Here is a 144,179-nt window from a genome sequence, read left to right as displayed (position 1 = left end):
ATCTTTAAAGGAGGTAATAAGGGTTAAAAGAAGGAATAAGAGCAGGTCTTTAATCTGATATGCTTAGTGTCCTTTTAAGAAGAGAAAGAGGCACCAAAGAGTTCCCTCTCTCTCTCTCTTCCCTTCTCTCTCTCATTCTGCACACAGAGGAAAGCTCATGTGAGACAGAACCAGAAGGTGCCCTCTGCAAGCCTAGGACAGAGTTCTCAGCAGAAATTAATCCTGCCTGCGTCTTGTTCTTGGACTTCTAGCCTTCAGAAATGTGAGAAAATAGATTTCTGATATTTAAGCCACTCAGCCTTTGGTGTTTTATTATGGCACCAGAGCAAAAGAATATATACACTAATAAATGTGTCCCCATAAGAGCATTTTTGTCATGACATCTTATCTTCTCTATATCACAATTTATTTTTACTTTGTTATATTTATTTTTGTATCCTTTAGTTACAAAGGATAACTAAATATATCCTTTGTAATATAATATAATATAATATTATAATATTATACAACAATAATTATATATAATATTTATATGTATTATATTATAATATTATTATAATTATATTATAATATGTAATATAACTAATATATTTAAATTAACTAAATATTTATTGAATTGAATATTAACTGAATATATTTAAATCTTCAATGTTGATTGAATTTACCCCTAGCCTGGGAACCTCCATATGCCGCAGGTATGGCCCTAAAAGAGCAATAATATGAACATTTCAATTAACTAAATATATTTAAATCTTAATGTTGATTGGTTTTCATAGGAAAAATTCTTAGAAATATTTCTAAATGAAAAAATGCACATTTCTAAATACTTTTGCTTACTGTCGGTAACTGTTAGCCCAATTTATACTTCTGTAAATTGTTTGGCCACTTCACAATGTCTCCACAAGTGACGGAATTGTTATTTATTAAAAATCTCTATGTATCTAGTAACTAAAATTTACATCTGATTTATTTTTAATTGACTTGAATTTTTTGATTTATAGTTAATTGAATTTTTTAGGTTTCTGCTTTGTGACTAGCATGTGCATGTTCTTGCAGGTATTTTTATTTTTTATTTTTTTGTCTTTTTAGGGCCACACACACAGCATATGGAGGTTCCCAGGCCAGGGATCATATCCGAGCTGCAGCTGCCAGCCTATGCTACAGCCACAGCAGTGCAGGATCCAAGCCGTGTCTGCGACCTACACTGCAGCTCAAGGCAATGCCAGATCCTTAACCGATTAAGCAAGGTCAGGGATCAAACCTGTGTCTTCATGGATACTAGTTGTGTTTGTTTACTGCTGAGCCATGACAGGAACTCCTTTTTTTTTTGGCAGGTACTTTTTTAATATGTGAAAAATGTACTGTAGTTATCTATTTTTCTATTAAAATTACATGCAGAACCAAGAAATTGTTATGAATGATATTCATTTCAGTGACATGAGAAATACGTGTTTCTATAATGAGTGTGGCATTGAGTAGGGGATGAGCATAACAAGCTTGAGAAATATTTGGTTTCCACATTACTGTTTCCATACTTTTTTATTCCAGATGCGGTTTGTCACAAAATTCTCATCTTCTCTGTTAATCTCTTAAGTGGTGGCATTTCCAAGATCAAGCTCTTCATCTTACACATTCTATAGTTAATCAATATTCTGAATCCATTTGCTGATTAATGACCAAATCTGTAACTTCTTATGTCCATCTGAACCCATTTTGTCTCTTCTGATATCTTGCAAAGAATAACCTCATCATTCACTCAGGTTCTTATATCTACAACATGTATATCTTTATTTTCTTAAATATACAATATCCAGTGACTCAATATTTTATTACTTCAACAAGCATTTATTGATGTGATGTACTATATCAAACACTGTCCTAGGCTCTTGAGATATATCAGGAAATAAAAATTTAGTCTTTGTTTTGAAGTTTATATTTAATGGTTATATATATCAAAGTTCAGTCAAAACACTGAAATGAATGTATAATTTTGAATTTAAAGAATTATTAACTTATTTCTGGCAACCAACTATGAAGGGGCAAAGATAACACTAAAGGAAACAAAAATAAATAGCAGATATAGAGGACATATACTACTTCCAGGGCTGAGAGTATAACAAAGGAAAAAACAAAATTGGAAAAGACTTCCCTCCCTGAAAAGTTACAAGTCAGACCTTAATGGAAAGGATATGGATATAGTCTTATCGGATGGTGGAGAATTTGCTCGAGGTGCTACTGGCCAGCAAGAAACTGCTTCCTTGGGAAGGAGTGCTTGGAAGCCAACCATTGAGTCAGCAGCAGAACATCCTGGAATGCTTCCCACTGAATTGCCACTAAGACTTGCTGAGAAGCTTGTCACTGAGTGTCTGGCCAATCTTGTTGGCAAGCCAGCTACTGGAGTGCTATTGAAATTTACTGGGAGTCCTCCACTCTGCCCAGACTGTCTCTGAAACTAACTAGAGAGTGAGTGCTACTGTATATGTCCTGCATACCAATGGTGCTGTACACTGTGGGAGCAGTGACAACAAGAACCAGAGCTAGAACCATTACTCTTGTGGTCTTCTTCTAGTGCTGTTTACTTTAGAAGTCTAACATTGTGCCAGCTGGAAAAATAGAAATATTTACATGATTCAGATTCAGTATCACAAACAAGACAGAGAAGGAAGGTTTTGCCAAGAGGTAAAAATGTTGTTAAGTGGCACAGTCCACTCCTTTGATTTTAATAACAAAACAACTCTATGTTTTTACTTAATCAGAGAGAGCTATAATTAGTTAAAGGAGAATTATCGACTATTCCCCAAAATATGAAGAAATTGAATCCATTGCTGGCTATATTAAATTACTCTTCAGATTCTGTCACAGTCGTATTGAATATTATGTTACCTAAAAAGTAAATTGCAAGGTTATTAATATAAATTAATAATAAGTAGAAGGGGATAAAAGAAGAAAATGACTAGCATATATAAACACATGCATAGACAAGCAAGGAGAAAATAAACAAGGTTACTATATATTGCTATCTAATAATTGGTCATGTCTGTAATTAGCTGTAAATAATCTATAACTCTCTTCTTTCACTACCGTGAAGTCTTACCTTGTGCTAAATAAGAACTTCCATTATTTGGGATTTTTCTTGTTGAAGTCATCCAAATGCCAGTTCCCAAAGGATCTGATTGTTCATTTTTGATTTTGTGGGTTGTTGCAGTTTTTTTTTTTTTTTTTTTTTTTTTTTTTTTGTGTGTGTGTGTGTGGAAGTACAAAAACGCAGCTCAGAGAATAACCTGGGTTCTAGACATAATTTTTTTCCCCCTCCATTATATAGCATTTACTCAATTTCTCCTTGGTAATTAGGATCAGTCACTTCAGAAAATATGTTAACTCCTTTTTCTGCCTGTTGTTTCAGTGGCATCAAGAGACCCAAATGGTCAAGTGATAGATTCATTTTATAGTTTAATTAACCATTATTGTGCTCCAACATTGTTCCAACCATGGTGGAAGCATTTCTCCATTGGGGACTAAGTCCTTCAAATTATCAAAGCTCAAAGTTTTCAGATTAAGCACAAGTTATGGGAATGATTTATTTTAACACAGTGAGTGGAGCCATTTCAATGATAATCTTTTTATTCCAGGATCCATGTTTTCTGGATCTAAGGGAAACAGCACCATAATAAAATCTATAATCCCTAATAAACCATCTTCTAAGACAATTTTGATCTTCTACCATCTTACACCATAACTAAGTTTTTAGTAAACCATTACAGCTTCCAGTTAGACAAACAGAATCTGGGTGATGGAGTATATGGTAAAATTAGTTTTTTCTAAGAGCTTGAGCTTTTGATGCATGACATTTGCTATGAAATCAGTTCTGTTAAAGGAAATAAATGCCGTATAGAATGCCATAAAAAACTGTGTGATTGGGTTACTTTGCTGCACAACAGAAATTGAAGAAATATTGTAAATTAACTGTACTTTATTAATTTTTTTAAAAAAATTAAAAAACGCACAGGGAATAAATCTCCGAATTTGTGGATAGTTGTGCTGACAGAAGAATTACTGACATGGCAAGCAAGCTATATCCAGAATACATGTTTATTACAGGTAGGTGAGTTTTTGCCCCTTTTATTATGGTTAAATTTAATGTAGTCAATCTTTCACCAAGTTACTAGGGGAATGGTGCAATACCAGGAGCTTAGATTTGGTTTCTGCTCTTGGGAGATGAGGCTCTCAGCAGAAGCAGTTGCCAGGTGTGGGTAGGTTAGGGTGTGTATGTGCATGATGTTGAGCCCATCTATCACTATAATCCATGCCTTCACGAACATTTTGTTTTGGTGCTCACTCAAAAAGTGCTGAAGTTCATGGGAAAAGAAGATGACCAACACTATTAGAGCCTGTCATAATAACTACCCTGCTGTTACGAGCCTCTTCAACAGTGGCTGCACTTTGGGTGACATGCACATGGAGCATGACTAACCTCATAGACTATCTGCCCCATGGCAGGTCCATATACATACTTCTTCCATTGACTTTCTTGCATTTAGTTTTTCATTCCTTTTCCTTCCGATTCCATGTAAATATAGCCAAACAGTTGAAAGTTGCTTGAAGAATTAGTATATAATTACATCTCTGGCCATTATTCTCAGGTAAAATGGACAACCACTGGAGCTCAGATTCTCTCCTAAAAACAACAAAATTCACAACTAAAGACTGCGCAATCTTCAACCAAATGGACTGGAAACCTTCCAAAAGATATCCTACTCCAGAAGACAAAGAGGAGGCCACATCAAGAGGTAGGAGGGGCGATTACTTGATATAAGCAACCCCATACCTCCCACGTGGGAAGCCCCACAGACTGGAAAGTAAATGGTTCACAAAGACTCATCTACAGGAGTGAAAGTTCTGAGCCCCACATCAAACCCTCATGTGCGGGGATCCAGCAGTGAGAGAAAGAGCCCCTGGAGCATCTGGAGTTGAAGACCAGTGGGGCTTGTGCACAGGAGCGCCACCGGACTGGGGGAAATGGAGAACCCATTCTTAAAAGATGCACACGGACTTTCACATGCACTGGGTCCTAGGGCAAAGCAAAGTCTCCATAGAAGTCTGCGTCAAATCTGACTGCAATTCTTGGAGGACCTCCAGGGAAAACAAGGATGAATGTAGCTTGTTGTTAGGGAAGGACATTGGAAGCAAAGCTCTTTGGAATATTCAGCAGAGTGCTTTTCTCTAGAAGTGGCCATTTTGGGAAAATCTGGCTCCACTCATCAATGCTGAGAAGCCCCAGGGCAAACAACAATCCAGGTGTGATCACAGCCCTGCCCCTCAGTAAACAGGCTGCCTAAAGACCTCTCAGTCACACAGCCCTGCCTCTAATCACATTTAAAGACATGGCCCCACCCACCAGAGGAATAGGAATCAGCTCCACCTACCAGTGGGCAGGCATCAGCCCCTCCCATCAGGAAGCCTACAGCAAGCTCCCATACCAACTTCAGCCACAAGGGGGGCAGACACCAGAAGTAGAGAGGCTACAACTCTATTATCTGTAAAGAGGTCACCACACCAAAAAACTATAAAAATGAAAAGACAGAGAACTATAACTCAGATGAGGAAGAAAGGATAAACCCCAGAGAATCAGCTAAGCAATGAGGAGATTCTTAGCCTCCAGGAAAAAGACTTTAGACTATTGATGCTGAAGATGATGCAAGACATTGGAAATAAACTGGAGGCAAAGATGGATAACTTACAGGAAACACTGAGCAAAGAGATACAAGATATAAAACTTAAGAAGAGATGCAAAATACAATAACAAATAAAAAAAATCATAAGAAGCAGATAACAGCAGAATACAGGAGGCAAAAGAATGAATAACGAGGTGGAGGACAGACTAGTAGAAATTATGGATGCAGAACAGAAAAGAGAAAAAAAGATTGAAAACAAATGAAGAGTCTCAAAGAATTCTGGGACAATGTTAAACGCACCAACATCCATACTATATGGGTGCCAGAAGGAGAAGAGAGAGAGAAGGGGACAGAAAAAACATTCCAAGAGATAATAGCTGAAATCTTCCCTAACATGGGAAAAGAACCACTCACTCAAATCCAGGAAGCACGAGTACCATATAAAATAAACCGAAGGAGGAATACACCAAGACACATATTAATCAAACTAACCAAAATTAAGACAAAGAGAAAATATTGAAAGCAACTAAGGAAAAGAAACAAATAACATACAAGGGAACCCCAATAAAGTTATCAGCAGATTTTTCAGCAGAAACTGTGCAAGCCAATAGAGACTAGCATGATATGCTTAATGTGATGAAAGGGAAAATCTTCAACCAAGATTACTTTACCCAGCCAGGCTCTCATTCAGATTTGAAGGAGAAATCAAAAGCTTCACAGATAAGCAAAAGCTAAGAGAATTCAGCAACACCAAACCAGCCTTACAACAAATACTAAAGGAACTTCTCTGGGCAGAAAAGAAAAGGCTGCAACAGGAAACATAACTACCACAAATGACAAGGCTCATCAGTAAAGCTATATATACAGGAAAGATATGAAATCATCCACACACAATTATGCCACCAAAATCATAAATCCTAGGGGGGTACAAATGCAGGACACTGGAGATGCACTTGCAATTAAGAGACCAACAACTTAAAACATTCTCATATATGTATAGACTCATATCAAACCTTCAGAATAACTTCAAACCAAAAATATACAATTGATACACAAACAAATAAGAAAAATCAATGCAAATAAAACATGAAAGAGAGTCACCAAACCAGAAGAGGAGAGAACAAGAGAAGAAGGAAAGAAAAAACAGCAACAAAAACAAATCCAAAGCAATTAATAAAAAGGCAATAAGAACATACATATCCATAAATGTTAATGGACTAAATGCCCCAACCAAAAGACATAGATTGGCTGAATGGATACAAAAACAAGACCCATATATGTGCTCTCTTCAAGAGACCCACTTCACTTCTAGGGACACATACAAATTGAAAGTGAGAGGATGGAAGAAAATATTCCATGCAAACGGGAATTAAAAGAAAGATGGAGTAGCAATACTCATATCAGACAAAATATACTTTAAAATGAAGAATACATTAAGGGACAAAGAAGGTCACTACCCAGTGATCAAAGGATCAATCCAAGAGGAAGGTATAACAATTTTAAATATCTACGCACCCAACATAGGTTCACCACAATATATAAGGTAACTGCTAACACCCATAAAAGGACAAATCAACAATAACACAATAACAGTGGGGAACTTTAACACCCCACTTACAGCAATGGTCAGATCACCCAGACAGAAAATCAATAAGGAAACACAGGCCCTGAATGAAGCATTAGACCGAATGGACTTAATAGATATTTATAGGACATTCCATCGAAAAGCAACAGAATACACATTCTTCTCAAGTGCACATGGAACATTCTCTAAGATGGATCACATCCTGGGCTACAAATCCAACCTCAGTAACTTTATGAAAATTGAAATCATATCAAGCATCTTTTCCGAACACAACACTATATGACTAGAAATCAACAACAGGAAAAACACTTCAAAAAACACAAACACGTGGAGACTAAACAACATACTACTAAACAACCAATGGATCACTGAAGAAATCAAAGAGGAAATTTAAAAATACCTAGAAGCAAATGACAATGAAGATATGACACTCCAAAACCTATGGGATGCAGCAAAAGCCATTCTAAGAGGAAAGTTTATAGCATTACAAACCCACCTCAGGAAACAAGCTCAAATAAACAAGGTAACTTTACATCTAAACCAGCTAGAGAGACAACAGACGAGGCCTAAAGTTAGTAGAAGGAAAGAAATCATAAAGATCAGAGCAGAAATCAATGAAATAGAAATGAAGAAAACCATAGAAAAGATCAATGAAATGAAAAGATGGTTCTTTGAAAAGATCAACAAAATCGATAAACCCTTAGCCAGGTATCAAGAAAAAAAGAGAGAATACTCATCAATAAAATTAGAAATGGAAAAGGAGAAGTAACAACAGACATCACAGAAATAAAAAGGATAATAAGAGATTACTATATGCAACTATAGGCCAATAAAAAGGAAAACCTACAAGAAATGGACAAATTCTTAGAAAAGTACAATCTTCCAAGACTAAACCAAGATGAAATAAAAAAGATAAATGGACCAATCACAGGAACTGAAATTGAAACTGTGTTTAAAAAAGTTCCAACAAACAAAAGTCAAGGACCAGATGGCTTCACAGGCGAATTCTATCAAACATTTAGAGAAGAGCTAACACCTCTCCTTCTGAAACTATTCCAAAAAATTGCAGAGGAAGGGATACTCCCAAACTCATTCTATGAGGCCACCATCACCCTGGCCCCCAAACCAGACAAAGACTCCACAAAAAAAGAAAACTAAAGGCAAATTTCACTGATGAACATAGATGGACAAATCCTCAACAAAATACTAGCAAACTGCATCCAACAATACATTAGAAGGATTGTACATCAATCAAGTGGGATTTATCTCAGAATGCAAGAATACTTCAATATCCACAAATCCATCAGTGTGATACACCACATTAACAAACTGAAGAATAAAAACCATATATGATCCTCTCAATAGACGCAGAAAAAGCCTTTGACAAAATCCAACACCCATTTCTGATCAAAACCCTTCAAAAAGTGGGCATAGAAGGAACCTATCCCAACATAATAAAGGCGACATATGACAAACCCACAGCTAACATCATTCTCAATGATGAAAAGCTGAAAGAATTCCCACTGAGATCAGGATCAAGAAAGGATGTCTGCTCTCACCATTACTCTTCAACATAGTTCTGGAAGTCCTAGCCACAGCAATCAGAGAAGTAAAAGAAATAAATGGAATCCACATTAGAAAGGAAGAAGTAAAACACTCACTATTTGCAGATGACATGACCCTATACCTAGAGAATCCCAAAGACTCTACCAGAAAACTGTTAGAGCTCATCCATGAATTTGGCAAATTCTCAGAATACAAAGTTAATACACAGAAATTGATGGCATTTCTATACACTAACAATGAAAGAGCAGAAATAGAAATTAGGGAAGAAATCCTGTTGACCATCACATCCAAAAGAATAAAATACCTAGGAGTAAACCTACCTAAAGAGACAAAAGACCTGTACTCTGAAAAGTATAAGACACTGATGAAAGAAATCAAAGTTGACATAAATAGATGGAAAGACATACCATGCTCGTGGATTGGAAGAGTTAATACTATCAGAATGACTATACTACCTAAGGCAATCTACAGATTCGATGCAATCCCTATCAAATTACCATGGACATTTTCACAGAATTTGAACAAAATATTTTAAAATTTGTTTGGAAGCACAAAATACCCAGAATAGCCAAAGATATCCTGAAAAAGAAAAATGGAGATGGAGGAATCAGGCTCCTGGACTTTATACTACAAAGCAACAGTAATCACTACCATATGGTACTGGCACAAAGACAGAAATATAGATAAGTGGAACAGGATAGAAAGTCCAGAATTAAACCCACGCCCCTACAGCCAACTAATCTACGACAAAGGAGGCAAGACTATACAACAGAGAAAAGACAGCCTGTTTGATAAGTAGTACTGGGACAGCCACACGAAAAAGAATGAAATTAGAATACTCCCTAACACCATACACAAAAATAAATTTAAAATGGATTAAAGACCTAGATATATGACCAGATACTATAAAACTCTTAGAAGAAAACATAGGCCAAACACTCTCTGACATAAATGACAGCAACATCTTCTCAGATCCACCTCTTAAAGTAATGACAGTAAAAACAAAAATAAACAAGTGGGACCTAATTAAACTTAAAAGTTTCTGTGCAGCAAAGGAAATACTAAATGAAATGAAAAGACAACCGCACAGAATGGGAGAAAATATTTGCAAATGAATCAACTGACAAAGGATTAATCTCCAAAATTTATAAACACCTTCTGAAGCTTCATACCAAAAAAAACAATAAACCCCATTAAAAAATGGGCAGAAGACCTAAATAGACAATTCTCCAATGAAGACATATGGATAGCCAAAAAACACATGAAAAGACGCTCAACATCACTCATCATTAGAGAAATGCAAATCAAAAACATTATGAGGAAATTCCCGTCGTGGCTCAGTGGTTAACGAATCCGACTAGGAACCATGAGGTTTCGGGTTCGGTCCCTGGCCTTGCTCAGTGGGTTAACGATCCAGCGTTGCTGTGAGCTGTGGTGTAGGTTGCAGACATGGCTTGGATCCTGCGTTGCTGTGGCTCTGGCGTAGGCTGGCAGCTACAGTTCCGATTAGACTCCTAGCCTGGGAACCTCCATAAGCTGTGGGAGCGGCCCAAGAAATGGCAAAAAGACAAAAACAAACAAACAAACAAACAAACAAACAAAAACATTATGAGGTACCACCTTACACCAGCCAGAATGGCCATCATCCAAAAGTCTACATACAGCAAGTGCTGGAGAGGGTGTAGAGAAAAAGGAACCCTAGTACACTCTTGGTGGGATTGTAAATTGGTACAACCACTGTGGAAAGCAGTATGGAGATTCCTCACAAAACTAAAAAGAGAACTACTATTTGACCTAGCAATCCCACTCCTGGGCATCTATCCAGAGAAAACCATGACTCACAAAGACACATGTACTTGATGTTCGCTGCAGCACTATTTTCAATAGCCAAGACATGGCAATAACTTAAATGTCCATGGACAAAGGAGTGGCTAAAGAAGATGTGGTACATATACACAATGGAATATTACTCAGCCATTAAAAGGAACAAAATACTGGCAATTTTAGCAACATGGATGGACCTAGAAATTATCATACTAAGTGAAGTCAGCCATACAATGAGACATCAACATCAAATGCTTTCACTGACATGTGGAATCTGACAAAAGGACAGACTGAACTTCTTTCCATAACAGATACTGACTCACAGACTTTGAAAGACTTACGGTCTCCAAAGGAGACAGTTTGGGGGGTGGGGGGGATGCACTGGGGTGGTGGGATGGAAATCACATAAAATTGGATTTTGATGATTATTGTACAACTATAAATGTAATAAATTCATTGAGTAATAAAGAAGGAAAAAAAAAAGAACAAGACAAAAAAAAAAAAAAAAAAAAAAAGAACAACCAAGTACACTGCCTAAAGCTCTGTCCACTAGAAGAATTTCTTTTACTTCTCTATTCCAGGGTTATCCCTGAGTGGCATATTAGAGTATCTATTTACTCAGATGACAGCAGCATGTTTTTTTATTCATAGTCCTTTGTAAACTAGGCTTAATTTTTTTCCTCATCAGTTAAGAACATTTTGAAGGGCATAAATTCATATTGAGGTAAAAGAGACAATGTAAAAGTTGATTTCAAATTAATCTGTCACCATGGAACTTATTCACACCTTTCATTTTCATGATCTCATATAACATTGATGTCACGTTTCACTTGTAAGTACATATCTTATGGCTAGATATACCATATAAGACCTGGTATGTAGTAGTAAGCTCATCCTGAATGGTCAACTGATGTCTCATGGTTAGACTTTCAGTCTTACCAGGGTCCAGCAGAAAGGAAGAAGTTGTTTTGTAAAAAGAGAATTAATATCTGCAAAAGAAGAAATAGATTTATTTTAATGTTCTTGATTTCTGTACTGTGATCTCCTATTGGTGCTTTCCAGAAATTCCATTCATCATAGCTTTTTCCCACAGAAAAATCAAGTATCACTGAATCTGCTGCATTATAAAGCTTGGTGGCCAAGCCATGTGCTCTGTAACTTGGACTTCCTGCAGAGTCTTATCTTGCTCTGGTCCCACACAAAGCTGGCAATCTTATGGATGATTTGGTAGGTATGTCTAAGTACCACACTCAATATAGTTTCATTCTTATCTAAAATACAAGAATGCTGCCAAGTGTGGGGTCTCTTCCCCTGCTTCCGCCACCCCCACAATGGTAAATAGCACAAAGTGAAGAAATTTGTAATTAATCCTGTAGGGGAAATCTTGACTTGCCTTAGATCACTAAACCCCAGAAACATCACTGATGTGGTAGGTTTTAAACTTGTGAGGGTCCTCCTACATTCTTTTATTTTTCCCCCTTAATAGCTACACCTGTGGCATATGGAAGTTCCTGGGCTAGGAGATGAATCAGAGCTGCAGCTGAGACTTATGTCACAGACATGCAACACCAGACACCGATCCACATCTTCATGGACTCTGTGTTGGGTTATTGACCCACCGCATCACAATGGGATCTCCCAACTTTCTAGTATTACTAAGGCATATAAACTATTTTCTAATTTCCTATTTATTGGCTCCAGGCAGCATAATGTTATAAATATAGTGGACCAGTATGACATTTACAGAATGTCAAAGTGACAAAGATCTCTACGGATGATATTAATGGTAGAGGCCATGAGAATTTTCATTACTCAAGAGTGTACACTATGAAAGTATTCCATTGGTCTTACCAGGTAAAAGCAAGACATCTCTTGAGGTAATTATAGGTGTGTATAAGGGAAAATATAAGAGCAAAGTTAATAATTGAACAGCAACTGCCAGTCTATATGCTGATTTTCTCCTGTAAAGTTAACACATTTGGAATAGTGGCTTCTATTAGAGTCACTGTCTGATTGAGTTTGTTATAAATCCATAGACATTTTCCAATATCTATCTTTTTTCTCAGAAAGCCAGACAATCTATTTGGAGGAGAATGTGATTTGTCCCTGAGCCATAGTTCAGATACTACTTTATTTGCTCCTCATTTATTTCATTCTGATCACTGGTACATCACTGCTGTCCTTAATGAGTGATGTGCCCACCTTGTCTTTGATGGTTGAATGTTGCTACTTAACCTGTGTTATCCAGAGCCATAATTTTCATTGAATTCAGAGAGATTATCTCAATGATGGCATTTCAATAACCGTATCTGACTTATAAAAGAGAATAACTATCAAGAATAGAAATGCTTGATTTGCTAATGTATTTCTCCATGCCTTAATGAAAGGAGTATCTCTTGTGATGTATTTGGGGTGAATGTGTAGGTCACATATGATAAGTCCATGCCAACATTCCTTAAGCCATTAATAATATCCTTAGGACATTAATTGTTATAATATTTAATTCCTATGTCCTAAAGACTTTTAATTCCCTCCCCACATCATGCCTGAGAATTCAGAAATATTAACTACATTTATTATAGGTCACAAGTGAATTAAAATTTCAGTTAGCCATGTAGTAAGCTGGTAGGTAGTACCACCTCCAGTTCCACAAAGTAATATTTTAAATCTGGAATTTCTAGTAAGAGCACCAATATCAATGAGATATTAATATGATGTCTAGTAGAGAAATCAATGCAATATCTGAGAATCAGGGAAAACTCAATTTTCCATTTTTTAAATTGTGACTTTAGCTGATAATTAAAGGATGTAGGCTTGGTGTTTTCTTTCTGTCACCTTTCTGAAAATGTTCCACCGAAGATCCTATATTTTGGGGGTCACTTCTAACTGCCATAATAATCAAATGCAGCAGCCACTTGAGTCCCAAGACACTGTTTCAATTGGCCCATTATCACAGTCAGTGATAGGAAGACATTTTGTTATTTATAATTCCACTGTATGCTATGGATTACAAGAATTTGATACTCTATTGAAAAGGATTTGAGAATTGAGCTCAAACCAAGACCACAAACAAGGCAGTACCAAAATCCCATCTTTGAGAGTCTGTCTCCTGGAGCCACACCCATTTCCAGTTCTATCTAGTCAGGAGACAGAAATCAAACTACTATTTGAATGAATAGGAATTTAATTTTAGCATAAAGGATACAAAAACTTTAATTTAATATAAAGATTTATTAATTCCAAAAAAGAAATTACAACAAAACAGTAGAGAATACCATATTAGTATTTTATTGTTGCTGTAAAAAATTACCACAAACTTAGTGGCTTGCAACAAAAATTTTCCATGTTATAGTTCTCTTTGTCAGAAGTCTAACCTGTGTTTTACTGACCTAAAATCAAGACATGGAGAGAGGGCTATGTTTCCTTGCCTCCCCCAACTTCTAGAGGCCGCTTACACTCTGCTTCATGATCTCCTTCCTTCCCCTTCAAAGATAGCTGTGGTTTAATCATTCTCATGTGCATGTTTTTCTGCATCATATCTCTCCCTGACTACAGCTTCTCTATTTTTAAGGACTCAAGTTATTAGATTGAACAGACAGAGATAGTCCAGGATAATCTCCCCATTTCAAGATTGATAGCCTTAATCACATCTGTAAATTTCCTTTTATAATTTAAAATAACATATTTACTGTTATGTTCCAGGGATTAAGGGTGAAAAAAATTTTTTTTTCAGCCTCACCTGCAGCATATGTAGGTTCCCAGGCTGGGGGTCGAATTGGAGCTGCAGCTGCAAGCCTACACTACAGATGCAGCAGTGTCAGAGACAAGCCGTGTCTGTGACCTACATCACAGCTCATGACAATGCCAGATCTTTGAACCCACTGAGCAAAGTCAGGGATTGAATCCACATCCTCACAGATACTAGTCAGATTCTTAATCCCCTGAGCCACAGTGGGAGCATTTTTTGGTGAGGGGCATTTTTCTTCTTGCTACCAAAATCTCTAAACAACCCAGGGATAGCATATATAGGGAGGATCTTCTACCCCTTTGGCCAAGGTGGAGTACTCAAAGAAGGAAAAAACTTGGGAAAGGGCATACCCCAAGGTTGAGAACTTACTATCAAAGATAATTAGACCTCATTAGTGAAGGTAAGACTGTGTCAGTGAAAATGGGAGAAATAGTTCCAAACTTTGCAGTTTTATCTGTCTAGTGAGCAAGATGAAAAATAAACACATTAACAAATAACATCAAATATTATTGTATATGCTGAAGAAAATATAAAAATATCATATTACAAAAGGTTGGGAGAGGTGTCTAATCTAGATGTGCTGGCCAAGAAGTAATCTCTTAAGAAAGTTACCGTAGCAGATACTTCATTGGTATAAAGAAGCTAGCCTTGTAAGGATCTGTGGACAGAGAAATTCAGTGCTCCCTTCTTCCCTAAGTAGGAGTAAATAGTACACCTTTGTGAAGTACTAAGAAGTTTGATAGGTCTGGTGCTTGGTAAGTTAGGCCAAGAGTGAAGGTTATTATGTTGAAGAGTAGACAGCCATCAGGTACCACAAGGCTCTGTAACTCAGGGGATGATGATTAAAATTTTGAGTTTTCATCAAAGCAGAATACAATTAACAAATTTTGGCAAGGTAGTAACATGACATGATTAATATTTTTCAAACAAATTATTCTTGTTACTATATAGAACATAGATCACGCCATTTATTTTTCTATCTCCCCTTTGATATGTGAGTTTTTTTTCTGGCAAAAACTAGTCCACCATTATTGCCTTTTTCTTTGGCATCTGACACATTATTTAAAACTTAGTACATGCTTTATAAAATCTTTTGAATAAATGAATGAATGATTGAATACATACATTAAGTAAATAGAACAAAATTGTTTCTTAATAGAGAGTTGTCAATAGTTAGAAAGGAGTGATAAAGGGTGGCAAAAATACATAGATCCTTCTTGTAGACAGGGCCAGTCTTCCATGGTGATGACAGGAGCAGGGAAATGAATCTAAATAGAAGGTTGCCTGTACCCTGAACACCTGCTTGAAGTAACTAAAAGAGTGGTCACCTATTTGTTTTTTTTTTCAATTTTGAATTTTCCCCTTGTTATCAGTGTTGGTAGAGAGAAGTTAAATAAAATGGATATATCATTCCATAGTGTAAACTTTAAAAACACTGGCTTTAACCAAAGACAATCCAATATGCAATCAAATAGCTGGTCTGGGAGATTCTATTTCTAGAGAGCAAGTTGAAGTTAGCTCACTAATGCATAAATCATATTCTCACTCTTTATGACCACATTTTCTTTTCTTTTCTTTTCTTTTTTTTTCTTTTTTGGCTTTTTAGGGCTGCACCTGTGACATGTGGAAGTTCCCAGCTAGGGCTTGAATCAGAGCTGCACCTGCTGGCCTACACCACAGCCACAGCAACACCAGATCCAAGCCATGTCTGCAACCTACACCATAGGTCACGGCAATGCCAGATTCTTAACCTGCTGTGTGAGGCCAGGGATTGAACCTACATCCTCATGGGTAATAGTTGGGTTCCTAATCTGCTGAGCCACAATGGGAACTGCCTCATTTTTTTTTTTCTGTAGAATAAATTCTTCTTGAACTGCTTACAAAAACTTTTCCTGAGGTAGAGATATTATGATCACATACAGTTCTGCACCTAATTATACCTAATAATTATTACTGAATTTGCATTTTATTAAAATGTTAGGTATGTGCCATAAATACAAGAGAGCCAGGAGATGAATATGAGCAGACCATCTCTGATATAGGACCACATAGTATATCTAGTAGGTTTAATCTTGGCTTTTCTTATTCTAGGGGTTGAGAAATAAAGCATTCTTTAATTTTGCCTGTTTTTCTCTTTTAGTTTCGTTTGCTAGTTTAATTTCTCTCTTTCTCTCTCCATTCTTATATTTTCATATTCTGGCTTATCTATTCTGTTATTCCTAAATTTATTAATTAAACTCTTACTTCTACTAGGTAACCTAGAGATTGGCATCCTCCAATGAGACTGAGTCTCCCTCTCATCACAATTATTCCTCAAGGAAACCAATCATCATGATCTCTACACCTTTTTCTAATATTGTTCTGTACTCTAGAATAAGGACAAGAGACTACTGCAGAATGGGCAGTGTAAACACGATAGAAAGCTTAGTGGTACAGCCCTTTAATATGGTAAATTGCTGAAATGCTAGAGGAGCACCCAACCTTGTTAAAAGAACTATGTGTGTAGCAAGGAGAGTGATGGATGAGCAACTAAGAACGAATTACAAGACTGGAAGCCATGTTGATTGTGAAAATAGATTTTACAGACTTTGAACCAAAAGAGAAATGACAAAAAGGTAGCCAGAAAGGAGAATTTTAAATTTTAAACTTGATATGGAGATTTAGAATGATGATGTGGCTATACTGTTTAATAACCAGTGAATAATAGAAATGGAGTTGCAAGATAACCTAGTACAGCTAAATAAGGATGTGTGATCAGGTATTTATTCTTTTATTCTAACAATCTTTAATAGAATTTTGGAATAGCTGAAGTATGTAATAGGCATACACCATTTCTATTACTTACACAAAATACTAATTTTATTTTCATATTTTTAATTTTTAATGAAATGAAGTTGATTTACAATGATGTGCTAATTTCTGCTGTACAGCAAAGTGACCCATATTGGTTTTAGTAATTCCTAAAAGGGTCTAGCCAAAGAAATTGAAAACATATACAGTAAGCACTAAAAACATTATATTCCTCTCTATTTGCTTCCCTTTCTTTCAACTATAAAGTAAAAGCTTTTTCTACTAAGATAAAGATGCAAGTAGTAGTGCTCCATTCCAAATCATGAAACATCTACTTATGTGCTCACATTCTTTTCTATTTTCTTTATTAAAATTAAAAAACTTTGTCCATGGAGGTGTTGTATATTCTTTGTTAAACTAATTCTGAGGTATATAGAAAACCCTAAGGACTCAACCCCAAAACTAATGGAATTGATCAACAAATTCAGCAAAGTAGCAGGATGTAAGATTAACATTCAAAAATCAGTCTCATTTCTGTACACCAACAATGAAATATTAGAAAAGGAATACAAATATACAATAGCTTTTAAAATTGCACCACAAAAAATCAAGTACCTGGGAATACACCTGACCAAGGAGGAAAAGGACATATATGCCAAGAACTATAAAACATTAATCAAGGAAATTAAAGAAGATGTAAAGAGATGGAAAGATATCCCATGCCCCTTCGTTGGAAAAAACTAATCTTGTAAAAATGGCCATACTATCCAAAGCAATCTACAATTCAATGCAATCCCTATCAAATTACCCATGACATTTTTCACAGAACTAGAACAAACAACCCCCAAATTTATATGGAACCACAGAAAACCCAGACTTGCCAAAGAAATCCTGAGAAACAAAAACCAAGCAGGAGGCATAACTCTCCTAGACTTTAGGCGCTATTACAAAGCCACAGTCATCAAGACAGTGTGATACTAGTACCCAAACAGACATACAGACCAATAGAACAGAATAGAGAACACAGAGATAAACCCAGATGCCTATGGTAAATTAATCTTTGACAAGGGAGGCAAGAACATAAAATGGGAAAAAGACAGTCTTTTCAGCATGCATTGCTGGGAAACCTGGACAGGTACATGTAAATCAATGAAACTAGGACACATCCTCACACCATGCACAAAAATAAACTCAAAATGGTCGAAAGACTTAAATATAAGACAAGATACCATCAAACTCCTGGAAGAGAATATAGGCAAAACATTCTCTGACATCAACCTTACAAATGTTTTCTCAGGTCAGTCTCCCAAAGCAACAGAAATAAAAGCACAAATAAACCAATGGGACCTAATCAAACTGAAAAGCTTTTGCACAGCAAAGGAAACCAAAAAGAACACAAAAAGATAACTTATAGGATGGGAGAAAATAGTTTCAAATGATGCAACTGAAAAGGGCTTAATCTCTAAAATATATAAGCAACTTATACAACTCAACAGAAAAAACCAACAACAACGCAATGGAAAAATGGGCAAAGACCTGAATAGACTGTTCCCCAAGGAAGATATACAGATGGCCAACAAGCACATTAAACAATGCTCAACATCCCTTAATATTAGAGAAATGCAAATCAAAGCTACCATGAGATACCACCTCACACCAGTCAGAATGGCCATCATTAATAAGTCCACATGTAACAGATGCTGGAGAGGGTGTGGAGAAAAGGGAGCCCTCCTGCACTGTTGGTGGGAATGGAAGCTGGTACAGCCACTATGAAGAACACTATGGAGGTACCTTAGAAATCTCTACATAGAACTACCCTATGACCCACCAACCCCACCCTTGGGCATATATATGGACAAAACTTTCCCTGAAAAAGATACATGCACCCATGCATGTTCATTGCAGCACTATACACAATAGCCAAGACAAGGAAATAACCCAAATGTCCATTGACAGAAGATTGGATTAGGAAGATGTGGTATATATACACAATGGAATACAACTCAGCCATAAAAAAGAACAAACTAATACCATTTGCAGCAACATGGATGGAACCAGAGACTCTCATACTGACTGCAGTAAGTCAGAAAGAGAATGACAAATACAATATGATATAACATATATCTGGAATCTAATATATGGCACAAATGAACCTTTCCTCAGAAAAGAAATCATGGACTTGGAGAATAGACATGTGGTTGCTAAGGGGGAGGGGGAGAGAGTGAGATGGACTGGGAGTTTGGGGTTAATAGATGCAAAGTATTGCTTTGGGAATGGATTAGCAATGAGATCTTGCTGTGTAGCACTGCGAACTATGTCTAGTCACTTATGATGGAGCATAACAATATGAGGAAAAAGAATGTATACATGTATGTGTAACTGGGTCACCATGCTGTACTGTAGAAAAAAAATTGTATTAGGGAAATAACAATTTAATAAAATGAAAAAGAAGTTAAAAATAATTTTTAAATACAGTTAAGCCAATGTATACTACTTATTATTGACAAGAAAATGATTTTTTTCTTCTTTAAAATTTGTATCCTTTCACAGTAGATACCTGTAGATAGGCATTAACTTGACAGTCTTAAAAAAATATATTCCCCCATATTTTAAAATGCCTATTGAAAAATGTATTCAACTGTGAGGATTCTTAAAAATAGCTTTACACATTCGTTTTCTTAAATGTTTACATGTCAGTGACTAGCACTCAAAAGCTAGCAAAAATTAAGTATGATACAAAAGAGTGTCAAACAGCTGGGAGCAAAAGTCTTCATTATCTATATTTAAAGAATATAGATCTCTATGAGTATGGAAATGAACAAAACTAGGGGATTCTGGCAATGTTTTCTACCTGAAATATCACATAGAGCATCTGTTAAAGACATGATAGAACATGTATTAACCCCAGCATGATCACAATCTTTATGCAATTTTCTGAGCTTCTGTAATCCTCAAGAGTTGTTTAGAGATGCTGAGAATTAAGGCCGAAAAATTGGACAGAATAGTAGGCAATATTACAATAAGAACTTTTGTGTATTCAGCATTTACAACATACAGTCATTTTTGAATGCAAATATTTGACATAATACTTACAGTTATTCAAATAAAACCCAGAAAAAAAAATGTTAAATGACAGGAAGATAGCATGCTTAGGAAGGACATACCTTAAACTAGGGAAACATAATTAGTCTTTAATCAGTTTAATAATAGAATTTGACTTTTGTGTTATATTCTATTGTGTTATGATTGTTAAATATTGCAGATATGATGTGGCTACCAAAAAGAAATGTTATATATGTGCAGTTCGATCTAAAGAACTATTTATAGTGTGAATATTTTCTATTCCATTATTAAAATATATTACATGTACACTTGTGTTCTCTGATAGTGTTTTTCTTTTAGCTAATAAATATAAGTCTGGACTTTGTCATAGGGTTTATACAAAGCTTAATATATGGAAATACTTAACTATATAACCTAGCAATCACAGTAGCAGTTATCTAAGGAAATTAAATGCATATTCCTTAACTTGAATTGAGTTGTATCTAATAAGTACATTCACAGATTGTGTTTTCCCTGTGATTGCAATAAAAGTAAAAGAAATACAGATACATAAACATGATAAAATAATCTTCCACCTATTTCAAATACCTATATATTTATTAATTGAAAATACAGCCAGCCACATGTTTTTCCAGAGCAAGTTTAATAGTGCTCTCAGAAACTACAGGTTATCCACAACTGAGAATTTCCTAACCCTTTACTAAAATAGATATTAATGGAATACAATAGTCGCTAATGAGCTATTGAACAACAGGGTAGAAAGGAAACCAGACTGGGGTGATATGTGCCAATTAGCAAGTTCTTAAAGTAGCCACAGGGTGAAGTACTGGTTGTTCCAGGCATTAATCTAAGCAACAGTAAAAGAGGATTCAACTTTGAAATAGGCCACAATTGAATTTCTGCCTAGTAGATTTCTTGTTGCTTGATCAACTTATAATTAGTATGATATATGGCAGGAAACTTTTTCATTAAAAAAACACAAAACAAAACAAAAGAGATTATGAACATAATTATAAATTATGACAAAAAAACTAAACATATTTCCCAACTGAGAAATAAAACACAACCCTCTGGGAGGGTGAAAGGTGTTTCAGAGTCCCTCGAAGTCTAAATTTTCTGAAACAATTAAAAATTCTCAGAGAAGAGCCAGGTAACTTTGTATTTACAGATGAACTGTGACCAATGATTTACTAGGAAAATAGTGGAAGGGTAAATTTACAGTTTAGATCAGTGTCCGCATAGCATGATGTAGATGAATCAAACAATGTACAATACATTTCAGGGACAGTTAAGTTTTAGTTCTGTGGTGTAAATCACAGTGGGCTCCCATTACAGATAGGTATATTGTTGGGATGATAAAAGCAGTGAAGTAAAAAAAAATCTCATCCTGATTTAAGTATCTGAGCTTCAGAAGAAAGAGAAACTCAGTGGGGGAGATAACGAGTGGCTATAGGAACAGAAAAGAACTAATCCTATTGCCAAAAATAAAAGAAAGAATCAAAGTGAAGCCACCTGGGTGACCCATCTTAACAATCCCAGAGTGAAATGAATCAATCCCACTTCCAATTTGTGGCCAGGATGTAGAAATGGATCTAGAAAAATCAAAGAGGATTGGTCAGGGGAGGAGGGAGGGAGAGCCTGCTGGGGAGTTGTTTGATCAAGCTTAGCTTTGCTCCATCGGATGAGAAAAATCAAATAGTTTTACTGTGTGGTAGTGGAATATTTATGGATTTTAATTCTGCTGGAATGCACATGTTAATTTCAGCTAGGAGTGGAGTGGGACAGACCACTTCACTTATCTTATCTGTAATTATCAAACATTCAAATTCATCCCTTCTATTAACCTGAAGAGATAGAATTTCAGAATTCATAAATAAAGTTTAGTAAGTAAAATAAAAAAAATGGAATCATAGATAGCAGTATGTTTGAAGACTCAGGTACATTTTTAAAACCTAAAATGCCTGCATAAAGCCATTTAATAGAAAAGCAGAATAAAACTATTTTAATACTACATTTTATTACCATTTACAATCTCCCTTGTTCTTTCCTCAGGGAAAAGAATACTTCTATATAAAATTTGCATGTCTATAAATCTTCTGAATCCAGGAAAAAATAATTTTAAGTAAATCTGCAGGTAAACAATAAAACACATTTCCCAAGCTGATAGATAAATAGGTCAAGACAATTCCATGCATCATTCTCAGGGTTATTAAAAATTACAGTGATGTATTGTTAAGGACTTTCTTTTCATTATTTTCAGTAAGGTTTTTTATTCAAAGGTGCACATTCATGAAATAAACACTTCTCTTTCAATCTTTCCTCAAGATACATGGACTGCTAATGTGTAGAGGGCATATAGATTGAATGGTTAAATTTTTTTTTTATCAAATTTTATGGCCATTTAAAATAGAAAGGCAAAAGGAAATAAAGAGGAATTTGATTTATTTTTGAACAAAAGTATTCATCCTGATTACGTGTTCACAGAAGAAATTAAAGATTCAGGCTCTCCGAGAATAACTATTTAGTTTTATCAGAGGGTCTCTTCTTATGTGCCTAATGTGAAAATAGCTTATATTTCTTCAGTCACACCTAATTATTCCGGAAGGGACATGATCAGGGAAAATATCAAGACAATGAAAAAGTTGTACATGTGTATTATAATTGAACTTTGTTGTTTAATTAATTTGGTGGGAAAAATAATACTAACGGTGGTCATATTGCCACTAGATAGTATTTGGGTAAAAAGGAATAAAAGGAATAAATGGATCTGCAGTCAAATCCCAGATATGCCACAGTCTAGTTGCATGATCTTGAGAAAGTGACTTCATGGATGAGCTTCATTCAGCTGCCAAAAGAAGATGTAAAATGTAAATGCAAAAAAAACCACAATGCTTTAGACATCCCCACACATGCTAGTACCAATACTTAACAACATTATTTTATTGATTAACAGTGTATACAGTAATTAATTATATACCAATTAGCAATATATTCGTTAAAGGTATATATTAACTAATAGCAATGTATTAATTCATATTTTAATCAATTAATTGAAGTACAGCCCATTTTATTAGATATCCTGGAGAGGTACTCATCCTCTTTTCAACTTTTTACAGAACAAATGGTAATAGCTAATATTACAGGGAGGAAAATGTTTATTTTGTTTACTTGGACTTGTTTTTACATAATTTTGTGTCTAGATGAAGTGTTCAGAGTGCATATCAATCTATGGAAAGTTGTGGAGCTTTATTTAATTGATGAATGCCTTACTAATTTGAAGTGCTTCATTAGAAGAACTTTGTAAATTATTTGCAAGAACAGCAGGATTGCTAATGCATAAACTTAATGAAGTAACCAACAAACAAATTGATAAGATTTGTTTAATGAGATGCTTATCCAAGAATTCTTTACTGGCTTTTTTACAGGACTCTTAGAAGACTTTGGTGCATTTTCTCAGGTTTTTATTTGTCTTTACCTGTCAAGAGTAGCACATGCAAGATGTAAAGAAAATGTGATTAGCATGAGTAATGTTTATATTAGCGCTCATTAAAATTAATATATTCAAAAAGCATGCCAGAACCAGTACTAGTTAGGAAAACTATTTTTGTACTCAGACTAGAATTATGTCAACCATGTTTAACTTGGCTTAGCTAATGTGATTTTTTGAATTATTGCATATAATTTCAAAAAACTTAAAACTTAGTGAAGAATTTGCCAAGGTGAATGTCGTGACAAAAAAAATTGTACCCAGGAATGCATAGTAAGCCTGTACTCCATATTTGGCACTTTGTCAAAACTTTGTAACACGACGATGAGTAAGACACACTCCTTTCTTCCCTGTCAGGTAGAGAGGACAGACAAGGAATCTCGTATTGTAACGTATTGTAATACAGACCCTACTAACATCTTGGAAGAGTGGTTTTTTGACAGTGTATGCATTGTCTAATGATTTGTTCATCAAAAGTAATTTCCATGTAAGGAAAAAGAAGTAGTTAAAATATGGGATATTTTCCACCACAAGCACACTGAATCTTACCCTCCCTTATCACTACAAAAAACTCTTCAAGATCAAATTTCATCTTTATAATTTTTGTAAGCCTAACTGTGTAGAAGTCATACCCAATTCATGGGCATTTACATGACATATGAAACAGCTTTGTTGTTCTGGACTGAGTTTCCACTCACAAACTCAGATGCTGCAGTTCATATGTGTTTACTTTTTTAAAAATAAACTTAATTCGGGAGTTCCCGTCGTGACACAGTGGTTAACAAATCCGACTAAGAACCATGAGATTGCCGGTTCGATCCCTGGCCTTGCTCAGCGGGTTAAGGATCTGGCATTGCCGTGAGCTGTGGTGTAGGTTGCAGACGCAGCTCGGATCCCTAGTTGCTGTGGCTGTGGCGTAGGCCAGTGGCTACAGCTCCGATTAGACCCCTAGCCTGGGAACCTCCATATGCTGTAAGAGCGGCCCAAGAAATGGCAAAAAGACGCCAAAAAATAAAATAAAATAAACTTAATTCAAAGTATAACATACTTATAGAAGTGCACAGATCATATGATTTCACTTAGCTCATTTCAAAGTGAGCACCAAGTAACCATTTTCCCGGTTAAGATACAAAATCGTATCAAGTCAAAAGCCCCTATTATGCCGTTCCCAAGTCACCACTTCCACCAGTCTTCTTGGAGGTAACAATACTCTTCTAATACCAATTGCTTTTTTTCAGTATCATATTTCTGAGGTTTATCATTACTGTTGTGTACAGCAGTAAATTGTTCATATCCATTGCTATAGAATAATTTATTCTTTTAATATATCACAGCGTATTTATTCATTCCACTGTTGTTTAAAATTTGAATTATCCACTTCGGATTTATAATAATGCACCTTGGAATATTGCTGTATATAACTTTCAAAAGTTACATATAAGCATTATCTTGGATATACATTCAAAAGTATAATTGTTTTTCTATAGGATTTATATATGTCAAGTATATACAATAAAAATATTTTCTTGATTTGTCTTTCACTATCTAAATATTACCCTTTGATAAACATGATGTTTACCTTTTTAAATTATATTAAATCAATAGATTTTTTAAAGAGTATTTTTAGGTTTATAGAAAAGGTGAGAAGGAAGAACAGAGAATTCCCATTCATGATCTAGTTTATGTACTTTAAGAAATCCTGGAGTTCCCATGGTGACTCAGAGGGTTAAGAACCCAACATAGTGGCTGTAAGCATGCAGGCTGGCCTCTCTCAGTGGGTTAAGGATCCAGCATTGCTGCAAACACTGGTGTATGTTGCAGATGCAGCTCAGATCTGGTGCTGTCCTGGCTGCAGCCTCAGGTGCAGCTGTGATTCAACCCCTATCCTGGGAATTTCTATATGCCACAGCCAGGGCCTTAAAAAAAATAGGAAAAATCTCTTAGCAAAGGTTACTGCTTAAAATGTGTGTCTGTTGGGCTTTTCAGATATAATGGTATTTTTCATTTATTATTTGTTTATAGGATAAGCTGCAATGTAGGTCAAAGATGTGGCTTGGATAGGTGTGGCTGTGGCTGTGGTATAAGCTGGAGCTGAAACTCTGACTTAACCCCTACCCCAGGAACATTCATAGCCAGAAGAAAAAATAAAAAAAAATCTTTGTTTACTCCCAAATCAAGAAATATTTGCCCCCTCCAAATTTGGATTATGTTTAGCTATATCACAGTACATTTTATTTCGTCTTTTGCAGATAGATCTACAATCCATAAAATTTTTCAGCACTATACATTTTCCATTGATCTGAAAGGTCAAGAATCCATATATATATATATATATATATATATATATATATATATATATATATATTTCTGATTTCTATTCTCATTCATTTAACAATTCACAAACCTTTGCAATTTTTTTTTTTTTTTTTTTTTTTTTTTTTTTTTTTTTTTGCCATTTCTTGGGCCGTTCTTGCGGCATATGGAGGTTCCCGGGCTAGGGGTCTAATCGGAGCTGCAGCCACCGGCCTAGGTCAGAGCCACAGCAATGCCGGATCCGAGCCATGTCTGCAACCTACACCACAGCTCACGGCAATGCCGGATCATTAACCCACTGAGCAAGGCCAGGGATTGAACCCGCAACCTCCTGGTTCCCAGTAGGATTTGTTAACCACTGTGCCATGACAGGAACTCCCTGAAACATTTTTTTAATTACTTGCATTTTAGTAACCTTTGGTGCACAATTACTTATTGTATTTCAATCTTATTTTATTTGGTTGTTTCCTGATTATTAAAACTTCACTACCTTGTTTTCTTTTCAATGCCTTTCAGGATTTTTTGTCTTGTTTTTTCCAGTTATTCTACATTTTTTTTATCTTGTCTATAGTGGAAATAATACTAATATTTTATAAGTAATTTGCCATAATAATGTGAGGTGATATTCTCCTTGTTCTCTCTTGGCCTTTTCTGAAATTTATAAAAAGAGAGAAATATAGATAACAATTCGTTAAGCATAATAACATACATTTAGATCATCATTTTCCTTGCATTGTTTCTTTCCCTGCTGAGAGTTACACATTTGTTTCCTTATTAAATCTCTCATTTACTAAATGTTTTCTTCTTATTTATGAATTTTCTCTTCACTTTAGTTACTGCCATCATCATTGTAGAAAACCGTCTTTGCTATAGGTTGAGCTGTTCCTCCCAAATTCACATGTTAAAGTTCAATCCCCCAGCACTTCAGAATGTGATCCTGTTTGGAAATGATGTCATTGCAAGTGTAAATAGTTAAAATGAAATCCTACTGGGACAGATCCCTACATAAGTGAATGCCTGTGAACATGAAGGCAGAGATGAAAGTGATGCATATATAAACCAAGCATTTCCAAAAATTACTAGCGAACCACCAGAACGTGGATGACAGGCATGGAACAGATTCTTCCTCACAGCCTCTGAAGAAACCAATACTGCCGACACTTCGTCTCAGATTTATAGCCTCCAGAACTGTGAAAAAATAAAAGTTCTGTTTTTTAAATTACTTGGTCTGTAGTACTTTGTTATAATAGCTCTAACAAGCTGAAATAATCTGCAAGGCTGACGTCCAAAACTGGACTCTCAGTTCATCAGTCTTCTTATTAGCAATCAACATCTTTCTTTTTAATTATTAATTCAATGTGATAATGCCTATGAGAGCATTTCATCATCTTTACCTCCAGAATGATTAATTCAAAGATCTCACTTTGGCTAAAATCCCCTTTTGTGATTGGTGTTTGATTTCCAAACTAACTCCACTAACTATAATTTTTCTCCTCTTTTCACTTCTTTCCTTAGAAGAACAATTTGTAAATATGACCACAATTTATCATTCCAATAAAAATATTATCAATAATCTAAATGTTCTTGGCCACCTCACTGTGTTGTACCTGTCTGGCAAACATCCAATCCAGGAAAAAATCAGTAACATGCTTTATTTCTTATAGTATAAGAGCATCCATGTGCTGCAAACCTAAGTACAACACAGGGGATCAACATTATATTAAAATTTAAGTGCAACAAAACAGAAACACAAATAGAACATGAAACCCCAAAGTGTTTCCCCAAAAAGCTATCAATCCAAGAAAAGGAAAGACACAAACAAAAAGGTAGCAAAGAAAGAGCAGAGAAAACAAATGTTATTAAAAAATCCAAATGTACTAGTACTCTTACTAAATAAAACTGAATTTATTTGTTTAAACACAGAGAATCAACATTACAATTTTTTTTAACGTAGCAAACTCACTTCCACTGTCTTTATGAATAATAACCCTAAACCAAGATGAAACACCTTGAGTATAAGGAATGGAAAAAGAAAATACCATGCAAATAATAACTAAAATAAAACCAAGCACATAAACATTAATATCAACTAAAATTAATGACCCCTAGGTCTCAGTGTTGAGGGAGCAGACAAAAACACTTATCTCTCAGTCTCCCTGGAAGAAGTTTGAGAGCATGCTTTTTAAGCTGCTGCCTGAGGGTCTCCCTTTTAATTAGCAGACATTGTCCCTGGAGTTTGGGAGCCAGCAATAATCCCTGGGAGCTAAGTACTTCCTAGCTAAATTGAGTGCTAGCTGTGATCCTCCTGGAGCCTGAAGGAACTGTGGGTTCTTCCCCACTTACTCCCTCCAGCTCACTCCAACAATAAAATGAAGCTGCCAGTATCTCTCTGGAAGAAGCTTACATAAAATCTGAAGACTTTAAGGTCTATAAAAATGAATAAAATTAATTGGATTTATAAAAAATTTTAATAGATAAATAATATTAAAATATGTAAATTGTGCCATCTAAAACATAAAATGTGAGGGGAACTTATAATTATGCAGAAATTCATATATGTTTAAATTCTGTTGTTATCAGCTTAAAATAGACTGTTATAATTATAGGACACTTTATGTAAACCTCATGGTAACCACAAAGCAAAATCCTATAGTATGTACACAAAAGATAAAGAGAAAGAAATCAAAACATGCCACTACCGAAAATGATCAAAACATGCCACTACCAAGGAAGAAAGCAAGAAAGCTAGAAAGAGCAAAGAAATTATTTAAAAAAAACCCTAGGGGAGTTCCCGTCGTGGCGCAGAGGTTAACGAATCTGACTAGGAACCATGAGGTTACGGGTTCGGTCCCTGCCCTTGCTCAGTGGGTTAAGGATCCGGCGTTGCCGTGAGCTGTGGTGTAGGTTGCAGACGCGGCTCGGATCCAGCGTTGCTGTGGCTCTGGCATAGGCTGGCGGCTGCAGCTCCGATTAGACCCCTAGCCGGGGAACCTCCATATGCCGCGGGAGCGGCCCAAAGAAATAGCAAAAAGCCAAAAAGCCAAAAAAAAAAAAAAAAAAAAAAAACCCTAAAACATGGAGTTCCCATTGTGGCTCGGTGGTTAACAAATCCGACTAGGAACCATGGGCTTGTGGGTGTGATCCCTGGCCTTGCTCAGTGGGTTAAGGATCTGGCATTGCCATGAGCTATGGTGTAGGTGACAGACGCGGCTCGGATTCCGTGTTGCTGTGGCTTTGGCGTAGGCTGGCAGCTACAGCTCTGATTAAACCCCTAGCCTGGGAACCTCCATATGCCACGGGAGTGGCCCTAGAAAAGGCAAAAAGACAAAAAATAAAAATTAAAATTAAAAAAAATAAAACCTAAAACAAATAACAAAATGGCAATATTTGGTCCATATTATTGATAATTAATTTAAAAGTAAACAGACTATATTGTCCAGGCAAAAGACATAGGATAGCAGAATGGATTAAAAAAATAAAGATTCAACTAAATGTTGCCTACAGGAGACTCATTTTAGCTTTAAGGACACACATAGACTGAACGTGAAGGGATCGAAAAACATAATCCCTGCAAATGGCAATCCATGCAAAAAAAGCAGGGCTAACTGTACTTAGATAAAAAACTTTAAGCGAAAAACTAATGAGACCAAGAAAGTTATTCTATAATGATAAAGAGGTAAATTTATTTAGAGGACATAACAATTGTAAGTATGTAACTAATGTCAGAATATCTAACTATAGAGAGCAAATAATAAGAGATGAGAAGGTGAAACAGACAGCAATACAATAAGAGTAGAGGACTTCCATGTTCCACAAGGAAACAGTATAGGGGTTCCTCAAGAAATTAAAAACAGAACTACCATATGATCTAGCAATCTCATTTCTAGATATATATCCTTAGAAAAGAAATTACTGTCTCAAAGAAGTATCTGTACTCTCATGTCCATTGCAGTAATATTCACAATAGCCTATAGCTACATGGAAACAAGTTAAGTGTACATACATGGAAAATGGATGAAGAAAATGTAGTATATACACATACACACAATGTAGTATATTACTCAGCTTTAAGAAAGAAGGAAATGTTGACATCATGTATGAACCTGGAAGGCCTTATGTCAAGGGAAACAATCCCGGCAGAGAAAGGCAAATACTGCATGCTATCACTTATATATGGAATCTCAAAAGAAAACTGAGTGAATAAATACATAAATCAGTGAGGGTGTTGTCAGGGACTGAGGGGTAGAAGAAATAAGGATAGGTCGGCAAAAGGGTACAAACTTTTAATTATAAGAGGATAATAGTATGAGGATCTAATGTTTAACATGATGACTATAGTTGATAATACTGCTTTGTATAATTGAAATGTGGTAATAGAATAAAATTTAAGTGTTATCACAAAAAACAGAATAAAAAAGATTAATATATGAGATGATGGAAACATTAATCAAATCAATGGCGGGAATCCTTTCACAAGATATATGTATATCAAATCACCATGTTGCTTTATTAATCATATTAAGTAAAATTCATAGAAAAAAGTTTCATATAATGAAAAAATAATCTATCAAATAAATCACAGACTTGTTTTCCTATATGCATAAAACTATTTATTGTTTACATATTATATACACATGTGTTTACATGTATGCATATTTTTACATGTCTAATAACAATATATATTAAACTTTTAAGCAGCACCTATTATATTCCAGGCATTATTTATCACTGTAACATTTATGTAATCCACTTAAACTTTACTCTAGGTACACTTGTTACCCACATTTTATCCCCTAAGAAACTCAGGAACAGGAAATTTAAGCAACTTGCCCAAGATCACACAACTGGCAAGTGGTGGAGCCACGCTGTGAACCCAAGCAGTCTAATCTCAGTCTCCTTAGGTATTATTCTAAGTTAACTTAGCATGTAATCATAATATCAACACATATAAAGGAAAAAAATGAAATAATCACAGGAAGAAATTTAGGAGCATATTTTGAAAAAAAAAAAAGGTTTCTGAAATCAATAGCTCACACAGGCAAGAATATTAAAGAGAGAAGTTTAGGTACAACACACTTAATAAGACTGTCCTAATAGAATTATGCACAGACATGAATCCAATCAATAGTAAAGAACTATACTTTTCAAGTATATTTGAATCTTGCAAAGTTTGGTTATTCCATGAACACAGTACAAAACAAACCCTATTTTCTGAATACAATAACAAGAATTAGAAATAAGAGAATAAATTTAACCCAAGTATTTCAAAGATGGGGAAAAAAATCCCATTTTTTTATGTTTTAGGGCCTTTTTATTTTTTTTAATTAAAGTATAGTTGATTTACAATGTACCAATTTCTATTGTACAGCAAAGTGACCCAGTCATACACATACATTTCTTTTCTTATATAATCCTCTATCACAGTTTATCCTAAGAAAAAACAATCACACTTTAAATTTAAATAGAGTTTTAAAATTACAAAGAAATTATGAAATATCTACAAGAGAATTTTAAAATGTCACAGCATGTGAGATGCAGCTAGACTGGCAATTAGATGAATATTTATATCATAATTACATTTATTGGAACATAAATAAAATTTAAAAATGGGTTAGAAAGTCACTTAACCCAAGAATTTTGGAAAAGAACAAAGAAAAATGCTCAAAAGATGTGGAAGTTTGAAAACTCAATTAAAATTGTATATTAAAAAATAACATTAAGAGGAGTTCCCATTGTGGCTCAGCGAGTTAAGAACCTGAAATAGTATGGGTGAGGTTGCAGGTTCCATCTGTGGCCTTACTCAGTAGGTTAAGTATCCGGTGTTGCTGCAAGCTGCAGCTTAGTTCGCAGATGTGGCTTGGATCCATTGTTGCTATGGCTGTGGCTCTGATTTGACCACTTGCCTGGGAACTTCCATATGCCACAGGGGCGGCAGTAAAAAGAGAGAGAGGAAAAAAAAAAAAGCAGTGGGAATACTAATAAATAGACAACTTCATGTCTTAATGATCAAGATGAAAAATGAAGAATGAAAATAACAAGCAATAGAAATGATTTATTTTAAATCATTTACCTGGAGTTCCCATCGTGGCGCAGTGGTTAATGAATCCGACTAGGAACCATGAGGTTGCGGGTTCGATCCCTGCCCTTGCTCAGTGGGTTAATGATCCGGCGTTGCCGTGAGCTGTGGTGTAGGTTGCAGACGCGGCTCGGATCCTGCGTTGCTGTGGCTCTGGCGTAGACCGACAGCTACAGCTCCGATTCGACCCCTAGCCTGGGAACCTCCATATGCCGCAGGAGCGGCCCAAGAAATGGCAGAAAGACAAAAATAAAATAAAATATTTATCTGCAGTTGAATAGTTATAAACATCATAAGAAAATATCAGGAATAACTAATGTAATACATTTTAAAACAAATGAAATATGTATCCTAGGAAATTACTATTTAAAATTACTTCAAATATAACCAGAATCCTGAACATACCAACAGACATTATATTTATTGATAAGTCAATAAAAAAAAAATTAAACAATGATGGTTCAGCTTTTGAAAATCTTAATGACGAAATGTCAGTAAGGAACAACATTGTGATTTAAGTCAGAATGCAGGATTCTTCCCCTAAATTTAATCCTAAAAATACACAGAAGAGTAAAGTATAGATTTTAGGACTGTCATACCCAGTATTAGAAATCTTTAGAGGAACTAAGGCTCTTTTGAACTGAAATGAATGGATGTCAATGAAGCCTTTGTGAGAGGATTGTTTGGGGGAAACAATTCAGTTTTTCTCTTGATACTTTCCTCTCATTCTCTTACATTAAGCATTCCCATTTTCTAATTGTTTAGTTGCGGTAATACAGTTAGACAGAATGGATTGAATTGTATTTAATTGTAATTCCCGAAAACTAAATTAGACCTTTTTCAAGTAAAATGAATATATAAATATAAAATACTTTAAAAATTTAAATAGTTTTATACATACAGACATGTACAAATATTTGTGTGTGTATACATAGAATTCACATATTTTAGGTATACATAATATTACATTTTAATTATATTTTATATATAGCTGTTGGAAGCAAAAATGTTGCATGTGAATGCTAATCAATAAAAGTACTAACAGAGATTTTTAGGCAAAAAAAAGGGGGATACACTAGATTTGGCTGTAACGTATTTTACTTTATTGATGATGTTTTATGTCTTAAACTAGATGGTGCCTACACAGGTGATTTTTTTTTTTTTACTATTCTTTATGATTTTTTAAATATACTAAATATTTACTGAAAATGTAAAGGCATCAGAATAAATGTGTCATAAGAGTGTATTTGTTTTGAATTAATTTGATCCTTTTTTCTGGATTAAGATTTGGTATTCTAAGATGAAAAGCACATCTGGTCAATCAATCTTTTCAGTAGCTAAGAAAATTTTATTGTGCCCTAGAACTGGGAAAGAGAACAGCCTATTTGACTAATTTGGGGCCACTTATGCCATCTCTCTGGTTTAATTCATGTGATACATCATTTATTATCACATAAATAAACTACCTACCAATAATTCTGTGCATTTCAGTTCAGGACAGATGGATTTAGGGTCAGTAAATTTAACAGAAATAGGCAATGTAACACTTTTTCTCAGCAGTTCTTAATGTGCTTTTACATACATTGTGAAACAATGGTTGTGAGCCTCAGGCCAGCCCCTATGGATGAAAAATAGCATGGGCAGCCAAAAATATAACATCATGTTACCTGGAATTGTTGTTGTAAAATGATTAGGGCTTAAACATGTATAGTGGGAATTATATAATATATATTAGGGGTTTATATATAATATACATTAAAATATATAATCACATATAATATGTTATATTGCATATAGTACATAAAATATTTTACATTGCATTTAAAACCACATATTCTAAAATATTTTATAATTATAATGCATAACTACGATAAAATAAACATTTTCTCCCAGTTTGTGGCTTGCTTTTTCATTGCCTTAATGGTGTCCTCTGCTAAGCAAAAGTTTTTAATTCTAAAAGTGTTCAATTTACTGATTACTTATTTTATTAGTACAAATTATAACCTGTTTAAGAATTCTTTGCTTGTCCTCAGTTCATGAAAATATTTTTATGCATTTCTTCTGAAATCTTGAATGTTTCCTTTTCATGTATTGTGTATTGTATCATTTAGGGTTTCCTGATGAATTCAGGGCTGTGGGTTGGGATATTCTCAGCCAGGATAACTTGGCTTTGCTAAGCAAACTTGCTTCCTTCAAGAGTCTAGCTCCCTCCAGCAGATTGCCTGACTGTATATTCACAACAATGTTGGTTGAAACCCAGGGGGAAAAGTTGGAGAATGATGACAATATTAGAGGACAAAGGGAAGGATGTGCTCTGAAGACATTACTGTACTCATGCTACCATAGTCAACCCTTTGACCATAATTATTCATTTTTTCTTCAAAATTCAAGATAAAAGAAATTTAAAAATTCATTATCGTCCAAGGTACTCAAATGACTCATCCAATCATAGTATTAGGCTCAAAGACCCATCTTAACAGGTCCATACAGGTCTCCTTGGATGTTACTCTTCCTGATCTATGAAATTAAAAGATAACTTATCTGCTTTCCACACAACTAATGTACCATGGCTTTATGATTTACCTCCTATAGATGCTACTATTCACAAAGTCAAAGAAATAGAAACACATAGCACTAGTCCGAGTAACTCTGAGTCCCGCTGCATTAAGTTTGCCTGGTTCTACTACTATAGGTTTGAGGAATGTTTCTTTTTATCACTTTTAATTGTTTATTTATTTATATTTTTTAATCTATAAAGCCAACATTTTTTTATTAGTCTTCAGTTCTTTATTTTTTTTATTTTTTATTTTTTTTGTCTTTTTGCCATTTCTTGGGCCGCTCCCACATGGCATATGGAGGTTCCCAGGCTAGGGGTCGAATCAGAGCTGTAGCTGCCGGTCTACGCCAGAGCCACAGCAACGCAGGATCCGAGCCGCGTCTGCAACCTACACCACAGCTCACGGCAACGCCGGATCATTAACCCACTGAGCAAGGGCAGGGATCGAACCCGCAACCTCATGGTTCCTAGTCGGATTCATTAACCACTGTGCCACAATGGGAACTCCCAATTTTTAATTTTTTAAATTGAAGCATAGTTATTTACAATGTTGTGTTAGTTTTAGGTTTATAGCAATGTGATTCTTTTTCAGATTGTTTTCCCTTATAGATTATTACAAAATATGAGAATAGTTCCCCGTGCTCTACAATAGATCCTTGTTGATAATCTATTTTGTGTATAGTAATGTTTATATATTAATCTCAAACTCCTAATTTATCCCTCTCTACCTCTTTCCTTTTTGGTACCCATAAGTTTGTTTCTATGTCTGTAGGTCTATTTTGGTTTTTTATATAAATTAATTTGTATTTTTTTTTTATTCCACATATAAGCAACATCATATATTTGTCTTTCTCTTTCTGGCTTACTTCCTTAGTATGATAATCTCTAGGTCCATTCATGTTGCTATGAATAGCATTATTTCATTCTTTGTTATGGCTAAGTAATATTCATTACACATATACACAACACATACATATCACATCTTCTTTATCCATTCATCTGTCAATGGACATTTAGTTTGTTCCCTATCTTGGCCATTGTAAATAGTGCTGCAATGAACATTTTGGTACATGTATGTTTTCAAATTATGGTTTTCTCTGGATATATACTCAGGAGTGGGATTGCAGTATTGATTTAAGCTACAGTTCGGCTCCAAAGAGTCACTCCCCAGTCCATTGTTCTCCATGGTTCTTAGGTCAGCCTTCTGAGAGTCATTCCTGTTCTACCACAGTTAGGTGATTGTCTCGAGTGTGTAATCATATGTCAAAGCTTATTGAATTGTGTAATTTAAATGCATCCAGCATATGTCCAATATATATCAACAACGAAAATAATTATTTGTAAAACATAAGTGAACAAGCACAATAAACAATAACACTTATGAATCATGGAAATACAATGAAGCCTGTAAAGATATAAGCTCCAAAGCATGGAATACTCAATGCACAATCATTGTAAAACGTAAAAAAGAAGCGAAATGATTTTTATTGGTAATGTAATGTTTTGTTTGTGATTTAAGTAATTTGTTCACAGGTGTTCATATTTTTTTAATTTTAACAATCAATTACTTACATACTGCATACATTTTTGCATATTTCCAATATATTCTTCAAAAGATAATTTGGTGAATAAAATATGCAAATGAATCATTAATATAGAGAAAATTATAATAATTACCATTCAGCAATGGACTGTTCTTGGATGTTCTTGGAGATATGCCTCAAAGCATTAACGATGATGATAGTGATATGATATATAAACCTAATTCCTAAGAAGTTGTATACTGTTTTGAAAATTGTATCTCAACATATCATACTAACGTCTTCTTACTAGTTTGTTTGTATTACGATCTATTGATCTTAAATATGTGATACTGTAAACATTAAAAGTTATTTTTTTAATGTGAAGTGATTGAATTTGCTATCAGAAATGTCTATAATCTACCTATTTTTACTCTCAGGGATCCTTGTGTTATCTCACAGAAGCACATTGAATATAAGATATATTAAAGGTATAATAAGAATAGATAAGTAAGAATTAACTGTTAATAGTCTTTTCAGGATTTAATTGTGTAAAACAGTGAACTAATCTGTTCATATTAATTCAAAAATGCTGCCATTATGGCAGGAATTTTCTTTAATATAAAGATGCAATCACCTTGCTGAATTCTTGAGGTCTATTCCAATTTTGAGTATTTCAATAAAGAACATTATTTGTATGGTATACAGCAGTGTAGAAACATCTGGCGTTTATGCATTTTCCACTAAATCACAGACGACTAGTTATTTTCCATGTGTCAGGAAAAAAATTGATTAATCACCCATCCTTGTTAGCCTAATGTTCTGCAACTGGGATCTGTTCTTCGATGTTTTCAGTCTCTTTTGTACATTTTGAGGCCAGTCTTAACTGCAAGATTCTTCTTTCCATGTTTTGCAATTCTTTTCAAATATTCTTGCAGATAGATGCTTCTAGAATTTTAGCTTTGAGGTTAATTTTAAAATATAATTGAACAAGCTCATAGAAATTCTTTTGGGATTTTGATCATTTAAACATGGATTAATGTTGAGAGACTAGATATCTCCATTGCTGTTTCCCAACACTAGAAATGTGCCAAATTATTTATGGCTTCATATGTATTTCAGTAAGTTTTTGTAGCTTGCATTGTGTAGCTTTTATACATTTTTCTATTTGTATAGGATATTTATGTAATTTTTAGCTAAATTATTTTTTCTTATATATGTGTTATTAATTATTATATACTGATTATTATATAATCTCTAATTGGGGTTCATGATATCTGAATCAGGGTGAGAGAAAGAGCTGAAAATTGAAATACAGAAACAAATTTGGGGTAACTGTACTATAAGAAACTGACTTTTAAAGCCATTTTATTTCCATTCTGTTTTAGAGTTCTTTTCAAAGAATTTGGAAGAAGCAGTGTTTCCCTAATAACCTTTTTTTTCCCCCTTCCTCATTTAGAATGATTCACACTGCATTCCACGTTTCAATGATACTTCTATTATGGGAGGTTTTTCTTTTCTTTTACTTTTTTTTTTTTTGGTTTGTTTTGTTTTTCAATTTGTTTAATAAAATCAACAGAGAGCAAAGGCAAATGGATTGGAGTGAGTAAAGGCATTTCTTGAAAAAAGCAGGACCAAATTATGGCAGATTGTTTACTAAGGAACTTCTTCCACCCTCAAAGCCAGCAGTTTTCACAATCCCTGTCTGGAAAGATTTTATAATTGCTTGCCACTGTTGCCTCTTGTGTATACATTCTATATAATAATCATTGGCAATAATCATTGTGGTCATCTTTTTTTCTTGCTTGCTTGCTTTTTAAGGCTGCACCCACAGCATATGAAAGTTCTCAGGCTAGGGGTCAAATCGGATCTATAGCTGCCAGCCTATACCACAGTCACAGCAACGCCAGATCCTTAACCCACTGAGTGGGGCCAGGGATGAAACCCTCAACCTCACAGTTCCTAGTCGGATTCGTTAACCACTGAGCCACGACGGAAACTCCTTCTTTTTAATTTATAAGTAATCAGACCACAAAAAGCCACATCCAGAACAGAGAGAAGACCTAGAGATACAGGATGCTGAAGTGGACACTGTAACTGGGTAGGATGGGAAGGACTTTCCAGGGGAATCATATGTGCATATAAAGGTGGTGACGGAGTCTGTAGTGAATATATTTATTCCTTTTGCAATAATTCCATTTTCTTCCACTATTAAAAGGACTAATGGTGTCCTATTTTGGTGCAGGGGGTTAAAGATCCTGACATTGTCATTGCAGTGGTTTGGGCCACTGCTGTGGCACAAGTTCAATTCCTGACCCAGGAACTGCTACATGTTGTGGAGGTGGCTAAGAAAAAGATTAATATACTTTAGTTGGGCACTTCTCTCAGCCAAATACTGCATTTTTATTTTATACATATTTAGAGGTATATAAATTATTTGATATAGTCTTAACTAATCACCACAATCAAGCTAATTAGGATATCCGTTACCTCACATAGTTATCTTTGTGTGTGTCTATGTGTGTGTGTGTGTGGGAAGAACACACAGGTTCTACTTTCTATCAAATTTCAAGTGAGGGTACAGTCATGCACCTATAGCCGCAATACTATATACATTAGATCTCCTGAACATACTCATCTTACATAACTGTAATGGGTAGCCTTTGACTAATATTTCTCCATTTCTTTAGCACCTGGATCTTGGTAACCACTATTCTACCCCTTGCTTCTGTGACTATCACTATTTTAGATTCCATGTGTAAGTGAGATCATATAATATTTGTCTATTTCAGTTAGCATAATGTCCTTGAGGACCGTCCATGTTGTCAGATGGCAGAATTTCCTTCTTTTTTAGTAATAAATAATATTCCATTGCATGTGTAGACTACCTTTACTTTATTCACACCCTGATGGTCATTTAGGCTGTTTCCATGTCTTCACTATTGTGAATAATGCTTCAATGAACATAGGAGTGCAGGTAGATAGCTGTTCCGGATATTGATTTCAATTCCTCTGGATAAATATCCAGGAATGGAATTGCTAGATTGTACAGTAGTTCTGTATTTGAATAAACAAATACTCCCTACTGTTTTCCACAGTGGCTGAATAATATTCCATTATATATAAAAATACCACATATTTTTTAATCCATTCATCTATTGATGGACACTTAGGTTGCTTCCATATTTTGGCTTGCATAAAATGCTGCATTGAACATAGAGGTGCATATAATTTTTCGAGGTCTTATATTCTTCAGATAAATTCCCAGAAGTAGAATTGCTGGATCATATGGTAGATATATTATTAATTTTTTGAGGAACTCTCATATTGTTTTCCATGTTGGCTGCACCAATTTACATTTCTACTAACAGTGCATGAGGATTCCCTTTTTTCCATATCCTCACCAACACGTGTTACCTTTTGTTTTATTGTTTTTTAATTTTAAATTTTATTACATAAAACAAGAGACCTCTGATATATTCTGAATAAAACACTAGCAAAGCATAATGGCAGCAGTTAAATATGAATAATACTCAAACACATGACCCTTTCAAGATAATTCCTCTCTTCAATTTCCAAAAATAAGACTAATTTCTCATTACATACATATATATGTGACTGCTATTGCCATCTAAAAGAGAAAGTGACTAACTTTTCCCTTGCATTATTTCCACCAGATAATTAGTTCTTTGTAACCTATCACTCTCATCCCAAGGAAACCCATCCCCTTGACGTCCTGCCTTCGCTGTTCAAGGTCATTTGGTAGAGGATTCTGTCCTAAAACACAGAGAAGCCTATCTACAGACAAGTGTCCTAAACAGAATGATTATGACATTTTATGGGTGTCCTAACAGGTGTGAGGTGATATCTCACTAGTTTGACTTTTTATCTCCCTGATGGTTAATGAAAGTGAACAGTTTTTATATACCTGTTAGTCATTTGCTTGGCCATTCTTTGGAAAAAAAATATTTATTCAGGGAGTTCCCACTGTGGCTCAGCAGTAACGAATCTGACTAGTATCCATGAGGATCATGTTTGATCCCTGGCCTTGCGCAGTAGGTTAATGATCCGGTGTTGCCATGAGCTGTGGTGTAGGTTGCAGGCCAGCAGCTACAGCTCCATTTGACTCCTAGCTTGGGAACTTGTATATTCAACATGTATGGCCCTGAAAAGATAAAAAGAAAAAGAATGTTTATTCATTTTCATTGCTCATTTTTACTCTGGTTATTTTTTGTTATTGAATTTTATGAATTTCTTATATATTTTGGATAGCAACCGTTTATCAGATACATTTGCAAATATTTCTTCCATTTCATATGTACGCCGCTTTTTGATTATTTCCTTTGCCATGCAGAAGCTTTTTTATTTTCTTATTTTTAAAAAAATTAATTTTATTGAAGTATAGTTGATTTACAAACTTATGCTAATTTCTGCTGTACACCAAAGTGATTCAGCCATACCATATACACATACGCATTCTCAAATAGTTTATCACAGAACATTGAGTAGATTTCCCTATGTTATATAACAGGTTCCTGTTGACCACGCATTGCATAGACAAAAGTGTGCATTTGCCATTGGCAAACTCCCAATCCATCCTTCCCCCTCCAGAACTTTTTAATTTGATGTAGTCCAGCTTATTTATTTTTGCTTTCGCAGCCTGTATATTTGGTGTCATATCAAACATTTTTTTGCAGACTGATTAGCAAGGAATTCTTCTCTGCTTTTTTTCTAGAAATTGTGCAGTTTCAGTCCTTCTTTTTTTTTTTTTATGTCTTTTTAGGGCTGTACCCATGGCATATGGAAGGTCCCAGGCTAGGGGTTGAATTGGATCTGTAGCCACTGGCCTACACCACAGCCATAGCAACACAAGATTGGAGCCCTGTCTGTGACATACACCAGAGCTCATGGTAACGCCTGATATTTAACCCACTGAGCAAGGCCAGGGATGCCACCTGTGTCCTCAGGGATACTAATCAGATTCATTTCTGATGAGCCATGATGGGAACACCCCTCAGTTCTTAATTTTAAGTCTTTAACCATTTTGAGTTGATTGTTTAGTATGGTGTAAAAGATCCATATTTCTACCTTTTTCTTTCTTTCTTCCTTCCTCCCTTCCTTTCTTTCTTTCCTCCTTCCTTCCTTCATCCTTCTTTCTTTCTTTCTCTTTCTTTCTTTCTTTCTTTTTCTTTCTTTCTTTCTTTCTTTCTTTCTTTCTTTCTTTCTTTCTTTCTTTCTTTCTTTCTTTCTTTCTTTCTTTCTTTCTTTCTTTCTTCCTTCCTCCCTTCCTTTCTTTCTTTCCTCCTTCCTTCCTTCATCCTTCTTTCTTTCTTTCTCTTTCTTTCTTTCTTTCTTTTTCTTTCTTTCTTTCTTTCTTTCTTTCTTTCTTTCTTTCTTTCTTTCTTTCTTTCTTTCTTTCTTTCTTTCTTTCTTTCTTTCTTTCTTTCTTTCTTTCTCTTTCTTTCCTTCTCTCCTTCCTTTTCTCCCTCCCTCCTTTCTTCCTTTACTTTCTTCTCCTCCTTCCAGTTTTTCCTATACCATTTATTGAAAAGTTATCTTGTCCCTATTGTACATGCTTGCACTTTTTCAAAGAGTAGTTGACAAAATACTCTCGGGAATACTGCTTTTTCAAATCTCCCTTGTAGCTAGGTAAAGCATTATGGATAAATTCTGGCTATTGCAGGAGAAAAATGGGTGTATATGATTTCTGTCTCATGCTTATGAGACAGAATTAATTAATTCCCTCTTAATTCCGTTAATTAATTAATTAACGTTAATTAATTAATTCATTAATTCATTAATTAATTAATGAATTAATTAATTCCGTTAATTAATTAATTAATTCCCTCTTAATTCCGTTCTATCAGATGAAATGTAGAAGAGGTATTGCAAGCTCTAATACATATATTAGACCATGATATATGGAAAACAAACATTGAGGATGGCTTGGGCAAATCATAGAATGAGGTTTGATTTTCAGTATCACGTAGCTGCCATTCTAGTCATTGACAGCATACATGAGGTAGTTACTTGAGAGAGAAAGAAGGATCTGTATTGCTTAAACAAACATTTCTCCTAAAGCGACTAAATCTATATTCAAACAGATTTTAATTTCAATTTTTTGATAACACGAAGTGACCATAATTTTTTTACTTTTTAAGAATTATGGTTGATTTATAATTTTGTACCAAATTCTGGTGTACAGCATAGTGACCCAGTTATTCATATATATATATGTATGTGTGTATTTTATATATTATATATTATATATATATTATATATATATAATATATATATAGTTTTTCTCATATCATTTCCCATTGTGTTCTATCCCAAGAGACTGGACACAGTTCCCTGTTCTACACAGTAGGACCTCATTGACCATCCATTCCAAATGTAATAGTTTGCATCTACTAACCCCAAACTCACAGTCCCCCACACTCCCTCCACCCTCCCTTTTGGCAACCATATTTTAATTTTATCTTTCACTAGAATTTTAAAACCATCCATAAGTACATGTTGAACATGTATTATATACAAATTTGGTTCCTTAAGTCCCAGATTCAAAACAATTAAGGCAAGGTATTTTTTATTGTTTAATTATGATAAGTGGTCAATTCCGTTGCTCTTTTGAATACATTACTGATAATATTAATATATTAAAATTAATGTGTTTAGTAACATAAAAGGTATATTGTTAATACATGTTGGTTGAAAATTACATTTGTATTTATCTTCATTTTGCCTTTTTAAAGTATTTTTTAAACTTTTATGTATATGTTTTTACTTTCCATTCAAGATAGTAGTACATATTGTATTATCTATAAATAAATTACAGATGTTTCAAAAAAATACCTCAGGATGGGTGCATATTTTAGCCCATGCCAAAACTTAAGTGCTAACACTTCAGTGGGGAGCTAGGTACCAGAGAAGCAGATAAGAATATAGCTTAAGAATGAAGCAGGGAATTAATCCCTTGTCAGTTGATTCACCTGCAAAGATTTTCTCCCATTCTGTGGGTTGTCTTTTCATTTTGTTTAGGGTTTCCTGTTGGTGAGATTGTAAATTGGTGCAACCATTGTGGAAAACAGTTTGGAGAGTCCTCAAAAAACTAAAAATAGAACTACCATTTGATCCAACAATCCCACTCCTGGGCATCTATCCAGAGAAAACCATGACTCGCAAAGACACATGTACTCCGATGTTCATTACAGCACTATTTGCAATAGCCAAGACATGGCAACAACCTAAATGTCCATCGACAGAGGAGTGGATCAAGAAGACATGGTACATATACACAATGGAATATTACTCAGCCATTAAAAGGAACGAAATACCAGCATTTTTAGCAACATGGATGGACATAGAAACTATCATGCTAAGTGAAGTCAGCCATACAATGAGACGCCAATATCAAATGCTTTCACTGACATGTGGAATTTGAAAAAAGGACAGACTGAACTTCTTTGCAGAACAGATGCTGACTCACAGACATTGAAAAACTTATGGTCTCCAGAGGAGACTGTTTGGGGGTTGGGGGATGTGCTTGGGTTATGGGATGGAAATCCTGTGAAATTGGATTGTTATGATCAGTATACAATTACAAATGTGATAAATTCATTTGAGTAATTAAAAAAAAAAAGATGAGGTGCAGAGACAAGAAAGAAAAAGAGGTATGGATTAAATAAATCTGATTGTATTTTTAACCAGCCTGAAAACATAGGAACTTGATGAGGAAACCCAGAGATTTCTGATAGCTGAGGAGGAGAAAAATCCCAAATGGACCATCATAGGTGAATGAGGGAACAGATACAGGACCAGAAGGGCAGAAATCTGACTGCAAGCACACTGGACTCATTCTGACTCAAGAGCACCTACAGAACATCAGTGTCAGAGCCTTTATTTGTACCTACTCTGCACCCAGGAATTACAAGTTACTGACACTGACAGGAGCCCTGATTTTCTGGCACCCTATTCAGATGTATTTCAATATTGTGTTTTTATACAGTTTTTATTTGCTTTGTGGCCGTGGGCAAGCCACTGAAAGATCAGAATTTTTATCCTGTCTCCAAATGACGTTTCAAATACTAATAAAGTCTTTTATCATAAAAAAAAAGAATGAAGCAGGGGAGAAAGCAGTAAATATTTAAGGGAACACATTACTGAACTGGTCACAGCCTTAGAAGTAGGTTGACTGGTGCTTCATCTCAGAGGAAGTCTTCAGAGAGGCAAAGGAGACTACTGTATCTCTAAATAATTGGGCAAAGTAAAGGAACGGAGGTTATCAGTCTCATTGTCCTTTAAACAAAGTTGTTTTATCAAGTGTGCTCCTCTTCCAGGCGGTACTACATGGCTCCTGGATGCTTATTCCCAGAGTGAGGCAGAGCTCACAGCCAAAGGGAAGGAGTTGAGCTAGTCTGTGACAACTGTGGTCACTGAGAAGTCCCTGCTGAAGCTTGCACCTCAGCAACAGCAGAAAACTATGCATCCAGGTGAGAGGAGTTGAAATGAGGCACAAGGTGCTGTGTATTCATATCTGTGACTGTCTTAATGGACTTAACAGAGGAGATAATATAAATGATTAACTTTCTACCATGAAGTTGGCAACAAAGCTCTTAGATCTTATTGCTTATTGCTTGCAGAAAAGCCTTTAGTACCCAGTGTCTTCCCAGAGTGTCCACAGTAACATTAAGCAGAGCACATTTGCAGAGGCAAAGTACAAAAATGAAAAACAGTCTGGAGACCAGATTAATAGATATAGAAATTACAAAGAGGTAAAGTCCCAATGAAAAATAAAGGCTACTAGCTTCTTTCAAGTGCTATACATTTTTAAAATAAGTAGTAAGTGAATAGCTTTAAGGTATTTTTAAGCTAACATACCTGAAAAAGAATGGCTCCCACTAGAGAAGCCTGAAACTTGGAGCCTAATAAATGAAAGAGGCTGAGAAGCCCTGAGTGTTAAGGGAAGTCCTCTTCTGGCTGTGTATGGAGTGTGCCAGGCCCTGGTGATGCTTATGAAGGGTACAGGCATTTATAACATTCATTTAGAGACATAGTAAACTTAACTGCACCCACATCTCAAACTGTCAAATACCTTTATTTACCTGTGCTCTGCTCTATGGTAAGTTCAAATCTCCTAGGTCTCCTATTAGTCTCTTAACAAGGATCAGTCTTCCTATGTCCTAAAGCATTTGCATTCATTTACCTTTTTTCCCTGAAAAATCTATATATAATAGATAAATTTATTGGTTATAATTTGGGATTAATTTTATGGATATTTGATGAGTTCAACTAAAGCTATCTGTCATTTTAGTAAAAGAAAATCATGCAGAGTTATGGTTTAATTAAATTAAATTAACAATTTCAAAATATTGAAGAAAATTAAGACTGAAACTTTCAGTATTCAAATGAGTTTTAGGCTTTTTTTAATTGTTTGATTATTTTCAAGCATAAAATTTTTAACAACTTAAGATGACTTTAAAACAACCTCTTGATAGTATCCCAGAGGAATTCATGTAAATGTTAATATGTATTAGCAGTGAAGAAAAAACATCCAAAATCAACTTTATACATCTGTGGTTCTATAGAATACAGCATAGTGATTAAACAATATTTCATGGTCTAGTAATTTATGTCCATATTTACAAGAGAGCTTATATAAATTAGCCAAGACTCTAATTGAGATATGTAAGAATAAAGCATCATCTCACTAGCTCTCTGAATATATCATATAATACAGTTCTATATCAGTGATACCACTCTCTGTGAATGCAGAATAATGGTCTTTGATGTTTAACACTTTTGGTTAAAATCCAATTTTTATGGTTCAAGGAATGTCTTTTGACCCATGCACTCTATGTACCGATTTATCTACTTCATATCTAGTGAACCAAAATGGTTTTAAAAGAGTTTTGAAGATGCCAGTGAACATCTGAAAGTATTTTATGATACTTACATTAAAAAAAAAAACCATTACAGAGAAGTTTAAATTGCCCAAACCATAAAAGGATTATTTTTCTAACAAGAGAATTTAGTTCTGTTCTTTATGTCCTTCCTGTATTCTTTAGACTCTTGGAGTAATCCAAGATCAATTCTGCCAGTGCCCAAATGGCACTCTTTCATTGCAGTTCACCTGCTAACTCTTGTTAGGGCCTAGGACTTGATTTCACCAAGCCTACTAGGGCCTTTTTTAGGGTTGCACCCGGGCATATGGAATTTCCCAGGCTAACTAGGTGTCGAATCAGAGCTGTAGCTACTGGCATATGCCACAGCCACAGCAACACGGGATTTGAGATGTATCTGTGACCTACACCGCAGCTCAAAGCAATACATGATCCTTAACCCACCGAGTGAGGCCAGGGATCAAATTTGAGTCCTCATAGATACTAGTTGGGTTCATTGCTGCTGAGCCACAATGGGAACTCCTTAGCCTCCATAGGTCTTTGAACTCAGTGCACTACTGTTACATAAATAGATTTTATCTAATTTAAAATTACTCAGTGACACATACACATGGAGAAAGGCAAGGGGTTCTTCAATAGGAAGTACAATGTTCACTCTTGAAGTAAACAAGAGTGAGCCCATTCTTTGTGGAACAAGGAAGTGGGTTTTCATCAGATACTAAATCTGTCAGTGCCTTGAAAATAATTTATATTATAATTGGTATTGCTTAATCAAAGAAGATTTTCCTTCAAGATATGCTGTATGCTGGGATTTTTTATTAAAATGTTCATCTAGACTGAATATTTGTGTCCCCTCAAAATTAATGTTAAATCCTAACTCCCCGTGTGATTTGGAGCTGACAATTTTGGGAGCTGGCAATTTTGGGAGGAGATTATGTCCTTTATAAAAGAGACTTCAGCCACCTCTCTTGCACCTTCCACCAAGTGAAGATATAGAGAAAAGACAGCCATCTAAGAACAAGGAAGTAGGTTCTCACCAGATTCTAAATCTGCCTTGACCTTGAACTTCTCAGTCCCTAGAATGGTGACAAACAACTTTCTGTTGTTTATAAAGCCATCCAGTTTGTGGTATTTTTGTGATAGCAACCTAAATAAACTAAGACAAACATATTACTAATAAGCTTAGGGATTTAGGCTTATGGAAGACTGGATTTCCTCAAGAATATTGAGGAAGTAACTGTTTTATACCTTTTTCATAATATACTGATATTCCCCTTTTTCTAATATGATGAATAGAGTTATGGAGAAGGTAAAAAACAGAGTATATTTGGTGAACTGCAAATAAAACTGATCCTTGTTTCCTGAGAGACAATAATGCTCCTCAGAAAGAAAAAGCCTCCTTCTAGTGTTAAACCCACTTAGAATCCCCCCTGATGATATTAGATGATAAATTCTTGAAGTACAGTCCTTGTTCTCATCTGTTCAAGAAGGCAAACACTGAGAAGAATATTTAATAGATAATATGCAGAATATGTAACTCGTCTTTCCTTTTTATCAAAGACATTACTAAGTGGTAATATAGAAAGGAATGTGTATTTGGTTTTGAAGTAGTGGTGAATAAAATAAAAGCAGACTTGATTTGATTTGATTTTTTGCTTTTTAGGGCCACACTCATGGCATATAGAAGTTCTGAGCCTAGGGGTCCAATCAGAGCTGCCAGCCTATGCCACACCCACAGCAATGGTAGATCCAAGCCATATTTGTGACCTATACCACAGCTCATGGCAATGGCAATGCTGGATCCTTAACCCACTGAGTAAGGCCAGGGATTGAACCTGCATCAAACAAGTCGGTTTCATTATCAATGAGCTATAATGGGAACACCCTAAAACTAGATTTTAAATATATAGTATTTTAAGATTAAAAGCAAAAAAAATTTGGCATTTCATTATCATATAAAAAGCAATATCTTGGTGAAGAATATTCAAAATCAACTTCTCAGGGAGTTCCCGTGTGGCGCAATGGTTAACGAATCCAACTAGAAACCATAAGGATGCGGGTTCAATCCCTGGCCTTGCTCAGTGGGTTAAGGATCCAGCGTTGCCATGAGCTGTGGTGTAGGTTGCAGTTGCGGCTCGGATCCCGCATTGCTGTGGCTCTAGTGTAGGTGGTGGCTACAGCTCTGATTCGACCCCTAGCCTGGGAACCTCCATATGCCACAGGAGCAGCCCATGAAAATGGCAAGACAAAAAAAAAAAAAAAAAAAAATCAACTTTTCAGTGTTTTCAACATGTGTAAATTTTGTGGGTAAGGGCACAAATTTTGCTATCAAGAATCAGTATTAGGGAGTTCCCTGTTTGCCTATTGTTAAGGATTCAGAATTGTCACTGCTGTGATATGGGTTCAGTCCCTGGCTTTGGAACTTTCATATGTGGCAGATGTGGCAAAAAAAAAAAAAATCAGTATTGAAAGTTCTTCTAGATTATCTATTAAATTGAGTTACATTAAAACCAATTCAGCCATTTACAATTTACTTTTAATTCTGATGTATGTATACAATATTCGAATACGCATACTCCTTTCACACAGTTTGATCAAATTCATGTATTTACAATTTTCTTACCAACATTTTAACATTCTAATTTTGGATTCCTTAATTTTGTAAGTAAAAAAAATGATCTCAATAAATCAAATGCTGTGATTTACCTGCATTTTCAGAATTATATGCTGGTTGAGTTGGGGTTATCATCAGTGTTATCTTATTTAAAACCCACTATTCTCTCTCATGTACCAGTAGGTGAGTTCTTTTTCTAAGGGAATATTAATTGACTAGGGAAATATTCCAAACATCATAAATTTGATATCTTTGTGCCATAATGATTTTCGCTCTTTTAGCAACATGATGTTTCAATTTAAAACTTTCTGGAGTGCCCTCTTTTTGCAAAACTAGTGTTCAGTATTGGGTCAAAGATAATTGAGCTGGGGGCATCCCATAAGGAAACTTCCACCTTAAAAGAGAGTCAGACATGCTTTTTGAAGAGCTGTAATTCTAAGTTTAGCATAGACACTACTGAAAGGGAAGCCTGAATCCATTGTGATGGATGCCAGAGAAAAATGATCAATGATAATTCAAAATGTGAATTGAAACTTGAATATCTTGGTACATTTCAACTGATACTTATTTTTATCAGTAAAATTTCATCATGTGTTGCCACATCCAGAAATCTACAATCTGTGAAATAAAATACAAACAGCAAAAAGGAATATTGGAATATAGGAAGTGGTGATTAGTTTTCTGAATTCCACTGGACACCGTACTTTTCTTAAGTTTTATAATAGATAATTCTTCTATGTGCTTAAGAGGCTTATTAATTACATATTATGCTTATAATTTATGTTCAGATACTACTTTCCCCACAGGATGTAATTTTTGATTCTTTCCCTCCCTCTGTTGCTTTTATTTGACTTTAGAACTAAGTCGTTTTGTCCTTAGTTTTTTTTAAATAAAATAGCATTACTTACGTAACTGTCAATAATGTAATCTTATACCTTATTTTGTACAGTTTTAACATGATTATCTCAAGATATTTTTCAAATATTTTATTTTATCATTTCTTCAAATATGGTTTTAAACCTGCCAAATGTACCCTGAAATTGGATCTCAAATTCTAATTAAACTAACATAAACTTATGTGACCTTAAAAACCCCAATGCAGGAATAATTATGTTTCTTTTTATTTTAATTTAGAAGGTGTATTCGCATGTCTGAATTTATATTTGTCTAATAGACTTTCATTATTGCTCAAAATACCATACATTACTTGTTTCTTCAGGTATTTCTGTATGCTATTCAACTAGAAAAATGCAATTATTTCATTAATTTGATTTTGTTTTTAATATGCTGGAAGTGTATAGTATATCGTTAAATCAGCAAATATGGTTATGGGTAATATAATTACACTGTAGCTATAAATATAAATGTTTAATTAGACACATTTACATTTAGAGAGACAGAGGATATATAGTCATGGTGAGGTTTTGAATGTGTTTTATCATTTTATTACTAAACAATTTTATATGGCTGTCCTAAAAGGAAGACTGGATATTTATCTTTTTGATGTCTTTATTCCTAGAGCTATATTTATGGATAATTAAAATATTAAGTTTCAAAGACTCGTACTTAGTATGTTTATCAGTTAAAGTCCCAGCTGGAAATAGACAGCAAGTTAAAATTAGGATAATTGAAGGAGGGTTTTATAAAGGGACTAGATATAAAGTAGTCAAAATACAAGGAAACTACCTGAGACAGTTAGGACTCCAAGGCTAGTAAGAATGGTTGTTATCAGCCTTAACTCTTTTTAGTGATTGTGGGGAGAGAGCATTTCTGGAAACTCAAAAGGAAATTTTTTATGGAGAGGGCAACATGGAAACAGAAGTTTCACTTGGTTGAGGGACATCAGCAACCCCAAAATCAGGGAGCAAGGAAATAAATATTCTAACGTATTCTCCTGTGGGTCTATTGAAGAATTTTCCTATTAACTAAATCTATCCAGGAGCCCGAGCACATAGTTTTCATTTAGTGTGGTTTATATAAGTTAATCATCAGAGATTCAAGTGCAGAGTGGATCTAAGAGGCAAACAGAAGATACTGGACACAGTGGATGTCAGGAAACCATCAACTGGCTGGGTCAAATAATTCACAGATAGTCTTTGGCCCATTGACATAATCCTAATAAATTAAAGATTTTATGACTAAGGCATAATTTATACCAAGCTAATTTACTCAGAGAAGTGAACACTCAGAAAAATTATGAGTAAAATACAGTACACTCATATTTTGTTTTTTTTTTACTTTCTAAGACTCTAGGTGGGATTGAATTCATTGCTAATTTTTTGTAGCAAAATTTGACTACTCCTGGGACAGGGAAATACACAGAAGTCCAATTAGGTCTTAAGGACACATTTGAACAAGTCAGTTGTGCTCTACCGTCACCATGCCTTCTGGCTGGAACTGCCTTTTGATAGTGTACTCACCCATGTTCTCTTTCTGCCCAGCTTTTCTTCATAAAATAAAGTATGATGTCAGCATATTGAGAGTAGGTAGCTCTAAGCTGTCATTCCCTTCACAAAAACATCGAAAAGCAAATGTAGAGATAGTCAAGGAAACTAACAGTTGGTGTCACATTACTTCAGATTTATTGCATATGTTCTAAATAGTGATTTTAGTAATTAAATTTGGTCTATTAACATTAATATATGTTTCCTTTTTGAAAGAGGAAGTAACAAGAGGAACATTAAAGATGTAGCATAGTAAAATTCCTAAGTTGTCACCAGATTAATTTAAGATAATCACAGCTAAAACCTAGAAATTCATCTAAAGTACGAGTCTTCACCCATTTCAGAGGAAGAATGATCTTTAAATATTTCATTCTCCAATGATATGAAACATATTTTTGATAATTGGTATCTAATATAAATCACCATCCATTGAAAAAATAAAGAGTGAGTTTTAAAAAGTATAGCATAGGAGTTCCCGTCGTGGCGCAGTGGTTAACGAATCCGACTAGGAACCATGAGGTTGCGGGTTCGGTCCCTGCCCTTGCTCAGTGGGTTAACGATCCGGCGTTGCCGTGAGCTGTGGTGTAGGTTGCAGACGCGGCTTGGATCCCGCGTTGCTGTGGCTCTGGCGTAGGCCAGTGGCTACAGCTCCGATTCGACCCCTAGCCTGGGAACCTCCATATGCCGTGAGAGCGGCCCAAAGAAATAGCAAACAGACAAAAAAAAAAATAAATAAATAAAAATAAAAAGTATAGCATAAATCAGACTTTGGAATTCATATCTCCTTTTGTTTTAGACTCTAACAAAAATTGCATAGATGGCATATGTTTTTTTTTTGGACTGAATCCTATTTCCAACCTTAGAATTGAATATCTGCTTAGCATCATTAATTAATTTATTCATTTAAGTGCTAACAAAAAATGCTGAACTATCCTCTAGCGCACAAAGAGCCAAATCTAATTACAAATTAGAGGGTCTATATGAAGAAAATTAACATATAACTAAGAATCATTGGGGCAGGGAGCAGAAATAGATTATTTCCCCTACTTGCACCTTACTTATTCTGTATAAAAATTTTATGAACTAAATATTAGTATGATTCCTAATAGAATTAAAGCATCGTTTCAGTTTAGCTTATTTGTTTGTTTTCCTTCTGATATATCAGAATTCCAGAACAGTGACTGGCATCTTATAACTACTCAAATATTTTTAAATGAGAGAAAGAATGAGGAAAACTGAAAGAGGAAATGGAATGATTAAAAAGAAGAATAAGTAAATTTTCATTTAAGATCAGACAACTGAAGCTAAGAGAGGTAGCCACTTGCTGAAGTCAACACACAAGTTTATGTTTTGGGCTAAGAATATATATTATGAAAATTTATCTGAAATAAGATATAGTAACAAGGTCAAGATATCTTTATGAAGAATTAAAATAAAATAATTATCAATAATATATTCTTATCTCATGTATTTTTTTCCCTTACTATAGATCACAGTCTTTAATATCAAGGAAAATGAAACACTCATTTCAAGGGCAAGGTCATTTTTAAAACATATGTTTTAAATCTAGTAACAACTGGTACCACCTCATATTCCCAACAATTCTTCCACACAGTGATTCTGATGCTTAATAGAATAATTTCTAAACAAGGGGAATTTCAAAGAATGTGCAGCCCTTTGCTAAATAGTAGAATACTGAAATTCATCTAAATTTGGGTATCACCATATGTATCAAAGTTTGTATGAATTATACTACTGTTGAAAGAATGCTCAATAAATTAAGAAAATTTTTTTTAACTTTTTTTTTTTTTTTTTTTTTAGGGTCACACCCATGGCATAGAGAAGTTCCCAGGATAGGTGTTGAATTGGAGCTATAGCTGCAAGCCTATGCCACAGCAACGCAGGATCCAAGCCATGTCTGTGACCTACACCATAGCACATGGCAATGCCAGATCCCTGAACAACTGAGGGAGGCTGAGGATCAAACCTGCATCCTCATGGATACTAGTTGGATTCTTGTTAAACTGATTTTAAACCATATCCTTACAATGTATGATGATGTTTGAACAATATCTATGTCGTGGTGTTCCCATCGTGACTCAGCAGTTAGCGAACCTGACTAGTATCCATGGGTTATATCCCTGGCATTGCTCAGTGGGTTAATTATCTGGCTTTGCTGTGAGTTGTGGTATAGGTCACAGATGTGGCTCAGAACCCACATTGTTGAGGCTGTGACATAGACTGGCAGCTACAGCTCCGATTGGTCCCCTAGACTGAGAACCTCCATATGCCATGTGTGTAGCCCTAAAAAAACAAAGACAAAAATACCAAAAAAACAAAAACAAAAACAAAAAACCTATGTTGCTTTTACTTGATTCCATTTAATGGAAGTGAAGCTATTTTAACCTAGCCTTAAGAGATTAGCCTAATTCACCACCCAGTTTGCAGATAAGGAAACAGAACATTGAAATAACTTGACCAATTTACAAAGGTGTAAGTAGCAGATGTAGATTTTATACCATGTAGTCTGCTTGACTCTAGAGCCCATATCCTATAGCAGTGCCCACAAGGATTTCATTTTACACAGCTGCATCTTAAATAAAATTATATATCTTGTTCTAGCACTCTTAATCTGCTATGGGATCAAATATCAGGCAATTTAGTGCATATCATCTGATATTATCACATATGCAGCTAATATGTATATTATCTGCATGTTTTCTTTATGAAATTATTTGATACAGGTGAACGTTTCCATTGGTTGTTAGCAGATCTTAAAACTTGAGTCATTTACATTTACTAATATCTAAGCGATGCCTCTTTACTTTTCAATATAGGAAAAAATTCATTGTGATTTTAGGTAGTACGGACTTTGAATTCAGAAAATCATGAGTTTTAATTGAAGCTCCGTGTGTGTAAGACTTTAGGAAAGTTGATCGATCTGTCTCTAAATTGCCTCATCCATAAAATATAGAGGTAATACCTCCTACATATTTTTGCTGAAATAAATTAAGAAAATAGAATATAAAGCACTTATTTAAGGCCACAACTGCAAAATATAGAAATTCCCAGGCTAGGGGTCAAATTAGAGCTGCAGCTTACAGCCTACACTACAGCCACAGCAATACCAGATCAGACCCCAATCTGTGAGCTAGGCCACAGCTTGAGGCAACTCTAGATCCTTAACCCACTGAGCCACAATAGGAACTCCTAAAATATAAAGCTTTTATCCAAAATTCATACAGAGAACAAATTTATTTAAAAAGATGACTGGAGTTCCCTTTGGTGGCGCAGTGGTTAACGAATCCGACTAGGAACCATGAGGTTGCGGGTTCGGTCCCTGCCCTTGCTCAGTGGGTTAACGATCCGGCGTTGCCGTGAGCTGTGGTGTAGGTTGCAGACGCGGCTCGGATCCCACCTTGCTGTGGCTCTGGCCTAGGCCGGTGGCTGCAGCTCTGATTAGACCCCTAGCCTGGGAACCTCCATATGCCGTGGGAGCGGCCCAAGAAATAGCAAAAAAGAAAAAGAAAAAAAAAAAAAAAAAGATGACATTACCAGTAAGTTTATTCTATGATATTATTTACATTATAATTAATAATGACTTTCAAAAGCTTAGGTCAGTTTAGAAAATCAGTCTACTGTATTAAACCCATCCTGAATACAGATGATGAAACCTTCCTGCCAATGATTCACTTTTTCCACATTTCCCACTGAAACCCTCAAGAAAATATTTCAAATAAATCAAATGAAGTATAATATTTGAAAATAATGTTATTGATGAGCAACTTGCTGTAATTCACAAAGAATAAAAAAGAAAGAACCTCCATTAATTCAAGCACTGAGGCAGAATGGCAGTCCACCCAGGTTGAAAAGTCTAATTCTACCTACCTCCTCAATTCAGGAGTTTCAGTTTAAAAAATCTAGTTTCAACCCTGTTCCCCTGTCTTCCCCCAACCACCCACAAACTCTCCATTAGGCTTTTCAGTGTTTCCAATTTTTTTTTTTTTTTCTGGAGTATTTCTTGGAGATATTAAGATGAGTGCTTGGAGAAAAAAAATGACTCGGTGAAATAAGTTACCACAACTCAATGTGCTGGTCCCAAATACCTTAACTAAAACTTTGGGGAGTGATATGAGTAAGTTGGAATTAAGATTTTTTTTCCTTTGATTCTTGACTGGGAATGTAGTTCTTAGGCTACATCTGAGACAATTCCCTACACACTGTCTATGAGAATATATACTAAATGCAAAGCAAATAAAGACTACAGATTACCTCACAACAGTTTTGGCTAAATCTTAACTACCAAATCATTTATGGCAAAGCAATTTTGATTTTAAGATTTTGGTTTTGAAATTATATTTAAGGGAATGTGGACATGTACTTTATCTCTTGCCTTTGAAAGCTAAAATGTAAATATGTGTATTAAGTCTCTAACATTCTTATACTATAGGAAGCTCTGGATCTGATTTGATCTTCTGTTGCACAGTATTGAATTTTCTTTTATTTATTCCACTGAATATTGGCCACATATCAGGCTTCATGTTAGCAAGAGTGATTCAAGGATGAAAAAGATAGATGGTGTCCCCCACCTTTAGAAGAAATAAAAGTCTCTAAAGGAAAGTCACATGGCTTAGTAGACAATTCCAACTGGGATAAGGGAGGCAAAGGCTTAGAAGGGAGTGCTCTAAGAGAGTAGAGTGAAGTACATAGCCATGGCTGAGAGGGAAGGGAAGAGGTCTTTGAGAAAGTGGCATTTGATTTGGGACCTAAGAAGGGGATTAGACAAAGAGATCTGAGGACAGGAGAGCAGGTAGTAGACCAGCAAGAATTCCATGAGGAGAAGCTAGAGGTTCTATGGGTACTAGATTAAGTCAGGGCTTATAAACAGTAATAATTGTGGGTTTGGGACTGAAAACAATAAAAAGCCAGTGAGGGATTTAAAAATAAATCATCATGCTCAGACTTGCATTAAAAATATTACTGTGTTTTTCAGCAAGGGAAATATATCAGAGCATGGGAGATGAGTTAAGGGCCTATTTTGAGAAATACTGCTTTATCAGCAACTCTTTTGGGAAGCTGATTCTGGGACTGTAATTCACAGCGAGGGAGCACAATTAGTGGTTTTTAAGCCTAGGCATTAAAATTAGAAATGGATGAATGTTGTGTCTGGCAAAAGATACCATAAACATAGGCATATGTTAGAGATGGAACTGGAAATAGTCAAAAGGCAAAGGCAAAAGACTGACTATAGTTATATATGTGAAATCTTAATATAAAACTTTTTGATAAAAAAGATAAATAACATATTTAATATAAGGCAACTGTATCTATTTCTGTCAGGAAATATATGTTAAATGGTGCTCAAATTCAGTAGTAAAGAAAATGTGGTTTCTTGAGACTCAATTAAGTGCAAGAGTGTTATGTCATATCTATCAATATACATAGAGATATCCATATCTATATATTTTTCTTTAATAAGAGCAATGGTCAACTCTTACTTTACAATGGAAATTAACTTAGAAAAAAAAATATATTCATATGCAGAGTCATAATTGCTGCAATCCTGATTACTGATATCTTAAATTTGTGTTACATAAATATTGCAGACCTGAAGTTTAAGAGATAAGTTTTGAATTTATGGTTCATTTTCTCTGGGACAAGTATAAGACAAATAGTAATGGTGAATTTGAGAAAAAAGAAAAGTACTTTCTGAAATAAATATTCCAGAAAAGTTCTGTTTAATGTAAATAGTTCACTAGGAAACAAATACTCTCGCTAGGAACCAGGATGTTAAACTATTAATATATAGTTTTGATCACAACAATCAATGGGACTTGCTAATGGTAATTGATGAAGTAGATGCAAATTATTGCATTTGGAGTGGATAAGCAATGAGATCCTGCTATATAGCACAAGAAACTAGATCTAATCACGTGTGATGGTCATGATAGAGGATAGTGTGAGAAAAAGAATATGTATTTCTGTATAGCACAAATTGACATACCATTTTAGATCAACTATAATAAAAATTTTAAATACCTGTGCAGATGCAAACTATTATGTACAGAATGGATAAACAACAAGGTGCTACTGTGTAACACAAAGAATTCTACTGAATATCCTGTGCTAAACTATAATGAAAAAGAATATGAAAAAATGTATATATATGTATAATTGAATCGCTGTGCTGTACAGCAGAAATTAACACATCATTGTAAATCAACTATACTTCAGTAAGTTGAAAAATGTAATACAAAAATAAAACATGTAAGAAGAGATCTCTATGGCCCCCCATTTTAGTGAAATCACAATGCAGAGAAACAGGGCAATGGAAAAAAAAAGTCAATTAAAAATCTAAGTGGCCAGTGATCAGGTAAGAGTCAATGTTTATATCAATATTTAGATGAAATATTTAAAATAAATTTTGATTATTTTTTATTTGTTTTGTATTATGTTTTAAGAGCAGCAAATATGGTTTTTATTCCTTTGTTCAGGAACATCAATAAACAGCACATTAATCTGAACCTTCAGCAGCCTGATCAAGAAATATATAAAACCTGATGAATTTTGTTTACCTGTCATATAGGTATATCTATACAAGTTCTTTCATAGTATTTTATGTCAAGGACTTTGCAGTGTTGTGGAACCTTGGACTGATAAATGACTCAAAAAGTGTACTTACACTACACATGCCATTATTTCAATCTAAAAAATTGTAAGATTGAATGCTCTGTTAAGTACCCATTGCCCTTAGGCAATAGCCATGTTATTTGTACCTTTGTTTAAAGCCTTTAAAATCATGAAATATTCTACAACTGTGACCTAAGAAAGCCTGAAATCAAGGCCAATTTTAATTGATTTCATTTTTATTTCACATAATATACAAGTTAAAAATCCTCCTCCTTATTTATAGCTGCTGAATAAACCAAACAAGAGTTTCTATGGCCAATGCTGCTGATTTCAATTATTACTTAATTGTGTTGTTAGAATGATAACTTGTACATATTTTCAAAAATAAAATTAAACTTAAATCAACTATGACCAAAGTCTTGTTGTGTATATAATCCATCTTTTAAATCTGTATTTACCAAAGAGTAAAAACTTCATCCACAACATAAAAATAAAGTTTATTTTGTAGCTTTATTTATTTTTATTTTTTTGAGATCGCTTGGGGAGACAAAAAATAGTAAAAACAATTGTACAAAAAATTATGAATCAATAATCAAAATTGCATATTGGTGGGAAAGTGTTAGAATATGTGGATTCAAAAAACAAACAAATAAACAAACTGGAAGTCAATGTGATTTATCTTAATTCTTTCTGACTCAGATTTGCTCTCTGAAGAAGGACACATTTGGAGTTCCCTGACTGGATTTTTTTCACCTTAAAAGAAACATCACCATAGTATCTATCATCTTCCACACAATAATGTAATGTTTAATGAGAGTACTGTAAAAAGCATTTTGAGGAGTTCCCGTTGTGGCGCAGTGGTTAACGAATCTGACTAGGAACCATGAGGTTGCGGGTGCGATCCCTGCCCTTGCTCAGTGGGTTAACGATCCGGCGTTGCCGTGAGCTGTGGTGTAGGTTGCAGACGCGGCTCGGATCCCGCGTTGCTGTGGCTCTGGTGTAGGCGGGTGGCTACAGCTCCGATTCGACCCCTAGCCTGGGAACCTCCATATGCCACAGAAGCGGCCCAAAGAAATAGCAAAAAAAAAAAAAAAAACAAAAAAGACAAAAAACCAAAGCATTTTGAGTGCTTAGAGGGAACATATTTTATTAACTCAAAAACTTTTCCTTAAGGATTGAACACCCAAGTCATAATGTAAAAATAATCAGTTTGGTTTTCAAATTTATTATCTCTATTTTAAAATGTTATATTATTTTAAAAAAAAATTATATGGATAATAGTTGATTTACAATGTTGCATTAGTTTCAGGTGTACAGTAAAATGATTCATATATATCTATTCTATTTCAGATCCTTTTCCCATATAGGGTATTACAGAATACTGAGTAGAGTTCCCTGTTCTCATGCACTTGAGGAAAAAGTATTTTGGAAGGAATGTTTTATAAATATCAATTAAATCCATCTGATTCAATGCAGCATTTAAGGCCTGGGTTTCCTTATTGATTTTCTGTCTGGAAGATCTGTCCATTGATGGAAGTGAGGTGTTAAAATTGCCCACTATTTTGTTAATGTTGATTTCTCCTTTTATGGCTGTTAGAATTTGCCTTATATATTGTGGTGCTCCTATTTTTGGTGTAAATATATTTCTAATTGTTATATCTCATTTTTGGAATGATCCCTTAATCATTATATAGTATCCTTCTTTGTCTCTTGTAACAAACTTTGTTTTAAAGTCTCTTTTGTCTGATACAAGAAATGCTATTTCAGCTTTGTTTTTAATTATAGTTGATTTACAATGTTCTGTCAAATTCCTGCTGTACACAAAATGACCCAGTTGTGCATATATATTTTTTTTCTCACATCATCCTCCATCATTTTCCATCACAAGTGGGTAGAATCTCTTAAAATATTTTCAGATCATTTCTCTCTCTCTTCTCCTTCTGGGACATCTATAATGCCAATGTTGGTGCATTTATCACTTATTTGTTCTTCTGTCTCATATATTTTTTATTCATTTATTCTAGTGTATTTGTGTATTTTTCATTTCAGTTATAGTATTATTCATCCTTGTTTGTTTGTTCTATAAATATTCTAGCTTTTTTAAAAAATATTTCCTATATCTTCTCAGTGTGCCTCCATCTTTTTCCAAGATCTTGGATCACTTTTACTATCATTACTCTGAATTGTTTTGCAGGCAGATCACCTATCTCCACTTCACTTAATTGTTCTTCTGGGGTTCTAGCTTTTTACTTCATCTGAAACATAATTCTCTGCCATCTCATTTTGTCTAACATTCTGTGTTTGTGGTCTCCTTTCCACAAAGTCAGGATTGTAGCCCATCTTGCTTTTGGTATCTGCCCATTGGTGGGTGAATTTGGTCCAGGGACTTGTCAGCTTCCTAGTGGGAGGGACTGTTGACAGCCTACTGGTGAGTGGAGCTGGGTCTTGTCCCTCTCGTGGGCAAGGCCATTTCAAATATGTGGTTAGGGGTTGTTGTGAGCTCCGTATGATTTTAGGCAGCGTGGTCTGTTCATGAGTGGTGCTATTTTCCTTCCCTGCTTGTTTAGCCAGAGGCATTCCAGCACTAGAGCCTGCAGGCTGTTGGGAGAGGCCAGGTCTTAGTCTAATTTCTGAAACATCAAAAATTTTATGCTTTTTTCAGCTTAATAGTATTTTATTCATGCCAAATCTTATGAATAAGCAAATAGGTTAGTGAATAGGCCTCCGTGGCCAACAATATGAAGGCCACAACTATGGAAAAAAGCAATCTATCACACAGTTAAGTCATTTTATATGAGTCATTTATATGACTCATGATTTTTGTTTTACTTTGTTTTGTTTGTTTGTTTGTCACGCCTATAGCATGCAGGGGTTCCTGGGCCAGTGATCACACCCACACCAGAGCAGTGACCTGAGCCACTTCATGTCAGTGCCAGACCCATTAAGCCACACAGGAACTCCAAGAGAAAATTTATTTTTTATATGTTTTAAAAGAGAGTCAAAGCTATGTGCTTGCTAAGTTACCATCAAAAAATCTTTTTTTTTTTTTTTTTTTGTCTTTTTGCCTTTTTAGGGCTGCACCCGTGGCATGTGGAGGTTCCCAGGCTAGGGGTCCAATCAGAGCTGTAGCCACCAGCCTACGCCAGAGCCACAGCAATGCAGGATCCAAGTCATGTCTGTGACCTACACTACAGCTCATGGAAATGCCGGGTCCTTAACCCATTGAGCAAGGCCAGGGATCGAAACCGTGTCCTCATGGGTGCTAGTCAGGTTCATTAATTGCTGAGCCATGATGAGAACTCCAAAAAATCTTTACTCTTTGATATTGTGGATAACTCAAAAACATTTCAAGTAAATTATCATTCACATTTTAAAAAATATTTGGAAATTAAACAAAGAGACTAAAATACATGCAACCATTTCAAAATGATTCTCATTCTCATAGTTTTTCAACCAAATGTTTTTACATATATATATGAAACATATATATATATATCTTTTCCAAAAATTATATTTATTTGAATTGTAATGTATGGCAAATTTTGTCATGGATATTCATTAATTTATCCTTAAGAAAATGCATGTTTGCAACTAAAGTTGGAATAAAATATTCATTCAATTTGTGCATGGTCAGTATTATTTGTTATATTACATTGTTATATGTTCATGAACTAAAATATGTAAGTATCAGTATAAGAGTGCTAGGTGATAGGATACCGTTTAAGGCATTGTCATAGTATCATTGTATAATCAGATGAATCATTGTACAGAATCAGATGAACTAATTAAAATATTTTGAACCTTTTTTATTTAATATTAAAAATGTTTGCTTGCTGTGATAAGAGTGAAAATTTACTAGATATCAACAGACATAGTTTAGTGATCAGACTTTCTAATTCAAATCCTGGTAACAGATTATTGCTATAGCAGATGATAATACCCTTGATGCAGGTTACTGTAAAAATCAATCAGGATGCTATATGTAATTTTCTAGGACAGTATTGGACACAGTTATACATTACATTGTGCTGAATATTTTTTAAATCCTTGTTTCCTTTTTTTTCTGTACTTCCTGATGACTTAGAACTGCTGTAGTCAAGTTGACACATGGTGTTAAAACTATATTTTAGTGAATACAAATAATAAAGCCAAGGTTTTGTATAAAGAAGTATTAAGATAATATATCTAGGGAAAGTAGAGCCTCTAATACTAGTATTTGTATCATCAAGTTAAAGCTTTCTCTTCTAATGGCATTTTTGGTACTGTATGTGTAATAATGGCCAGCTTCTCATTAATCACTCTACAGTAAAATTTGCCTATTTTCAGTGAGTTTTACTTACACATAGCATATAGGTATATTTCCTTTTCTTCTATTCTCAAATATAAGTAGTCTCTTAGTCATATTGACCAGTTATAATAGAATATCATAGACTGGGTGGCTTAAACAGCAAACATTTATTTTTCACAGTTCTGGAGAAGCCCCAAACCAAGGCACTGCTAGATCCCGTGTCTTTTGAGAACAAACTTCTTGGTTTGTAGGTGGTTATCTTCTTGATGTATCCTCACATGATAGGGAGCAGAAAAAGAGATAAGGCTTTTCTATCTCTTCTTATTAGAGTATTAATTGCATTCATAAGGGGTCTACCTTCATGATCTAATTACCTCCCCAAAGTCCCACTTCCTAATACCATCACATTAAGGATTAGATTTCAGCATATGAATTATGAAATTTGGGGGGGACACAGTCCATAGCACATGAAAACTGAAGACTACAAATTTCTGAAGAAAATATTACTTAAGACTTAAAAAAAAGAGAAATTCTAATTCTGATGGAAGTAAGACCACCTAATTTTGCAAAATATAATCTTAAAAATTGATTACTATCCTGAGTGAAATTAGAAAAGATTCTGACTACCTATACAGAGAATGCCATAAAAAGTAAGAGGCAGAAAATCTTGAAAAGCTCTTCAGAAGTTAAAAAGAGTTAAAATTATTGGGGAAATCTTCCAGAATAAAAGCCAATAGTTGTGGAACATGTTAAAGGAAAGATAAAAAACTTAAAAATTTAATTTGAGGAATCAAAAATCCAAATAGCAAGCATTCCAAAGGAGAAAAGAATAAAAAAGGAATATAATGATTAAGTTAATATAAGAAAAAATTTTTCTAAAGATAGCAGCTTTTAATTGAAGTAGAAAATGGCAAACAAGATGAGCACATAGAGACTCACACCTGACAAATCATAGTAACAATTTAAAATACCAAGAATGGGGAGATGATTCTTAGTGATTTCTGGACAACATGCAGGGAGACCTCATTGACAAAAAGAATGACGTAGACATCAAGTCCCTTCTTAAAACTTCCGTGTCATCTGAAGTTTCACTTGAAAGCTAAATTTATATGCAATCTAGACTGTCCTTTATCACTGTTTTCTCCTTAAGAAAGACAAATTTTTCATGGATTTAAGTGAAATAGTAGGCATTTTTTCACAAGGCTGTGATTGTATCAACACAGATACTATACACACACACACACAAGAAAACCTATTTGGGAATGAGAATTTTTTCTTGCATCAATTTGGGTTTGATCAAGGAAGTAGAACCACAATAAATGATATTGAATATGGAATTTATCAGAGGGTATAGAATTTCAAAGTTAATTAAAAAACTTTATGTGAAATTTTTACTCCAGTGTCTGGTGCAGGGCATGGAATTACTGTAGAAAAGCAGGCTGGGTGCTAATAAAAAAATAATCAAGTGAAGCAGAGATGAATAAGGATAAAATGGAGTTCATGAAGACAAAATGAAAGCAGTATCTTTCACTCACCACTCCCACAGCCATGGTGTCCTGCAGATGAAGCAGCCACTCTGCCTCAGTTCTTGTTGTCAACCTGGGATATGTTGAAGGAAGAAATCCAAAAGAATCTGGAGGAATTTTACCTGGTTTCTTCCCAGTGCCCCAAAGTGAGACAGCAGCAAAGGGTCAACAGAATGAATTTTGGTAGTCCCTGATGCCCTTCACTAACCTTCAGAGCAAAATGATGCTGCCTCATTCTGTCTTCCAAATTTCATCAAACATGGGGCCATCCAGGAAATTAGATTTGGAGGGCTGTTCAATTTAGCTAAGTTGAACCAGTACCACAAACAAAAGATTTGGGCTCTATAAAGTCATGGTACTGAGCCTAACAAATTTAGCCTAACAGAGGGAATGAGGCACAGGTTGCAACAATTATAATATTGACTAGATTGTAGTATGCTACACACCATCAGAATCTCATATCCATAGTGTCATATGACATTAAAGATCATCAGCATCCTTCTGAGTTCTGAAGAGAGAAAATTTTCTTATAGATTGGATTTATTTATAGCCTATCTTTTGAGAGTTGACTTGTGGTCTTTTCATCAAACAGTCCCTCACTTTTTTAATTTTTAATTTTGTGTTTGTTGTCATTAATGGCTACAGCTAAAACTAGAGAAGGATAAATTAAAATCTCTGACTGAAACCTGATATGTGAAACATTTTTGAGGAATTTGCTTTAATATGTTCATGACTCTCTGATTTCTGGAAGTCACTGAAAGCTCATCCATAAAGGACAAGGTCAAGTACCCAGCCTTCACAGCAAGCCCTCATGGTAAAGTTCTGCTGATTATAAAGAATAAGAAAGTTCATTTCTCTTATGTTACTGCTAGTCAAGACAACTACTACTCAGCCTTGAAATTAAGAACAATGGGAATCAAATAAACACCTTGATATCAATAATCAAGATTCCTTTGGAAATTTGGAATGTTAATTACAGAGCTGAACTATTATTAATGATATTTAAGCACTTTTAAACTCTTGTCATGTCACTATAAGTTTTTTTATCTATAACCATAATTTTGAAATTGCTTTTTCACTTAGCAGATTCCAAATAAAATTTAGTAACTTGTGTATGGAACACTTGGAACTCAGTAGGGCACAAACATGAAAATCAATTAGCATATTCTAAGTGACTATATTGTGCCATATTTCATAGGAGGTGATGTTAGTCATGTGAAAATGAATTAAGCATGACCTCAGCCCCAGAGAATTTAGCTTAATAAAGAAAATTAAGTATGAGTTGCAACAAATGTATTAGTGATTATGATCACCGTTCAAAAATTTATTACTTAACCTAATAAATGGATAAATAACATTTCACAGAGAAAATATGTATATGTTTTTAAGGAACTTGCTTAATATTACATTTTTTCAAATAGATCATGTTCCTTAGTTATCTACAAATGATTAATTAATGGGAACACACAGTTTTAAAACTGAAAAGAAATTAAGCTTTAAAGAAGTTATCACTTCTATAAATTTATGCAGTTAGTCGGTGCAAGAATCAGGAATTAAATCCGGTGATCCTGACACCAAGATTGATACCATTTTCATTAAGACATTTTCAAAATCTGTCTTCAAACTATACCATTATACAGCTTCATTTACATGAAACATATATACATATCCAAATTCGCAAGCCCATAAATTCTTAAATCAAATTGATGGCACCAGTAAATGGACAGGAAGGAGAAAATGGAGAATTTAATGAAATTAGTACAAGCTTTAATTTGAAGGGATGATTAAAATGTTTTGGATCTATACAGTGGTGTTGATTAAAAATTGAATGTTCTAAATAACACTGAATTGTTCACATTAAAATAGTCATGCATATGTTACGTGAAATTTAACCCTTTAAAAAAACCCTAGAAAATGATAACATGTATCTAACATAAAGTGGAACTGTACATTGGTGTAGCCATTATAGAAAACAATATGGGGGTCCTCAAAGAATTAAAATTGAAAGACCATATGATCCAGTAATTCAATTTCTAGGCATATATAAAGAAAACAAATTAAGTTTCTTGAAGAGATGGATGCACTCCTATGTTTACTATGGCATTATTCAACAACCTAAGTGAATATACTTAGGTTTCATATTTAAACAACCTGTGTCCATAAACAGATGAATGGATAAAGAAAATGTGGCAAATATATAGCATGGGATATTACTGTTTATTATATACTATTCAGCCTTAAAAAAAAAGGGGAAATCCTTGTGTTTGCAACAAATGGATGAAACTGGGGGACATTATGCTAATTGAAATCATCCAGACAGAGGAAGACAAATACTGTATCATATTGCTTATATGCTGAATTAAAAGAAAAAGTTGTAAAATGTTGATTTTGTGGGAAAAAAAAATGGTGATTGCCAGGGCTGGAGGAAGGGGGAAATGTGGAGATAAGGGCCACAGGGTACAAACATTCATTTATAAGAAAAATAAGTTCTTAGGACCTATTATAACTATCATCAATAACATCATATTGTACACTTCAAAGTTGCTGAGTATGGAGTTCCTATTTTGACTCAATGGAAACAAACCCAGCTAGTATCCATGGGGATGCCAGTTTGACCCCCAACCTCACTCAGTGGGGTAAGGATCTGGCGGTGCCATGAGCCATTGTGTAGGTCGCAGATGCATCTTGGATCCTGTGTTGCTGTGGCTGTGGTATAGTCTCGCAGCTGCAGGTCTGATTCAACCCTAGGCTGAGGATTTCTATGTCATACCTGTGGCCACAAAACAAACAAACAAAAAAAAACTTTGCTTTTTCTTAGCAAAGTTGTTGAGAGTAGAGCTCAAGCATTCTCATCACAAGGAAAATTAATTATGTGAGATGATGGATGTTGTAATTATCTTGATCTTGGTAATTACCCCATAATATACATGTATATCAAATCATCACCCTGTGCACTTTAAATATATAATAAATTGACTACTATTTATGTCAATTATCCTTCAATAAAGTTTAAAAAATTCCTACAAATAAAAGAGTATATATGTATATATATATATCAGTGACACATTTTAATTTTAATATTAATTTTTGATATGTATCTGTGTCCTCTTAGTGGTATATTTTGGAGTATCAAAAATACTGTTATTTTAAAAGACGTAAAGTCAAATAACATCTAAAATATGATGCTATAAATTTTAACAAAAATAAAACCAACATTGTGTCAAAAGAGCTGAGTGGAAGACTTCCCCATGTTTTGATGGTGTTAACTCTGCAAGTCTTCTATTAGAGTAAATTATTTAAAAAGAAAAGAGAAACAAAGTATCATTTAGGAGACACCTAAGATGTTAAATGATAAATTAGAAAAATGTTTGTTTGTTCGTTCGTTTGTTTTTTGCCACACCTATGGCCTATGGAAGTTCCTGGGCCAGGGATTGAACCTGACTTGCTGCAGTGATAACTTCAAATCCTTAACTGGCTGTGCCGGAAGAAAATTCCAGGAAGCTTTGGCAAAAGGAGATTCACCTGGTGTTTCCCACAGGAGGAAATCAAAAGGAATTCCTAAAACTTCACATAACAGAAAATGCCTAATGATGCACACTTCTCTGAGGTGAGAGACTCATCATGAATAACAAGTCGAAAACCACTTGTTTACAGCAAAAGGAAGTAAGATCACCCATTGAATGGTAGGAGCTTGCTCAGACCAGGTGTAGTTGTGAGAAACAGTGTAGGGGCTGCAAACCAAAATATGTGTTCCTCTGGTACTGGGGAGAAGAGAAATCTTCTTATGAACAGTAGTGAAATGCCTATCTCCTTTATTCAGGGAGATTAAAAACTAAGGAACCCACGGGCAAAAAAATACTTTGTTTGTGAGGGGAATTCTTGTTATCTTGTGACATGTGACACCATTTTCCATATAAACCTTGAAATCATCTGCTCTTCACCTATGAGTAATCACAAAGGAATCATACATAACCTGAATGTTACCCCCCAAAAGACTAAAAAGTAAAAGATAAATGAGGGGCAGATGAAGAATATCAAGTAGAAGACATATGTGTTGCTAAGGAAAACATAAAAATTATGTCCAAAGATTTTTGGAACATTTTAAAAACATTTAATGAAGCAATTGAAGCAAGATGGAAAGCATAATTACACAAACTCAGGGGAAAGATAGGTACAAAAAGATAAAAGTTTAACCAGAAGAGTTCAGGCAGTAAGAGTAAGGTCCAATAGAGTTGACCCTTGAATAACTTGTCAGGGTGAGGGGTGGCTGGGTGGGGGTAGTTAGAAGAGAAGACCTTCTGAGCATTTGAAAATCTGAATATAATTTATAGTTGACTCTGTGTATCCTTAGATATCCTCCATATCTGCAGTTCTGACTCCATGAATTCAACCAACTTCAGATCATTTTGTACTGTGGTATTTACTATGGAAAACAAGTGCATATAAGTGAACCCACAAATTTCAAACCCATATTGTTCAAGGGTCAACTGTACATCACCACTCTGCCTATTAGTCTGTCTTGAGATGGGGCATTCCTCTAAATGATGTGGAGTGTTACCCTTTGGGGGATGACATTTACAGAGGAGAGGATGCTTATGAGTCCGGCCTTTCTGCTGCTTTTTTAGGGTGCTCCAAGAGGGCGTGGAACAAGTAAAAAATCATTCTAGATATCCATATTTGGGCCCTATATAAACCCTTTAGTGACCTCATCTTTATTTTAGGCATACATCAGTTAGAATGAGGACTTTAATCTCCCTGACAAGTCATCACATGGAGAGGAATATGTCACTGAGAGTCACGCAATTATAGAGGCATTTTGGAGAGAAAGGTATAATTTGTTGCCTGGCTTTTTGAAAAGCTTTGACTAAAATGTTTGTCTTTTAGAATCAACCATGTGGGCACAAGGCATTTAGAATGAGGTTTTGAGACCATTTTCAGTCTGCCTATAGGATATAAAATTGGAAGTCATAGCAATACTTTCTGTACTGGGTATTTGAAACATGGATGTTTGTTTTATTGTATTTTCTACTTATCCAAATCTATGTAGCAAAGAAATGGTCCCAGATATTTTGAACGCAGCAGCATTTTTTGTGTGTGAGTATTCTAAGTGTACAAAGAGCATTCATAGAAATTAGATCACTTTCATAAATTGATGTTATAACATAGTGAGTGGTATACCCAAGGATAAGATATTCCTACAAAGGTTAATGTTTCTGTGTTGCAGTGCATTCTTAATATTTTATTGCAGAATAAGAGAAAATATCTTTAACACTTCTCCCATTAATATAAAAGAGAAAAACTATCTTATCAAATAGAAATTATTTGAAACAAATAGAAACTAAGACAATAATAGCATTAATCAACAGAAATAAAGCATCAGAAATACACTATTGTTTTCCTTTATATTAGAAAATAAAATAATTAAAAAGGCTATTAAAGTCTAATCTTTTCTCTGTCTCTCGCTGCACTTTCTATGCTTTTCCCTGTGGAAAGACTGAAAAAAATGCAAAAGAGCAATTTTCTAGGTTGACAGAATTAAATTGATAGATTTTAAGAATGAAAGAGACAAATCAATGTAGTGCATCATTTCAAACTCTGTGACTACTTTGTTTTGAACTCAACTCTTCTTTGTTCCTCACCACAGTTTTCCTAGCATTTTCCACTGGGAGAATACTGTTTTATTAATAAAATTTAACTTGCATATAAACAAAGAGAATGAACATGAATTCAATAATTGTCCTCTACAAAGCTGTAGTTGGAAACCCTTCTGGGATAGCAGCCTCTTAATGTGATAGCACAAACTTATTTTATGACTGTGAAAACCACCTCTGGACATGTTAATTATTCACACCATTGTAGTTATCTTTTTCCACGATGGGTGCATTCATTAATTTATTTATTGAATAATAAAGAACCAAAAAGAAATTTCAGAATAAGGATAAAATTTCTGAGTTTATAGAAGAGTGGGAAAATGTTTAATTGAATCAGAATGTGATATGATATCCCCTAGTACAGGGATCAGTAAACTATCAGTCACAAGTCAAATCCTGTCCACTGCATTTCCTTATGACCCCAAAGATTAAAATGATTTTTATAGCTCTCAATAGTTGAAAAATGTTGAAAAAGAAAAGTCGTATTTCATGACATGTAAAAAGTACATGGAATTCAGGAGTTTTTGCTGTGGTACAGCATGTTAAGAATCTGGCATTGTCTCTGTGGTGGTGCAGGTTTGATCCCTGTTCTGGTGCAGTAGGTTAAGGATCCAATGTTGCCACAGCTGTGGCATAGGTTGCAGCTTCACGTTGTATTTGATTCCTGGTGCAGAAATTTCCTTATGCCATGGGTGTGCCCCCACAAAAAAAGTACATGAAGTTCTATTCTCACTCTTAATAAACACAGGTTTTATTTATTAAACATAGCCATGGTTTATTTATTATTGTATTGTATACGGCTGTTTTGGTGCTATCATATATTAATTGCTTTCAATAGAGACCATAGGACTGGTAAAGCCTATAATATTTACTATCTGGCCCTTTATAGAAAATTTTACTGATCCCTGGACTAGAGGAACTTACATTAGCATGGAGTTAATATAAGTAAGTCTGCTGGAGTAGTCAAACCAGCAGAGTCCTTAAGGACAACCTTTAACAAAATAATCATTCATGTTTTATCAAGGGAAACCAAAAAATTGTCCTGGGCATTCTTAGTTCTGAACATAGCCCACAATAATTTCTGATGGTTCTTCATTGATAATGAGAGCTTGCAATTTTATTATGTTGCACCTTTCCCTGAAATCCTTAGAAAGTGGAGATGTTTTTGCCCTTAACCTAAAAGCAAAACGATAAGAAAGTAACTGTGATGTAAAATGGAATCTCCCTTCACCCTCTTCCATAATTTGGAAGAGCAAAATGACTTCCCAAAGTTGGTGGCTAAAATCCTCTTTCTAGGATACTCTTCTACATATTTCCTAAGAAAACCTCTCCGTGTATCAAGATAAGCCCTAAAATAGGAATGTGATAAAGAGACTTTCACTAGAGATCCTTATAAGAAAAGTGAAAATTAAAATTAAAAAGAAAAAAAAATCCCCAAATATTATTTTTAACATCTTTTTCCTTCTTCCATTTTGTATATTTTTATTGTACAGTCATACCAATAAAATAAATAAAGCACAGTTATAAAAAATTTTCAGTTATGAGTATAAATTAAAAATACCTTTATAAGAACACAGCACTGTCTTCATTAATTTACCAAGTACACAAAGCATGCTTTTTTCATAAATAAAAGATTGTCTTAGGTTCAGTCACTATTGCTATAGCCTTCTCTTGTTCTTCTTATTTTTTGAGGTCTAATTATTTCATACACAGATAATTTACATGCTATGGATATGAGAGAATGTATTGTTTTAGAACATGAACTTCTAAATATAATTATTTTACAAGTTTTAGAAAAACTCTTTCCATTCTTTTATATTCTTGTGATCTATCTAAACATAGTGGCATCAATTCATGAAAGAGCTCTCCAAGGTCGGAAGAGATAACATTGACTCCAGGTGTCTAAAATATGAACTGGGTTCAGTTAGTTTGATCATTTCAACAAACAAAATAACAAGAGCAGTGAGATGTACAGAATACCCATCTGGCCAATCTAGCATTGCTTCTGTCAGTACAGAAATACATAATATATTGAGAGGAGAGACAAACAAAAACAAGGGCAAAGCATTTTCTGAGAAACAAGTATTCCCTGTGTTGCTTGTATTAGTTTTCCATTTGATAAGATAAAAACACTATCAGAGGTTATATAAAATAGATCAATATCATCTGAATAGTGGCCGTTATTGGAGCATAACTATGTATCACAAAATCATAAATCACAAAAATTAATTAAATATAAGAGAAAAAAAGTAAAAAATCTGCACCTTTAGAAAATTTAAAATAGGGTGGCTATCTCAGCTTACCAATGAAATCTGTTATCTCTGAGTAATCACAGCATCTCTTTCACTTTCAAAACTATCATTTTAACTTAAAGGTACTTCTCACTGCTTCCAAGACATTGGAATATAAGATGCACATTCAGTCTGCAAATCTAAAAACAATGCTATTCCCTTTTATGTGGGTGAGACAGATTTTTGAAGCATTCCTCTGGAACTGTATTTCTCATCACTTGTCATAATATCTATAACCTACTAGAAATTCCAGTGTTTGAACAACAGATAAGTTAAAAAAATATCAAATACCACAAGAACATACATATATCACTGCAACCCTAGAAGTAATAGAGACCCACAACTACAAGCAATTATGTTATGAATTAGCAAGATTTTGACTAAAAGGATTACTCGAAACCTGTATAAGAATGATTAGAAGTGGCATATAGAGGTTTCCAAACTAGGGGTCAAATTGGAGCTGTAGCAGCTGCCTACACCACAGTCACATCAACGTGGGATCCAAGCTGCATCTGTGACCTGCACCACAGCTCAAGGCAACACCAAATCCTTAACTCACTGAGTAAGGCCAGGGATTGAACCTGAGATTTCACAGATGCTAGTCAGATTCCTTTCTGCTGAGCCACAACAGGAACCCCAGAAGCATAATTCATTACAGTTACAGATATTTGACAATGGCTTTTACTTGCTTTCTGATTGCTTATGTGATACTATTAGGAAAAAAGATCTTGAGGGATGTCATGAATTTTCAGGATTCCCCATGAATCTTTTTAACAATATCATTACTGGGCTACATGCCTTCAAGTGATCATTAAAATTTTATTTTTACCTCTACATGAATTCTAACTAGCAAGTGAAATGAAAAAGCAATAGGCAAATAATGCCTTTGCATTATTTCTAAACAAATCTTTTTTTTTTTTTTTCTGTCTTTTTGCCAATTCTTGGGCCACTCCCATGGCATATGGAGGTTCCCAGGCTAGGGGTCCAATCGGAGCTGTAGCCACTGGCCTACGCCAGAGCCATGGCAACGTGGGATCCGAGGTGCATCTGCGACCTACACCACAGCTCATGGCAATGCCAGATCCTTAACCCACTGAGCAAGGGGAGGGATTGAACCCACAACCTCATGGTTCCTAGTCGGATTCGTTAACCACAGTGCCATGACGGTAACTCCTAAACAAATCTTTAAAGAAAGATTCTAAAGGTACAAAGCTTTGATTTTCAAAGGGAAACTTTTTTGTCATTCTTAAATTACATATAAAGTTTTAACAATTGTAACAACTTGATGTTTGGGAGGCTGTGCTATGTGTGGGGCAGAGAACCTATGGGCACTCTCTATACTTTTTGCTCAATTTTGCTGTGAAGCTAAAACTCCTCTTTAAATGGCTATTAAGAGTTCCTGCTGTGGCTCGGCAGATTCAGAACTTGACACAGTGTCCATGAGGAGGCAGGTTCTATCCCTAGCTTCGCTCAGGGGATTAGGGATTTGGATTTGCTGCAAGCTGTGGCATAGATCACAGATGTAGATCCAACTCGGAGTTGCTGTGGTTGTGGCCATGACCTTTGACTGAAGCTCTGATTTTACCCCTAGCCTGGGAATGACCAGAGGCCACAGGTGAGGCCCTGAAAAAATAAATTAAAAAGCATATTAAAACAAAAAAAAATCCTATTTACATAAGACAGGTGGGATCACAGCCCCAAGCACACAGATGCTTCTTATCTCCCCTAGAGACATAGCCCCACCCACCAGAGGGATAGGAATCAGCTCCACCTACCAGTGGGCAGGCATCAGTCCCTCCCATCAGGAAGCCTACAGCAAGCCCCCCTACCAATTTCAGCCACAAGGGGGGCAGACACCGGAAGTAAGAGAGGCTACAACTGTATGGTCTGCTAAAAGGTCACCACACCAAAAACCTATAAAAATGAAAAGACAGAGAACTACAACTCAGATGAGGGAGAAAGAAAGAAAATCAGCTAAGTCATCAGGTGATTCTCAGCCTCCAGGAAAAAGACTAGACTGTTGATGCTAAAGGTGATGTAAGACATTGGGAATAAACTGGAGGCATAGATGGATAACTTACAAGAAACACTGAGCAAAGAGATACAAGATATAAAACTTAAGCAAGAAGAGATGCAAAATACAATAACTAAAATAAAAAATTCACTAGAAGCAGCTAACAACAGAATACAGGAGGCAGAGGAACGAATAAGTGAGGTGGGGGACAGATTAGTGGAAATCACAGATATGGAACAGAAAAGAGAAAAAAAGATTGAAAACAAGTGAAGAGAGTCTCAGAGAACCCTGGGACCAACACTCTGGTGTTAAATGCACCAACATCCATATTTCAGGGGTGCCAGAAGGAGAAGAGAGAGAGAAGGGGACAGAAAAAATATTCCAAGAGATAATATCCAAAAACATCCCTAACGTGGGAAAGGAACCACTCACTCAAATCCAGGAAGCACAATAAGTACCATATAAAATAAACCCAAGGAGGAACACCCTGAAATACATATTAAACTGACCAAAATTAAAGACAAAGAGAAAATCTTGAAAGCAACTAGGGAAAAGAAACAAATAACATACAAGGGAAACTTGATAAGGTTATCAGCAAATTTTTCAGCAGAAACTCTGCAAGCCAGAAGGGAGTTGCATGATAGACATAATGCGATGAAAAGAAAAAACCTCCAACCAAGACTATTTCACCCAGCCAGGCTCTCATTCAAATTTGAAGGAGAAATCAAAAGCTTCAGAGATGAACAAAAGCTAAGAGAATTCAGCAACACTAAACCAGCTTTACAACAGAAAAGAAAAGGCTGCAACAGGAAACAAAAATACCACAAATGACAGGGCTCATCAGCAAAGCTATATATGCACTAAACATATGAAATCATCCACGTGCAATTACGCCACCAAAATCAGAAATCCTGAGCAGAGGAGGGTACAAATGCAGGACACTGGAGATGCACTTGCAATTAAGAAACAAAAAACTTAAAACAATCTCATTTATATATAAACCCTTATATCGAAACTTCAGAGTAACTGCAAAACAAAATCTACAACTGATACACAAATAAGAAAAATAACTCAAATACATCACTACAGATAGTCATCAAACCATGAGAGGAGAGAACAAGAGAAGAAGGGGAGAAAAAAGAGCAACAAAAACAAATCCAAAGCAACTAATAATATGGGAATAAGATCATACACATCAATAATTACCTTAAATGTTAATGGACTAAATGCCCCAACCAGAAGACATAGACTGGCTGAATGGATACAAAAACAGGAACCATATATATGCTGTCTTCAAGAGACTCACTTCACTTCTAGGGATACATACCAATTGAAAGTGAGAGGATGGAAGAAAATATTCCATGCAAATGGGGATCAAAAGAAAGCTAGAGTAGCAATACTCATATCAGACAAAATAGACTTTAAAATGAAGAATATTTTAAGGGACAAGGAAGGACATTACATAATGATCAAAGGATCAATCCAAGAAGGAGATATAACAATTTTAAATATCTATGCACCCAACACAGGTTCACCACACCATATAAGGCAACTGCTAACAACCTTAAAAGGACAAATCAACAACACAATAACGGGGGGGGCTTAACACCCCACTGACAGCAAAGGACAGATCAACCAGTCAGAACAGCAATAAGGAAACACAGGCCCTGAATGAAGCATTAGACCAGATGGACTTAATAGATATTTATAGGACATTCCACCCAAAAGCAACAGAATACACACTCTTCTCAAGTGCACATGAAACATTCTCTAAGATGGATCACATCCTGGGCTACAAATCCAACCTCAGTAACTTTATGAAAATTGAAACCATATCAAGAAACTTTTCTGACCACAACACTATATGACTAGAAATCAACCACAAGAAAAAAACTGCAAAAAATGCAAACACATGGAGACTAAACAGCATACTACTAAACAACCAATGGATCACTGAAGAAATTAAAGAGGAAATTAAAAAATACCTAGAAGCAAATGACAACGAAGATACGACACTCCAAAACCTATGGGATGCAGCAAAAGCCATTTTAAGAGGAAAGTTTATAGCATTACAAACCCATCTCAGGAAATGAGAAAGAGCTCAAATAAACAACCTAACATTACATCTCAAGCAATTAGAGAGAGAAGAACAGAAAAGACCTAAAGTTAGTAGAAGGAAAGAAATCATAAAGATCAGAGCAGAAATCAATGAAATAGAAACAAAGAAAACCATAGAAAAGATCAATGAAACGAAAAGCTGATTCTTTGAAAAGATCAACAAAATTGATAAAACCTTAGCTAGATTTATCGAGAAAAAAGCAGAGAGGACTGAAATCAATAAAATTAGAAATGAGAAATGAGACATAACAACAGACATCACAGAAATACAAAGGATCATAAGACACTACTATATGCAACTATATGCCAATAAAATGGAAAACCTAGAAGAAATGGACAAATTTTTAGAAAATCTTCCAAGACTGAACCAAGATGAAATAGAAAAGACCAATGGACCCATCACAATAACTGAAATTGAAACTGTGTTTAAAAAACTTCCAACAAACAAAAGTCCAGGACCAGATGGCTTCACAGGCGAATTCTATCAAACATTTAGAGAAGAGCTAACACCTCTCCTTCTGAAATTATTTCAAAAAATTGCAGAGGAAGGGATACTCCAAAACTCATTTTATGAGGCCACCATCACCCTGGTCCCAAAACCAGACAAAAATACCACAAAAAAAAAAAGAAAACTACAGGCCTATTTCACTGATGAACATAAACGCAAAAATCCTCAGCAAAACCACATCAAACCACATCAAACAATACATTAAAAGGATTGTACATCATAATCAAGTGGGATTTATCCTAGGGACGCAAGGATTCTTCAATATCCACAAATCCATCAGTATGATACACCACATTAACAAACTGAAGAATAAAAACCATATGATCCTCTCCATAGATGAAGAAAAAGCCTTGACAAAATCCAACACCCATTTCTGATCAAAACCCTTCAGAAAGTGGGCATAGAGGGAACCTACCCCAACATAATAAAGGCCATATACAGCAAACCCACAGCAAACCTCATTCTCAATGGTGAAAAGCTGAAAGAATTCCCGCTGAGATCAAGAACAAGACAATGATGTCCACTCTCCACCACTACTGTTAAACATAGTTTTGGAAGTCCTAGCCACAGCAATCAGAGAAGTAAAAGAAATAAAAGGTATCCACATTGGAGAGGATGAAGTACAACTATCAGTTTTCAGATGACATGACACCATACCTAAAGACTCTACCAGAAAACTTAGAATTTGGCAAAGTTGCAGGATACAAAATTAATACACAGAAATTGGCCACATTTCTACTTACTAACAATGAAAGATCAGAGAGAAATTAGGGAGGCAATCCCATTTACCATTCCATCCAAAAGAATAAAATACCTAGGAGTAAACCTACCTAAGGAGACAAGATACCTGTACTCTGAAAACTATAAGACACTGATGAAAGAAATAAAAGATGGCACAAATAGACGGAAAGATAGACCATGCTCTTGGATTAGAAGAGTTAATATTATCAAAATGACTATACTACCCAAGACAAGCTACAGATTCAATGCATTACCTATCAAATTACCAAGGACATTTTTCACAGAATTCGAACAAAATATTTTAAAAATTTTTTGGAAGAAGAGAATACCCATATTATACAAAGACATCCTGAAAAAGAAAAAGGGAGCTGGAGGAATCAGGCTCCCGGACTTCAGACTATACTACAAAGCAACAGTAATCACTACCATATGGTACTGGCACAAAGACAGACATATAGATCAGTGGAACAAGATAGAAAGCCCAGAATTAAACCCACACCCCTACAGCCAACTAATCTATGACAAAGGGGGCAAAAACATACAGTGGAGAAAAGACAGCCCCTTCAATAAGTGGTGCTGGGAAAACTGGACAGCCACATGGAAAAGAATGAAATTAGGACACTCCCTAACACCATACACAAAAATAAACCTAAAATCTATAAAGACCTGGATATAAGACCAGATACTATAAAATTCTTAGAGGAAAACATAGATCAAACAATATTTGACATAAATGACAGCAACATCTTTACAGATCCGCCTCTTAGAGTAATGACAGTAAAAACAAAAATAAACAAATGGGATTTAATTAAACTTAAAAGTTTCTGCACAGCAAAGGAAAACCTAAATGCAATGAAAAGACAACCCAACAGAATGGGAGAAAATATTTGCAAATGAATCGACTGACAAAGGATTAATCTCCAAAATTTATAAACACCTCATACAGATCAATGCCAAAAATACAAACAAGCTCATCAAAAAATGGGCAGAAGATCTAAACAGAGAATTCTCCAAAGAAGACATAAGGATGGCCAAAAACACATGAAGATGTTCAATATCACTCATTATTAGAGAAATGCAAATCAAAACCACTATGAGGTACCACCTTACACCAGCCAGAAATGGCCTTCATCAAAAAGTCAACAAACAGTAAGTGCTGGAGACAGTGTGGAGAAAAAGGAACACTAGTACACTGTTGGTGGGATTGTAAATTGGTACAACCACTGTGGAAAGCAGTATGGAGATTCCTCAGAGAACTACCATTCGATCCAACAATCCCATTCCTGGGCATCTATCCAGAGAAAACCATGACTCACAAAGACACATGTACTCCGATGTTCATTGCAGCACTATTTGCAATAACCAAGATAAGGAAACAACCTAAATGTCCATGGACAAAGGAGTGGCTAAAGAAGATGTGGTACATACGCATAATGGAACATTACTCAACCAGGAAAAGGAACTAAATACCAGCATTTTTAGCAACATGGATGGACCTAGAAATTATCATGCTAAATGAAGTCAGTCAGTCAATGAAACATCAACATCAAATGCTATCACTGACATGTGGAATGTGAAAAAAAGGACAGAATGAGCTTCTCTCCAAAACAGATACTGACTCAGAGACTTAAAAAAATGTATGGTTTCCAAAGGAGACAGGTTGGGGTGTGGGGTCATGTGATGGAGGTTTGGGATGGAAATGCTGTAAGGTTGGGTTGTGATGATAATTGTCCAACTACAAATGTAATAAATTCATTGAGTAATAAAAAAATAAAATTGCACCCCAAAAAATCAAATACCTGGGAATACACTTGACCAAAGATGTAAAGGACTTATATGCAGAGAATTATAAAACATTAAACAAGGAAATTAAAGAAGATGTAAAGAAATAGAAAGCCATCCCATGTCCCTTCTTCGGAAAAATTAATCTTGTAAAAACGGCCATACTACCCAAAGCAATCTACAGATTCAATGCAATTCCTATCAAATTACCCATGACATTTTTCACAGAACTAGCACGAACAATCCAAACATTTATATGGAACCACAAAAGACCCAGAATTGCCAAAGCAATTCTGAGGAACAAAAACCAGGCAGGAGGTATAACTCTCCCAGACTTCAGGCACTATTACAAAGCCACAGTCATCAAGATAGTGTGGTACTGCTACCAAAACAGACAGAAAGACCAATGGGACAGAATAGAGAACCTGGAAATAAACCCAGATGCCTATGGTCAACTAATCTTTGACAAGGGAGGCAAAGAACAAAAAATGGGAAAAAGAAAGTCTATTCAGCAAGCATTGCTGGGAAACCTGGACAGCTGCATGCAAAGCAAAGAAACTAGAACACACCCTCACATCATGCACAAAAATAAACTCAAAATTCTGAAAGACTTAAATATATGACAGGACACCATCAAACTCCTAGAAGAAAACATAGGCAAAACACTCTCTGACATCAACATCATAAATATTTTCTCAGGTCAGTCTCCCAAAGCAACAGAAATAGGAGCAAAAATAAACCAATGGGAGCTAATCAAACTGAAAAGCTTTTGCACAGAAAAGGAAACCAAAAAGAACACAAAAAGACAACTTATAGGATGTGAGAAAATAGTTCAAATGATGCAATGGACAAGGGCTTAATCTCTAGAATATATAAGCAACTTATACAACTCAACAGCAAAAAAGCCAACAACCCAATGGAAAAATGGGCAAAAGACCTGAATAGACATTTATCCAAGGAAGATGTACAGATGGCCAATGAGCACATGAAACAATGTTCAACATCCCTGATTATTAGAGAAATGCAAATCAAAGGTACCATGAGATACCACCTCACATTGGTCAGAATGGCCATCCTTAATAAGTCCACAAATAACAAATGCTGGAGGGGGTTTGGAGAAAAGGGAACGCTCCTGCACTATTGGTGGGAAAGGAAGCTGGTACAGCCACTATGGAGAACAGTATGGAGGTACCTTAGAAATCTATACCTAGAACTACCATATGACCCAGCAACCCCACTCTTGGCCATATATCTGGACAAAACTTTCCTTCAAAAAGACACATGCACCCGCATGTTCACTGAAGGTCTATTCACAATCGCCAAGACATGAAACAAACCCAAATGTCCATTGACAGAAGATTGGATTAGGAAGATGTGGTATATATATATACACAATGGAATACAACTCAGCCATTAAAACGAACAAACTAATGCCTTTTACAGCAAGATGGATGGAACTAGAGACTTTCATACTGAGTGAAGTAAGTCAGAAAGAGAAAGACAAAAACAATATGATACCACTTATATCTCGAACCTAATATATGGCACAAATGAACCTTTTCACACAAAGGAAAATCATGGAATTGGAAAATAGACCTGTGATTGCCAAGGCGGAGGGGGAGGGAGTGGGATGGATTGGGACCTTGGGGTTAATAGATGCAAATGATTGCTTTTGGAATGGATTAGCAATGAGATCTTGCTGTGTAGCACTGGGAACTATGTCTAGTCACTTATGATGGAGCATGATAATGGGGAAAAAAAATCTATACACGTGTGTGTAACTGGGTCACCATGTTGTATAGTAGAAAAAAAATTGTATTGGGCAGATAACAATAAAAAAAACCAATTTTACATAATCTCCAAATACTTTGAATATCTAAAAAAATGCTTTTGAAAATGTTTCTTCTTTAACATAGAAGAAATAATGAATTCATAAGGGATATAAATGTGATAAAAATCTTTCTAGTTTTTCTATTTATACTGCAGCATAGTATAGGGAACTCTACCTAATATTCTGTGCTAATATGTATGGGAAAAGGAAAAGAATGGATATGCGTGTATGTATAAATGAATCCCTTTCTTGTATAGCAGAAATTACCATAACATTGTACCTCAATTATACTTCAATAAAACTAAAAAAATATTTTCCAAAATTATTTCTAAATGATGATTGGTCTGTTGCACTTTACTGAAATGCGTAGCTCTTTACCAAGTTATACAGGATATTTCCTGAAACCTAGTATAGTTTTTTTTTGTCTTTTTTTTTACTGTTCAGGTTATTTCTATGTAATGAAATTATAACAAAAAAGAATCAGTAAGTAGATAATGTGATAATGATTTTGTATTTTTTCTCAATAACAATTTACCATCCAGTTTAAATCTTACAATAATTGTACTTTTAGTAAAATGGTATAGAATTCATAGCTTTTATTTCTGATAAATTGTGGCTGAGTAAATATATACTCCATGTTGTAGGGTAATAAAATGTGATTAAATAGTCTATCAACATCATTGAATTAAAAGGAAAAGGAATTCCTTTTGCTGACATTTGAAAGGCTAAAAGTGGCAATTTCACAGACATATTGTGTTACTAATGTTATAAGATTATTAAACGATTTTATCATGTTAATGCCACTTGGACTTGTCTTGAAAGTCCAGAGAGTATAATGAGAATAGCCTGAGAGAATCATTCATTCTAACATTCTTATTATTGTTAACTTCATTCTCTGGCATGCATTAATCATTAGTTCTACACAAAGCTTGAACGCAAAATACTCCCCAACTCGTTTAGGAAAACTCCTTTTAATATTTTAGATTATCTGCCTTACACAATGATTCAAATCATACTGTTGTTTAAATATCCAGTGTTTATAATATTTGATTATGGTTTTGTGAATGTCAAATGACATCTCTCAAAGTCACTTATACATAATATTTCCTAGAAAAGGCTCTCTGTTTTGTGCCCAGAGATATGCAGAGCAGGCACTGAAATCCAGTTCTGTGGCTCACTTCTCAATGTTACCCTAATACTTAAAACATGGGTCTCTTAGAGTGACTAGAAACAACCTAGGAATTATAGCTTGCAACTGAGCAGAGGCGCAGAGAGGTTCTATGACTTTCCCAGCTTTACACAGTTGCTAACAGGATCAAGAGTAGAGCTTAGTCTTGAGTACTTGCTTGGTGCTCTACTCCAGTACCTTTCTTTGAAAAATATAAATAAATAAATGTACTTTTTATTAGGGTATTTATTTACAGTGTTGAATCAATTCTTCTGTACGGCATGGTGACTTGGGCACACACATATACAAGTTCTTTTTCTCATATTATCTTCCACTGTGGTCTATCCCATGAGACTGGATATAATTCCCTGTGCTATACAGCAGGATTTTATTGCTTATCCGTTCTAAATTTAAGAGTTTGCATCTAAAACCCCAAATATGCCATCCTTCCCACTTCCTCCTCCCTCCCTCATGGTACCTTTCTGCTTTTCAATTTGCAACATGATGAAGCAAATGAAAGAATAGCTACCTTCTCTTTATTATAAAGAACAAAAACATACATGTATCATAACAGACCATGGAAAGCAAACTAACGAGAACTGGCTTGTGGCTGCTTCGCTATCTGAAATTCCCCTAAGGCAGCTGAGTCTAGCAAAGTTGTTTCTGCCAAGAGTGAGAGGATGGAGAATTTTCACCTCTGCCCAGGGCAAAGTGTTTCAGAGGAATGCCATTGATCTGGAATTTCCTACTCATTTGTGAACTGATGGAGCATGGTCCCATCAGTCTTCAGGATGCCGCGAAGGCACCTATTTGACTTTTAAAAGTTTAGTCCTGTACCTATTCACAGTATTTCAGAATTATGTTTTCATTCTCAATTCTTCTGCATTTTCTATATTTAATGATGTTTTGGATTTTAAAAGGTGAATATCCAAATATGAAAGGGAAATCGGAAGCATAGTTGGTAAAGATTTAAGTAGCATTAAAGATTTGGGAAGTCACATTTTATTTTTCACTTTTTAATTAAAAAAAGATTTATGGCCACAGCTGTGACATTTGGAAGTTCCCAGGCCATGGAGGCAATCTGAGTTGCAGCTGCAATACAGACCACCAGATCCTTTAACCCATTGCATGGGGCTGGCTGAGGATGAAAACGGCACCTCCATGGCAACCTAAGCAGCTGCAGTCAGATTCTTTTTTTTTTTTTTTTTTTTTTTTTGTCTTTTTATAATGTCTTACCTGTGATATATGGAAGTTCCCAGGCTAGAGGTTGAACTGGAGCTGCAGCTGCCGGCCTACTCCACAGCTGCAGCAACACAGGATCTGAGCTCATCTGCAACCAACACCACAGCTCATGGAAATGCTATATCCTTAACCCAATGAACAAGGCCAGAAATCGAACCCCCATCCTCATAGATACTAACTGATTTCATTACCACTGCCACGACTAGAACTCCTGTAGTTGGATTCTTAACCTGCTGCTCCAGAGTTGTAACTCCAGGGATAACCATATTTTAAAATGTGGTTAATATATTCCAAGAGGTGTCTGTTATATTATGTATGAAATTTAGAATCCCTGGGTGGGTGAGTGATATTTCTCTGAGTCAGAAATTTCATTTTTATGGCCAGAAGGATAAATTGCTCAACTCCATAGGTACTACAAAGAACCAAACATTAGGAAACAGAGCATAGCCTGGAGAATCAAAAAGGACATGATTCAAATTCTAGACTTTCCACTTAATAAAACTTGGAACAGCATGGAGTAATCCTAAGGCCTCCAAAAGGCAAGCTGTGTGGTATTGGCCATGATATTTTCCTTTTCGGAGTCTGAAATTCCTCTTCTATAAATCAAGATTAAGAATACATGGCTTGGAGTTCCCATTGTGGCTCAGTGGGTTAAGGACCTGACTTTGTCTCCGTGAGGGCAAAGTACAATCCCTCACCTAGCTCAGTGGGTTAAGGATCTGGTATTGCTGCAGCTATGGTGTAGGTCACAGATGCAGATAGGATCCAGTGTTGCAGCTGCAGCTCTGATTCAACCTCTGGCTTAGGAACTGCCATATGTTAAATTGCATCTGTAAAAAGGAAGAAAAAAGAAAAGAAAAGAAAAGAAAACATGGCTCATGAAGTTATTGGAAGCATTCAGCAAGATAATTTGTGGAAAAATAGCTAGCCAAGAGACTGACATATAGGACCCTAATATTTATTTTACTAAATATATTTATTTAGTAAATTATTAATTTTCCACTTTTCCCCATTTATTTTCCTTTCTTATTTTAAAATTATTTCAAAACCTACTTGCACTTCTTTGTTGCCTGAAGGATATTACATATCAACAATGCAAACGATCTATTTAAAATAAATAAAAGAGAATATATGAGATTAAATAGAAAAAGAAGAGTTCCCATTGTGGCTCACTGGAAATGAATCTGACTAGCATCCTTGAGGATGCAGGTTCAATCCCTGGCCTAGTTCAGTGGGTTAAGGATCTGGTGTTGCCATGAGCTATGGTGTAGGGCACAGATATGACTTGGATCAGCTATAGCTCCGATTTGACCCCTAACCTGGGAATTTCCACATGCCTCAAGTGAGGCCCTAAAAAGAGAAAGAAAGAAAGAGAGAGAGAGAGAGAGAGAGAGAAAGCAAGAAAGCAAGAAAGCAAGAAAGAAAGAAAGAAAGAAAAAGAAAGGATCAAAGAAGGATTGAAGGAAGAATTTGCAAAAGTTGTTAGAATATGTAGTCTCCTTGTTCTTAATTCAATGTAATTGAAATAATCTGCTTTTTAAAATATGTGCACTTATTTATGTTTAATAGTTAAGTCACTAAAAGGAATTAATTATGTAGCTATATGACACAAGAGAGTGTTGGGAAGGTGAGAAGTTGAGTTTTTTAAAATAACTGCTTTGCTTGAAGACCATGTTTTAAAATAATGAACAGAATAAACCTCAGGGAAAGAAGAATATTTGCAAATTTTTGTTAAAGTTGTTATTTGAGGAAATATGCTGTTTTATCTCACACTAAAAAGGACGGTGCAAGAAACCTAGATGGGGAAAAAGGAATCAGTTAGTGTGAACCTAGAGATGACCTAAGATAAGGAATTTGTTTCAAAAAATTATAAAAACTTATTCAAAGTCCCTAAGTGGTTAAGTAATGTTTTGTCATGAAAAATCTACATAAGCATGGAAATATTAAACTATCCATAATTATATACTAATAACTTGGAAAAAGTATGTAAAATATTTTGAGCATTTTAATACTTGTTATTTTTTCTTGGATGAAGAAATAAGTGAAATGGCGTATTAAATAATAAAAATTTTTATGAACAGATGGCAAAAACATGACATCCCTAGTTTAAAAAACTAATGCTATTTTAAGTCTCCAGCCTATAAAACCCTTATGTTGATCATTTAATTACTCTGAAATGACTCCTTAGAAATATTAAGGAACACAGTGAGCAGAGGAATAAGCATAATGAAAAGAGAACATCCTAATTTTCTAATCTAAATGAAATTCAGGGAAATAATGATATAGCCTAGAAAACAAAACAAAAATAAGCTAAGCACTCAAAGTCCACATGGCTGAGTTTTATTCCTGATTTGTTACCCTTTAACTCTGACCTTGAAAAAAAAAAAGTGTAATTCTTCTGGTACCTGGTTTCACTATATATTAAATGAGGCGACTGAGTAAAATAATCTCCTTTGAGATATTTAGTGGTCCTCTGCTGTCAGAATTCTAAGTCTTACAACATTTAAGAGACTAATCATCAAAGAGATGAGATGGTTCATCACACACTGTGGCTTCTTATATTTTACGACTCCAAAACTGTGAAAGCATAGGAGCAAAATAGAAATCTAAAACTACAAAAATCACAGTTTTGGAGAAGGCCTATTGAGGTAATACAGAATTCATAGGTAAAAAGCAAAGTATGTCTCACATAGCTCAATGCAGTGTTAGTTTTCCTGAAAATGAATATTCACTATCCACAGACAATATAAATCACCCCTTCCTCTGGGTTCTCGTGACAGTATATTGCACTTTACTCAGTCACATACATGAAAGCCTCCTCTATTAGCCCAGGTACCCCTCTAAATAAGGAGCCATTAGTCTTTATTTTCTCAGCATCTAGCAAAATAGCTGAAACTCCTTAAGCTGGCACTATTGTTATTCAAGGCTATTGAAAGTTTAAATTTAAATGAACCTAATGTAAAATGGAAAGCAGTTTTAAAGCAAAATCTTTTACACACACACACAAAGGTACACAAAAAAACTAGTAAAAGATTAATGCACAATTATAACTAATGAGCAACTTGAAAATTAGTGAAGCGAATATTTTATACAGTTATTGTCACTATGGCTATCCATATATATACACATATGTATACACCCACATAGAGCTCAAGTTGGTTACATATACTTAAGTTTTTCTGAAACTCATGAAAGTCAAGAAAAACTGATAATCTTTTAAAATTTATTGGGCTAAATTATACTTAAAATTACAACTCCTCTGACTCCTCCAGTAACTATCACATTTTTTTTGCTTTGGGATTTTTTTAAAAAATTCAGTACATAATGTATAACAAAAAAGGACATATTTCCTGAGAATATGATTTGAATAGTATTTCTATTTTCATGAAAGATTGGGCTGATGCAAACAAAATTAAATAGACAGGGTACTAATTAAGATGTCTATAAAACCCTTGAAAAACAACTTATAAATTTAAATTCACATGCCAAAATTTAACATTATATAAAAGATTTATTTTTATTGCATGCAAAATAAAAGAGATTTTTACTGGTAAGTTGGGATATATTTTATATTAATATTTCCAACTATACAAATATAGGTAAACAGGCAGATTATTTCTTTATAAAATTATAAGAATTTATAACTTTAGGAGAATAGCAACAATTTAATAGTTTTCAAAAATACTATCTTCCTTTGTATAAAACACTATTTATTGATTTACTTAATTTTTTTCCTTAGATTTTAATAGTTTTTCTCATATTGATGGCTTATGTAAGAAATTCCAGGTAGAAGATTGACTCTAAACTCTGTTTTATGTTCATTGTTTGTATTTCTCATTTGGTAATTTTATTAATTTATAGCAGATATGTGCAAGAGGTGTAAGTATTATGCTTTATAATACTTCTCTAAGTACTATTTTTTTATTATGTTTAAGTATAAAGTTAGAATTTTGAAATCTTTTTAAGTATATTACTCTATGAGAAAGAACATCATTAAAATATCAAATAAAATCTATACAGGGCATTACCTGAGAAACAGGAACATCTACATTTGTGAAGGATTTAAAAAATAATTGTACAACTGAAGTATTCCTTCTAATATTCAATGGGAGCAAGCTCTGAAGCCTTGATCCTAAACAGACAAGCAAGGCCTTAATACCAAGACATCCTTCTTTGAAGAGGATCACCCTGAAGCCCTGATTCAATGATCTCAGAAGATGAGAGAGAATGGCAAAACCAAAGAAGTAAGAAAGATAAGTGAGGCAAGACCAAAAAGTCATTTAAAGGTCAAAAGAAGAAGATGAATTCAGTTACATTATCCTTTGAAAAGTGGCTTTTGCTCATGCATAAATGCCAACATTTGAAAGTCATTATCAGGAACATTGAAGGGGAAAGGCTCTTCTTTGGTCCTTTTCAAGGTATGGGAGCAGGACAATTCTTGGTAAAGAATGAATTCAAATGTTAAAACTGGAGAGCATGCAACCTGCAATTTTTAGATCCTGATGTTTTTACTAGGTAACCCTTGATAAATGACCATATTTGTGAAAAAAATGCATTAATTGCTGGTAACCACAGGCATGTTTGCTCTGTTTTGGATGGGAGATAACAACAGAAAACTCTCAGCAAACCCAGTATCTATCACTTGTTGCCTCCTGCCTCTTGCCTTTTGCCTCTCTGGAGTATTCTAGACTAAGGAGAGGACCGTGGTTGGAACAGGAAGCTGAAAGACCTTTTTCATGGGTCCATATAAGTGTCTCTAGTTCAAGAGTGGGCAGTGGTCTGGAGTTCCCATCATAGCTCAGTGGTTAACAAACCTATTATCCCTGAGGACGCAGGTTCAATCCCTGGCCTTACTCAGTGGGTTAAGGATCTGGCATTGCTATGAGCTCTGGTGTAGGTTGCAGATGCGGCTTTGATCCTGCGTTGCTGTGGCTGTGGTGTAGGCTGGCAGCTACAGCTCCTATTCTACCCCTACTCTGGGAACCTCCACATGCCAAGGGTTCTGCCCTCAAAAGACAAAAAAAAAAGAATAGGCAGTGGTAAACAAGAGCCCAGCCCTAATCCAATGAAAATTACGCTAAATCAAGGTGTCAACATAATTCTGATATCCTGATATCACAATCTGGGTGAATTCATGAAGGAAATAATGGTGGCCAATGGCAATGGTGTGGGGGGTGGTAGAGGAGTGGAAAGCACATTTAAGAGAAGAAACATGGAGCAGCTCCACAGAAGTACCTTTCAAGATTGAGATGCATTGCTTAGATGTCACTGCTGGCCCTGGTTTTAGAAAGTTAACAAATAAATACAGATTTGCCAGTGGTTGGTTTAAATAAGATGTCGGATTTTGTTCCTAATCGCAAGTTTGACAGGCTCTCAAATTAATATTTACTTGTTCTAATTAACAACGTGTCTTGTTAGAGTTAGAAATGAAATGTATTTATTAGATTTTCCCCTTTGTTATAAAAATAACACTTGGTTCAGATCACTCATTTGCTCTTTATTCTTAAAGTGCTTTAGGAATGCCCGTAGTGGTGCAGTGGTTAACAAATCTGACTAGGAACAATGGGGTTGTGGGTTCGATCCCTGGCCTTGCTCAGTGAGTTAACGATCCGGTGTTGCCATGAGCTGTGGTGTAGGTAGCAGATGCGGCTCGGATCCCGTGTTGCTGTGGCTCTGGCGTAGGCCAGCGGCTACAGCTCTGATTAGACCCCTAGCCTGGAAACCTCCATATGCCATGGGAAGCGGCCCTAGTAAAAGGCAAAAAAAAAAAAAAAAAAAAAGAGCTTTACCTCTGATTTGTATGGTTTTCAATGACCTTTTTTTTAAAATTTTAATTCTGTAATAAGTTTAGATTTATAAAAATGTACTCACCCCAAAATTATATCAAAATCACTAAATTAACATTGACATACTATTGACTACAGACTTCCTCAAATTTCACCCATTTTTCTTTCATCTTTTCCAGATCTTATCAGTGAGCACATGTTGCATTATTATGACATTGTCTCCTTACTTTTCCTGAATCAGTTACTGTTGTTCAATCTTTTCTTGTATCTTTTCTTGTTTTTCATGACTCCAACATTTTTAACATAATTTGGTTGAAGGCTACTGATCAGTCATGTTGTAATATTCCTCAACCTCGGTTTGTCTGATGTTCTTTCATAGTTGGAATAAATTTATGTATAAGTTTTGCAAAGACAGCACAGGAATGCTGTTTTATCTTCAGGGAATCATATGTAGGAGTTTATAACATCACTGAAAACAGTCTTTATCTTGATCCCTCAAGGCGATGTCTGCTGGGCTTCTCCAATGCAAAGCTGCTATTACCATATTTAACTCTGTAGTTAATAAATATTTTGGGAGAAATAATTTGAAAACATGCAAGTTCTAATTCTCAAACATTCGCCACTAATTTTAGAATCCATTTTCTGTAACTAATACAGATTCTTTGCTTTCTCTTTCTCTTTTTAAAACTCTTTTTGGTATTTATTTTTATTCTAGCGGTTTATTGGACTTATACTTTCATTGATGTGTTTAGTGCTGTTTTCTTATTTTACCCTTTAATAAGTGTTTAATTATCCATCGGCTTTATAATAATAACACTTTGTTCCATATTTTTCTTTTCTCTTCTCATCCATTATTTCAGCTGTATTTTTTCTACTGATTCATATAATAAAACATTGTCTACCTTCATCCTTGTCTTTGTTTAATTGTGTATGTACATTTATATATTTTAACATGCCTACCATCTGGCTTTTGACAAAAGTTTCCCCGTCATCATTTGGATGATGTCAACCTCTAGCAGAATCTATAAAAAAAGAAAGGTGCAGAATTCCCAAGGTCTTAACTATTAAAATTTTTTTTCTAATATGTCTGGCATTTAAAGGACGTCTTGTCTAGAAATAAACTCTTTGGTTCAAACTTTCTTTAACTGAGTCTTAAAAAAATACTATTTCGTTAGATTTTGATTATATACTAATTTTGCCAAGTTTAATGCTTGTCAAGTTTTTTGCTTTTGTGAATTATTTGATCTTTTTCTCTGGGGACCATGAGGATTTTGTCTTTAAAATGGAATAGTTTCACTGGGAACTATGCAATCGTTTTACTGGGAAATGACTAGACTTTGATTGTTTTGGATTAATTTCATCAAGTGTTTGGTGTTTTCAGTGTGAACATTTACCTTTTTTTTTTCCTATCTCATAAAATTTTCTTGGTTTATAATTTTAAAAAAATTAATTGTTTTGTCTTTTTCCTCTTCAGTGATCCAATTATGTGAATATTATTCTTTCTGTGGCTGTCTTCTAGTTCCACTACTTTCTAATGTTTTTGCTCCATTATGCTGTTTTCACTATCAGGATTGTTTTCCTATATTTATTTCATGTATTTTAAAAATTTGAATCTATTCTCTTGGGGAAGTATAATTATTTTTTTTTGTTTTGTTTTGAGATCATTTCATCATTTTGGTACACTTTCTCTTATTTAAATAAATTTTTAATTTTTTTCGTTTCTGTACTTAAATTTCTCATTCAAAGTAATTTCCATATCCTCAAATGCTTATTTAAAAGTTTCCTGATCCTTTGTTCTTTTGGGATAGGTTTCTTTAGTCAATTTGTATGAAAATTTTTTCTTAAAATTTGAAAATATTTTCCTCTTAAATTGACATTACTTTTGTTCATGTAAGATATCAGTAAGTTTTACCAGAATCCCATTTTAATGGTGTCATTTCCTGCCATACTAGGAAAAATGAGGTGCGCTAACAGAGTTAATTGTATGTCTGTTTTCTTGTGTGTTTGTTTTGATGGTATGGGTAGGTTGTTGGTCTTTTGATCTTGATTATGATGGGTTTTCCCTATTTGTCTGGCAAGCCTAAATCTCTCCCTTTTCTTCTTTTTCCTTCTGCTTCCTCATTATCAAATGATATATCTTTCCTATTTGAATTTCAATTTCATAGAAGTTAGACACTGAGAATCCTGTCCCTCTATACATCATTCACTCCTTTAAACTAAATCTTTAACTTTAAATTGTGCACATGGTCTTTGATACGACATCTGTTATTTTTAAATTCACCTACTTGGAATCCCTTCCCTATGGTTTATGCTCTAACCTGTCTGAGTATTATTTTAGTATTTTAAACTTTAGGATAGATTTAATCTTTCTGGATGTTGCTCCAACTCTTCCACAGGACCACTTGCTAGCACTCCTTTTTGTCTTTGCAATATTTCTCAGTCAGTATTTGCCCACTTCAAAGCTAAAGGGAGGCAAGTGGGAGCTGGTATTTGTTGGGCCAAACTAATAGGTTTTATTTTTTTTCCCTTTTACTCAGTTATTTTGCAGATTTGATATTCATTGTTCTCAAATAATGTTGAGTGTGTAATTTTGTGTAGATTTTTCATAGTTCTGAAGTTATAGCATATCATTTGAAAAGGAATTTGGAGGAGGTTAATGATCAGTGCATATCCACCATTGTCTTTAGCAATCCTAAAAATTCCCCTTCTTGAAGGATTTAATTCACCTTTATACAGAGTCTTAATTGCTAAGCTCAGACTTCTGAGGCTAGGAGGAGTCTAAGATTTCATGTGGCCCCAGTAAGACACATACACATGATATCTGAAGCCATACTGCTGTAAGTGATTAATTCATGTCATAGTAAGTTTCTTTCCTCCATAGAAAATGCCCTTCCCACTTTATTATATTTTCTCACTACATTTATACTTGTTCTAAGGTAAATAGGCCATTCATTTATTTAAAAATTTTATCCCCTTATATAATATAATGCAAAGCTTCCAGTAAAGAGGATAAAAATTTGAATTGACTTGCCTACTTGAGTAAGAAGGCAAAAGAATGTTCTTCTTTTCATCACAGTAGAGTAAGTTAATTGGGATATAAATAAAAGATATGTGGAATATGAGTTTGTAACCAAATATGCTTTGCATGGATACTTAAAAGTAAAATTTTATGAATAGCTGGCTCTACTTATAAAGCAGAAGATGTCAGTGTCTATCTATGGGTAACAAAAGACCTGAGAAATATGAGGTCTATGGAGTAGAAGGATATCAATATCGTACTATGGCTCTAATTATTATTAACACGAAATAGTAATTCCTGTCAACTAGAGAGCATCACCAGTACAAATGTATCTTTACTGTTAATCCTATTCTGTAATCAACCATCAACCATATTTTGTATTAGCCCTTGTATTAACATTTTCATGTGTGTGCATGTGTCTGTGTGTGTGCAGAAGAGACACTCATAAGACTATTCTAAGATATATGTGGCTAAGAACATTGAAATAGGATCCCATTGATCTATTTTATTTTCAATGGGGAAAAAATACAGTACCTACATTGATCCAATTAAAAGACTCCTTAATTATATAGATTCCTGCCTCAGAGATAAAGTTGGGGAGGAGGATGATGTTTTAGACAGTATGGTTTCCTATATACATTAGTTAAACCATGATATATAATTACATTTTTTTATCATCATGTTTATGTTATTCTTACTCTATAAAACTTTGAAAATATAATTTTCTAGCTGAAAGAATTTTATTTTATATTATTAAAGTTATCAAAGTGGTTTCTTTTGGAATAACCAATTTTTAAAATAAATTGTTGGTAAAATACCTTTACCTGTTTTTTTATGAAAACATGAATTTAATTTGCTTTAATTGTATTCTGCACACACACATAAACACATATACACATAAATACCTATATATTTGTCTACAAAATTATGTCTATCTATATGTCTATATGTCTATACACACACATCGTATATACATGTTTAATTCTGTTTTACTAAAATTAATTTGCTTTTAAATTGAGGTTAGCTTTATTATCATTTTACAATAAGGATGAATTTTTTAAATATAAAACTTTGTAGAACTGGGAAAGTACAAATTTTATACAAAAATCATACAGACTAGAGATAAAAATATATCTTTGTAGACTAATCCAGATATAAACAAAATAGTTGGTATCACAGGGGTAAAATGCTTTTCCAAAATAATCATGAGTGTAATAGTCCTTTGCAAAAATAATTTAATAAGACTTGTTTATGAGAGTAATTTTACTGAAAGCATAATTTTCCTTGTCCTTTTTAATTTGGATTTTGTACTTTTAAATTAAATCAAGGTAATGATATTTGTTCTCTTAAAGTACAAAAAAAATTAATGACAAATTCATGTACAAATCCATAGCTCTCAGCTTTGGGTCAATATTTCCTACTTTGCATTTCAGCTTGGGTTTTACTAAATGTTCCCTGGAAAACAGGGTCAATATTCCAGTAGGTTAAAGATGTAGTCCATTTGGAGAGTCATGCTGCACATAAGTCAATTAGAGACTTTGTAGTATCATATATGTTCAATTTCTATGAAATATTATAACCTTGAGAAAGATAACTCCATATTTCAATATACAAGTTCTGAGTAGCATGGAAATACATGTAAAAGTTTTTTACTAAAATAACTCACATTGTATCTTATATAGAATTAAAGAGCAATTTTAAATTTTTAAAATACAAGTACTCTTAAATTTGACAAACACAAAAGGCCTAAATTGTCCAAAAGTGAGAAAATTACTTTTCTTTTATCTGACATGAAATATGTATACTCTTCTCATACCTCAGGGGCTGAACTTGGGTACGGTCAATTTTTTATTCTAAGAATACTTTTTGTGAAAAATAATCATTTGTTGAACAAAAGTGTTAGGGAAATACATAATTAAAACAGCACTATTAATAAAACAGGAAGAACAAGAGCTAAGTATTGTAAACTTACAATAAACTTGCACTGAGACCAAGGCCATGACTGTAGTCCATACCTGTTGCTGTTTTCCTATGCAGTATTCCTATCAGAGGTAGCTCACTCCTGCTTTGTGTTTTTTTGTGTTTTTTTTTTTGTTTGTTTGTTTTTGTTTTTGTTTTTGGAAAAGTCTTATAGCGATAACAAGGAAAACTATAAAAGCTGAAGAACTAGAGGCACATGAAAGAAAAATTCCTGAAATTCACATAGAGATTTCTAGCATGAGAAAGCCATGAATCTGAGACCAAGAATGCAGGGAAAGGAAGATATACAGAGATTAACACATTTATTTTAATAACTTTGAGTTGAAGTGTCAATATTTCTATGAAAAAGTGTCAGTAGGAATCTGGATGTTTCAGGGATGGCCATGAGGACATATTTAGGTGATAGAAGAAAAGCTATGAAAAAAAAATTCCAGAAATAGTGCTAAAAGAATGAACTTAACTATTTAAAACAAAATAAAGATGATGCACAGAAGATTTATAAACGTCAGTACCAGTGCATCAGTACTATGCACAAGTACCAGTGGGGGACTGGTAGATAAATGCAACGTAATGAATTCCAGAGTGAATCAAGGAAGAGAGGAGGAATGATATCAAATGCTTGGAAGTTAAAAATCATGAGTAAATACAATGTATGTGTTTAATGAATGAAACTAAAATAGATTAATCAGAAAGCACAGAACATTCAGCCACATATTTGGAGTGAGTTTATTCAGAATGCAAGTATTTAATAAGTGAATGGCATGTTAAATGATATTTTTGAAATTTCTTTCCTTTAACAGAATGCAGGAAAAGAGCAAAGGAAGTAAGGCCTTGAAAGCTTTTGATACATTTTGAGAGAAGTTGTTGGTTTCCTTATATGCTTGTTTATGGTTAAAACACCATAGGGATTTAAAAATGTTTAGCCAAGAAGAATAAATTATTGGAGAAAAATGCCACCCTTTCTGCAAAACATACAAAATACAAAACAGAGAAGAAATAAGCCAAGTATAAAATATAGAAAATGACAAGGCATATGTCCAAGTAAATGGGTTTAGCCTCTTAGTAAATCAAAGAGGAAAGAAATAGAAGATGAATGAATTTATTAAGAATTTAAAGAGACGATAGAAGTTGGCCTTCATTTTCTTCATTAAAATTGGAATGTTTTGAAATTTGGAGCTCCACGGTAACATTGTGCTTGAAGAATGGAGAATTGCTATAGTCCTATCATTTATGGTAAAACATCTTTGGTTTCCCATAGATGTTAAATATTATCTTTAAAAATTCTCTAAAAATAAATTCCTACATTTGGAGAGATAATTCATCAGAGTGCTAAAAAACTATCAGAACAAATTATCTGAAAAGAGATAACACCTGCCCTGTTTCCTCAAAATCATTACCTTTTCTTTCACCATTTACATGTGAACAATAACTAAAGTATTTTAGGAGTTCCTGTTGTGGCTCTGCAGGTTAAGAACCTGAGCAGTATCCATGAGGATGTGGTTTGGATCCCTGTCCTTGCTCAGTTGGTTAAATGATCCAGCATGGCCACAAGCTGCATGGTAGGTCACAGATACGGCTCAGTCTCATGTTGCTGTGGCTGTGGTGTAGGCTGGCAGCTGCAGCTCCAATTCAACCCCTAGTCTGGGAACTTCCATATGTGCTGGTTGCAGCATTAAAAAGAAAAATAAAAAAGTCTCTTAAAATATAAACATCTAAGATTTTTTAAACTACATGTATTTCAACTAGATGTTTCCAAATCCTTTCACAACCAGGGAAATTCTTTTTTATTTATTTTTATTTTTTGCTTTTTAAGGTCACAGCCTCAGCATATGGAAGTTCTCAGGCTAGGGATCCAATTGGAGGTACATCTGCCAGCCTATACCACAGCCACATCAAGGTGAAATATGAGCTATATCTGCCAACTACACCACAGCTCATGGCAACACCTGACCCCTGACCCACTGAGTGAGGCCATGGATTGAACCTGCATCCTCGTGGATACTAGTCAGATTCATTTCTGCTGCACCACAACAGGAACTCACAGATATTCTATTTTATTTTATTTTATTTTATTTTATTTTATTTTATTTTATTTTATTTTATTTTATTTTATTTTATTTTATTTTATTTTATTTCATTTTATTCTTTCCCACTGTACAGCATGGGGATCAAGTTACCCTTACATGTATACATTTTTTTTTTTCCCACCCTTTGTTCTGTTGCAGTATGAGTATCTAGACATAGTTCTCAATGCTACTCAGCAGAATCTCCTTGTAAATCTATTCTAAGTTGTATGATAACCCCAAGCTCCTGATCTAGGGTTAGGGTTAGGGTTAGGGTTAGGGTTAGGGCTAACCCATCAGGGAATCCACAAGTCTATTCTCCAAGTCCATGATTTTCTTTTCTATGGAGATGTTCATTTGTGCTGGATATTAGATTCCAGTTATAAGTGATATCATATGGTATTTGTCTTTGTCTTTCTGACTCATTTCACTCAATATGAGAGTCTCTAGTTCCATCCATGTTGCTGCAGAAGGCATTATGTCATTCTTTTTTAGGGCTGAGTAGTATTCCATTTTGTGTGTGTGTGTGTGTGTGTGTGTGTGTGTGTGTGTGTGTGTGTATACACCATATTTTCCTAATCTAATCATCTGTTGATGGACATTTGTATTGTTCCCATGTCCTGGCTATTGTGAATAGACCTGCAGTGAACATGCATGGGTGCATGTGTCTCTTTTAAGTAGAGTTTGTCTGTCTTTTATTTTTAATAAATATATCAAGTAACCCTATCCTGACCTCTGGGACTCCTTAGGGATTTACCTTCTCATATTGACAACACATAAGATTACCTCACTCATTGCCTTACTGAATATAAAAAAGAATGAACTCTTTTATAATACAGGCCAAAGAGTGACTGAAAATAACTAGTAAGGATCATATTTCCATGTTCTCTAGCCATTCTTTCTACCATGAACCAGTTAATTCTTCCCAGAGCCCTTCCCAGGACAGTCAGATCAGGTTGAGCAGAGTGTGCTGAGTGATGCTGAAGTGAGTAAGCAAGTGAAGTCTGAAATTCAGCCTAGAGCTGATACTCTTAGCCCACGGTTACTCTCATCAGATAGAAAGGCATCTTCCTTGCTCCCTACCTCCCCCCCTCCAAAAAAAAAAAGAGTAGTAGCACCTGCTGTGGCTCTTCTAGCTCATATATCCTTTAAAACTACTCCCTCAATAATGATGTTTCTTCCTCTATCCTCTGCACTTTCCTAAATTCAAATTTCCTTAACTCCTGCTGCCCCATTGCAAAGGACCTGAATTGCAAATTCTATGGCTCTAATTTGTCTAGATATCTAGCAAGGCTATATCCAGTGGCTTCAGCTTTTTATGTAAGCTCACAGTAAAGTGCTTTTTCCAAACAAGTGTTCTTAAAGAATGTATGTATATATGTATAACTGAGTCACTTTGCTGCACAGCAGAAATCAACAACATGGTAAATCAATTATAATACATTTTTTAAAGTGTTCTTTCCTAACATGTTTTCTGCTTTCCTGTGTTTTTCAAATAAACTTTTTTTTTTATTTTAATGCTCTATTGTGTTGTCTCCTTCTAAGAAACAACATTAGCATGTATGCCCTAATTTAAAGAATCTAATTTAGAACAACGGAATAGTGAAAGAATTTGAGTTTCCTTAGACATAGGGGTCAGTGCTATACAGCTTTCTTCAAACTGCTGGCTGACATAGTCATTAACTCTTTCAAAATAAGGAGCAAACTTAAAAAGTACCAGACAATAAGCAGGGGACAATTAAGTCAAAGAAAAGTAAAAACACAGATAGTACAAAAAAAATGTACCTTATTTCCTTGAGTAATGCAGAACCTCTCTTTCCATGAAAGAACATAAGGTTTATTTGAAGATGATAACTAGAAAGCAACAGCCTTGAGAGTGAGTGTAAATATCAATCCAGCCTGGCCTTGGTGTAAAGTAAACTTTTCTAACATATGTTTAAAAAGTCCTAAGTAAGATTTTTGATTTTTCAAGGCTGTTTAGAATCATCAGGAATACAATAACCTGGTAAGCTTTTATCTGTGGTGAATAGTCATAAAATCTATCTTCTAAAAGAAGTAAATACTTTAGACTCTAATACAAGTATTCATTATAATTTATTAGGGACATAGTCTGGCCTTGAGCAGAGATTGCTAGATTCTTTTCTGTTCCCTGGACATAGTATTAAACCACATTTCTGTGCCTAAACAGGGACTTTTATTTGCTTCAGGAACAATTCCTGTATATGCTTCAATAGTAAGAATCACCAAACAAAATTTTTAATTTTCATGGGTTTGAGTTCATCATTGTTACCTGAGTGATTTTCTCCAAAATGATAGTATAGACTTACAGATATGAGTAAATTTAAATCCTGCTAAATTCTGTTGAAGAGCTTACAGTGACAATAACAAGGAAACAAACAGATTTGTTTTTAATTATAATAAAACCACATAGATAATTATGCCATCTCTTAGTTTGATGCTGTTTTGGATGGCTGCATGCCTTTTAGTGGCATAGAATGAAGTGTTTACATTAATATAAGAAACAAGAAGTAAGTCTTTTCATCAAATAAAGATAGATGGGAACTCTAATAAAATGATTATCATCAGCCAGCAAGAGCGAACAAGTTATAAAATAGTTCTCCTAATGCTTAGAATATTTTAGCATGTCATTCTGAAAAATGCCCAACCCCAACAACTTAATTTGTTCTGCTTCTCACTAGGCAAATGTCTGGGGTGAAAACCTTAACTGCTTCTGGTTGTTTTCATTTTTCTTTGATAGTCACAGGTTGAATAAAAGATTGAAATCTAATTGAAAACCAAATCCCGACATCCCAAACTTGTCTCATCTGTGCCCCTAAGATAATAATTAGAAGTGGTGGAAACTTGAACCCTAGAGATTCTTCTAATACACACATTTGCATTCCTTCCAAAAGTAAAAATAATACTCAACCAAGAGGTTATTTGTGTTTTCCAGTAAGCCTTATTCAATGTGAATACAGAGTCCCAAAACATAAAAGGAAAACCACAGAAAGCTTATTATTGTAAGACAGAGTGCATAGATGTGAAAAATTAAAATTACAGAATGTATTTGTCTTTTGGTTGCACAATGTACACAAGATGTATCTTTTACATCCCAACAGAGGAGAATTTAAATATTAAGATAGTCATTTATATCACACAAGGGTGCAACTAAATATGCCTTAAATTTTAAGCTTCCCACAGTGCCCTGATAGAAATCCACAGCTGCTGAGGCAATAATCTATAACAATCAGCTGACCGACTGATCTTATAATGGTAAGCTATCAGAATTCAATTTGGCCATTGTAAAGCCTGTAATTTAAACAGAATGCTGCTGGGATTTTCATAAATTGAAGTTACAAAGTAAGCACCAGAAGAATCTTACTTTTATCATTTACAGATTCAGATGTGAATTATTCTAATTTCTAAAACATAGCCTTTTTTATTAGGATTGTTTCTACCAACCTACAGTCAAAAATCAATTTTTAATACAATTTGTAAAGATATGCCTTGTTTAGAAAGTCATATATAATTAAAGATTTCTAAGATCTGAATGGATTGTTAAAGGAATAATCTAGTTCTCCTGATGAGGGTATTTAAATTTTTGGATTTCCATTTTCTGGAAAGATTCATCTGTCAAATAGTTGTTTAAAATCAAAGATTTGCAGAGGATCTTTTACTCTCTTTTTCTTTTTTTTAAAATTGAAGTACAGTTGACTTACAGTATTATACTAGTTTCAGATATAAAATATTGAGATTCAATACTTTATAATGTTATTTTGATATTTTGTTATTATCATTATTTAATGTATATAATGTTACTTTAATATTACTGATTATATTCTTTGTGTTGTACATTACATCTTTGTGACTTGTTTCATAAGTGGTAATTTGTACCACTTAATCCCTTTCATCTGTTTCTCCCATGCCCCCACTCTCTCTGGCAATCACTTGTTATCTGTATTTCTGAGTCTCTTTCTCTTTTTTTATATTTGTTCATTTGCTTTGTCTTTTTGATACTACTTATAAAGGAAAACATACAGTTCTGTCTTTCTCTGTTGAACTTATTTCATTTAGCATAATACATCCCAGGTCCTCCGTCATGCTGCAAATGGCAAGATATCATTATTTTATATGGCTGAGAGATACAGTAATAGTCCATTATATGTATGTATGTGTATATGCGTGCGCGCGCACACACACACACACACACCCCATATCTTCTTCATCCAGTCATCTGTCAATGGACTCTGAGGTTGCTTCTGGTGAATACTGGGGTTGCATACTTCTTTTTGAATTTGTGTTTTCATTTTTCTTCAGATAAATATCAAGAGCAGAATTGCTGCATTGTATGATAATTTAATTTTTCCAGTAGCCTCTGGCCTCTCTGGAAGTCTCTCTAAGATCAGTGGGTGGGTCTTAACCAGGCTTTCAAATTACTGTTTCTGCCTTGGGTCCCAGCATGTGTGAGATTTTGCATTACTCATTTAACAGTGGAGTCTCTAATTCTATACCCTTCTGGCTCACCTGAAATGAATCTCTGTGGATCTTCAAAGCCAAACATTTTGGGGACTCATATTCCTGGTGCAGAACCCATAGGCTGGGAAGCCTGATGTGGGACTTGGGTCTTGGGGGGAATCCTCTGAATTTATCCTCTTGCTTTTGGGTTGCCTACCTGAGAGTGAGAGTCTTGACTACACCTTATCTCCTCCTTTCTTACTTGTCTTGTTGTAGTTCCTTTTTTATATCTTTAGTTGTAGAAGAACTTTTTTGCTAGACTTCTGGTCTTTCTCATCAGTAGCTGCTCTGAAATAATTATAGTTTTTGTATGACTCTATAAAGAGGTGAGTTCTGGGGCTTTCTACTCAGCCATCTTGGTCACACCTCCTAGAATTTGTCTTAAAGTCTGTTTTGTGTGATGCGAGTATTGCTCCCCTAGCTTTCCTTTTGTTTTCATTTTTATGAAATATCTTTTTTTAATCCCTTCACATTAAGTGTGTTTATGTCTTTATATCTGAAGGAGTCACTGGTAGGTAATATATTGATTTTTTTTTAATTGCTCCAGCAGCCTATGTTTTTTGATTGAGGCATTTCATTCATTTACATTTAGGTAATTAGTTATAGTCATGCATTTATTGTCATTTTGTTATCTGTTTTCTAGTTGTTTTCGTATCTTTTCTTTTTTTTTCTTCTTTGTTAATCACTTCTCTTGTGGTTCAATAACTTTCTTTAGTGTTGAATTCATTTCTCTGGTTTCTTTTTCATGCATCTATTGTAAAACTTTGATTTATGATTGCTTTGATTTATATTACATATGATTTATATATGTAGCTATTGGTTTTAAACTGGGGGTGATTTTAGTTCAAACACATGCTAAAAGCTCTACAATTTTACTTCCATCCCACATTTTCTGTTCTTGATGTCATATTTTGCATTTTTTGGCTTGTATAACTTAACTACACACTGTAGTTATATTTGATTTTAAAACTTTTGTCTTACTCCATTCATATGAGCTTTTTAAATTGTTAGTTTACAACTTTTGCAATATATTTGCCTTTACCTATAAGATTTTTCTTTCCTATATATATTTTCCTATTTCTTATTATAACTTTTTTATTTTTTGTTTACAGAAGATCCTTTAATATTTCTTTTAAGGCTGGTTTATAGATAATGAACTTTTACTTTTTGCTTCTCTGGGAAACCCTTTAGCTCCCCTTCAATTCTAAATAATACTCTTGCTGAATAGAGTATCTTTGTTTGTGGAAAATTTCATCACTTTAAATATAACATACCATTCCCTTCTGTCCTACAATTTTTCTTCTGAAACATCAGCTGAAAGCCCTTTGGGGGGTTCCCCTGTATGTGACTCTTTTTTTTTTTTTTCTCTTGCTGCCTTTAAAATTCCCTTTTTATTTTTAACTTTTGGCATGTTAATTATAATCTGCTTTGGTGTGGGTCTCTTTGGATACATCTTGTTTTGGACTCTCTATGATCTCTGGCCCTTGATAATCTGTTTCCTTTGCCTGGTTAGGAAAGTTTACAGCCATTAATTTATCAAATACATTTTCTACACTTTTCTCTCTTTAGTCTCCTTCTGAGACCCCTATAGTTTTAATATCAGCACTGCAAATGTTGTCCTAGAGGTCCCTTAAAGTATCCTTTTTATTTTTGCTGTTCTGAGTGATTTTTTCACTATTCTTTCTTTCAGGTTGCTTTTTTTTTTTTTTTTTTTTTTTACGTATTTTGTACCACCTAATCTCCTGTTGTTTCCCTCCAGTGTATTCCTTATTTCAGTTATATTTATCAGTTTTATTGGTTCCTTTTGTTTTGTATTTTCTAATTCTGTGATGAAATTTTCACTGTTTCTCTATTCTTCCCCCAAGTTAGGTGATCTTTTTTATGCCTTGAACTCTAACAGGCAAATTACTTATCTCTGTTTCATTGGAGCTTTGGTCCTGAAGGTTTTATTTTGTTCATTTTTTAGAATCTCTTTCTCTGACTCCTCATTTTGTTTGGCTGACATTCTGTTTGTCTCTATGAATAAGGTGAAACAGTTACTTCTCCTGTCTTAAAGGCATATCCTCATGTTGGTATGTTTCTATTCAGACTGAAAGAGCCCAGTGGCTTTTTTGGGGGGATTTGAGCTGATACAAGCACAGGACAGAGCTTTTTCTGTGGCCCATTAGAAGCTGCTGCCTTGGTGGGTTGAGGGAAGAGGAAGGCTGGAGCTAGAGTGGCTAAGGCTGGAGGCTTGCCTGGGCCAGGGCTCCTTCTGGGGCTGATGGGGCCTTTTGCATTGGTAGGCAAGATGTAGATGAGCTGAGTGTGAGCTAGTGGGTGTGCTGAGGTGATCTTGGAAGGCTGACTCTGGTGTCAGGCATTCTTCAATCTGCTGCTCTGCACTGGTACCTGGGGCTACTAAGTTTGTGTGTACTTTAAGAGAGGAGTTTTGGTTTCCTACAGCTCCCTGATTTTAAGCCACACTGGCTTTCAAAATTAGTCATCTTCCTGGTGCTGGTCCTCAGGGTTGGGTTGCCAATATAGGGCTCAGATCCCTCACTCCTCAGTGATGACCCCCTGAGTTTGTGATATCCCTTTCCTCTTTTGGATCACACACTGTGGGTGTTGCCCCTGACTAGATCACTTATCTTCCCTTCCTACCCATCCTAGTGTGTTTTTACCTTTATATTACTTAATTGTAAAAGGATTTTTCAGTCATGTGTCCAGACTGCATATCATCAAGCAATTCTTCTTCCAGAGTATGTGTTGTTGCATTCATATTATTTTTAGGGATAATAATTATAACTGAAATAGCCTGAATGCTTTGTAATAGTGAGATTTTTTGCATAAATGAGAATATATACAGATGACTGAATTATATGAATTAATTTAAGCTTATTTTTAAAACTTTCTAAAGATATGGAAAAAAGCTAAATTTTTATGAAGTAAATAGGAGACCACAAAACATTTATATATGTTTCCAGTTATATATGACCATATGCATATACAATATAGTAACAAAATTACTTTATCTTTAGCATTATAATTACTCATCAAAATGGAATAATCTTTTTTTCAGGAAAGTACCTTAATAATTTGTATAAATATAGATTGAGACACTAATGTCATTAGTTAGTAGGAGACAAAGAAAAAGACAAGTAAATTCCTATACAGAATATATTCTATATCTTCCTCATTAAAAAGTAAATTTATTTCATTCATGAACAGAAGTTTAGGGTGGGGGAAGCATAACATCAAAAGAAGGAGAAGATAAGAAAAGGTAAAAAGTAGTATGCTGAATAGTGAAGGAGGTTAAAGAAAGAAAGCAAAGGAATAAAAAGCAAAAGAGAGGAATGATTAACAATGCGAAAGACTAAGCCCTTATATTAATAAAAATTTTAAATAAAAAATAATCTAATATTTAATTTAAAACTTATTTTTGTTTTGTGGCTGTTATAGTAAATTTCTTTTATTTCTCCTAAAACTCAAGTCAAAATCTGCTTCATATAATTTTTGCTTTTGTTTTTCTTTTTTTTCTTTTTAGCTTGGTGAAATGCGATACCAATTACAAGTATCCTCAGATCTGAAAGACCCCATTCAAATCTTTGAAGTGTGTCACCCTCCCATTAAGATCTTTCCAGACCTCAAATTTTAGAAATTGCAACCTCCACCTTTACAAGACTTACCCTATTACCTATTTTATTTCTCTTGGTAGCATTCAGCGCCATCTCATTTTTTTGCCCATGCGTCTGCCCCTCATTCTTTTCACCATCTCAGGAATGTGACTTGACAAGAATAGGATTCCATCTGTATTCTTCACCTTTGTTTCCTCATGTCCTGAACAGTGTCTAACACAGCATTGGCATTCAGTGAATATTTTTGAATGGATGAAAAGATCTGTGACAGTGTTGGGGTGAGCATAGATTAAGTATTAACCACAAAATGAAGACTAGAGTAAAAGAACAGGGAAAGAAGCAATGATGAATGGATGTGTGTATATGTATAACTGAATCTCTTTGTTGTGCAGCAGAAATTATCACAACACTGTATGTCAACTATACTTCAATGAAACTGAAAAAAAAAGAAAAGCAAAAGAAAAGAAGAAAAAAAATAAGCTCCAACTCAAATCACAAGAGGATTCAGTAGAACTGCAGATTCTGATTTGTTCCTGAGGTAATTTTCATGTGGGCATCTCAGTGGAGGGCCTTCCACAATGCAAAGAAACAGGATTTCTTGGACTGTAGTTATGATTCTCCTGAGCAGGGCTGAGGAGGCAGGCAGCCACCAATAAACTCAAGATTCAAGGAATAACTAGGTTGGAGGAAGTAGGATCGTGACTACACAAAAAGAATACAAATAGAAGCAGGGACAAAAATTGGACCTTTAAAATAGTCATATTGTGTTTGATTTTGGCTTTTGAATTTACAATAAACCTGTCCTTGAAAAATTTATTTGACCTTAACTTTTAGTACCACTATGTGGAAAGCAGAAATAATTTTAATTTCTCAGGGTTTTTGTTTGTAAAGTATCTGTCTTCAGCATCCAAATTAATAATGATGTTTTTATACCCAGGTTACATGAAGATTTTAAAATAATTTTCATATACAGATTCCAAAGATGCAAGTTAGAGTTTCTGTTATAAAATAGAGATGATCTTGTCTGATAAAAAGAAACTTTCCACTATTTACTTCTCGTGAGTTCAGAATAGTGTTTTTTGTTGTTGTTGTTGTTGTTGCTATTTCTTGGGCCGCTCCCGCGGCATATGGAGGTTCCCAGGCTAGGGGTCGAATCAGAGCTGTAGCCACTGGCCTATGCCAGAGCCACAGCAATGCGGGATCCGAGCCGCGTCTGCAACCTACACCACAGCTCACCGCAACACCGGATCGTTAACCCACTGAGCAAGGGCAGGGACCGAACCCGCAACCTCCTGGTTCCTAGTTAGATTCGTTAACCACTGCGCCACAACGGGAACTCCTGAATAGTGTTTTTAACTTAGGATATAATAGTATCAGTTTTTGTTAAACTACAGCTTTCTTGGAGTCTACATATCTAATGTGGGATGCTGTGATAATTAATTTCTATTATAAGTATAGATAGTTTTACATATACATATAATATTCTCTATCACTTTCATATATACACACACATACTATGGATTCTTTTTATCTGGAGAATCCTGACTAAAATATGATATTAAAAGACAGGGGAAATAGTGGGCCTAGCACTAGAAATTTATCAACTTTTTCAATAAAAATTGTCTAAATATCGAAGTTACATTTCATATTAAAACGTATATATCATAGTGCCTCTTTTTATTTTCCGAGAATATGTTGCTAGGAACACCTATTATATCAACCCATTTTTTTTCTGAATGAAAAGTAGTCAATTGGATATGTTTCTGTAATCAGCTAACTTTCCAGTCTTTAGCTCTTATGTTCCCTGTCTCGTAAACTCTGATGTTATTGGCAAAACTAACACGTGGCACAGATTGACTTTGAAGACTTTAAAAAGTGCTCTCTGAAGGGTCACTGTTTATCAACTTATTTGCTGACTTATCTTGGCTTGGCCAGAAGAAGTATTTAACTGCTGAAGCACATAGCTGAGGCAATTGAAATTTATGATATTTTTGCAGGTCACCTTTAACATAATTAAACTGGAGTTAATTATACATATATTTTATTCTGCAGGTAATAAAGACAAATAATGTAGGTATTCCATTCACTACACTTATAAAATATTTTTAGGTACAAAATATTACAGATACACCCCACTTAAAGCTTCCATTGCATTCAGGCATAGATTAAGCAATTGTCCAAAATCTAGAATGAGTATCAGAGGCCACTTAATTTCATCATTACTAGCCTCTTTACTTCCTGAACAAAGCTAATGTCTTTATTCTATGTACCTTTTAAACGTAAGATAAAATATATTTCAGGAAGGAAAATAATCTTTATTCCTCTTTAGATAAAATTACCACAATGACTATTCAGCTTTGTATACATATATTTTTTCTGAGGCTAAATTCTTAGTTATGTGCAATATTTTCAGAAAACTATCCTTTCTGATTCTTTCCTTAAACAACTGTTTTTTTTTTTTTTTTTTTGTTATTGTAGCTTTGAATTTTCATTCATTCCTGTCCAGTTTTCTAAAGCCACTTCAAAATCCTTCACATTGATGCTCCTCTCCAACACCTACTTGAGAGGTTATGATAACAGGTTCACTCTTCTACTTGACTCTGACTCTTGGACATTAGTCTTTTCATTCGATAATTCACAATATGACCTATGATGATTCTGCTACAATCATTAAAAGCCTTAAGTGTCTGTATGCTCATTTTATCAAAGAACATTTTGCCTTTTATCTTGGAGTTTGGCCTTTCTATTATCACATTTTCAGGTTGAGATAACCTTCCATAGCATAAATTTGGGGTCTGATTAAGTTGAGGTATTAACTGCAAGGGTTGATGTGTTCAGGAGAGAATTTTGATATCAGCAGAAATGTGGGGGTGGGGGAGAAATCATTAAATTAATAAAATTAATAGTACTTTGAAAAACAAGTCAAATATTATTGTTTTACCTACCCCTTGCCTCTGAATACCATTTTACCTCCATTTCAACATAAGTTGAGGGTGCCAGGATCATAGCATGCTAATTAAGTTTTAGTAAGAGGAAGTATAAAATTATTATTTTGTTCTGTTTAGCCAGAAAACACACATTGATGAGAGTAATATTAATGAGAAAATAATTTCAGTGTGAATTTTGCATTTAAAATAGATTGGTTATGGTATAAAGAAATATTAGTGTTTGCTCTAGGATTCTTAAAATAGTATTGCTATACTTTATAATTTGGGCATGGATATGAAAATTTTAGTTAAAAGTTTTATTGATTAATTATGAAATGTAAATGCATAATTTAACATTATTGATAAATTCTTCAGCTCTAAATTTATTGTTCCTATTTACTTCTTTGGTATTAATCAGTAATTTTTTTCACATAATTCAAATTATATTTGTTTCATATCAACTGATTTCCAGTTAGTGTATCTTCAACATAGACCACAATCATAATTGTAAAATTGGATTCATTTTTGCATCTGAATATTATTATTATATTATGGCTAAATAATACTCACATCTTCATTCCTAAATCACCTTAAACCATTTATTGCCCAGTTTCAATTATCTCATCTCTTCAATTATCTCCTCCACAAAGAGATCATGGAGAATATGAGTAAATTTGAATTTTACCTTTAGTTCTTCAAAAAATGGTTGAAGATGGTTCTAAAGAAATTTTTAAGTCTTATGGTCTGCGCCTTCAGACAACCCAGTCAAAACCTTTCTTGTTAACCAACAAAATGTACAGAAAATATTGAATGCTTAATAAATATAAATAACTAAATACTAAATAAATAAAAACATAAATAATCTTATGCCAAGCTCAATACCATCTACAGAAGTTGTTTAAATTTGTCAATATCATAACTAGTGCTGTAGGAGGCTTGTACTTAGTTTAAGTCTGATTTGATATTACCTTTATCTTTTGTGAAACATTAAGGCCTTCTTATTGGGAAACCAAATCACATTAATAATTTATACCGCACTGGCAAACTTTTCCCACTCACCCTATAAAATACCCTTAGAATAGTATTTCTATTTATATTTCAATTGATGACAATTTGAACTTCAGGTTAAAATTTAGCTTTTTTAATGTCATTGTGCATGTTGTATGTCAATCTTTTCAGTGTCTTGAGCTTTATTACACTTCAATGTATTTTATACTTGATATTTCAGTTTGGAGAAATGTTATTCCCAGTCAGTACCTATTGGAAAGAGCCAGGTTCTTCTTGTGATACAATTAGTTAAACAGATAAGAAAGAGAGAAAAAGAGAGAAGATGCAAAGGAAGGAAAGGTGAGGAAAGAATGGAGGAAGAAAGGAAGGAAGCAAGGAACAAAGGAAGGAAGGAGACAAACAAACAAAAGGGGCTCCCATCATGGCTCAGCTGTAACAAACCCAACTAATATCCATGAAGACATGGGTTTGATCCCTGGCCTCACTTAGTGGATTAAGGATTCGGTGTTGCTGTAGGTCACAGATGTGGTTTAGGACCCTGTTTTGCTGTGGCTGTTCTGTAGGCTGGCAGCTGCAGTCCCAATTCAACCCTTAGCCTGGGAATTTCCATGTGCTGCAAGTGTGGCCCTAAAAAGACAAACAAAACAAAACAAAAACAAAAAAAAAAGATGGAAGGAAGAAAATAAGGAAGGAAGGAGAAGAAGGAAAGCAAGAAGAAAAGAAGAAAGGAAGAGTAGGAAAGGAAGAAGAAAGAAGGAAAGGGGGAACAACTTTTCTCTGATTTTAATGATGTCATTGACAAAAAAAATCACTGTCAAATGTCTTGTTGAAAACTAGATACATTTTCTCTATGACACAAATATGAACAAGAAAATGTATCAAGGCAAGGAAATAAGTTCAGTTCATCATAATTGGATTTACTAGACTCTGATTCTACATTTAGATTCTAGTGATTCTACATTTCTTCTGCATGTGCTGTTAGGTAACTGACAAATAATCTAGGTCTCTAGTAGTATTATCTTTGAGGGACAGAAAATTTAAGATTAGTTACATTTAGTAAATATTTTTCGTCCCAATTTTCTCTAAATATGACATATAATTTTAAAGAAGGAAGTAAAAAAAAGTGTGTTATTTTACTTTTGAGAAGCCCAGAGGAAATTCTATACGTAGATAGTACATATCTTATATACAGAGATAGTATATAATTGTTTCAGAAGTGTAAGGAGACAAAATAGTTTAGCACATAAGAGTATGAGCTTTAAAGTCAGAATCTTGTTCAAGGAACTATTCCTGGGCTTTATTTCCCTCCTTTATAAAATTTAAATAATAATTCACTAGAAATAGTTTTATTGGGATCATTAAATAATTCATGTAAAGTATTCAAGGTGGTATTCATTCAATATCAGTTACTATTAAACATACTATGAGTGATTATTCTAATCTAATTTCTTTATTAGGGAGCAATCTAATCTACTTTACTGAAGAACATGAAGGAGAACACATCTATTTAAAAAAAAACTGATTCTACTTATGATTCTAAAAAATTAAAGCAAAGTCTACACAGGAGTAAACTAAATGATATTTTCTAATTTTACTTCTTGATCTGCTAGTTCAGCATAATATAAATCAGTTCAGTTCAATATCTATTCAAAAAAAAGCTGAGTCCTTCTGTAAATTAAAAAATATATATTGACTAGAGAGAAATAAACAGATAAAAATGAAGACAGAAGGAGGGAGGGAAGGTGGGAAGGAAGCAAAGAAGGAAAGAGAAGGAAAAGAAAAATTAAAAATATATGCCTAGACATCAACTGGAAAATCAATTTTAAAGCACCTCTGTGGTGCAGTGCATTAGGATCCAGCATTGCTGCATTAAATATCCTCCTATTCAATCCTTGTCCCAGGAACTTCCACATGCCAAGAGGGTGGCCAAAAAAGGAAAAAAAAAAATCAACTTGAATCACGTCCTTCATTTGGTTTCTTCCATCTGTGTCTCTGTCTGTTCATTTATAAATTCTTTAAGATTCAAATGTATTCCTTAAATTCTCTTATATATGCCTCTTGAGCATTTTATCCATATCAATGATTTCAATTGCTATTTTTATGCAGATGATTCTTAGGCTTATAGTTTCAGGCCAACTCTCTCCTTTAAGATCTGTCAATTCTAAGTTTTCATTTGACATCTGCAGTGGGAGTTTCTCAAAGGCAAATTCAATCTGCCCAAATTAAATTCAGATAGCCTCTCCTCTTACCCCCGCAACAGGATCATACACTATGTCCTGTTTAAATAAATGTCAGATCTACAATTTTTTAAAAAGTATAAAGTCACCAGTGACACTCCTATCTTGCTTACTGCCCGTTCTGACATTATTTATAAGGCCAACCAGTATTTTTCCATCAAATAATTTTGAAGGTAGCTACTTCTTTCCCTGTCTATCTTCACTGTCTTTTTTCTTAATTTTGAAGAAATTGAAATAGAGTTAATTTGCAATGCTGTATTAGTTTCATGTGTCCTTAACATAGGATGTCATTAGAATGTCATTGATACTGATCATGGAACACTGTTCTAAAACTGCTCCTGGGAGCTAGATACAGCTGCTGCTTTACTCTTCAACTGGGAAGGAGTCTAAGAGGTTACTAATTTTCCTTGCCTTGGCTTCTGACTAAACATCAGTGATGAACACAGACTTGTATAGCCTAACCCATAGACTTGTACCTTTGAGAGAGTAGGAAAAGTGAGTATAAGAAATTTTTAACTTTGGGAGAGTGTATAGATTGACAGAAAAATTGAAAAGGGCCCAGCGACTTTATCCACCTATTCCTCCAATTATATAATCATGTTTTCTCTTTTACATCCTCTGTCAATGTTTTCTGGTCTCTCTCACATTCTGTGGTCCTTATTGCCACACATGTTTTACAGTTTAAAATAATCCATTCTCTTGATGCTCTATATTCCAATTCTATATTAAGATAACTTAATTGAAACTTCAGAGCCAAGTTCAATTATCACTACATCACAATGATCTCCTGGGATAGTTAAAGACCCCTCTTTAAACTCTCAGAGATATAGTTTTACTCAAAGTATTTATCACTGCTGAAGTTTTAAATTTCTTTTGTGACATTGCATTAACACCACACATTTCATTATATTAGGAACCATGATTCGTTTTTCATAAAATTGGACATCTACAGGATGGAGTATGTTTTCTGGCACAGAAAAGATGTGTAATAAATGTTGTTGAATGAATTATAGTTACATGAATTCCTAAAAATAATTTTTATATACTTAACTATAGTGTCATCATATGTGTTAGTTTTCTAGAGCTGCTATAAGTTACCACAAACTTGATGGCTTTATATAACAGACATTTATTCTTTCACAATTCTGGGAGAGGGGGCATAAGACCAAAATCAGGGTGTCAGTAAGGTTAGTCTTCTAGAGGCTCTAAGGAAAAATGTATTCCCTGCCTCTCTCCCATCTTCTGGTGCCTGCCAGCAACTGCTGGAATTGCTTAGTTTGTAGACATTATCACTAATATCTACCTCCATCTTCATATGACCATCTTCTATGCCTCTATGTCTCAAATCCCTGTCTCCTTTCTCTTATATTGGCTGGTTTCTTTTTGCTTAACTGTCTCTTCCCCAATTTATCTCTTTCTCCTCATATTTTACTGTAAGTATAAAGGTGGCACTTTCTGCAGACTCCTAGGAAAACTTCTCAACTAAATATCCAGGTTAATTTATTGCTTACAAGATCTGCTTTCCATCCAAATCTAAACATGACTCAGCCAAGTTTGCAGCAATTTCATAACAAGAATTTCATTCCTTCCAGTTTTCAGTAGCAAGATCCTCATTTCATTCTTAGACCTTATCAGAATCACTCTTAAAATCCATATTTCCACTGATAGTCTCTTCAAAGCAAGCTAGACTTTTCCACTATGCTCCTCAATTTTTTTTTCCAGACTCTCCATATTGTCTAATTTCAAAGTCACTCTACATTTTCAAGTACTTGTTGCAATAGCTGTGGGTATTAATTTCCTAGGACTTCCATAACAAATCACTAAAAACTTGGAAGTGTATTCTTTTTGGAGCCAGAAGTCCAAAATTACAGTGTTAGCAGGTTTGGTTCTTTCTGACAGCTCAAAGGGAAAATCTGTTTTGTGCCTCTCCTATCCTGGGTGTGCCTTGACTTGTACAAACATCATTCAAATCTCTTCCTCTCTCTTTATATGGCTTTCTCGCTCCTATATATTTCTTTGCTTCAAATCTCCTATTTTCTTGTGTAAGAACACTTGTCATTGGATTTAGAGCTCATCTTAAATCCAGGTTAGATCTTATCCTGAGATTCTTTTTTGTCTTTTTGCCTTTTCTAGGGCTGCACATGCAGCTTGTGGATGTTCCCAGGCTAGGGGTCTAATCGGAGCTGTAGCCGCCAGCCTATGCCACAGCCACAGCAACGTGGGATCCGAGCTGCATCTGCAACCTACACCACAGCTCACGACAACGCTGGATCCTTAACCCACTGAGCAAGGCCAGGGATGGAATCTGCAACCTCATAGTTCCTAGTCAGATTCTTTAACCACGCACCATGATGGGAACTCCTACCATGAGATTCTTAATTATGTCTATAAAGATTTTATTTCCAAATAAAGTCACATTCACTAAACAAATAATACTTTCAAATGTATATGATTGTTTTGAAAAATATACATATTTATCACCATATATATATATATATACACACACAAACACATAGAATAAATATTCCCATTAAGAATTTTACTTTAGGAGTTCCCGTCGTGGCACAGTGGTTAACGAATCTGACTAGGAACCATGAGGTTGTGGGTTCGGTCCCTGCCCTTGCTCAGTGGATTAAGGATCCGGCATTGCCTTGAGCTGTGGTGTAGGTCGAAGACGCAGCTCGGATCCTGCATTGCTGTGTCTTTGGAGTAGGCTGACAGCTACAGCTCCGATTCGACCCCTAGCCTGGGAACCTCCATATGCCAAGGAAGAGGCCGAAGAAATGGCAAAAAGAAAAAAAAAAAAAAAAAGAATTTTATTTTACATTTTAGCAATTCTAAATTTAAACATGTCCTCTGATGGATATGATCAGTTAATTCAATTAGATTTATTTTCCTCATTTTCTATTATTAAAGTATATTGATTTCTTTGAATCAAGCAAATATGGTAAATAATGTTAGTTTTGGGACAAAAATCAACAAGAGGAGAATTTCCAGATATGCTATCAATTGTATGTGTGTATATGGCATGTGTTTGTGTTTGTATGGATATGACTTTTAGAAATCAATGCATCACTTTTAGAATGAGATGCAAATTGTTCAGAGACATCTACCTGAAAAATCCTCCAAAAATATAAATTGATCACAACTAAGTTGCCAAGAGTATAAAAATTGATCCCCCCAAAGCCTTGCTTTTTTGCAACTTTCCTCCACAAGAAACAGGTAAGTCCATGCTCTTGTCAGTCAGTTCACTTCTGAATCATTGTGTTTAACACAGAATGCCATGATTGACATTGACAAAAAGGGCATGTGCAGAGCGATTGATTAATATGTTTGAGGAGGGAAGGAATAGTTCAAAGAATTAAGGGACATAGCTTGGAAAAGAGAAGGCTAATAGAAAATGTTAAATTATTTTTGAAAACTTGAAATAATTCCAGGGAATTGAAGTGAGAATCATAAGTTTTCTACTCAGGGCCAGAGAACAGAACTGCATAATGAACAGGGCATTATTTATATTGCTTCTATTATTATTTATTATAAGTTTATTATTATAAATTTATTGCTGTTCTGTATTTCAAAAATCAAGGTAGGCGTGGCTGTTTTCTTAGCTTTAGGTCTCACAAGGCAAAGGTAGACTCTTACAAGGAATCTCAGGAAGAGAATCCACTTCAAGGCTCCTGTAGTTTGTTGTCAGAATTAACCCGTATTCATTTTAGGACTGCAGTCCTGGTTTCCATACTAGTTTGCAACTGGATGTTGTTCCCAACTTCTAGAGGCATCCTGCACTTGTGACCCATTTATCATCAAAGCTAACAATGGCAGGTCGAGCCCTTCTTATGGTTCAAGTCTCTATGACCTTTACTTCTGCCTTAAGTCTCTTGACTCCAACTGGAGAAAATTTTGAGCTTTTAAGGTTCCATGACATTAGATTGGGTCTACGCTAACAGTTCAGAGTTGAGATGATTTGGGTCTGCCCTATTCATCTCGAAATCCTCATTCAAGTCTGAATCCTTTATTCACATCTGCAAATTATTTTTTGTCATGTAGCTTAACATATTCACAGGTTCCCCAAGATTTAGAGGGTAGATATTTTTGCAGGGTCATTTTACTATCACCACCATAAATAAGAGTTTCAGAAAAGCAGATTTTGGTTCAATAATAACAAGAGATTTCAATGAAAAAATCTCTGCCCAACATTAAGAATGTATTTGCCTTAAGGCCATCTCCTTATTATAAAAGTTTAAGAACAAGCTGAATGTCCACTTTTTTGGAGTTTGAGAAATAAATATTCCTATATACAGGTCCATTGAAAGGCTTTTAGTTCAATGCTCTAATATATAATTAAAGTCCCTTTAAATAATCATTACTTTGCCTAATTGTTTTAATTGTTTGGAAATCTCAAATTTAGAAAAACGTGTCTTTTCTCCATTGCCCCTTACATTTATTTTGTGCCCTGGTTACACTTATTTAAGAGGCTTAAAAAATATTATTGGTCTTCTAATAATAAGCCTGGATATAAAGGTGGGTGGGAACCGAAGCATTTCTTATAATTTTACTTTCCTTCATTCTGAACATGACTTTAAAACTTAAATTAGGCTTCTCATACATTAAAAAAAGAAATGAAGGCTTTAGTTTTCCCATGAAAAATGGGAAAAAGTTTAACTTTTATCTCAAATCAGACCTTTAAACTCTGTTTTATCTTAGTCTTGTTTTGCAATACATGGCTTCAGAAGAATAAATGTAGAAGAATAATTATCCCAAATAAGACCCAACTCATTATTATAATCACCTACTGTTTATAACATTGCATATTATTTCTTAAAATGACACTGAAATAAATCTGTAGATGAACTTCTAACATTTCTATTGTCAATACACAGATTAAAAAATACATTATCAACACTGGCAATAATTATTCTGAGAAAGAAAGTGATAACCTTTAAAATGTCAAGCTGTTTAAACTTTTCAAATTTAAAAAACATACCATTTGTGAGTTGCTGTCAAGAATATTTAACTAATAAGAGCTCTACTAGAATGTGCTGGCAGTAGGCTGACAAGCTCTAAGCCTGAGCAAGATCAAGGCAGCTTAGAACCTTGTAGCAATTATCTATGTGAGTCATATAATGGTCTTCTAAATGTCATGTTTGCAGTAAGAATGGGAAAAGATGCCTTAATGAGATACAGGGTGCCTGTGTTTGAGGAATCCAAATTGTGACTACCATTATTAAGTGGTGGCAGATTAATAGGATATATCACCAAACCAGAACGATGAAAATTTTAGAGATTCTGAAGTGGACTTTCAAAATACCTTTATCTTAAAATACCAAGGTTCCTGCCTAGCATGTAAATTGTTTGGTGCTGAATCATATCTAGGAATTCTCCCCCCACCCCCCATTTTGGAAAGGATTTTGATGTTGCACAAGTCAATGAACAGCTGAACTGAAATGAACACAAACTGTCACTTCAAGAATCCATCTCCATGGCAAATAATGAATCTGGAATAAAAAAGGAAACAAAACATATTTCCTGTCAGTCATCTGTCAGGATGTTTATTTGTTTCTTTAAAGAAAGTACTCAGATAATAGCAAAGGAAACGGATTTTCACTTATAATGTTTAATAAAGGATTTGGGTGAACTGAATATATTTTCTGTTTATCTGTCAGGTAATTCCAAAATAAAGTTCTTTCATGATTCTAAAGAAGTCAGAAAACCTTTTCTTCAAATTGTTCTTCATAGGAAAATGTAAATAAGCTAAAATATATATGAAAAAATAAACTAAATGAATAAAATAAACTTGAAATAAATAAAAGATCCTAACTTGTGCTTTTCTGCACTTGTATTTTTAATCCAGTTAAGTTTGATGTAAATAAAAGCAAACCTGTATTGTTTGATCTAAAATATCTCATTCATCATTTGTTTTAACTGGCTTCAAACCTGGTAATGATATAAATGAGACCACATGATTTATGTAAGCATTCTTGTCATATTGAATAAAAAATCAGGACTGAAGTTCACCTAGCCTTAGAGATATTTCCATAACAAAGGCCACCAAAATGTTATTACTCAGATCAATTCACTTGGAGCTCTTTATTCATTTATAAAGTACCTTTATAGTCTAAAGGCTTAAGGGAACAAATTATGAACAGGAAAACAAATAAGGTGGCACATTTTAGGGAGTAAAGGTGCTTTCTTTGTAATTTACAGCCAGATTCATTGTAGCAACCAGGGTACTCTTTTTTGGATACATTCTTACAGAGAACAAGGACCTTTATGCCAGTTTGAAGAAAAAGACACTGAGTTTGTTGCAATTTTTCAATCTGCAGACATTTGGCTCTTGCAATATATATTCGATATTGTCTTTCTGTATTTCCTCAGTACACACTAAGTTCCAAAATGTGTTATTTTTAATTCCAATTCTTGTCCTTATTGAATGTAAAATGTGCTTTTTTTGTTACACTTATTTCCTCCTCTATTTCCATACACAACACTGCCTTTCCTTCCCTTTTCTTTCCCATTATTTCTTAATTTTCTTTATTTTTTTTCCTTTTTTTTTTTTTTTTTTCTTTTTAGGAGTGTACCTGTGGCATTTGGAAGTTCCCAGGCTACAAGTCAAATTGGAGCTGCAGCTGCCAGCCTATGCCACAGCCATAACCCTGGATCTGAGCTGCTTGTGACCTACACATTAGCTTGCAGCAACACCAGATCCTTAACCCACTGAGCAAGGCCAGGTAGTCTAAACTGCATCCTCCTTTTAGTTTTAAATCACAAGAGAAATAATGTTTACTTCTTTAGATTCAAATAATATGTGGGTAATGTGCATTAATACTTAGTATGAACTTTTTCCTGGAGACAATTCTTAGGAATGTTCCAGAAAAAGCTTGCAAATAATATGAATACTATTGGAGATTTCAGGAGACATATAGGGTATATAATGTATACCTTTAGTTCTCAGTTAAATTATTGTTGTGTTTATACTGAAACTGATAGCATTAATGGCATGAACCTAGCCAGAACACAGATTGAGACTTGAACCCATGTGCCAGAAACTTGAACCCAGCCTAAATCAGATTGGGACTTAAACCCACGGTTTTAAATTAGAAACACCCTGTGTCTGGACTCACTGAGGTTCAAGTTCTTCATGTCTCTGCACAGAAGGAATTCAGTGAGAGACAAAGGTGATAGGCAAGAAATAGATTTATTAGGATAGGACTCTTGTGAGAGATGCAAGTGGCAGGCAAGGAAGCTCTGTCCAGAGGATCCGGTGGGCTATAGTTTTATCCCCCAAGGGGAGTGGGGGTTGGAAGAGCCCACCTCTTTCTGAGGGTTGCAGCTTCTCCTAGTTATCCAGTAAGGTGTGTATTCAAGTCAGCAGAAGGGCAGTCCTCAAACTCTTGCCCCAGGTCTGAATCTGAATGCAGACCTAATCCCATCCCCGACCCAATGACCTGAGCCAATTCTCACACTTCCTCTAGTCAAGCAAGCCTGCCTTGTTCTGACTGTTTTTTTTTTTTTTTTTTTTTTTTTTGAGCAATTTATTTACTTACAGTGATCTCCAAATGACCCCTAAGTTTCCTTTGTTTTCTTTGGTCCTTTATTGGGACTTCTAAAACTACCTGTGCCTACTCCAACCCTATCAATACCATAAATACTTAGTTATGTAAGTAGCAGACTCTCTCACTGAAATGGCAGTTTAGAGTCTGTAAAATAAGCACAATTGTTTTTATTAAACTCAGAATCTTCAAATAGTTTTAATTAATTTTTTTTTGTTATGGAAAAACATTTTTTTTCCTATTCATTACATAAAAATAAAATTTCAAAGAAGTATGTTGTTAGAGATGCTGTTCTTGTTGCTGAACTGAACCTCTGCTCATGGGGGCCAAATAGAAATTCAGAGACAGAGTTTTGGGCAAATAAGAAAAAAATAGCTTTATTGCTTTGCCAGGCAAAGGAGGGTCTCTGCAGGTTAATGCCTCAAAGACTGAACCCCTCTCCCTTAGGAGAGATTGTGAGGTGGTTTTATATTTTGGGGAGTGAAAAATAGGCTGCAGATAAGGATCTGGGTAGAAGCAAGCTTACATTGTTTTCAAAGCTGGCAGTTCAGTGGTCTGATGGCCTGCTTTCTGGAATAAAGAATGCTTCATTAATATCTTCCATTGTGGGGGTTAGTTCTGTAGAAGAATTCAAAGATATTGTTATCTCTATTCCTTGAGGGGGGACCAGCACCCTGACCCCAAAGCTGAACTATTATTTCTTGATTGCCCCCTCTGGTCTCTTGCATCCCCTCCCTTCGCTGATTAGCAACTGTTTGAACCTGCCCTTTGGAACTCAGGGAAGGTCATGGAGGCTGAAATTTATTTCCTAAAATCAAGAAATGAGGGACATAGAAAGCCTTGTGTGCCAAGGAGCCGACAGGGCACTGCTTGGTTTCACTTTCTCTAATTGGAATAGTGCCACTGTTTTCCCTTAAAGAAAAAGTGATCAGAGTGTCAAGAAAAGAAACAATACTGCCATGAGTAAGTGATTAGACAAAGCAGAATTTCAATTAACATTCAGTTTCTCTAGATAAATCTCAATGGACATGTAGCATGAGTAAAAAAATTAAATTCTTATTTTAAGGTTGGAGGATGTTTTCTGCCCTGATATAAATTAGCTTACCCTGATTAACATATCAGAAATATGGGGAGTTCCCACTGTGGCTCAGTGGTAATGAACCCGACTAGTATCCATGAGGATGTGATTTTGATCCTTGGCTTTGTTCAGTGGGTCAAGAATCCGACATTTCTGTGAGCTCTAGTGTAGGTCACAGACACACCTCTGATCTGGCGTTGCTGTGGCTGTGACATAGGCTGGCAGCTGCCTCTCCAATTCAATCCCTAGCCTAGGAACTTATGTATGCCACAGCTGCAGCCTTAAGAAGAAAAACGATGGTCTAGGCAGTATATCTTTTCAGTGAGAGATCAAGTATTTGAACTATGTTCTAATACCAGAGCCTTTGCTCATAATCTTACACCTGACTGTATATCCCCAAATGTAGTAAGTACACATGGGATAAATATAAGAACTATGAGAGGATATTGTCTAATGACACATGGACTGAATTAATAGCATCCACTATTACAAGTGTTACTGTCAAAGCATGTATCAAGCTGGCTTACTAAGCATTTTTGTGAAGATTAATGATAAACCTGATAGAAGAATGCATCAGAAACCCAAAGGAGCTGAAAAATTAATAAGTTAGACATGTATATTCCATTAAAATAAAGTGATGTCTCTTTTCTTAAGGGCCAGCTCTATTTCATCTCTGTTTCATGGGGCCATGTTAATTTTCATACTTCAACTGGAATTTTTATATGGTATTCTAGGAGTGGCATGAAAGGGTACTGAAGTGCAATTATGGTACTAGGACTCAGGAGAGTACTTTTACCAAGTTTGTTCTCAGTACTTTTCTAAGTACAGAGAGAGTTTAAAAGCATATTAAAAGATGCAGAAGTAAGTAATCAGTTCAATAAAGAAAATGAAAGAGGAAAACCAAGAGTAGCTGAGCTTGTAAAATAGATTAACCAAATTCAATTTAGAGGAAATACAACTTAGATTTTTCAAAGCTTAAATAATAACTTCAAAGTTTGTAGAATAAATTATTTTGAAAGTTTTTTTGGCCAAGTCACTGTTGAATCTTTATTCTAAAACATTTACATTTTCAAAAATTAAATTATAGAGTACAACAAAAGTATAATGTTACCATTTATAAGAGAGACAGAGAACAGGCATATCCTGTACAACTAGAAAAATTAGCTAAAGATACATTAATATAAATGTCTTAAAATGAAATAATCAATAAGAGCCTCAAGGTTCAATGTTTTTGTATCCTACTAAAGCAATAGTTTGTATTTTGCAGCAATTTTATATTTGTATTTCCAAATAAGGACATGTTATCATTGTCCTTATTCTATAGCTATGAAATAGAACTATGGATAAATTAGCTTTTAAATTTATGCATACATAAGTTGAAATAAAACCAAAGATTACAGATTTTAACCCTATCTATAAGTCAAAGACACATTTAAATTCATATCTCCTTGATCATGTTTAACAATCACACACCATAGAAGACCAATCTTTAAAAGACAATGAGTGATTTAACTTATTGTAATTTTTCTCTATTCAGTTGTATTGAAATTTTAAATTCTAAAATTTAAAATGAATGCCTTAGGAACATTTTAAAAATAGATTCCATTGTGAATTCTTATTCCTATTTTTATTATATCACCTCAGTCATTTTATTAAAATCAAATTTAACTGTCTTATAAATAAAATGTGTTTTTGCATTTTCTATTAATTATTACATTACATAGATCCCTGAAATTATTATATGAAAATGCTATATAAATTGTCCTTATTGATATATATTGTTACAGTTGATCACTCAAATCATAAAAAAAAAAAACAAAACTGTGGACCTCTGAGGATTTCTGAATACAATATGTAAATTATATTTATCAAATTAGTTAGCAATGCAAAGAATCTATATAAGAATTTATTATTAAATGGTCAAGGATTACATGTTTATTGTATGGCAAAAATAATACAAATCTGTTCCCATATTTCACAAATATGAATTTACTCTTTACATTATCATTTAGTTTGAAATATTTTCAAATTGTGTAATTTCTTCTTTGATCCAATAATTTTTTAGAAACTCATTGGGTTATTTTCTAAATATCATGTGCTCCATATATAATTTTTATTATTAGTTTTTAAAATAATTCCACTGGGGCAGAGACATATTCTATAGAAGTTTATTCTTTTGATTAATAAAGAATTGTTTTTGCCAAGTGTAGTACAGTTGGTTAAGGATTTGGCACTGTAACTGCAGTGGCTTGGATTGCTGCTTTGGTGTGGGTTTGACCTCTGACCCAGGAACTTTCATATGCTGTAGGCACCACAAAAAAAAAAAAAAAAAAAAAAAAAAAAATTCTGCCTAGAGGAAAAGTCAAGTGAATTTTGTTGAATATTTAATATGCATTTGAAAATAAGGTGTATTCTGGAGTTTGCAGGTGGCCTAGTGGGTTAGAGATCTAGCATCGTGGCTCAGGTCACAATTGTGGCATGAGTTTGATCCTTGGCCTGAGAACATGTATCAGGCAGGGCCAAGAAAGAAAAAAAAAAAATGCGTATTCTGCATTTCTTTTGTGTTTTTTCCTCCAGATATTAACGCAAGTCCATTAATAGTGCTCTTCTAACCTTACATATAATTAATTTTTTGGCCTCGTTTTTCTAAAATTTTCTGAAGGAGGGATATTAAATTCTCCCATCATGATTTTTTGATTGGTCTATGTTTTTCATCTAATTCTGTTAATTTTTACTTCATTTAATGTTAAGCTATTGGTAAAAGAATGCATATTTAAGATTATATAACTGTTAAACTGTTATTTTAATCATTATGAAATTCACTTTTTGTATTTTTTTTAATGATCCACTCTCCTCTGTTAACACATTGCATGTTACATATGTTTCTCATTCTTTTGCTTCCAACATGTCTTCCTATATGTACATATCTATATATGAGTATAGATAAATATGCATATATAGTTGATTCTTCCTTTAAAATTTTATGACTATATTAGCCTTAAATTTGAGTTTTCGTTAGGTTATTTAATGTAATTAGTCATATATTTATTTGATTCTACTTCATTGTGGGTTTTTTTTTTTTTTTTTTTTTGGCTTTTAGGGCAGCACCCATGGCATATGGATGTTCCCAGGCTAGGGGTCAAATTAGAGCTGCAGCTGCCAGCCTACACCACAGCCACAACAGTGCAGGATTGAGCCACATCTGCAACTTATGCCACAGCTCATGGCAATGCCGGATCCTTAACCCACTGAACGAGGCCAGGGATTGAACCCACAAACTCATGGTTCCTAGTCAGATTTATTTCCACTGCACCACAATGGGAACTCCTATTTCATTGTTATTTTTACTATTTGTCCTGTTTCTATTCTTTTATTCCTGTGTCCTGTTTTCATTTGTGGTAATCAAACATTTTCGGCATTCTATTTTATTTTCTCTACCAGCTTTATTATTATAACATTTTTGTATTTTTTTGTGATTTCATTGGAAATGGTTATACACTCCTAAAGCAACTACAATTTACCTAATCTTATTGTTCCACTCAATGTAAAATTTAAGAAGCTTATAAAAGTATATTTATATTTGCTCCATACCATCTCATGCAAAATTCTCACATATTTTACTTCTACATGTTAAAAACTCTATTGTACAGTGTTTTTTGTTAAAAAAAAATGATTGTCTTTTAAAGAAATCAATAGAAAAAAATCAACATATGCACATGTATTTACAATACATGTAGACTCTTTATTCCTTCCTTATAGATTTAAATTTACATTTAATATTATTTTCCTTCAATCTAATTACATTGTTTCACTATTTGGTAGTGTAGCTCTTTGGACTATAAATTATTTTAGTATTTATCTGATAATATTTTTACTTCAAGATCATTATTAAAGGCTTTTTGTTTCTGGGTATAAAATTTACTTGATAATTTCTTATTTTCGGCATTTAAAAAGTTTATTAATGTCCTTTGTGTCATTCTTGCCTTGTCTATATTATGCCCCTTTTACTTTACCATTGCTTTTAATAGTTTAACAACATTGTGCCTTGGTTTGATTTTCCTGAGGGAGTTTACTAAAATTTTGGTTCTATAGAACAATATTTTCAAAAAACATTGGGAATTTTCATCTATTATTTCTTCCAATATAATAATAATAATATAGCTAATTCTTTTTCTTCTATATTTCTAGAACTGCTAAATTAATACATGCAAATAACGTGAAGATTATTACATGTAGGTTGGTGAGATTTTTATTGTCCTATAATTTACTAATACTTCTTTTTTTGCTAATTTTTTAATATACTCATTAGATTGGACATTTTTAGTGATGCATTTGAAGTTCACAAAATTTTTTTCTGTAGTGTCTCATGTAATGGTATTTGAAATTAAAAAAATATGTATTTTTCAGTCCTAAAATTTTTAACTTGATTTTGTTTATGAAATTCCCACATCTATTTTTCAAATTCTAACAAAATATTTACAATAAATGTTTTGAAGTTCTTCACTGATAATTCCAATATCTTTTTCTTCTTGGAATATATGTATGTGTTATATATTTTTATTGATTACTTGTAGCTTTTTCTGTCTTCTCATATCTAGTAATTCTAATTGGTAATGAAGATGATATATTTTATACAGTTTGATTATTTTGTCTTCTCATTTTACTTTGTCTTAGCAAGCAATTATATTACTTATAGAACTTTCTTATTCTCTCATCCTTGGTTTTATATTTTGATTTTTAGTCCTGATATGTATTTCTTTCTTTTAAACATTTCTGGATAGTCCATTACATTTCTGGATTATCAGCTGAATGTTGCAGATACTCAACAAGTTCTCTCCCTTCTGGCTACACTAGAACTTTAAAATCTCCTAGTACTACACAACCATTATCTTCTTTTTTTTTTTTTAACCTCTCATTCTCCAAAAGCGGCTCTCTGCTGAAGCCCATGAAGTCTTTCTTGCATTTGTACAGTGTATTCTTATTCAGTAATTTGCAGGAAAACCTCATGTAGATTTCTGATGCCAACTTTCTGCTGAGCTTTCTCCTCTGCTGCATCCTACTTTACCAATCCCAGCCCCATCATTGGTTTTAAACTCTGATCTTGTTCTTTAGCTCAGGAAGGCCATATACTCTGCTTGGATTTCATATCTTTGCATCAGATTTTGGAAAGTACCTCAAGGCAGAAATTTGAGGTAATGTGGGACTCTCCTTATGTGTTACCTTTTTCCAAGTATTAAAGCCCTGCACTCCCTATTTTTCAATGCCTACTATGTATATATAATGTATTACATTAGTAAGAAAGTAAGTGCTATCCCATTTATTCCAACACAGTCAAAGGTTTCAAAGACTACTGGACATTTTTAAAGGTGCCATGGAAAATGGTGCATGTGAATGTACTTGCAGAAAGTTTATTCATATAACTTTTGGGGGGAGGGGGTGCTGATCATGTGGCATATGGAAATTCCCAAGCTAGGGGATGGATTGGAGCTGTAATTGCTGGCCTGTACCACAGCCACAACAACACCAGATCTGAGCTGCCTCTGCGACCTATACCACAGCTCACAATGCCAGATCCTTAATCCACTGAGAGGGTCCAGGGATCATCTTCATGGATACTAGTTAAGTTCATTACCACTGATCCACAAAGGGAACTCCTATTCATATAAATTTTGAAGTGACTGACTCCACCTAGAATTATGGATTGTGGCAGCCTTCCACAAATATTGAATTATTTCGGGCTAATATATTTAATCATAAAATTTAGTTCTCCAAAAAGAGACGTTTCTTCTAAGAAGAAGGAGCTCTGCTATTTAGTAAGCAAATAATTTGAACTTGCCCTCTGAAATGCTTGGAAGTGAAAATCTGATGGTCAGAGAAGTCTTCCGGTTTGATGATAACACAGAAACCTGAAAGTATAGATATGTTTTTAAATACTGAATGATCCTACTTATTTTATCAAAAGTATAATTGAAATGAAAAACTTCTAAAGACAAATTTTCCATGGAGAATCACTTTAATGAGTTTAGTTATTATTAAAGATTTGTTCCAGGAAAAATTTAATATTCACTGAACTCTGATATCATTTCAGATATCAAATGAACAAATAGCCCAATTACATCACTAATTAAATCATAGCTTTATGATTTACTTCCTCAGTTTAACACTTTGCTAGAATAGATATGTAGTACAGGTGGAGAAAAATGAAGCATAGATGACTGAAGATTTTTATTTTAAGGACATTTGTTTTCTTTTTAAATTTACCCCAGCAGAAATGTTCCTCCAGACTCCAAGCCTACTGACAGAAAATCAGTTGTCAAGCCGAGTTCACGTTACTGAAGTAAAGTGAGTTATTATTATTTTTTTATGTGTGGAAAAAGTAACACAAATGGAAAACAGCTGTCAGGCATAAGTCGATTCATTATTGTTTAATGCAATAAACAGAGGTAGAATCTTATGAAATATTAATTCCACTAAAAATAGAAGCATAACCATTGCCATTTCTCTCAGTTCCTGATAGCAGTAGAGGAGCCAAAAGAAAGCTGTGTGATTCTGTATGTCAGCTGGTCTTCACCTTGTCATAGAAAAGTTTTGAATGGTCACATAATTGAGGGTGGTGATGTCAGAAGAGGCTTCTTTTCCTAAAATCCAATGAGAATAATTACTATGTGACGTGGGATAAATCAGATATTTCAAACATTTAAGGTAGAATTACAGATAAGTTTAGTAATCAGTCAAAGAATGTCTGTGTATATGTCAGCATTAACACCCTGATTTACTCCTCCTGCCCCACTTTTCCCCTTTGATAACCATAAATTTGGCTTCAAAACCTTTGAGTCTGGTTCTGTTTTGTAACTTTTTTTGTATCATTTTTGTTATATTCCACATATGAGAACACTAATATGTGGAATCTGTATTTTATAATTAAAAAATAGTATTGTGGCACATAACATAGACTTTATGTGACCTTACCCTTGTCTATTTCTTCAGGTTTATCCAAAACATTTGCATTCTCAACCATAGTATGTGAATTTTAGCTACCACAATTTTCTCATATTGCTTCTCCAGAATTTATGCATTTACCCCATCCTTCCCCACCTTTTCTAGTTCCATGACTTGCTTATTCATTTTCATTCTCTAAATTTCAAGTCAAGCATCATTATCTCAGGGGCCATTCTCAAAAATCCTTCTGCTCTCCATGACTATTATTTATTTTCCTCCCTCTGCATTTTGTATAAGTTACTATTTTAAAATTAAATATATATTATGATTCTTTGAATAAAGTGCATTCCTTTCATTATACACTTAACTCCATAAGGCCAAAGACCATGTCTGTTTTGACTTATTTCTTTATTGAAGGCATAACAAGTAATAGTGTTCATATTTGTTGAATGAATAAATGAAGGATTTTACTACTTCAGGAATCACAGATCAGCAGTAACATAAAAGGGAATAGTTTTTAGATCAGCATATCACAAGTAGAGTCAACACTAATATTTCCATCTAGCCATTAAGCAACCCATGTGACCCATATGGATATTATGTTAATTTGCGATGAATTTGGTCCAAAATTTCATTTAGTTCACGATTTATTTATAAAGTTTTTTTAGCTGTTTCATGATATAGGGCTCCGTCCCCACTAGGAATCTATTACTTTATCCATAGTAATGTATTCTGCAATGTTTTTCCTGCACATCCTTCACAGATGATACCTCTGTTTTGGGTAACACATAGACATGTAATAAACACTTGATTAATTATATTGAATTAGATCTCACATTTCTGCATTAATCAAAAACACATCAGTAAATGCACCTGAGAAAATAAATCATAGAAACACACACTGATGATCTGTTTTCTTATAGGCAGGAAAATAGTTCAATACATTAAAACTGTATTTGAAATCAGTTGTTTTGGCACTGTGGGGATGCAGATAGATAAACAGTGCATTGAACTTCCCCATGGCAATGATTTCTCTGAAGGTAGTAAGAGACAGAAGGAAATGGAAAGAGAGCATCATTTTCAAGCTGCTATTTAATAATCTCTGATTTAATCTGTTGTTATTTCTTGGGGAGAAATAATTCATGACAATCAGTAACCAAGCTTCAGAGGAATATATAAGCTATATTTTGAAGAAATGTGTGTTGAGAAAATGGTATTCATACGATGATAAGTACAAGATGGTTCTCTTTACCTAAAAGAGCTATTTTTCTGTGAACTAGTCATTGTATGCAGTTATAGGTGGCTAAGGAGCATAGAAACTAAAACTAAAATTATATCATATATATAGAAAATGAAGGTATTAAATTAACTTAAACAAAACCATTTTATTTATTTTATAAACTATCAAATCTGTTTTTACATGAGTTTAAAAATTATAATAATTACAATAATTAAATAGTTTGGGTTTTATGTAATAAAAAAATCCTACTTAAAGTTTCATAATATTCAAAGTGGCATTTCTATCACAGTAATTTTCTTTCAAAGAGAAGAAAGATTATTGTCAGTAACATTTTATTTTGTAGAAAATGAGAAAATTAAAAGTGCAATTATCTTTTCTTACAGCCAAATTAAACAACAATAGGTATAAAATTGTCAATTGGGTTAATAACTTTATTTGAGGAATTCTATTCTGGATCCCATGAAATACCTAGTGTCCTTGATAGTGGATTAAATTTAAGTTCACAACGAAAAAAAAAATGAGTATTTTTCTCTCAACAGGTAAGAATGTTGTGTTTATCTAAAATCATTTAGAGCAAAACATATTTTAGCACTCTCAAAGCTTACCTCTCATTTGATAAATTTTGTTTGTGACTAACATAAATGGATTAGTGTTCTCCAGAGAAACAGAACAATAATATTTACCATATATGTATGATATATGTATATATATATATTTATATATATATATACACACACACACACATATGAGATAACATTATATGCATATGGCTTACACATATTTGGGGGCTGAGACTCTGCTGTTTTCAAGCTGGAGATCCTGGGAAGCCCACGGCATAGTTCACCTTGAGTCCAAAAGGCCAAGAACTGGGAACACAGATGTCCCAGGGCAGAAGATGAAGGTCCCAGCTCAAGCAAACTGAGCAAATTTGGACTTCCTCTATCTTTTGTCATAATCATGCCTTCAAGGGATTGGATGATGCATACCCACATTAGTGAGGGAGGGCTTTACCATCTACAGATTCGAGTGCTAATCAAATGCTAATCTTCTCTAGAAACACCTTCACAGCTACACTGAGAAATAGTGTTTTACTAGCTATCTGGGCATCTATTAGCCCAGTCCAGTTGACACATAAAATTTAACATCACAATGTACCAGGATAATAAAATATGCGAAGCAGGAAATGTTTGTTGATATCCTCCCTAGATTCTCTATTACATCATCAGATCCTTTCATGGGTATCTAGGCTTGAATTTCAATGTCAATTCATTCAATTCTCTCATGGTTTCTTTTTACCCTCACACCTACTCTACACACACACAAAAATATTTATAAATCATTTATTCTTTATTATGTGTTCCCTTCTCTTTTCTCCTTCTTGCTGTTCTAGAAGGTGATTTACATGCAGTGTCCTAAATGAAACCAACTGGATTCTGTTGGTTGAATATAAACCCAGTTGCCCAATAGTTTCACTCTGAAATTAAGCTTATCCATGAGCAACTTGTTGGAGAGTTGGTGGAGTCCAGAGAAACAGAGACTGGAGCAGTGAGATTGCAAGTAAGTTTATTGACCAACAGAGTCTCCAGGAGCATTGAGCAGAGAGAACTCAGGTTCCCTGCTATTGTTGCAAGGGATTTTTTTAATAGTTAGGTTTTCATGTGATAGGTCACACAATCTCAAGGAGAAATGGAAAAGGGACTTGGGAAACAGGGAAGGAAGATTTAGATCATTAAGTGTGAATTTTAACAGTTCTTTGGCTCCGTTTATTTTGAGGTTTAACAGCTCCTTAAATTATTATCTTGGTCCTGGGGCCTTCATCCATGCTAGAGTCTGTTTCCTATTTCTTTGGTCAGCTGAAATCATGTCTGGAGATTGGGTGGGATCTTGATGGTGTAGTGTTTTACACCCTCCATTTGGTATACTCCTTCCTGGTTATAGATATCACCTGACACAACTTACACTTGGATAGAAATTTTAAAATTATCTCTGAATCAGCTGTACCCTGAAACCTCTGTATTTTCATGGATGTAGAGAAACAATTTTTTTCTGGAACCTTAGCACCAAGTTTTACTGTGGGATCTCAGTTTGCAAATCACTTTGTACAAATATGAGTTAGGAATAATGAATCCTTTATTTCACTCTCAAATAGGTATCTCATTCTCTTTCTTTCTTCTTCCTTTTTTTAAAACTAGACTTTAAGAGAAGTTTTAGGTTCACATCAGTATCGAGTAGGAGGACCAGAGTTCCCATATACCCATTTACCCAACACACGCACATAGCTCCTTCATTATCAGCATCCCTCCAGAGTGTTCACTTGTTACAAGTTGATATGTTGCGAGACATGTTTCTGCAATATTTTCTTAGCCTCTTTGCTGAAAACTCCATCTTGTCCTGCTTTACTTTACCCCCATTTTCCTGCTTGAAAAACAGTCACAGTGATGGTAAATTTCATAAGCTTAAGAACAAAGACCTAAAGTTATTCATAGGGTCAGCTGAATGAGGACATAATGCATTGGTCTAGGCACCCTGGACCTGTGCAGATTGGCACGCCATTTGCACAAGCATAATATGTCCTCTAAAGAATAAGAGAAAGAGGAACCTCATGGCCAAGTGGTTTATGAGGGGTCTTTAGCAGAATATTCATTAGCAAAGAGAACCAAGGTGCAAACCTAGGCACACCCTGGGTTGCCACAAATAGGCATGCCATTGCGGAAGCACACTGAGGATTCTCTGAAATGCTATGCATAGATAGCTAATGTACAAACATTATATGAGTTTAGACAAAGTATAATGAAGTATATCCATTGGCATAATATCATACAGAGTAGTTTTACTAATCCTCAAATTCCTCTCTGCTTTGCCCTCTCATCCCACTCTCTATACTGATATTTTCGCTGTCTCCATTGTTAACATTTCCAGAATGTCATATTGGACATTCATATTGGAATCATGTAAAAAAAATCATATTTTTTTGGAATCATACAATTTCAACTCAACTCCTTTTTGACATATATAAAATTTCAAATTTGCCTTGCACATTGTCCTCTTTCATAAGAAGACATACACACTTAAAACAAATCACACTTGAGAAAATATACAATAAAATCATTGTTGCATTTTTTCTTTGCAAGAAATAATAGACCATTCAGTCTTCAGAAGATAGAAATTCTTCTTTCTTTTTTAATTATTGTGGGCATCAATTAAGCAAACTTTATCAAATTAATGCATCCATTTGGACAGGAAAATGGGTGTTGAGAATAAGATAATTGTTTGATATAAGATTATTAATATTTAGCAGATATGTATAAGCCATATGTTAAATTTGAAGTTCTGTAGTAAGTAGTGCAAGTTAGTATGTTCATTTTTTTTTCTTTTCTTGCTTCATGTCCTTTTTCACTTTTAAAAAAAATTAACCTTACTTCTAGCTCTTCAACTACAGACAATACATCTATTCTCAAAGTTAGTACACCCATTAGAATAAGTGTAATATTTCTTCAGACTGGGAAAAGTAGGTTGTTAACTCTTCAAAGGTTTTACTAAACTTATCGTTTCTTACAACAGTGCATTTTGGAAATCTTTTCCCAATAAACATTTAGGTATCAAAATTGTGAAAGATGAGGCTTTTGTACATATGATATAAAGTCAGTGTTTACCTATTAAAAGACAAATATATGAGCCATGTGAAAATAATCCAAAAATTATGAATATTTGGCTTTGAAATGTTATTTTTTTCTTTAAGTATTGATTCAAAAGACTTAGCAAGTGGCATTATCACCCATTATAGTTCAAGTAAGAATAAGTCATGAACTCTGAACTAATAGATTCACAACCTAAAGGTTATAAAATATTAAAAAAATTACTATGAAAATTGTATGTCATATGAAGTCTAGAATAAAGTAATATAAATATTGAGTGAGATCAGTTATTTTATTGCTCCATGGAATACCTTAGTGAGGTTAAGACACTTACTATATAAGTATTTTCTCTTAATCTTTCAGATTTATTTTATTTCCAATATCCTTGTTTATTCTTAATTTTCAAAAAAAAAAGACGTGCTTATTTTATTCAATTTTAAATATGAAGAATGTGGCAAAACATATCCATTATGTTTAGCCAATAAACATTTGAGGATAATTACAAAATATTGTTTCAACATATATTCAATGTATATTATTAATGAGATATCCTATTTTTTTGGTAATGTCTTTGAAATTCAGTATATATTTTAATCTTTCAGCATCCTTTATTTTATACCAGCTTCTCTTCAGGTGCCCAATAACCACAAATAGACAATGAACAATACTAGACAGTATAGTTCACTATAAAGTAAATTGGTTAATATATAGATATTAAATTATTTATGTTTTCCAGGGATCCTAAATAATTAGTTTTAAAATGTTTGTTTCTGGCCATTTTTATGGTATGATTGATTATGTTTCATGCATTTTCCTGCTAGCCTATTCCCCTCAAAAATATGTGGCTTTTATGATTTATTGGAGATTATGTAAATTTTTATTATATAAATATTCATGTCCTGTATAGTGAATTATGTTTTAAATTCTACTTCAGTCTTTAGAATTTTCTAACTTCCTTTATGATTTCTTCTTTGACCTATGAAGTGCGTAGAAGCATACTTTTTAATTTCCATAGAGATTTTCCTTATTCATTTATTTTTATTAATTTATAATTTAATTATGTTTTTGTCTAGAAACATACTTTGTATGATTTCAATCTATTTAAATTTGTTGATACTTGTTTTGTGCTTTAGTGTACTTTCTGTGCTATAAAATATTCCCATGAGCAATTTATTTATTCTATAAATGTCAGTTGTTTAAACAGATCAATAGTGCCCTCATGGTCTTCCACATAGTCCTGATCTGATGCCTACTTATTCTAATATCTCTAATTAATATTGTGGAATTATTTCTTGTTCAATTCCATAAATTTTGGATTGAATAATTTTGAGTCTCTGTTCTTTTTTTTTTTTTTCCCCTCTTTTGTAATTGCACCCACAGTACATGGAAATTCTCTGCCTGGGGCTTGACACAGCTGAGACCTAGGTCACAGCTGCAGTGACACTGGTCTTAACCCTTAACCCACTGGGCTGGGCCAGGGATTTCACCCATGTCTCTGCAGTGACTGGAGCCACTGCAGTCAGATTCTTAACCTACTGTGCCACAGTGGAAATTCCTGAGTCTCTGTTCTTAATTGTCCCCACATTTATAAATGTTATTCCTGCCTGATGAATGGCCATTTTATCCTTATGAAATATTTCTCCTTATTACTAGAAATATTTGTCTTAAAGTTTGTTTTGTGGATGTTAATATAATTGCCCAAGCTCTCTAGTGGTTACTTTTTACAAAGCATATGTTTTCTTTCTACATTCAACCTATTCTATCATTGAATCGAAGGTGTACTCTTATATACAGTACATATTGCAACATTTTTAACCAGTTTTAACAATCTATGCCTATTGACTAGGTTGTCTGGACTATTCACATTTACTGTGATTATCAATATTACTGGATTTATATTTGTTATTTTGCTGTATGATTTCTATACGCCTCCTTTTTTTCTTCTTCTGACTCGACTATTCCTTGGTGTCAAGTAAATAATTATTAGGATACCATTATAATGTCTTTGTTAATTATTTCAACTATGTATTTTGAAGTTGTTTTCATACTGTTTGTTTGACGGATAGTGACAGCAATCTTAACTAGTATACAATATTTTAGATTAATACTAACTTAATTCTGGTGAAATAGGGAAATCTATTGAAATATACCTCCATTCTGTCCTTTTTTTCTATCATTATTGTATATACTCTATTTTTCTGATATGAACCCCAAAATACAGTGTTATAATTATTTTTATCACATATGTCTTCAAAGTGTTAAGACAGTAAATTATTTAAAAAACATCTACAGTCTATTATATTAACCCACATGTTTACAACTTCTGATGATTTTTAGTTCTCCATTTGAATTTGAGTAACCTGGAGTCATTATCTTTGATGTTAAAGGACTTCCTTTAATGCTTCTTTTAAGGAGATCTGCTAGTAATGAATTATTTAAGTTTATATATATCTGGAAGTGTTTTTATTTCACCTTCAATTTAGGATATAGATTTTTTGCTGTATAGATTTCTTGGTTCGTTGGGGTTTTTTTGTTTGTTTGATTTTTGTTTTTCCTTTCAGAACTTTAGGTATGTCATCTCACTGTCTTTTGGCTTCTGCTTTATTTAGAGAAGTCAACTGTTTAATTATATTGATGCTCTCCTGCACATAATGAGTCAATTTTTCTTTTACTCTTTTCAAAATTTTCTATTTACGTTGTTTTTAATAGTTCATTATTGTGTGTCTGTGCATGGTTCTTGGAAATGTGGATTGTTTTTCATCAAATTTATGACTTTTTTTTTTTTTTTGTCTTTTTGTTGTTGTTGTTATTGTTGTTGTTGTTGTTGTTATTGCTATTTCTTGGGTCGCTTCCGCTGCATATGGAGGTTCCCAGGCTAGGGGTTGAATCGGAGCTATAGCCACTGGCCTACGCCAGAGCCACAGCAACGCGGGATCCGAGCCACGTCTGCAACCTACACCACAGCTCACGGCAACGCCGGATCGTTAACCCACTGAGCAAGGGCAGGGACCGAACCCGCAACCTCATGGTTCCTAGTCGGATTCGTTAACCACTGCGCCACGACGGGAACTCCCAAATTTATGACTTTTTCAGCCATTATTTCCCTTTCTCTACTTTATATCCTCTTCTTCTTTAATTTCCATTACTTCTTTGTTGATATATTGGATTGTTATTCTCCAAGTCTCTGAGACTCTTGCTTTTTCTTCTATCCTTTTTATCTCTGTTCTCCAGATTATATTACTTTTATTTGTCTCTAGGTTCACTGATTCTTTCTTCTTCCAATTAAAATTGAGCTCTCCATTTTTTTTAATTTTAATTAATCTTATTGTCCTTTGCAACTCGAGAAATCCCATTTGTTCTTTTTCATAATTTCTACATACTTCATTGTTTTCATACTTTAAATTTTTGAATGTGATTTCCCTTACTTCTTTGAGAGAGAGAGATTTACAACAGTTTTGAAGTGTTTGTCTACTGTTTATTAAACTCATTATAAGAGGACAATTTTTCTCCTTTTTACTTTTTTGTTTCTTTGAAAATTGAATGTTTTAAATAATATATTGTGACAGCAATGGATTTAATTTTTCCACTAAAACTTATTTCTGTTGTTTTATATTTATTTGTTTAGTATTTTGTTAAAACTAAATTTATTTAATCAGTCTCACTTGCAATGGGTTTATGCTGATATCTCTATATGATTTTTTCAAAAATAATATTCTTGGTTTTTTTTTTTTTTTTTTTTTTGCATCTCCTATTCACATGCGCATAACATTAGGACTTTTCCAGGCATGTGAGACTGACCTGGGCTTTCTCCATTCTTTTTATATATATATATATATATATATATGCTCAGACTTGTATATGCTTGATTCAAGCATGCAATTTTAGGCAAGTAGAGCTATTACTCTCTCAACTCTCCTGTCTCAAAGATATCATTTCCATCAACAATTTAACCACTACATGTATTATCTACTTCTTCAATCAGTTTCCTTCCAAACAGGAGAAAACCTACTGTTCCTCTGGTCTTTCTTGTTCCAATAGAATCTCCATAGAATCTGTATAGTATTCAAATGTTCTTAACTGAGGTTCAGCAGTTTTTCAAGCATAAATATTTATCAGAATGTTATATGCCTTTGATTAGTTTCCACAAAACTTACTTGGTTGCTTTGCCATTTTTATCTAGCTTCTTATCTAATTTTCAGGGGAAAGGCTTTGCTGATGTTTTCACTAGGCCATCAGCAGAAATTGCCGTAGTTACTTTCTCTTGTGTGTAATATGATATACATTTTCAAAACTATTTTTAGAAATAATGTGAGTCCTATAGTCATGTTATATTTCTCTAGAGATTGTTTGTATTATTTTATCACTAGTCCAGGTAGAGTGGCACTATTGATGAAGATGACTCCAAAATAAGCTAAGATTGGAATTCTCTTGTGTCAGAGTGGGTTAAGGATTTGGCGTTATCACTGCAGCAGCTTGGGTTGCTGCTATGGCATGAGTAAGATCCCTGGCCCAGGAATTTCCACATGCCACAGGTGCAACCAAAAAAAAAAAAAAAAAAAAGCCGAAATTGTTTTGATATCTTACTTGATGCACAAGTGTACTCTCAGATTGCAGTGACTTATCATTGTTTTCTCCTACCTTCACCCATTTGTTATACACCAATTTTATTTTCTTAAACCTGTGATAGAATCAATATAGTTTACTCATCCTTGAGGTCTTCTTCTTTCTGTTTCGGGAAATTACTTAGTTTTGAGGGGTAAAAAGTGGCTCCAAACTCTTCACTGAAAGCCCTGGCTTTAGTGAGACAGTGTTCTTATATTACTTAATATATCATTAATAGAATAGAATCCCAACTGTTTCACCACTATGAAACATTTCTTCTTTTTTTTTTTTTTTTGGTCGTTTAGTTTCAGCCATCTTTATTTTAAGAAATGCCTATTTTTTCATTTTATTTTTTTCTTTTTTACATTTACTATTAGTATTGTGTTATCTGATTTGAATGTTAGACATCTTGTTTATAATTCTACTAATAATTATCAACACATTTACAATAGTTTGACTTATATTTGCTCAATGATAATATAATAAGGAAGTATAATTAATAATGTCTGTCACAATGATTTTATCTGTACTTTAATTCCACCTCTTTTCCACTATCTGGACTGTTTTAATCTGAAATTATAGAAAATGTTATCATACAAATATCATCAAAGATATTTCTAGGATTTTGCCTTAAACACTGTTCTTATATCTACAAAATTCTATTTTGTTCTAGATGTTTTATTAGTCTCAAGTTTACTATTAGTAGTTTCATATAGTGGCTTTCTTAATTCAAATAAAATAGCATGTGACTAAATTTTTGCACAGCCAAGTTTTCATGCATGTATGAGAGCAATAGTGAGATATTCTCACACATACAATGGTATGGAGAATAAACCATCCACATGATTCCTGAAAAACAAATATAATTATTAACATGCTTAGCCATACACATTGTGTGTGTGCATCACTCATAGTAATTTAGATTCATTTTTACTTAGCTGAGTTGCAAATATTCACATGTGTAATAATTAATGTTCCTTCAAATCACAACTTTAATAACCATGTAGGGTTAAAGTATATAGGTTATTATAATTTATTTAACTATTTTACATGAGGCGAGATAGACGACTACCTAGGAATATTGGCTCTGGGTACTAACTGCCTGAGGCTTAAAAAATTAGTTAAAAGTGTGAATTCTTCTGTATGTAACTTAAATACTCTGTTCCTCTCCTAAGAATATCTACTTGATAGAGTTGGGAGAGTTAAAAAAAATTAATGCTTTTAAAGTTCATAGAAAAATACCTGGTACCACATAAGTAATAATGTTAACACTTTTCTGTTTTCACTTCTCATTAAACATATTGCTCCCTGAAGTTTATCAAAGCAGACCAGTCTTCTATTGTTGTCATTTTACAGTATCTAGTAGACATTTCTTGAAATATCTAGCACTTTAATGACATTCTTCCCTAGTTTACATTACTTATGTTAATTTCTTTCTTTGCACACATACAAACAAGTACACATATATAGGTACATATATTTGGCCATTACAATGTGAAATGTTGGGTATGTATGTGTACTCCTGTTGCCAACTCATCTGAAAGTCTCCAGTAGCTTTGCTTGCCCTCTTCACTTTCCATAATTTTTTTTGGCAATATTTTCTACTTTTAAATAGATCATCTGAGCGTATCCTCCATTAATAGACATGTGATTGTTTAGGATTGTGAGAAAAATGTGACCTTACATGCAAATTTTTACTAAGATTTTCTTTAAAAAGTTTAGTCTTGCGTAGGACTCAGTGCACTGCACTAGTCTGAGGTGAAGAGATTCACATACCCACATGCAGTTGAAACCCACTTTCAGGCAAAATATTAACTGTAAGAGCCTCAGTCCCTGCTAAAACTAAATTACTTTTCTTTTTAAGGAAAGCAAGTTTAATATCATACACATTGATGAAAAAGAAAAAAAAATAGGAAATCAACAGCTACAAGTCTTCTTACGCTCAGGGATAAAATATTATCCTTGATTTTTAGTGTTTTCACTATAATATGTCATATCATTTCTTTTTATTCATTTATTCTTATCATTATTTTTGGGGTATCTACTATGTGCAAAACCCTTTTCTAGGTACTGGGCATAAAAAGTGAGTAAAATAGCATCACAGTGCTCACTGAGTTTATGAAATTTGAAGTTTACATTCAAATTGTGGCCTTAGGTTCAGAATTTCTCAAAGGGATTTTGCTTCCTTCTAATTTAACTCTAAGATATGAATCTAGATGACTTTCTAATTGATTCACTCTTTTTGATCTGTTAGGTTTTTTTTTTTTTTTGACAGCCATAATATTTCCTCAGAGGCTATCACTTTATGATAAGAAAGGTCACACATTTAGAGCTTATCATTAGACTTTACAGCATAAAGCATCCATGTCTTTTTTTAGAGGGAATTAATTCAAAGGACCTGTAAAATTCTTATATCAAGGTTGGTTACTTTATCTTCAGTGGTATATGATGAAATTTTTGATCTGCATTTGCACAGAATAGAACCAATAGTGAGAATATTTGACAAAGCAAGTCAAAATTTCTCTGTCACTGAGAAATAACATGACCTTTTCTTTGAATATAGATACATGGGATTTTATAGGACTTATTCATTATAAGAAAATAAAATATTTAACATCAAGGATTCTTAAGCAATAGTGAATATTTGTTCAACTAACATAAAACCTGATATCCAGAAGATTCAGGTTTAAAACTGGATGTCAAGTTAGGGATCAGGCTTAAATTTGGAAAGGATCCACAATCTTGTGTGTAATAAGCAAATCATAAAGTCAAAAAACCTTTGGTCATAATCCTTACCAAGTAATTTCACTAATATACCTGGCATATCTAAACACGAAATTGTCAGAATAATTTCCTGATGGAGACTGAAAGAGTATGTGATATGATATGATATATACATTTATGATAAGATATGATATGTATAAAACCTGAAATTTTCCTAAAGATGAGTGGCAGAGTTTATATTGTAATACAGTTGTGCATTACTATGCTACCTTGGTGATGAACTACATAGAAATGGAGAATAAGTTAGGTGAACCAGGTTCTTTTCCTGAGTCTAGCATAAATAGATGTACAATCTTGGCAAAATTTCTTAACATCTCAAGGCTGTCTGATTTACCTATTGAATAAGACTTGTAACTAGACAAATTCTATGACCATTTATACTGCCAAATATCTAAGTATAGCATTTACTTGTTTTCTCAACAGCAGACACAATACAAATGCTCTAGATTTAACTTTTAAAATGACCCAAATATTAGGTACTCAATAAATTACTATATTATAGAAGATATCATTTAATACAAGAGGCTTTAATAGAACACTTATATCTTCCAATTTTAGCAATCCATAAAACTTCAATTTTCTGTGTCTTTGTTGCTCTTTTTGCATGTGGAAGTTCCCGGGCCAGGGACCAAATCTGTACCACAGCAGTGAGCCAATCCACTGGAGTGACAACACAAGACCCTTAACACACAATGCCACAAGTGAACTCTTTTAACAACTTTTCTGAGTGAGGATGGACAGACTATTTTGCGGCACACAAAATAATAATATTATGTGAGGTATTCATTAAATGATAATTGTAAGGATTTTATTAAATGTAAATATCAAATCCATAGATATACTCTGCTATATTTCTAACACATGGTTGTCACTCCAAAAACATTTTTAATGAGTTGATAAATTATTAATTGAGATGGAATTTACCATCTGTGTTAAATATTTTTATTAAAATATAGTTATTTTCAATAAAATTTTATTTTCAGATGTATAACATAGTGATTCAGTATTCTTTTTAAATTTTTTATTATATTGATTTATAATGTCATGTCACCATCTTCTGTGCAGGAAAGTGACACTGCCATACATTTATACACATTCTTTTTTTCATACCATCCTCTACCATGCTAAATCACAAGTGACTGGACAGTCCTTGTGCTATGGAGCAGGACCTCATTGCTTATCCATTCTAAATGTAATAGTTTGCATCTACTAACCTCAAACTCCCAGCCCATCCCACTCCATCCCTCTCCCCCTTAGAAACTGCAAATCTGTTTTCTACATCCATGAGTCTGTTTCTATTCTGTAGATAGGTTTATTTGAGAGTCCACACATAAGTGATATTATATGGTATTTGTCTTTATCTTCCTGACTTACTTCACTTAATATGATATTCTTTAGTTCTATCCATGTTGCAGCAAATGGCATTGTTTTGTTCTTTTTAATGACTGAGTAGTATTCCATTGTATGTATTTGAAACATCTTCTTAACCAATTCATCTGTTGATGGACATTTAGGTGGTTTTCATGTCTTGGCTATTGTGAATAGTGCTGCAATGAACATAGGGGTGCATGTATCTTTTTCAGTGAAAGCTTTGTCTAGATGTATTCCCAGGAATGAGATTGCTGGATCATATGGTCCATATTTAGTTTTATGAGGTTCCTCCATACTGTTTTCCATAGTGGTTGTACTAATTTACATTATCTCCAACAGTGTAGGAGTGTTCCCCTTTTCTCATACCTTGTCTTGAATTTATTTGTAGACTTATTAATGATGGACATTCTGATTGATATGAGGTGGCATCTATTATAGTTTTGATTTTCATTTCTCTAATGATTAGTAATGTTGAGCTTTTTTTTTTTTTATGTTGAGCATTTTTCCATGTGCCTATTGGCTATCCATGTTTCTATTTGGAAAAATGTCAGTTTAGGTCTTCTGCCCATTTTTCAACTGGGTTTTTCTACTGTTGAATTTTATGAGTTGTTTGTATCTTTTGGAGATTAAGCCTTGTTGGTTTCATCATTTGAAATTATTTTCTCCCATTTCATATGTTCTCTTCTCCATTTTTTTTTAATGGTTTCCATTGGTGTGCAAAAGCTTGTGAGTTTGATTAGGTTCTATTGGTTTATTTTTGCTTTTATTTATATTGCCTTGGTGGATTGACCTAAGAAAACATTTGTACGGTTGATGTCAGAGAATGTTTTGCCTATGTTCTCTTCTAGGAGTTTGATGGTGTCTTGTATCATGTTTTAAGTTTTTAAGCCATTTTGAGTTTATTTTTGTGTATGATGAGAGGGTGTGTTCTAGTTTCATTGATTTACATGCAGCTTCCTAATTTCCCCAACACCACTCGCTGAAGTGACTTTTTCCCATTTTATAATCTTGCCTCTTCTGTCAAAGATCAATTGACCATAGGTGTCTGGGTTTATGTCTGGGCTCTCTATTCTCTCTATTCTCTTCCATTGGTCCATATTTCTGTTTTTGTACCAGTACCACACCATCTTGATTACTGTAGTATTGTCTGAAGTCTGGGAGAGTTATGCCTCCTGCTTATTTTTTTCCCCCCTCAGGATTGCTTTGGCAATTCTGGGTCTTTTGTGGCTCTATATAAAGTTTTGGAATGTTTACTCTAGCTTTGCAAAATATATCATGGGTAATTTGATTGGGATCACATTAAGACTGTAGACTGCTTTGGGTAGTATGGCCAGTTTAACAATATTAATTCTTCCAATCCAGGATCTTGGAGTGGTTCAGTATTTTTATAATTATACTCCATTTAAAGTTATTACAATTAATGGCTATAGTTCCCTGTGTTGTACAATATATATTTGTTGCTTATTTATTTTATACATAGTAATTTGTATCTTTTAATTTGGTATCCCTAACTTGTCCCACTCCATTTCCTCTCCCTACTGGTAACCAGTAGTTTTTTTCCCATATCTGCGAGTCTGTTTCTGTTTTGCTCTATACAATCATTTATATTATTTTTAAGGCATATATATATATATATATAAAATATCATATTGTATTTTTCTTTTTCTGTATGACATTTTACTAAGCATAATAATCTTTAGGTCCATCTAGCTTGTTGTAAATGACAGAATTTCTTTCTTTTTCATGGCTGAATAATATTCCATTATTCATCTTCTTTTTTATTTATCTGTTGAGAAACTTTTAGGTTTCTTCTATATCTTGGCAATTGTGAATAAATGCTGCTAAAAAATTGGGCTGCATGTACATTCTCAATTAGTGTTTTCATTTTCTTTGGATGTGAGCTCAGTTATGGAATTTCTGTATCAGATTATAGTTTTATCTTTAGTTTCTACAGTGCTATTTTCCACAGTGTCTCTATAAATTTACACTCCCATAAAGAGCATACAAGTGTTCCCTTTTTTCCATATTTTTGCCAGTATTTCTTATTTATGGACATTCTGATAACATGTATCCTATCAGTTATGAGGTATTATTTATTGTTTTGATTTATATTTCTCTGATAATTAGCAATGTTGAGCATCTTTTTACATTCCTGTTAACCAATTGTATATCTTTATTGGAAAAATGTCTATTTAGTTCTGCCCCTTTTTGATTTTTTTTTTTTTTTTGGATATTGCATTGTATGAGCTGTCTAAATATTTTTAATATTAACCCCTTATTAGTCATATAATTTGCAAATATTTTCTCCCTTTCAGTAAGTTGTCTTTTCATTGTTTATGGCTTCCTTCACTGTGCAGAATCTTTTATAGTTATACCCTATTTATTTATTTTTTCTTTCATTTCTTTTGCTTTAAGAAATAATCTATAAACATCACTACAGTTTATGCCAAAGGGTGTTATGCCTACATAGTCTTCTAGGATGTCTTTGAACTCTATTTTGCATTTAGGTCTTTGTTCAATTTTTAGTTTATTTTTAATACTGCAGGAGGAAACGTCCTAATCTCATTCTTTTACATGTAGCTGTCTATTTTGTCCCCTTATTTAAGAGACTTATTTAAGAGACTGTTTTTCTCCATTGTATATATTGCCTCTTTTGTCACAGATTAATTTACCATAGCTGTATGGGTTTGTCATAAATGACCTTGATTATGTTGAGAGATATTTCCTTTATATCAACTTTAATGAGAATTTTTATCATGAATGGACATTGAGTTTTGTCAAGTGCTTTTTCTACATCTATCAAGATGATTATGTGATTTTATCTTTCCCCTTTTGTTAATGTGGTGTATCACATTGATTAGTTTGTGAATATTGAAACCTGCTTGCATCCCTGGAATAAATCCCATTTGATCATATCATATGTTACTTTTAACATATTTTTGAATTCTACTTGCTAATATATTGAGGATTTTTGCATTTATATTCATCAACCTTGTAATTTCTTTTTTGGTAGTGTCTTTGGTATCAGTGTAACGGTGACATCATAGAATAAATTTGGGATTGTTCCATCCTCTTCAATTTTTTGGAGTATTTTGAGAATTATAGATATTATGTTTTTATATATTTGGTAGAATTCTCCTGTGAAGCTTTCCAGTCATGACTTTTGTTTACTGGGATTATTATTTTTTAATTACAAATTCAATTTCACCTCTTATAATCAGGTTGCTTAGATTGTCTATTTCTTTGTGTCAGTTATTCTAAAAACCCTTATAAATTTTATTCAAATGACATTTGTGAACTATATACACAAATGTGGTCAATCCTCAGTTCTAATGGCTTTTAATAATAGGTCTTGGAACATTAATTTTAAAATTTTTCAGTGCTAAATTGAATTTAAACATGTCTAGGTTGGATTATGGAACTGATATCTTTGCTAATTGTCATATATCCACTGTGCTCAATAATTGTTCTAGTCTTAAAGAAAAGGAAATTTGTAATCAAAGCTGATTTCCACCTTTAATGGACTTACTATTGGACATTGGGAAATCTCAGTAGTAGACCTACAACAGCATTGCATTATCACACTTCCAAGGAGAGAAAAAAAATCAGGGAAGAGACCAACAATAAACGTCTGAACTTACAATATTCATTTACTCTAGTTATTCACTTAAAAGTTACTCCAAAGTTCCTCATGAATACAACAAAAACCAACTCTGGCTAAAGAGAGGTAATTTAAAAATAGTTCCCTTTTTTCTAGTTACTTTTGCCTAAATAATAATTTGAAACAAATTTTAAGAACCACTCTTATTGTGATGTCCTTTCAAACAATCTTTATCATCATGATATTTTTTAAAAACATTGTTTTTCATTAAACTTGGGCTTATTAATCCCAATAAATTTATACTTTAAAATCATCAAAATTATCCATACATCAATAGATACAGTGTGAAAGTTGTTGAGTGATTAATAATATTAATCTGAATTGAGTTTTCCTCATTGGAATCAAACAGAAAGCATACAATCAATGGAGCAGGAAACTTGGCCTACTTCTGCCGGTAAAAGTCCTGTCACATTTTGCCACATTCATACATCAATATTTTTTAAGCCTTTATTATTATTATTATCATCATCACCAATAACAAACTCAGTCCCTCTGACCAAAACTTTGATTTGTCTTTGAAGTTTTTCTTTCCCTTGTCCACTACATTCAATACCTCCATGATCCTCTGTTATATATCTAGAAACCAAACACTATTTCGTATATTCAGTATTAACATCCTAGTCCAAGTAACCAGTACCTCTTACCTGGGCTACTGCAATCTTCCTCCATCTGATATGTCTGCTTCTCTTTCCCCATTTGTCTAAAATGGCAACATTACTTTCAGTGACTCTCACACAGTTCTTTCTGTCTTTTAACATGCTAAACTTGTTCCTATATCAGGGCTTTTTCACATGCCTTTACTCTCACTTGCTACATTTTCCCAACCTCTCCACCATCTAGAAGTTAGTCTCTAATACATTATTTAATTTTACTTGTAGCAGATTCAGAAATCAATACTGGAATAGTGTGAAATGCTATGTTAAAGTTCTGTCTCTTCACACAAGAATGTAAGCTCCTAAAGTGTCCTGGTGTTTGGAGAGCATAGTTCATTGATTAAGTACAGTCTGCTTTTATTTTCACTTTATTGCTTAGAAAAACCCAAAGCACATGGTTCATTAATCAATGAATATGTATTTATTTACTATTTTGGCCATGCCTGGGGCATGAGTAAATTCCCGGGTCAGGGATAAAACCTGCACCACAATCGTGACTCAAGCTGCTTCAGTGACAACACCAAATCCTTAATCCACTGTGCCACAGGAGAATTCCAAATATT

Source organism: Sus scrofa, chromosome 4 (assembly GCF_054392235.1).
Source record: "Sus scrofa isolate SSC_HxYL_T2T_F1_AM1 chromosome 4, Sscrofa_HxYL_maternal_Yorkshire_Landrace_v2.0, whole genome shotgun sequence".
Taxonomy (NCBI): Eukaryota; Metazoa; Chordata; class Mammalia; order Artiodactyla; family Suidae; genus Sus; species Sus scrofa.
The sequence above is the reverse complement of the archived record's forward strand: the minus strand, read 5'-3'. Positions refer to the sequence as shown.